Raw genomic sequence first — 140656 nt, 5'->3', positions numbered from 1 at the left:
CGCGGATTTTTACTACTAAATATTAATACATTATCAAATTACCCCCTCCCCCCCAAAAAAAAGATTTTACCCCGAGGGTAAATTTTGGGGGTGTAAACAAAATTTACCCCTGCCAACAGATTTCAGGGGGGGTAATTACCCCCCCAAGCAAACTTTACCCCCGGTGTAAAATTTTTTTTTGGGGGGGGGGTAAAAAAAATTGCGGCGAGCTTCACGCGCCATTTTACCCCCCCCCCCCAAAAGCAAATTACCCACCCCTTAAAAAATTTGTATCCCCCCCAAATAAAAAAGCTTGAACGCCCCTGGCTAACAATGAGATAATGTATTTGTAAAATATTTTTCTTTAGTTACACCATCCCTTGCAATATTAGTGGTTTAGTTAGACTATATTTCGGTACACCAACAAACGTCCTATTACGACAAACGTCCTAATGCGACAAACCTCCTAATGCGACATCTCTTAAGTAAAACCTCCTAAAAACTTTTTCAAGTGATATCACATTTATTAAATGTGAGGTAAATTAAGGTCGATTTTTGTAATGCAAGGTTGTGTCGGGTTCGAAACCATGCTGCTTGATAGTTAACACAGACTTTGGGAAAACTGTCGGACGGATTTTTAAATTTCACCATGTGGACAAAGTTATTCAAGAAAAAAATTTCGGTTTTGAATTTCGTCCTTTTGTGTTTTATTGCAATATTGGATTGGATTTTTACATTGTTTCACAGTTAGTACATAATTTTTGGAAGATTTTTTTCTTTTAATTTTGGAAGATTTAAAATTATTTTTTTAGGAGGTTTTACTTAAGATATGTCACATTAGGAGGTTTGTCGCATTAGGACGTTTGTCCCTTTAGGAGGTTTGTACTTTAGAACGTTTGTCGCATTAGGACGTTTGTCCCTTTAGGAGGTTTGTACTTTAGAACGTTTGTCGCATTAGGAGGTGTTTCCTTTTAGGCGTTTTAGGACGTTTGTCGCATTAGGACGTTTGTCCCTTTAGGAGGTTTGTCGGTGTACCTATATTTCTTTTAAAAAGTGGCTAGAGTAATCTCGATATGCAAAATGGATATATGATATACGTAGATATAATGACGGGAAAATTTGTCGTCAATTTAGCTTGCTAACATGGACCTCATTTATTGGTCAGTCCGTTCATCCAGTAGAAGTTTGATGTTGGAAAGAGGGTGTATGTGATGTATCGCTATTTTAGCCAGATGCGAGCATGACTTTATCAGAGAAATCTTGCCTGGGGGCTATAGATGTCCCCCAATCATAAAATCCAAGAAAAGGAAATTATTTCAATCAAAAATGTATTGAAAATTTTCAATGATTCTAAAAACAGGACACCCTGTTTGTTTAAAATTATATAAATGCTAAATGAATTGATACAATAAAATATAAAATCAATGACCTAGCTTATTTTGTTTCTTGTTTTTTCGTTGTCAAAAAAAATACATAACAATACTTGTACATTTCAATGTTATTGTATTAAAGGTTACTAAGGGGGGAAGTGAATTACTTAGCTGCAATTTAAGATAGAATACTGTCAAGATTCTCTAATAATAAACATCTAGTATATAACAATGGATATAGAAAATGCATGGATTTTCTGACAGGGGGAAAATTGACGTCAATTTTGGTTGTTAACGTGGAGATTGCTTATTTGTCAGTTCATTTATATAACTTTGGTAATTTGTTATGTCAGTTATTCTCCTTTAAATGTTGTAAACTGGTTGTATTGAAGATTTGGCAGAACAATCAGTATTAACTAGTATATCTGTAATTCTCTTGAGGACATTCTTTTAATCTGCTACTATTGTACATAGATAGATTGCTAATTTTGATTGTGAATATTCTGCTATAAAATTGACTTTACCTCTAAAATTTACTTAGACCCTTGTCATATCTGAAAGGCCCCAGTTGCACTTCAGCTGCAAGAAGCCGTGTGTAAACCTTCATAAAATCATTACTCTATAACATTAAAATTCAGCTGGATTTCTGAACCATTTCCCAAACAGGCAACCTTTTTTTAGAATTTATTTTTTCAACCACCAAGTCTAAATTTGAGGCTTATGCGTGGCTGCCAAGCCCTGCAGTTATAACTCACTCAATCAAAAAATAAAAGATTGTGTCAAACTAAAATTTGAAACTTGTATATAGATATCTTGACGATTGTAAAGATTTCTTGTATATAAAGAAGCACAGGGCGCGTTTTCAAGTTCATTTCCAGACGGATTCTCATTTTAGAGGTATGTTATTCTTTACTTTTATTGTTTTGGAAGTTTGTTTTTTCAAATAAGATATTCCTATTACATAATACAATAATTTCCTTGTCTGAAGCTTAAGATCTCAATAACTACTGAACCGATTGAGTTCTCTTGTTAAGGTAAGCTTCACATAGTTCTTGTGATGGTTTTCGATCATTCTATTTAGAAAAAACGTATTGTGATGGTTTAAAGATATTTTTATAGCCCATCATATCTACCTTTTCAAACACATAGCCATAGACGTCCAAGGGGGGGGGGGTAATGGGGCGATAACCCCCCCCCCCCCCCAAACGATTTTGGGGGTTCCATAGGCACCCCCAAAACTTTTTTCATTTTACCCCCCCCCCCCATTTAAAATTTACCCCTACCATGGGGGTGCCGTAGGCACCCCCAACCATTTAGGAAGGGGTATTTACCCCCCCCCAAACAATTTTGGGGGGGTAAATACCCCCCCAAAATAAAAAAATCTCTAATAAAACAAAAATTTGCGCGCTTTGCGCGCATTTTTAATACTATATATTTAATAAAATTTAAGTTACCCCCCCCAAAAAATTTTACCCCGTGGGTAAATTTTGGGGGGGTAAACTAAATTTACCCCTGCCAACAGATTTCAGGGGGGGTAATTACCCCCCCCCCAAGCAAATTTTACCCCCGGGGTAAAAATTTTGGGGGGGGTAAAAAAAATTTGCGGCGCGCTTCGCGCGCCATTTTACCCCCCCCCAAAAACCAATTACCCCCCCCTTCAAAAATTTTTACCCCCCCCCCAAAAAAAAAAGCTTGGACGCCCCTGCACATAGCCCCTAGAAGGAAGTGGCGTAGCCTCTAGTAATGTAATAAAGTAATGGACAAAAGTTATGGACAATTTTAATTAAACCATTTTCAATTAATTACAATATTTAACATAATTTTTCTGATAAATTATCAATTTCGAGACAAAATAGTTTTCTATCGATTATACTGTAATATTTTAGGTACATAAGTTGGTCAGGGAGTTACCATGGCTGACACACCACAAGATAAACCCAAGGAACATATAATAAATGTTTTAGCTAAACTCTAGTGGCTTCGTCTCTATATAGCCATTGATTGCTATGCTTTCAAGATGGGGTATAGTATAGAAATATTCTAATAGACATATTTAATGTTTCCTTGTCAAGTAAGGTTTAATAGTACCGACTAATGGCATAATATTTTGCTTAAAAACAAAAACAGACATCGGCACCGCATCTTCAGCCTTAAGATGTGTGACAGGGCGAATTCCACCCACCCCCCTATTAAATTTTTTTTATCAAATATCTACGTTGGTAGGTAAAACATTGTTATCATCCTTTTTGAAATATAGAGCCCATAGAAGTAGAGGGCGCAACCCCTTGTTTTCATATTTGAAGCATTATTTGAATGAATATAGAATATACGTGGATCTAATGACAGTGGCAAGGTGATGAGATGGGGTAAAGAGGGTGGATGGGCGACCTTTAATTTAGCCAGCTACAAGTTTCCCTTTCCTAAAGCATATGAGATAATCTGGTGTAAGATCCACGTAATAATAATCCATTATTAAATGTCTTGTTGCAACAGGAGCAGGAGAAGCCTGTCCATAACTGGGCCTGCAATACTGAGTTCCATACCAGGGAGGAGGTGGAAAAAGCTATGGAGGTAAACTTTATAAATCGCAGGGAGAAAGGGGACATCGAATTGTAAATCATACTGGTACCCAAGGTTTTATAAACACGTATTCTCATTTCTTGACCTAAACATATTAGTACTTTTATTTATTAAATATTGATTGGTTGGTTCAAACTAACAGTATCTAAAATTTCAACTAATAATTTTTATTTACAGTAGGATTAATTTTTTAATATGAGTCCTTACACTGCCTGTCTGGATTTATGTATGTATGTAATGAGATATAAACTACTATTGAGTTTTTTAAGGAATTGGTTTTTTATTGTTGATAAATGTGATAGGCTTCTGCAATATCTTGTTAACATTCTCGTGGTCATTAAGCATCCTCCACCTGTCTGAGGTGTTTAGTTAACTTTTTTCTTATTATTCTCCTTTCCAGGTTCGCTTTTTACTATTTATGGATGTTTTATCCTTTTTTATATGAATGCCATAATGAATAATTATTTATACAAATATATATATTATTCAATATGTAAGTAAACTCAGGGATCTTAAGGGATAAGACAATAGACGAAAAATTTAAATAGTCCACAAAGATGGTAAATAAATTACCCCTTCTGTAGATTACAATTTTTGGTTGAATAGCTTGGTAGGTTTAAACCTACCAATCAAAATTATGAAAGGTTGGGTACTAGTGAAATTTAGAGGCCCAATGTCAGTCAGTTAGTGAGGGGAGCAGATACTTATAGAGGTGCTATGCATCTAAAAAATATCTAAAAATATAAAATTTTTATTTCTATGTTTGTTTAAATTTTGTTGCTAAAAAAGTGCAACACTATGTGTAGTAATTTTTTTTTAACTTGACAAAAAACACTGAAACAAGCAAAAAAACAAATGTATTGATTTATGTCTTTCATCACATGATATTTATACTCGTTTGTTTAAGCATTTTTTTTAATTAGAGCTACTCTATAATTTACATATTTTTTTTTGTATTTTTTAAAACTTTTGTTCTAATTCCAAAAAAAAAAATTCTAAAAACAACTAATTTGTAAAAAACATATTTGTAATATTTTTCATTAAAAGAATTATGATAATTTAAAATAGCATTGAAACTCTATGCAGTAGATTTTGTATATTTTAGCTATGTTATTTTTAAAAGCGAAGCTTTTCTTTAATTATTTGATGAAGAATTAACCTTAGATATGGATGCAATCATCCTTGTTACAAAAAAATGCTTAATTGTTTAATTATGTTCTAATTTAGGAAACTTGAAATTATCATTATGCAATTGATTTGTTTGTGTCTAATTAAATTATATTTTAAGTAGAAAAGCTACCATATAACTTATTTTATCTGTAAATCTATATAAACTAATTGGGAAAAGGGAATTCTCATGAAACCTATTTCTAGCACCTGTAGGTTCCCTGTAGGAGGCTTTAATCCAGAATGTATTGTCTCTGCGGGGCTATTCTTACCTTGCATAACCTAACCTAAAATAAGCATTAACAATAAATTTTTATTAAAAATTAGCAGTTAATAATTTGCAGATCAGATACAATTTGAGGGAAATCGAGAAATTGGTTTTGAAAACCTCAAATCAATGATTCTATTATTTTATTTTGTCTGTTCGCTATGATAACTGCTTGTAAGTTATATTCTACCAAGATTTGCAGGAAGATATTGGACTCTAAATTACACTGGTACCCAAAGTTTTACAATTATTCATTAGTCTTTTAGTACTTTTATAGAATACTAGCGGCTGCGCCCCCTGAGGTTTCTAGTGGCACTTTAAATGTTTGGTGTTTTAAAAAAATAATAAGATACCTTGCAATGTTGCGATGGAGTCTCTATTCGAGGAAAAAAATTTCGATTTATTGTAATTTCTCTTGGGAGGGTGATGGTACTCTTCCCCAAAATAGTTATAAACCTTCCCGGGACCTATGAGAAACTACCCTGTAAAGGAGAACCCAATCGGTTCAGCGGTTATAGAGAGATCCTTCGGTACAAACACACAGACAGACAAACAAACAGACATTATATTACTTTAGTGTAAGGATCTCTTGGTTTGTTCCAAACTAGTAGTGTTCAAACTTTTCAACCAAAAATTATAGCTACAGAAAGGGTAATTTTGTTTATAATTATTATTGATGATGTACATTTATTGATTTATCAGCCATTGTCCTTATAATTAAGATCTTTTTTTTAATTAGATTGTATTCTTCGCTAAATAGAAATAGAAGAGTAGAAGAATATTCTGAACCCTTTTTTCGTCAAATCTAAGAGAGAACATTCCTAGCAGACAAAAGTATTGTTTACTTTCGACTCAAGCTGATGTGGATTCTTAAAAAATGATAGACTCGCTATTCGATAGTGAGGCAAAATTATTTTTGTGAAAAATCATCCAAAAGCACATTAAAAATCTACAAAAATTAAACAAAATCATATGTTAATAACCCTCTTAAGATTTTATTTCATTTTTGTAAATTTTTTTATTCGATTTTGGAGGATTTTTCACAAAAATAATTTTGCCTCACCAGCGAGTTGCCAGCCTAACTTTTTTTTTAAGAATCCAACTTTGTTTCAAGCTTTCAAATTGTAAACGAAATTTTTGGGCAATTAATTCTGATTCCGCAAAGCTTTCTACTAAGAAAATATACTGTTAACAGCTGACTTTTATGTATGTATGAAATGAAAAAAAACATGCCTTCGTAGGAAAATGTGTACATAATTTCAACCAATGAGATCCAATGTAAATTCCGATGCGATTCTCCTATTGGCTCAATCAGACATTCCCTCTCTTTCTTAGTACCTTTATTCTTCGCTACTAGTGGATGTTGCAATCCTGTTAACTATGTACTTCTTAATATAAATCAAAACAGATATTGTACTAAATAAGTACTTCTTAATATAAACACAAAACAAATATTGTACTATTTGAAATAATACATATTAGCTACATCAAACAAATAAAGTATTATGAAATTATTATTATCTATTTTTTTAATGAATGAATTTATATTTCTTTTTAGATACTGTCTCTAGAGGAAATGTTTTCGAGTGCACTTAGAGTCAAAGCTTTTAGATTAAATTAGTGTACAAGTTAGATAACACCTCTCCTATTTTTTTTTGGTTGTCCATTTTTTAGTAATCCATAATTACTTACTTGATACAGAATAAATTTACTATTTTGTATTACATTGCACACTAATGATAACAAGACATATATCTATCTATCTGTCTAAATAACACCATTTATATATCTACCTATCCATTATCTATCTATCTACCTACCTATCCATCTATCTAGGAATACCCCTGGAAGGTTGTAAAGCCTTATGATGGTAAGGAATATATCTATCTATCTTTTCACCTATCTATCTATCTACCTACCTATCAATCTATCTAGGAATACCCCTGGAAGGTTGTAGAGCCCTATGATGGTAAGGAATATATCTATCTATCTTTTCACCTATCTATCTATCTATCTATCTATCTAGGAATACCCCTGGAAGGTTGTAGAGCCCTATGATGGTAAGGAATATATCTATCTATCTTTTCACCTATCTATCTACCTATCAATCTATCTAGGAATACCCCTGGAAGGTTGTAGAGCCCTATGATGGTAAGGAATATATCTATCTATCTTTTCACCTATCTATCTATCTATCTATCTATCTAGGAATACCCCTGGAAGGTTGTAGAGCCCTATGATGGTAAGGAATGGGTGTCTTGGGATGTTCTTGGTATCAAAGTTCCGGTAAGAGATTTCTTAGGTAGAAAAGCTGCTCTATGAATCATAATGTATGTATCTCTATTAGTAACACTTTGTGATTTACACGGCTCCTGTTTAGTGTAGAGGACTTAAATTTTACGAACTTTACTTTTGCTATATATGAAATTTTATTAAGTAATATTGCACTCATTCTTATTTTAGCATCAGAAGTATGATTTGAGATGGAGAAACTGTGCAGACATGTCACTGGGATGGACAGGTCTGGTGGTTTTGAAACCTGGACAGGTATAAATTTAGATATATATGTCTACATGTGAGTTGTACAGAATAGATGGATAGTTCTGGTAGTTAAACAGGTATTAATTCAAATGTATGTCTACCAGTCAGTTGTACAGACATGTCACTGGGATGGACAGTTCTGGTGGTTTTGAAACCTGGACAGGTATAAATTTAGATATATGTCTACCTGTGAGTTGTACAGAATAGATGGATAGTTTTGGTAGTTAAACATGTATTAATTCAAATATATGTCTACCAGTAAGTTGTACAGGCATGTCTCTGGATTGACATGTCTGGTGGTTTTAAAACCTGGACAGGTATAAATTTAGATATATGTCTACCTGTGAGTTGTACAGGCAGGATGGACAGTTCTGGTATTTAAACATGTATTAATTCATATATATGTCTACCAGTCAGTTGTACAGACATGTCACTTGGATGAACAGGTCTAGTAGTTCTGAAACCTGGACAGGTATTATTTCAAATATATGTCTACCTGTAAGTTATACAGACATGTAACTTGGATGGAATGGTAGAGGGTTTTGAAACCTGGATAGGTAACTATATATCTACCTGTTAGTTGTTCAGGCAGGATGGACAATTCTGGTAGTTATGCTGATATTAATTCAAATATATGTCTATCTGTAAGTTGAACAGACATGTCACTTGGATGGAATGGTCTGAGGGGTTTGAAACCTGGAAAGGTATAATGACTATGAGTTGAACGGACAGGGGTACGGACACTTCCACCCACGAAAGATATTGCTTAAATGTGGGGTATAACCACCATATCTTGGGCCTAAGCCACTAGTATTATTAGATTTAACACTACATAACAAGTTAACTTGCTATTTATCAACTGTCTTAATTCCTTTCTATCAATCTATCTATAATACAGAGTAGTACGATGTTTGTTTGTCTGTCCGTCTGTCTCTCTGAAGCTTAAGATCTCAGTAACCACTGAACTGATTGGGCTCCACTCTTTAGGGAATATACCTACTGGTCCTGTGATAGTTTTAATCTATTTATTGTAGGGTGGGACACCCCCAACCCCCCCCCCCCAAAAAAAAAAATGAAAAATACCACCCCCCAAAAAAAACAAATTTCCTCCCCCCCCCAAATTTTTATTTTCTTTTTCTTTTTAAATTTAGATAAAACAAAAATAGGTTGATCAAACCTCTTGGGGCAAAGCCCCTAGAGGATAGGGGCGAAGCCGCTAGTAATCTATATTTCTACATATCTATAATCTATATATATATTGTAAAAATGTTTAGGTAGAGCCTCTGCATAATCATACAACTCCTATGATCTACTATATATTACAGGTATACCTTTTGCAATTACACTTTTCTCAAAGTAACATCATATTTGTGTGTGTGTTTTTGTGCAGGGCAAAGTATAACCAACAAGCGAAATAAATCTAAAATAATACTTTGGAGGCAGATATAAAGCTCGTCAATTCTACTAAGTGTTGGCCCCCAACAACAGCTAAAATTACGTATAGGTCTCGTGATTTTTTTTCAAATAAATTCCGTTATTAGTAAGAGCTAGTTTTTGTGTCTGTTAAGAAAGATCTCGCCTATCTTATTGTGAATATTCTGTTGACCCAATAAGCATCCATTCTAAAACATTGTCCGTTGGCAAGGCATATCCGTAATTTTCTGGTGCCCTACAAATTTGTATAAAAGAATTTTGTTAACAACTGCTATTAAAGATAAAATAGCTGGAATTATGATTAAAAGTATCGAGTCTACTGAGGTTCTACTTTCTATGAGTCATTTTGTCTGACTATCTATCCATTATTTCATCATACTTCACTAATTATTGATGTAGTTTTAAAAGCTATTGATGAGATCCATCCCAACCCAAGACTACTTTATCAAAATAAAATCTTTGTACAGGCCAAATACATATTCCAAAACCAAAGTTTTCATTCTCAATCGTCCTGTAAAGGAAAAAATACAAATCAGTAAATAATACATACAAAAAGTCTATTAATGTTACCATCCTTGTTTATTTATGCAGGGAGAACCTATTATAACTCTGAACTATATCAAGAATAGAACATCGAAGTGGCAATGCATCAATATTCCCTCTTACTGTCCACATGGCATTATAAACGACAAGGTATCTATTTATTTTTCTACTAGCGGCTACGCCCCTAGATGCCTCTAGTGGCACTTTAAATGTTTTTTTTTCAAATATCTCTATGTTGCGTTCAAGTTCAAATTTAGATTTTTTGTGATTTCTCTTGGGAGGATGGTGGTATCCTCCCCTAAAATAGTTATAAACCTTCCGGGACCTATGAGAAGCTACCCTGTTAGAAAGAACCAATCGTTTCAGAGGTTAGCGAGATCCTTCGGTACAAACATACAAACACACAGACACACAAACAAGGATAATCAAGTAGGAATGGTATATTGGACTGTAAATTACACTGCTACCCAAAGACTTATAAATAATTCACTAATTAAATCTTTATGGGGTTTTGCAAACCTTGAGTGTTTAAACTTTACCACCATTAATGTTACTTATATATTGTTATTTTTTATGGATATATGTATGTACATTGTACATGAAATGTCTTACCCATTAAAATACCTGAATTTTACCTGATTATTACCCCCTAGAAAGGGTGTTATCAACTTAGAGCGGATCTTGGACAAAGTAGCTTCTGACAAAGTAGCTTCGGACAAAGTAGCTTCGAACAAAGTAGCTTCGGACAAAGTAGCTTCAGGTCAAAGTAACTTAAGGACATTTACTTAAGAAAAGTAGCTTCCTAAGAAAAATAGTCTCCAATATGGCCGAAGCGCTCGGCCCCCTGGCATGCCTAGCCGCCTAAATGTTTTTACAATTTTTTGTTACGGTTAGGTTAGGTTATATGCTAACGGGCCGAGTGCCCACGGCTAGACAGGCAAGGGGGCCGAGCGCTGCGGCCATGACCTTTATCAACAGTGGAGGCTACTTTGTCCTGAAGCTACTTTGTCCTGAAGATGCTTTGTCCTGAAACTACTTTGTCCTGAAGCTACTTTGTCCAAAGCTACTTTGTCCGAAGTTACTTTGTCCAAGATCCCTTAGAGCGAGACTTTTGCAGAAGGTCACAATTCTACAGTGTGTTTTTTTTAATGAGAACTTTTTTGAAAGCAATTTTACCCCACTTATAGTTATCAGAATTTAATGATTAATGGCGTATTTTCTTCGTTTTTTATAACCATCTATAGAACATCAAAAAATATTCCAGTTTTTATTATAAAAGTGCAGTTAAATCAAAAATTCAAAACCTAGGTGTCAACATCTAAAAATGGTTTTAGCGCATTTTTCTCATACTCAAATCTTCTACCCTTTGCAAGAATGGCTGCAAAACGCGTCAAAGTTGAGATACAGAGTTAAAAATTGATACAGATACTATTGGGGACAGGTACTAGGACATATTAAAGTTTGAAGGTCATATCTCAACCAGGGAGGGAGTACTGGCCCCCCAAAGTCGACTACTGAAAATCCAATTATTTTCTTGCAAAGAGTAGAAGATTTGAGCTCAAAAAAAATGCGCTAAAAACATTTTTAGATGTTGACACCTGAGTTTTGAATTTTTGATTTTACTGTACTTTTTAAATACAAACTGAAATAATTTTTTTGATGTTCTATAAATGGTTATAAAAAACGAAAAAAATAAGCCATTAATCATTAAATTCTGATAACTATAAGTGGGGTAAAATTGCCTTCAAAAAAGTTCTCATAAAAAAACACACACTGTATTTATTGCAAACAACCAATTCTTTGATTGCACAACCCTTCATATGGAAGACCTTTCTTTTTACATGTTTATCTTTTTATAAATTTTCTATCTATGCTATTTTCTATGTTATATAAATTGGAATTAATCTTTTATCTATTCTATCTATCTAGGAAGAGGAAGTAGTGATTGCTTGGTGTTATTTACCCCTTGAGGATGATGCTAAGGTTTGTAGCATATTTATAAGTTATTGGGAACTATTTTGTACAAAGGTAGCATAGCAACAACAGAACTAAAGAGACTAAAGTGATGGGAAGGAAGGGAAAGTGAAGAGAAGTGATAGGGAAGAGAAGGGAAAGGGAAGAGATGGGAAAGGGAAGAGAAGGGAAAGAGAAGAGAAGGGAAAGGGAAGAGAACGTAAAGGGAAGAGAAGGAAAAGGGAAGGGAAGAGAAGGGAAAGGGAGTGGAAGAGAAGGGAAAGGGAAGAGAAGGGAAGGGGAAAAGAATGGAAATTTATTTCATTAATGACTATTTTTATTTCAGCCTAGTCCAGACAGAAACTACAACTGGAAGTTTCTCCAAGAATTGGACAAAGAATAAACTATTGAAAATATCAGGGAGGGAGGGGACATTGGACTATACATTACATTATGTTCCCAAAGTTTTTTTATAGTTGAAAATTCGTTGGCTCCAAAACTTTGAATTTTACTCTTATTTAATTTGGATTGGAGGATTGCAAACTAGACGTGTCCAAACTTTTCAACCAATAATTCTAATTAAAAAAGAGATACTTTTGTTCACCATCATTGGGAATGTATATCAATTTATCGTCCATTGTTTTATCCCTTCAGATCCCTGGAATATATAAATTTTTACAATTCAAATGGATTTTGAAACTTTTTTGTTAAATTTTGAATCGCATTTTTAATTATAAAACACTAAAAAATACGTCGTCATAAATTAGATACTCGCTGGACGTTTTTGAACTTTTTTGACTGAACCTATAAGAAAATAATTTTTAACTAAAAAAGATTTTTTAGGTATGAAAAAAAAATGTACTTAAAGATTATGCATTTTCTAGAATAGAATAATAGTTTCTCAATGAGAATATGACTTAGAATGATTTCATTATAATAATGTAAATATATATTGATTGTGTTTTTTAATGATAAAAATAAATGTTTATCTTTATCTAGCATTAACAAGAAAATTATTTTTCAAAGTGGTAAAGCTAAACAAGTCACAAGGATGACATCATCCATATAAGTAAAGCTCTAAAATAATACGGTTTGACAAACGAACATAAACACTTGTAGAGTGACAGAACTTAATATGCAGAAAATAAATTGTAAATAAAATTGTATTTAATTGTGATGCATACAGGATACTGTTTAGGATAATACTTACATTTTTAGGACTTATTATTGAGATTACAGCATCTGTTTCGCTTTTAATATTGTCCTAGGAATCAATATTGCAAAAATCAGATGAATCTGATAAATATATCATACGAAAAAATATTGTCAAAAAATTAAAAATCATCATGTTTTTAATGGACAAACAGACTTACTAGTAACAATTATAGAGTTACTATGCTTTCCAAGTCGTAACTAACTGTCACAGAAATCATTCTGCAAAGTTTTATATCGATAGTAAGTTGGGTTATTACCCAACGGACGTACAGAGCCTAAATAAAGATTAGCTTTGCTTTTAATAAATATAACAAATCTAAAAACATTAGATATCCTTAAAATAAGCTATTTTGTTCATATTTCATATTATTGTTGTTCCAATTATATAAGTGTAGTTTTTCTCTGTAAATTTTCATCTAGTCGTAATTCATTTTTATTTTCTCCCTTACTGTAAAAAAAGATTTTTTTTAACAAAGAAAATTAATTTGTAAGCAGATGTTATGAGATTAATATGATATAATTTAGTTCTAATTTTGAAATAAATCAATAAACAAGGATAACATAACCATCCATAAGGAGCGAAGCTCATTGACATAAAATGCATAAAAATAGGCATTCAGATTGACAAACAAAAAAATGGACGGACTGAAAGATGGTGCTTATTGGCCTGGGAATCTTCATACATCTATCATTAATAGCAGCCAAGAAATGGTAGTACACATGGAATAATAGAGTAGCTGCGCTACAATGCATGTCATAAACTTCCTAGGGGCTTGGAAATAAAAATTGCATGTAGGGAGGAGGGGGGAGGAGGAGTTGTGGCTTGGGGGTAGTAAAGGAATAAAAAGGGGGAGTGGGAAGGAAGGGTCAGGTAATATATGAAGTTTCTACAATATTGCTAGTTTTAAGAATTAGCAAATTTACATTTTCTATTAATTCAATGTTTTTAAAAGGTTTTCCCCCCCAAAAAATTTAAAATTAAGGATCATGTTACTTGTCGATGCAGCGCTGCACTTACAAGTAACATGTTTAACTTTGCTGCACTTACAAGTAACATGTTAAAGGGAGATAAAAAAAAGGAGATAGGCAGACAATGTTAGTTATATTTTTTATCGAAAATAAGCTTTTTAGTCATTTCTAAAGAACTTTAAAACCCCAAACAACTTCCTTCATCTTGAACCAAATTATACAAGGAAAACTCCTCCCACTCTTTTTCTCCTGAGAAATTTCCACCAATTTCTAAATTAAACCTTTGATTTAAAAAATCTCCACCCTCTAAAAAACATAACTCAGGGCAATTTCATGTACAACCCCCTCCCTCCCTTCTATTCCAACCAAATTAAACCAGAAAAACTCGTCCCACTTTTTTATAAGTATCTCTATAGGGAATGGAGGGGGGATATTGCTGCATCTATAAGTAACATGTATGAGTTCGCTGCATCTACAAGTAACATGTGATAAGCGCTGCATCGACAAGTAACATGATCCAAAATTAATATTAAAACAATTTGGCTAGTTTTGTGCACATATCTGATAAATTACTGTTTTTATTATTTCTTAAAAATAATAACTTTCGGAGGCAAAATAATATACATTAGATTAATAGATACATATACCTTTGTATATATGCAATTTTGTCTCAAAATATTCAATTTTGCTGTTTTTCAACCAAAAATAAATTTCAACATTGTATGCACAATTTAAATGAGTTATGTAGGAAATGCACAGAGATGGGGTGGATAATACACACAACCAAAAAAGGGTTTGGTGGGGAAGGTAAAATGGTTTAAAAGGGAAAGCGGGTTTTGCGGGAGGGGGAGGGGGAAGGATATGTGCGGTGTTTTAGAAAAAAGGGAGAGATGGAAGGGAAGGGGTAAGGTAGTTAAAGCCATCGCAAGCACCATAGCTTATACTAACTATACTACACCTTTAGTATTTTTTAAAAACATACATTATGTAAATTTCGGTTTTTAGATCATTGAAAAATAATAAGAAAATCCAATTTTCTTATAAATTATGATTTTCAGTTATAATTGAGAAAATTTTAAAGATAAAATTTTATTATCTAGTTTTTTGAAAATTGTGAAATTTTTAGAAATTACAATAGGTATATTTTCTCTATGAATATTAAATAAAGTTGCTTTCAAAATTAACGTGCTTTCTGTATTTTTTTTATTTAGAATTAAATCATTGCGCTTCTGTATATTATAACATTCATTTTGATTTTAGATTTTTTAAAAGTACCCTTAAATTAAGCCGGCTGATTTAGGAACTTTAATTGACGAACTTTGGTGAAGTTACCTCACATTTTCATTTTCAGTGAAGTAATAAATTTGGAGTGCAGATAGTTAGATTGTTAGAAACCAAACAAAAATATGAATTAAGTGAATTAAAACATGTTTTAAGAACAATTTTATTATGTGATTATTTTAATAAAAAAACTTTAGTGAATTAAAAGAAAATGATTGTTAAGCAAAGAATATTTTTGTTGATATTGGCAGAAATAGTTTATTTCACCACCGCCCAAAAGACAAAATATGATATTAGGTTTGTAATTATTTATTTTATTGTCTGCGGAGCTACTCTATAATTGGTGTAAGTCTAAAGTCTGTATGTTCTTTCTTTCTACTGTAATTGATCATGATAAATTTTATTGTTTATTTTCGATTATTTAGTATGCCAGTTTTACTATGTGTCATAGAATTTTTTTGTAATTTACCATCATTGGTTTTGAAAAAGTTAAGCTTGCAACAAACTTTATGGAGGTATCATAATAATTAAAGGTAATCATTAATGAGGCAAAATGGCTTAGAAATCAGCCACAATACATTTTTTGTTCGATGCCATTTCTCTGCTTTCAACTCAGAATCTAGGCAAATCTATATATAAACAAAAGTAATAGGATCTGGGCCTGTCTGTTCGTGAGTACCAAAGGATCTTGCTAACCACTGCACCGAAATGGTTCTTCTTTACAATGTAGATTCTCATATGTCCTGGGAAGCTTTATAACTTTTTTTTTTGGGAGGGGGGGGGGGTATCCCCACACCCAAAAAACACCAAGAATTTTTTTTTTTGGGGGGGGAAGGGTGAGATTTTACTTTTTCTTTTTGAAACTAAAATAAAAATGGAAGGGTCGAATGCAACCCCCCACCATCTCAAATGCCCCTAGAGGCCTAGTCGCTAATTTAAAAAAAAAATAAAAATTTTATAATAATTTTATGACTGTATTAGATAATAAAAGTAGCCAACCATAAATAAAATCATTATGAATGATATTAAATAAAATACTACATCCAAATAATTTTAGTTTAGAAATATGAAGGTTTTTCTTAGTTTTACGGAGGGACATTTTTCTTTTCAGGGTTGACATACCCCCAAACATTTAAAACTCCTTATAAACAACATTTAGTTTTGGGAAGTACATATACCGACCACCATAGCTAACAAACTTGTTCTGTCATCTGATGACCTTAAAAGTTTTGGGGTATATATTTAAATATTTAATGGGGGTTTTCAAAAGTGTCCAAACCTTTCCACCATTAATTTAATCAACATATGAAGTAATTTTGTCCATTATCTTATTCTTTACATTGTCAGTAGATATGTTTTCTAAAAAGCAGATCCCAATCGGTCCAGTGGTTACTGAGATCTTAAGCTTCATCTTGAAGACAGATAGTCAGATAGGCAACGTTCTACTTTGTATTATAATCTTAGTATTGCGTAACTTACAGAAACAATGCCATTGTTATTTTGACTAAAATAGGAAATTTTTCTTCTTCTAAATAAGTAAGATGAATCATATGGTTATGACGTCATAGTTATTTTAAGAAACGCTTCTTTGCAATGCAATGAACTTCCTTCAATTACATCTTTAACAATTGACAATCAACTCTTTAATAACTTTAAAGTCCTAACTGTGCATGTTAATAGTTACGCCTGTTTTTAGGCCAAGATATACCCCCTACTCATATTTTGAAACAGCGAAGCGCCCACTAAAACTTGACATCCCCCTTATACCAAAATTGAGGTCGGTACAGAGGGGTGTGTGAGCTTTATGCACGCCTGTGATTCAACATGTATTTCTACACCTTAGTTTTGCTGTTCTACTTTTGTATATAATTGTCCTTGTTTTAATTCTAAATCCAAATGCTATGATTATGAAATGGCCTTCAGCTAAAATCCGCAAAAATAATATAAAGCCTATTACTAGGTAATTAGTTTCTTTGAACATTAAAATTAAAAGCTTTATTGTTTTTTTATTTCACTTTTGGTAGCGAAGCTACTCTATAATTTGTCATGTCTATGTGTCCCTCCGTGTGTGGTGGGAGATTTTTATCAGTGGATCAGAAAATTCAAGGGAATACGGGTTAGTGTGGCAGAAGCTAATGAGGGATGAATACAAATTTGGTGGCTGTGTTTAAGGGAGGCATAGGATGTGTGTTGCTGTAGCTTAGAGTAGCTGATTCTTCCACGACGCCGCTCTGTTTATTGACTGTAGCTTTGTGAAAAGTCTCTTTGCTGTTGGCCGACAGATATGGGTCTAAGTAATAGATCATACGTGGATATTATGACGAGGGAAAAATTGTCGTCTGTTTAGGTTGCAAACATGTACACCATTTATTAGTAAGTTCGTTAATGTGGGTGAGACTGCCAAGCTATGATTTTAAACATGTTAATTCTCAGTTATTTTAACACTACTGAAATGTTAAAGGCGCAGCAACTCTATAAATATAACTTAAAATGAAAGACCGTAATTATTTTTTATCTAGGAAATGTTGTGGCATAACAGAAGTATTAAAAGAGGATGCTCCAGGCTCCAGAAAATGTGTTCCAGGTAAAGAGAAATATGTTTGATTTGTATTTTTTTTATGGAATTTAAAAAATTACCAAGGAATTTTTTTTATTTTTTTTGGTGCTGTCCCTTAATGTGTCTTTTGAACACTGAACTCCTCATCTCTTATTTTTAAAATGAAAATATTATTAGGAGGGATGGGTAGATTTTTACTATGCCTAACTCAAGATGGGGACCCTATAACCCTGCGGTGATTTAACCCTATTGGACTAACCCGTATCCATTATTAATCTAATTCAAAATAAGTTGAGAGGTGAGCAGATTCTATGCTCGAAAAATAAATTATGAGGTAAATTGTCTGATTATTCAGCGTTCAGCGAGATTCTTTGATACATATGTACAAAAAAGGCTTACTAATAGGATTATATAGCAGTATATGTAAATAATGAAATCCCTTTAAATAATTTAACTTTTTAGTCGAAAATATTGGAGTAATTGGGTTGAACTCAAAACGGTGGCGAGGCTTGGATCTGAAAGATTTTGCCATCAACCATGGAAATCCTACCTGTGAGGCCAGGGAACAATTAATACCTATTTATTACCATGTCAGGTAAACAAACTTATCTATTTATCTTATGTCTATCCATCTATCTACCTATATGTCTATCTATCTATATGTCTATCCATCTATTTAACTATTTATCTAAATATGAGGCCAGGAAACAATTAATACCTATTTATTATCATGTCAGGTAAAGCAATTTATTTCTAGTTCGAATCCAAACCGATTAATATCTGTTGGATTAGAATCGGTTTTAAGTTATACTGAAAGATCATGTATATCATCCATAGGAAAAGTTCCACAAACATTAAATCATAAAATCAATTCCTGTTTGTTAGTCCGGGTATTCGGCCCCTTGGGGTTAACAAAACTGGTTTTTAATTTGATATCCACGGAAAGCTACATTACAATGCGATGAATACCTATTATATATCTAACTAAATAAACCAAATAACATCTAGAGCTGTATAGGAGAAGCTAAACCATTAGGCCTTAGGTTGGCATATCTCTGAACCAAATCTTGCTAATAAAGTGCATGATCACGTGGCCAAACGTCCTTCAAACAACCAACCCTTTGGCTGCCCGACCATTGTCTGAAACTTCTGATTGTGTATGGCGTTGTGTTGCTCCTGTTTAATGTCAAATCATCCCCCCATCAATACATATAATGTTTATGTCTGTAATATCTATATGTTTAGTATTGAGTAACGAGTTACGTCTTTTTAAGGCAAAAGCATTCCCCCAGCTATAATATTTATCTATGTATCTATCTATGTATGTATCTATCTTTCTATCTATCTATCTATGTATCTATGTATCTATCTATGTATCTATGTATCTATGTATCTATGTATCTATGTATCTATCTATCTATCTATCTATCTATCTATCTATCTATCTATCTATCTATCTATCTATCTATCTATCTATCTATCTATCTATCTATCTATCTATCTATCTATCTATCTATCTATCTATCTATCTATCTATCTATCTATCTATCTATCTATCTATCTATCTATCTATCTATCTATCTATCTATCTATGTATCTATCTATCTATCTATCTATGTATCTATCTATCTATCTATCTATCTATCTATCTATCTATCTATCTATGTATCTATCTATGTATCTATCTATCTATATATCTATCTATCTATCTATCTATCTATCTATCTATCTATCTATCTATCTATCTATCTATCTATCTATCTATCTATCTATCTATCTATCTATCTATCTATCTATCTAAATCTATCTATCTATCTATCTATCTATCTATATTTATCTATCTATCTATCTATCTATCTATCTATCTATCTATCTATCTATGCTAGGGATGAGAACTCGCTGAATATAACAGAGAATGGTACCCTGGAGTACAGTAGTACAGTAAGAAGAGAACCAGTACATCTGTCCTATCTTAAGTACTGTATTGACACCATAGTTATCTCACATAACTACAGGTAAATTAGTACACTTTTTTCTTGTGAAGATTTTTTTTATGGATCTTAAGGAATAGTATTTTGTCGTCAATTTAGGTTCCTACTTTAATCCTCATTTATTAGTGAGTACTTTCCTACAGTAGGAAAGAGGATATGGGATAAAAGGGCTGGAAGAGGGGTATCGTTATATTAACCAACTGGAAGGACCAATTTATTAGAGTAGGCAAAAATATGGTGCAACATCTAAGTAATTATATAGTGATTTCTAAAAATTAAAGTGTTATATTATCGTTGTTTATACTGTTTTTTTGTTTTGTTTTTTTAGTCATATTGAAGAAGGAGACGTTTCCGAGTTTGCTTTCATTTGTCTGGATATTTCTAGATCTATCAGGAAAATAGTTTTATTAGATATCTTTTGCTATCTTGCTAGCTTATTTGCTATCCTGTTATCTTATTTCCTATCAATCTCCATAAAAGTGATTGGTTATCTACTTAGAGATACCGTAAAACAAACAAAATTCAAGGAGTGCTAATAATTTATAATTGAGCTTCCTATAAACAGGAAATAGGAAGCTCAATAAAAATAAAGGCATATTAGAATTGTTCTATCTATTTTAAATTTGCTGTGATGAAACATGTAATGGTTAGGTACATTTCAGCAAAGCAACTACAAATTACTACAAGAAATTTGTAACATGAAGATTTATTTGCCTCTAAAGAAAATTTTGCTATGAATAAATGATCATTTAAATGAATAAATGATTTTCGGAACAGTTATTTCTTGGACGATAAGGCACAAAGTTAAAAGCATTGCATATTCCTCATTTTTATGACGTCACATGGCTGATTTTAAAGACACTTTGTTCAGATACCACAAACATAAAATGTCTGCAAGAAAATTAAGCTGATTTTTATATTTTTGCTATTTAAATATTGACAATAATTTTTTTTCACGCGACAAGATTACACAATGTCAAAGTCATGGTTTTTACAATAAAAACTTTTTTTTTGTGGTAAATTTGGGAATTAAGACAATTATACCAAAAAATCTGTTAAAAAGGGAAAATATTAGCATATTTGTAATGCATTTTAGGTTAGGTAAACTGAAGTACAAGTTAGAGGGGCTCAAAGGACTTTGACTAATTTCATTGGTTTGTCTATGCTATAGTTAGAATCTTTGGGTTAAGATAGTCTTAACAATAAATTGTACTTCTTAAATTATGAGAATCAAAATTAACCTTTCTGTAAACTTAGATTATTTTTAAATAGAATCAACTAATTAAAATTAAATCGTGATTTAAATGGCCTAATGATTGAAGCCAACGAATAAAATAACTTGTATATAAAATAAAATTTAGGCATCGACTTTGTCCAAAAATTTAAATTTTTCAATTGAGCTTTTATACTATTTTTGACAATGTCATTCGCCTGACATTGTAAATCTTTATTATTTTTTTTATTTAATTAGTTTTTAGAAAATTCGTCCAGTTTTTAGAGATTGTTTGTCCGTCAGTCAGTTCGTAGCGCTATGGTTTGATTTGATTTTCTCGGCTGCTGATATTTTGTGTGAAGATTCCCTGTACCTAATGAGCATACAATATATGATTTACTTAGTCCGTTGGTCTAAAATTTCCTTTACATCACCACCAAACATCTGCTTCTTAAATCACTTTGTGCTTTGCTACTTATGGATGTTGTCATCCTTGTAATAAACAACTAATCATTGAAGCTGTTAATTACAGGGTGTTCCCAACCTAACCACTATGCAATGGATATAGTAAACGTGGATATTGTGAAAGATTCTCGCATACCCTGAGAAAATGTTTCTCGCACCTGGCTAATATAACGGTACCCATGATCCCCCTCCCCTCTCATCACTTTACCCAATCCATCCCCATGACCACGGAGGAATGTATTTACCAGTATCTGAGGACTATAATAGCAACCTAAATTAACGACAAAAATTTCCCTTGTCACAATATCCACGTACTATATATCCATTAAAGCTAACCACACGGCACACAACTTTTTACAAATAAATATAGCACATCTAGACCTCCAATCAGCAGGGATCTTAAGGGATAAGACAATTGACGATAAATTGATATACAGTGTGTTTTTTTTATGAGCACTTTTTTGAAAGCAATTTTACCCCACTTATAGTTATCAGAATTTAATAATTAATGGCTTATTTTCTTCGTTTTTTAAGGGAAATTATGAAACAACAAAAAAAATTACAGTTTTTGTTGAAAAAGTACAGTAAAGTTGAAAATTAAAAACTTAGGTGTCAACATCTAAAAATGGTTTTAGCGCATTTTTCTTATGCTCAAATAATCAACCTTTTGCAAGAATGGCTGCTAAACACTTCAAAGTTGAGATATAGAGCTAAAAATGTATACAGATACTATTAGGGACATGTACTAGAACATATTAAAGTTTGAAGGTCAAATCTCAACCAGGGAGGGAGTACTGGCCCCCCAAAGTCGACTACAGAAAATCCATTTTTTTAAGAAAAATGCGCTAAAACCATTTTTATATGTTGACACCTAAGTTTTTAATTTTCAACTTTACGGTACTTTTTCAACAAAAACTGTATTTTTTTTGTTGTTTCATAATTTTCCTTAAAAAACGAAGAAAATAAGCCATTAATCATTAAATTCTGATAACTATAAGTGGGGTAAAATTGCTTTCAAAAAAGTGCTCATAAAAAAAACACACTGTATATTGAATAAGATAAAGAGGTTAACTTTGGGTAGCGGTGTTTTTTACACTCCAATTTCTCTCCCTCCCAATTTATATTATTGGAATTAATCATATTTGAACAAAAAAACAAACAAAAATCTTCGTCTGCAAGAAAGTCCTTTTTAAGTTAGACTGATTATTGTGTCTGACAGCCCATCTAGGGTAATAAATCTATCTACATATATTTTAACTAACAATATTTTAATTTCCTATACCTCCTCCTAATATATAAAGTAGTAAGCTTTTTTGTCTGTAGCGAAGGATCTCGGTAACCGCTGAATTGATATGGTCCTCCTTTACAGTGAGGCTACTTATAGATCTCAGAATGGTTTTAGGCTATTTTATTTTTATAAAAAGTCCGGGGAGGTATGGTTTTAGGCTATTTTTCTGCCCTTCCATATTCCTTTGAATTCAAAGAGACAAAGAGAGGTTAAAAATAGCTGAAAACCATTCCAAGACTTTTATCTGAGTACAAAATTGCCTAAAACCTTCACCAGACCTCTGTGAAGCTTTTCTTAAATAGAGAACCCAATCTGTTCAGTGCAAGTTATTGAGATCTTAAGCTTTAGACAAAGAAACCTTTCTAATTTATATAATAAAATAATGATATAAAACTATGTAACTGTGCAGTGATGTTGTCAATTACTGGGTATTTCCTATTGGTATTGGTGCCAGGTAAATCATCATTCTAGAAAGTAACAGGATGTCTGTCGAACAGATCTATGGTATAGATCTATATAAAGATAATTACCTCCCCCCCCCCTTTTTCAAGGACCTTTTTCGTCATCTAGCAGATTTTTTTCTGCTACTTGGCTGTTTTAATATTTCCGTTACCATTGGTTGATTTTCAAAGACCCAATTGCTATAGGGAAATACAGTATTAGACCCATTTCTTCCTATAGCGTTTTATTTCTAATGTCTGTCTCCATGTGTGTCTTTACTGAAGGATCTTGCTACTGAACCGAGATTAGTTTTTCTTTTAGTGTTCTACCCTTATTTTACTCGTATTTTATAAGTAAAATGTATGTCTCGATTAGTCCGATATACATTGCAAGGCTCGGCAGCTGCGAGTAAGCCTCAGGAAGATCATCTTTTAGAAATAAAAAAAAATAAGCTGGAAGTCTAAACCCGACCTGAATAAAACAACCCTTATTTTTAAAAAAGATGTTAAGCTTCCAAGATGGTTTAAATTTGAGGCTTAGTCGCGGCTGACGCACGGCTGCCTAGTCCTGAGAAATTGACCATAAAAACATACCAATACAATTTTATTTTTTATATTCGCTGACAACACACTAACATATTTTAGGACAGAAATATATTATTTGTATTTAAAATGTAGTGAAACATCAAATCAACGCATGCAGTGAAAAGTTTTTTAATCAATAGGACAATTCTATCATACTAATTATTTTTTTTCAGCATGGGATGTTTAGTGCTGACGTTTGTATTCTACTTCATCCTGCCACAGTTACGAGATTTGACTGGAAGATTTATTTTAGGACTCTGTGCCTTTTTAACTGCCAACTATGCTATCAGGTAAAAACTAGAAAGAGAGGGCACAATGGGCTGTTTATTACACTAGTCCCCAAAGTTTTATGATAATGTTTTCTTTTTCGTTACATGACAACTTTGGGGGACATTAGTGAATTTTGATTGGTTGAATCATTAAGTTGAGTGTTTAAATGATCCAACTACTATTTTATATATTCAGAAGGGGCAATATTGTGTATCATCATCGTTGAACCCTTTAGATCGTTAGGTAAAAATAACTACTGTAGCCAGGTTGTAAGGTATAACCAACTAGTAAAATAAATCTTAGATAATATTTGGGGGGCAAATGGAGAGGTTGTCAATTTTACTATTTGATGCCTTTTAAGTTTTAACGACAGCTAGAAAACAACGTATAGGTTTCGTGATTAAAAATATAATTTTGTTACTGGTATAAGCTGGACTGTAGCAGCGTAATATGTAGGTGGGGGATTTGCATCTCCGTCCTAGCCATGTCATTTTGAAATTGTCCCTACAGCTACTATGCATGTCCGATTCGCGAAAATAATAAAAATAGTAGAGGTAGAGCCTAGGCCTAAAATTGATTTTGATAAATAGCTCAATTATTTCAAGATATCCTTGTTTTTCGAAAGCTTATTTGTTTAATTTTAGATTGGTTGATGCGTATGGAATGCATGATGACAATGTTGACAAACTCGCAATCGAATTTGGTAAATAAACTCTTTTTTTTATGAGCAAATCAACACTATTTATTGCATTTCGACATTTGCAACGTTTAATTTTAAAAAAGTTGTTATATCGGATATTTATTTTTTTCTTCATAAATATCATTTTTAGTACAAAAAGGTGTTTTTTGGGGGGAGGGGGGGGGGGTTGTACATTTTTTTACGGCGTTTTCCCTTCACAATAAAACTTTTCATTTTAGGTTCTAGAAAGGGCTTTTTAACTATATTGAAGGGGGGGGGGGGGTTCATTTTTTAGGGTGTTTTCCCATCGGAAGGGTGAAAATACCCCTGCCCCCTCAAAATAGTTGAAAACCTTTCTAAAACCTTAAATGAGAAGTTTCACTGTAAAAGGGAGTCTCATCGATTCAGCGAAAAACAGACAGATAGACATCCTGTTACCTTTATACAAGGATGATTGTTTTCAGTTGAGCACGCGTGTATGTTGGGGGCGTGGTTGAGTCTGAATAGATAGATAAACATCCTGTTACTTTATACAATATACAAGAATGATTATATTCAGTTGAGCACGCGTGTATGTTGGGGGCGTGGTTGAGTCTGAATAGTATGGGGCACCATGTCTGGAAAGTTATCATGGCTGACTCAGTTTTCACCAGGTAGGTTGTAAAAGCGATACTATTCTATAGTTAGGGTCAGTCCGTTCTTCCGTCCTGAATGGAAAGCTCTTATCGTACAACCACAATGAAGAAAAAAAAAATTACCTCTTTTTATATAAAACCAAGAAAAGTTTTGGAGATATCATATAAGAGAAAGTGATTATAAAACTTTGGGTCCCCCTATCCCCTATAAATACATAGATAAATAGATATTAGGGTGGGTCAATTTTGGACATTTTTTTCTGAGGCCAAAGCGGAGATCTGCAAATGATTTGTATGAGTATAATACACCTCTGGATGATTTAAAATTTAAAAGTCTTAAAACCGCTGACGACCAGACATTCAATTGTATAGCTATTTGTAAATGGGAGTCAACTTTTTTTGAAAACAGAACTATGGCTTCATGGTGCTCCCAGGAAAGGCATTGAGAAGTAGAATCAGGAACTTTTGACCGTTTCAAAAAATCTCGTTCCTAGTCGAAGAAAATCTATAAAACCTATACAAATTAGACAATTCTCAATAAACCTTAAAAAATTGTGGGTTTTTTTAGTGATTAATAAGGCTAGGAACGAGATATTTTGAAACGGACAAAAGTTCCTGATTCAGCTTCTCAAGGCCTTTCCAGGGAGCACCATGAAGCCATAGTTCTGATTCAAAAAAATGTTGAATGTCGTCTTTGCATATAAATAAGTTTTGAAATATATTTTCTAGTGGTCGCGTTCTAAAACTCAATTTTTTTAAATTCTTTTTCTGTCAGAAATGTTTTTAAGGTTAATTTTATCTGTTGCATATCCCCTCTTTGTCTAATTCCGATATGAACACGCCCTAATAGATATAGATTTATAAACAAATATAAATATGCTAACTAAGACTTTTTATATTTAGAGTGACAGATAAGAAAAGATGCTGCTATTATTCAATATACGTGCTGGCAGTTACTTTAGTGGTCAGCTGTTCAGCTGTTACAGTACATTTTACAGGTATAGCTGTTATTAATCAATCTACGTTAAATTGGTGGTTAGCTGTTCAGCTGTTACAGTACATTTTACAGGTATAGCTGTTATTAATCAATCTACGTGCTGGCGGTTACATTGGTGGTCAGCTGTTTAGCTGTTACAGTTTATTTTACAGGTATAGCTGTTATTTATCAATATATGTCTTAGTTTTTCCTTTTTTGGACAGCTGTTCAGCTGTTACAGTACATTATACAGGTATAGCTGTTATTAATTCAATCTATGTACTGACAGTTCCTTTAGTGGTCAGCTGTTCAGCTGTTACTGTTCATTTTACAGGTAGAGCTCTTATTAATCAATCTACTTGGTGGCGGTTACATTGGTACAGGTATAGCTGTTATTAATCAATATATGTCTTAGCTGTTACTTTGGTGGTCAGCTGTTAAGCTGTTACAGTACATTTTACAGGTGATGATGGATAATTTATTAGATGGATTTTACACTAGATTTTCATGTTTTCTATCAAATTGAAACACGTAGAAGATAAAATAACGATTCCCCCTTCCATCCCATTCTAAAACATTTTTTCAATCTTTCTCTTATTTTTCAACGTAGCTACTAAACTACAAACAGCACAAAAATGGTACTCATATTTCCAAAAACTACATAACATTTTTTCTTCAATTAACACAAGTGGCGCAATTTGAGTTTTGAAAATGTACGCATTTTTTCACACACTTTAATTTTTCATGGCCCCCCAATCTTCAAAAATAAGGCACTTTGGAAAAGCCGATTTTTTAGGCAAAATTTGTTGAAATAGTTATTTGTAAATGTTTGAAACAAAAATGGACCATAACATGTTTTTCAAATATAAAAAGCATTTTATGAAACTGTTTTTTTTTCAATGCAGGATTAATTTTAAAAAAGACATTTCTCTTGAAACACCCTGTAAGCCATAAATAATTATAAATATTTTTTTATTTTTAGTTGAAGAAGCTCTGATGCCAGGTTATGTGTTAGGATATATCACTTTAGGTAAATATTTATTTATTATTATTTTTTTTCCAGTATGGCTTCGAAACAATTAATATCCGCTGGATTAGAACCGGTTCTTAGCAATACTGAGAACTCATGTATAGCCTCGTAATACAGACAATTTCCCAGCAATTTTGCAATAAAATTCATAAATTGATACCAGCTTTATACCCCACAGGGCTAACAAAACTGATCTAATCTTAACTTTTTTATATCCGCTGAAAGTTGTCTATAATACGATGCGATATATAACTATATCATACCTATACAGTTCACAATAAGGGAAGGTTTCTTTAAAATTGAGAACTTGTTAAAATGGAATTTTCTATCTTTGCTAACAATTATTTTTTCAATTTATTTGGAAAAACAGAAAAGAAAAACTAAAGCATTCACAGTGATTTGAAAGGGAGTGTGAAACAAAAAGGGGTGAATAAAGAGAAGAAGGCCCTCCCTATTCTATTATTAGTGTGCTGTTGACTAGGGTTGGGCCGGATACTTTTTTGGCCGGATACCGGCTGATTTATAATGCCGGATATCCGGTTCTGGCCGGATATCTGGCCAACGTTCGATATCCGGCAATTTACCGGATATCCGGGCGGATAACCGAATATCCGGCGTCAAAAATCAGCCGGATATGATGTAACCGGATAGTTCCGGTATCCGGCCGGATATTGAACATGGCCGGATATCCGGTGAAATATTCTTGGTAACGATTATTATTTATTCCAGGAATATTCTACATACCTGTGGCTCTACTGTTGTTTGTCAATATATTCTTCTACTGGAACTGCAGCCAACAAATAGGCAAACAGTTGGTCTACAACAGGAGCATGCAACATTTTCAGGTTAATTATTTAGAGCAGCGTAGCTACTCTATAATTAGGTCATGGCTGTACGTCTGTAAATCTGTAAATTTTAAATTCTGGTTGTTTCCTTATTACTTCTGTTCTGCTGGAGGGACTGGAGGACTGTGTTTATATTTCCAACGCTTTTACCTCATTTCAAAGACTCGACAGGGTTCTGTCCTGTGGACGGAATAACATATAGCTCATGCCCAATCTATTCTTTTCTTAGATATTGTGACTGATATAAAAGGAAAATTCCGAGTTCGATTTTGAACGGTACATATTCTAGCGTTTTAAAAATAATTTAAAAGTTTTATTTACTAAAATGTACTAGGTAAGCAAAGTTTAATTTCAAAGTTTAGAAGTAATGTTTTAGTAGTTAATTGTTATTGTATTTCGATAAGACAGACAAACAGAGTTTCTATTATTTATTATAATAAGGATTAATATATATTTTTCTATTTAGATAAATTTTGATCTGTACACTAAGATATTGATGGTTATGTCAAGCTGTTCATTGTTTCAAACTTTGGGGCTCCTGGACATTTCTGCTTTATACTATATTGGCATAGTATTCAGTATTCTACAAGGTATCTATCTATCTATTCATTTATCTGTCTATCTAGCTATCCATCAATCCATCTAGTTTAAAACTTTGGGGCTCCTAGATATTTCAGCTTTATACTATATTGGCATAGTATTCAGTATTCTACCTATCTGTTTATCTATCTTTTGAAATAGTTGTCTGTCTATCTTTCTATCTAACTATCCTTCTAGTTTCAAACCTATTATATGTCTATATCTCTTAATTCTGCTTTATACTATATTGGCATAGTATTCAGTATTCTACAAGGTATCTATCTATTTATTTATTTATCTGTCTATCTTGCTACCTAGACGTCTAGCTATCCATCCATTTAGTTTAATACTTTGAGGCTCCTAGATATTTCTGCTTTATACTATATTGGCATAGTATTCAGTATTCTACAAGGTATCTATCTATATATTCATTTATCTGTCTATCTTGCTATCAAGACATCTAGTTTATTACTATGGGGCTACTAGATATTTCAGCTTTATACTATATTAGCATAATATTCAGTATTCTACAAGGTATCTTTTTATCTATATTTTGAAATAGTTGTCTGTCTATCTTAATAGCTATTTATTTAGCTAAATATCTTTAGGTTCAATCATAGACATTCAAAGGAGGTTATGCCCGGGGGAGGGGGGTCGGTCGGGGGGTGTAAAGTGGTTTTTACCTCCCTCTAACTTTAAAATATCTCATTTTCCCTATTTTTAAAGATATATTAGATTTTCCCCCTCAATCTTTCAAACCCCTCATTTATCCAACACTCCCAAAAAAAAGCTTGGAAGTCCTTGTCCTATCTATCTATCTATCCATATAGCTATATATCTATCTACCTACCTTAGTACCTATCTATCTATCTATTTAGGTCCCTTGATATTTGTTGTGTGTATGTGTAGAACCAGAGTAGCTTATCTTTTTAGAAAATATTTCTGTAAGGTAAATTTTATTTTTCATATATACAAGGACAATTATGTTCATTGTGGGAGGGAGTGGTTATTGGGATGAAATTAAATTGGTCTTCAAAGATATACAACCATTTTCATAGCATTGAACAAATTTTTCTACAGAAGGGGTAATTTTGTTAATTATCGTATACTTTACTTTAAGACAAAGGTCGTGCAATCAAAGTAGGGTTGTCTGTTGGATGTGATTTAACTAGTAGCTGCGCCCCTAGCATCTAAGGGTTCTGTATTCAGAAATAAATAGAAAAAAGCTAAAACCATCTCAAGACTCAATAGGTTCAGTACTAAGTAGTTAACGCATTCTTAAGTACGTACATAAACCTCAATACTTTATAGGATAGTTAATTGATCTTTTTATTTAATTTCAGACCAATTGTAGTACGTGTTGTGGAGGGGGCAATGGAGATTTTATAGAGCTTGCTAGCACTGAACTAGCTACTATTGATAAATTAAGGTAGATAGATAATATATTAGATACCTAGATAGATAGATAATGTTGTGTAGGGGGTAATGGAGATTTTATAGAGCATGCTAGCACTGAGCTAGCTACCATTGATAAATTAAGGTAGATAGATAATATATTAGATACCTAGATAGATAGATAATGTTGTATAGGGGTTAATGGAGATTTTATAAAGCTTGCTAGCATTGAGCTAGCTACTATTGATAAATTAAGGTAGATAGATAGAAAAATGGATACCTAGATAGATAAATGAACATATAGATATATATTTAGCTAGATAGATAGATAGACAGATAGGTAGAGATAGTTACATAGATAAATAAAAATATGTAAAAAGACAGATAGACAGAAACATGAGTAGGTAAATAGTTAGGAATTAAAGAGATGGATAGATAGACTAACAGACACTAATTAAAGATTTTCTCTTGGTTTATAATTTTATTATTTGTCAGGGAGAAAGCAGATTTATCTTTAGAACCAGATGCAAACAAATCATTACTAGACAGGTATCTATAATACAAAGTAGAATATTGTTTTTAGTCTGTCTGTCTGTCTGTGTGAAGCTTAAGAATTCGGTAACCGCTGAAACGATTTGATTTTACTTTTCAGGGAATATACCTACCAGTCCTGTGATGGTTTTAAGCAAGTTTCTTAAGGGGGGGGGGAGGACACCCCCAAAAAATGTGGATATTATGACAGGGGAAACATTGTCGTCAATTTAGGTTGCTAACATGAAACTCATCAAACAAAATTATTAAATGGGTAATTATAAAAACACTAGACGTGGGAACCCCACAATGCAATGGGGTGAAAGCCCGTGAAAAATAACCCAATAGCTCTTGGGGCGAAGTAAGACTAATGTTTTCTCTCAAAGTGCCAAGTCTAGGTCAGACCCTTTACTACGAAATAAATTAAAATAATTAGATGGGGGGGGGGGGGTTGGAGTTAGCTTTTAGTTTGTTTGTATATTACTTTTGGTCAGGTGAAGTTACATTGGTCAGGTGTTGTTATATTGGTCAGGTGTAGTTACATTGGTCAGGTGTATTTACATTGGTCAGGTGTATTTACATTGGTCAGGTGTAGTTACATTGGCTAGGTGTAGTTACATTGGTCAGGTGTAGTTACATTGGTCAGGTGTAGTTACATTGGTCAGGTGTAGTTACATTGGTCAGGTGTAGTTACATTGGTCAGGTGTAGTTACATTGGTCAGGTGTAGTTACATTGGTCAGCTGTAGTTACATTGGTCAGGTGTATTTACATTGGTCAGGTGTAGTTACATTGGTCAGGTGTAGTTACATTGGTCAGCTGTAGTTACATTGGTTAGGTGTATTTACATTGGTCAGGTGTGGTTACATTGGTCAGGTGTAGTTACATTGGTCAGGTGTAGTTACATTGGTCAGATGTAGTTACATTGGTCAGGTGAAGTTACATTGGGCAGTGTAGGTATAGGCCCCAAAGTATTAAGGACTCACCACAGGTGTAAGGCATAAGAAAAACACAAACTCCTATTTTAATTTTCATTAAAATATGAGGTAGAGTAAGGAGGTTTTCAGACTTCTTTTTTAAAATTATGTATGTAACTATCTAGATGGGGAGACGCAGCTATAGTGAATAATTACCAAGACTCCCCCCGAGATGGAGATATTTATATCTATCTATCTACCTATCTATCTATCTACCTATCTATCTTCCTATCTATCTATCTACCTATCTATCTATCTATCTATGTATCTATCTATGTTTCTATCTATCTCTGTATGTATCTATCTATCTAGATGGGGATACGCAGCTGTAGTGAATAATTACCGAGACTCCCCCCGAGATGGAGATATTTATACCTATCAATCTATCTATCTATCTATGTATCTCTGTATGTATCTATCTATCTAGATGGGGAGATGCAAATGTAGTGAATAATTACCGAGACTCCCCCCGAGATAGAGAGATGAGTAAATCTCTGATGAATGTGAAAGAGAAATCCAAAGAAGGAAGTGAAACACCTCTCATGAAGGTTTGAAATTGTAAAAGTTTGACCTTATAAAAACATTTGATATAAGGAAGGGATATAAGGGGCTGTTAATAGGTTCCTGCATTTGTTGGCTTTACATAGGTCCTGGGATGGTAATTGTAAGGTTTTAGGCTATATAAAGTCCCATAACTACTCCTTCCGATAGGTGAGTAGCCGCTTGTAAATCAATAAAATTTATTTTATTTTTAAGATGGGAAGGTTGTTAAAAACAAACAGTGTCAACCTAGCAACTCTAAACTTTGGCTGGAGACGAGAAACTGCCGTCTAACCAAGTTTTAAACCAATCAGACAAGACAATCAAAATCAATTTTAACTAGTGAATTATCTAATTGGTAGTAAAGTGAGAAAAAAAAAGAGAATGAAAACCAGTATTGCAGCACCAGAATGGAATAATACAAAGTACCAGTTCAAAGCATTTAACAACAATGTTAAAAAATGCCAGTTTTTTTTATTAGAGCTTCTACTCTATAACTACTGTATGTCCGTATATCCCTAACTACTTACTTGAAATACTGCTATGTAGATTTAAAATTTTCAAACATCAATTAAATAAATAAAATTTTAATCTTCCTGTGTTAATAACCATATTTCCAAATAATTTGTTTGTATTTAAATTCTTGAAGCTTTTTTATTGCTGCTCTAATTATTCAGGGCTCAGCAGCCGCGCGTTAGCCGCAACTAAGTCTAAAATTTAAACCCGTTTGGAACCTTTAAAAAAGAAATAAAAAAGGGAAATTTAAATGCCTGCAGCCGAGGTTAGGTTTAGACTTCCAGCTAAAATATCAAAATTGTAAAAGATTAATTTCCTTGAGGCTTACAGGCGACTGAAGCGCGGTTGCCACGCCCTTATTTTTATTCTTTAACTATTTAGCACAAAATGCTTACTTTCTTGCCGCTTTTGTATACCTGAATTTTTTTCCTCATAATTTTGCCTAGAGTACTCAATTGAGGGAATGATATTTCATTTAAAAAATTTTTTGTCTAATAAAAAAGGTCCTAGGACAAACGCAGGAATGGAAAATGTAGGATTGGACATCATTACCTAACCTATTTTAAACCATCTTATATGTTCTTTAAATGCCTACCCCCTGCAGGGGGCTTATAGTATATTCAAATCTTAACCTAACCTGTATATAAATACTTAATTAACTGAATATTTTAGACACTCCAGCATTTGTCCACTCCGACGTTTGTCCCTCCTGCGTTTGTCCTGGAACTAAAAAATATCATTTCTATAAAACATAATTAATAAAATAAAATAATTCTTCTTTTTATGAAATATTCCCATAAAGTTTTCATTGTTAAAAATAATCAAAAATCTGAGTAAAACAAAGCAACTAAATCAACTGAATCTCTATGTACAATCACAAAATGCTTAAGAAATAATAATTTATTAACTTTTCCTATTAAAAAATAACAGGCTTATTACTTTTTTATCTTTTAGATGAAATATCAACCTTAAATGCTTGATTCTATTTTTATAGTTGTTATATAATGCCCAAATATTATTTTTGTTTTCTTTGGTGAATCATTAGTTTTATAGAATAGTTTGAGTTTGAAAAGTTTATTTAAAAATTGTGCCATCTTTTTTAGGTTAAGGCAGGTATTTAAGGATATGTTTATGGAAGAAAAATTGATGCTTCTTATTGTTATAATATTAATAAGCCCCTTCTTTATTTTCTTCTATGTAAAACGTACAGAAATTCTTTGTTTTTTCAGACACACTTTTTTGGGGGAAAATGTTAATTTATCCTCCATTTGCTTATCCCTGAATCCCTAAGTTTAGGTTAGGAATTAGAATAGTCATTCAACTGTAAAACATTTTGCTTTATTAATTTTTGCCTTGTTTGACTTTAATTCAGTTGCGTGCAGAATGGGTGTGTACTGAGAGGTGAATTCGACCCCCTGGCAAAATATTTCCCCCCATGAGATAATTTGAAACCCCAATAACAGATCTATAGTATCAATGTTTTTTTCGTCTGCTATCAAATTGTTTTCTACTACTTGGCTGTGTTAATATTGGTTGATTTTCAATGACCCAATTGAGAGTCGGCCCAATGGCACAGCGATGGGGAGATACAGTTATTTAACCCCCTCCTTCTCTTGTGTTTTACTCTAATACCCTAATAAATGTCTGTAAATATATTACAATCCTCTACACCCCAGATTTTTGAGGATACCCCTTGGAAAAAACTCTCTGTACGCCACTGATTTAATTGCTTTAAAGCTTTATTAGTAACTGCTTTTTTATAGAAATTTAAAGTTTAGTATTTTTATATATTATAATGGGCATCATTATGTTTCATTAATTAAAACTTTAAAATCTTTTTTTTTGCTTAGTAGAGACCAAAGATGTTTATTTTTGTTAAAAGCCTAACGTTTAAATAGAATACTGTAAATTAGTTAATGTTATTTTTCCGGCAATAATTTGAATCTACAAAAGGGATATTTTTTTATTAATTTGCAATGGCATTTATCGTCAATTCTCTTATCCCTAAGTTACAACCCTAGATATGCAGTTTAAGAATATTTTTTTTTATTCACTTAGGCTTTTATTTTTCCGTGCAGCTTTACATAATTCAATTTTATACACTGAAAAGTTATTGAAAACATTTAAAATCTAAGCCTTTATCAATTTGAATTATATTTTATGTTTGTATCAATGTATATGTTCGATTTGCAAATCCTAAAATTCTAAAAAGATGAAATTTAATTTAATGTACAAATACATGAATTATACACATACCAAACATAATATGATTTAACTCGTCAAATCTTAATCCTTTTTCACAACTTAATTCTTTTGAATCTCTAAAATCAATTATAATGATATTTTTTTTTCATACATTTACTCACTGTAAAAGCACAAAACGTTGTTTATTAATGTATTTTAAAAAAAACTTTTGTTATTTTTACATATGTATTATAGTTTTATGCATTTTTTGCCTAAATATACGCTCTTTGAATTTTATATTTTTTTGTTAAATAAAATCACGAAACCTCCAGTAACTTTTTACTTCATTTATTTACGGGGAAAAGTCACTAATTTATAGAAAAATATATTCAATTTTTTTTTGATGGTTTTAAAATTTTTTTCTAAAGATCTAAAACTTAAATCCAATCTTTTTAGAGATTTTAATTAACATAATCATTAGGATATATAAGTTGGAAGAAATTTTAATGTTAGAGGGAGATTTGAAATCTCCATCAAATTTTGAGGATTTTATATAAAATTCGTTTTTTGTATAATTATTTATCTAAAAGCGGAAATACAATTTAAGTTCATAAATTTTGACCAATAGGATAGGTGGATTGGAAACTACCTGCGCTCTAATTGGTTGAATGATGTGCGACACTTAAGCTTCTCCTATCAGAGCGAAGATAATTTTCAATCCCCCAATCACAGATGTCAAAATTAATTAACTTAAATTGTATTTCCGCTTTTAGATAAAAAATTATACAAAAAACGAATTTTATAAAAAATCCCTAAAATTTGATGCAGATTTTAAATCTCCCTCTAACATTAAAATTCTTTCCAACTTATATATCTTAATAATCACACATGGCAAGCTCACTTACTGGATATAACGTAAAACCCAACAAACAACCATTCCTTTGATTGCATGACCCTTTCAAATACAGAACAAACTGTAGCTGTGTTTAGTGCCCTAGGAAAATTGGGAAATATGTCACGGCTTTTGGCCTACCTATTCCATTGATGTCTTAGTAGAGGGAAAGAGAAAGTGGAGGGAAAAGAAACCCCCTAGAAAAGAGATGGGGCACAGTGTGATCCAGTGGGACATCCAAAAAATTTTAAATTCACCAAAAATATTAAGATTTTTAACCCCAAAAAATCAGTTTTCTCCATTTTACCCAAAAACGGCCAGGATGCCCCGGGTTTTGCAATAATAATATTAATATGCAACATGTATTGTGTTTCAAACAGTTTTCATAACCTAGGGCCTTCCGGCCATTTTTGAGTAATTGAGCATTTTACATTGCATGGTTTGAACAATTTCGTTCTTGTTAATTTGAAATTTTCCCTCGTTAGAGGGGGAAGGAGTCATTTTAGAGCCCAAAGTCATCTCTGCAATGTTTTCTAACTTTTTGAGGCGGAACTCTCTTTACTTATGCATTATTTGCCTCCGGCCAACCGTTTCGCCGTTATTTGCCGCCGTAGGTGTGATTTTTAACGATTTTTGCCGTTCTCGCGGTTTTAATGGACATTTAAGGGAACAAGGAGTCCTTAAAAAAAAGATGACTTATAAATACTTTTATTTTAGCAATTAAATTTGCTAAATTTCATGTGTTCTGAAAAAAATTGTATTTCTAACTGGTTTTGGTTCAGCAGAAATTCAAATTCGGGGATTAATTATAATATTGCAAAAACATTATATATGCGTCTGAGAGAGAGAGAGAAATATACGTTTGAGAGAGAATATAATATAAGCAATTTTGTTTATATTCTTATACAAATTTTTAATGAAGATAGCTAGACTTAGAATAAAGGTATTAACACAAAATCAAAAGTGTTTTGAAAATTAAGTTATTGTTGTTTGTATCTGTAAAAAAAACATTAGAAAACATGCCTTATTAGTGTCCTATTTTACTTATACTGGACCTACCTAAAAATGCCGGGACTCGAACTGGGTGCACCTGACGCTATATTCATGTTCACAAACATTGTTTGCATTAAAGAAATATTTACATAGACGTTTATTTTGTTAAAATATTCCTATCCTAACTAAAGTTATGAAGGTTTATAGATTTTTTAAAAATAGGGTAGCTTCGCTCCTCCAAAACCGCCAGACGTACTTACCAAATGCACATTAGAAGTTAACAGGAGCAAAATTTATGTTATTTTTGAGTTAAAGCAAAAGAAATTACATCATTTCGTCAAATACAAGCTTTTTTATTGATGTTTACTTTTGTCTAACCTTAATGTCCCGTTTTTTGGCAAAAGATCCCAATGTGTGGGAAATTTCCTGACGCCAATAGAATAGGTGGGTTAAAAGCAGAGTCATCTATCCCAATTTTTTTAGGGCACTATAGACAGCTACGAAGATATTTTCAAACAGATCCGGGCACAGAGTTTTGAAAGGGGGTTAGCGTAGCCCGCACCCCCCCCCCCCCCCACATTTTTTTTTACAGCCATCTGAAACCAAAATTAAAGCGAATGAAATGCAGACAACAATGGTGTAAACCAGAATAGCCAATGTGAAACAAAACATATATTTTTTACACCCTCCTATAAATTTAAGGAGGTGTTTCAGTGGGGTTTAGTCCCTGTAAATGAGGGTTCAGACAGGTGGATTCCTAGGAATGTTTGTGCGGCCCCCTTAAAGTTTTCCAGTGGGCTAGACACACCCCCTCAGTCTTCACCATCCAGCGTACTTTCCTAATTACATAATGTTTTTCAATATAAGTTTAACTAAAAGGATCCCCTCAGTATGAACGGGAAATAAAAAAATCCACCAACATATTATAAACCAAAGCTTGTAAACTAAAGTAGGTAGTTAATAAATAACGAAGAAATACTGGAGGGGTGGTAATAAGATGTACCACCGCCACTAGAGAAAATAACACAAATAGAATAAGTACAAAAAGTCCAAGGGGGTATGGAAAACAAATTTTCGCCTTTACATAATCCATTCCAGAGTAAGTAAATTACCCCTTGAAATTATTTTTAAGGTGGTGTCAAGAAAGATTTGCTTTAAAAATGATAGATTTGAAGAAAAATTAATATTGTATTATACAAAAATATAAATTATACAATATACACTTTGAACTTTTATGGTATTTAGGGGATTTTGGTTATAGCTGAAACACGAATAAGGACTCTTAATAATATTTAAATTTTAAAATTGGGCATTGATCTATTTTATAAAAACTTCTACGCCGCGTCATTAGATGCATGTAAAAGCATATTTTAGTTTTAGGTAGAAAAATTAAAAATAAATCCTTTAAGGGGGGGGGGGGGGACGATTAATTAAAGGAGGTTTTAGGTACCCTTCCCTAAAATAGTTTAAAACCTTTCTAGGACCTGTAAAGGAGAACCATATAAGTCAAGCAGTTGGCGAAATCTTTTGATACAAAAACTCTGTTTTTAAGAAAAGCAACACTTTAGACGAAAAAGACCAGTCAAGTGCAATGCAGTACTTGATAATTATTAACCAACTTTTTCAAAACGCTTTGCTATAATAGGACGTAATTGTCCTTATTTTCAAGAATGTTTATGCTTATCATATTAGCTTTATACTGGAGTATAAGTAAAAATAGTTCAAGTTTAACATTTGATGACAAAACATTACAAATATTTTATAAAAACAACAAGTTATAAAAAACAAGGGATTAATAAAGTTACTGTTACTGTTTTAACCAGAGCTGGATCTTTAAATTATTTTAGTGGTGAGCCAGATCGGGGTGAGCCAACTTTCCACCAATAAGAGCACAGCATTTTATGAAATGCCGCGCTGTGATTGGCTTAAATTCGGCTCACCCAGATCTGGCTCACCACTAAAATGATTTAAAGATCCAGCTCTGTATTATATTAAACTATCATTTCAGGGACAGATAAGGGTTTAAAACAATCTGAATTCTGAAAATGAAATAGTCTAAAAACCATTATGTGAAATGTATTGCTTATATATATCAGTTCAGTAGTTATTGAGATCTTACGCTACAGACAAAAAAACCTACTAATTTATTTATTTAAGTATCATGTTGTTACAGATTGACGGACGAGCAAAGTACGTTATAAATTAGATGCCCATTCTTGTAGGAATCTTCACAAAAAATAGTGTTCTATATTTTGTAGCTTTTATGTGAACGGTCAAGTAGACACAGTGTTTAACATCGATCATATTATGTTGCCTAATCTTCGTAGGGATCACCATTCCAAAAAAAAATCAGCTACTAGTGTAAAAACATTATTTAAAATTGATGTCTAAATGTCTACATATTAGTCCAAACGGACATGAAGACATTCTGACAATGCCCTTAAAGTTGCAACCTTATGTCTAATTGTTGCTGGAATCACCTAAAAAAGATAGGAAGATTCTATTCTATCATACCATATGAACTAACATTGATACAGAGAAGAAGGGATGAAGAGTATATTAAAGCTTTTAAGAATGTGTTTTGCTCGCTTAAATGTAAAATTTCAATTTAAATGAGTTATTTAAGCAAACAAAATTTAGCATAAATGGATATTTAAATCCCAAGGTATTAAATGATCGAGCGTTAGCTCATCATTTAATACCGAGGGATTTAAATATCCATTTATGCTAAATTTTGTTTGCTTAAATAACATTCTATTGCAACAAAAAGGTGATGTTAGCAAATAATTTCTTGAATAAAATCATAAAACGTTTTTTCATTTAATTTTCATTTTTTTCACTGTTGTGTTTTTATTTGACATTAAAAATAAAAATCATAAAAAATTTTTCAAATCAAAGAGAAAAAATCTTTGAATTATTGGTCAATTTAAGTTCAAAGATTTTTTTATTGTAAAAAGTTAATTTTTAAAAATATTTTAGAAAAAAAATCTTCTAACAAAAAAAAATTATCATAATCCAAGATGGCGTCAATACATGTAAAATAATATTTTCAAAACAAAAAATTAAAACTTGAATATCTTTTTTCACAGATTGAATTTCAAAAATCGGTCTGACAGTTTTTCCAAAGTCAGTATGATCTATCGAATGAAAAAGGTTTGAAACTGATAGAACATTTCTTTATACACTAACATATTTTTTCTCCAGTTTTTTCCCACACTACCAAAAAATGAAATTCAATGAAAATTAAATGGTTCTCACGTTAAAAAAATTTTCTCACGGGTCCAAAAAATGAATTTAAATGAAAATCATATGTACCATTTAAATCAAAATAAATGGTTCCCACATTCAAAAAATTTTCCCACGCTTGACATTCTTGAAAAATGCCAAATAAATGGACATTTAAACAAACCAAAGATCGCGTTTTTTGCAATGGAATGTATAATTATAGTATGAAGTTTTCTTTACAATTTACACTTTCTGTTAAGTCATGAAATTTAATCTCAAGTTTATTTTTGGAAGCGAAGCTACTCTGTGACTAATTTTGTCCGTCTTTCCGTCCGTCCGTTCTTTTGTCCGTCTGTCAGGCACAAGAAAAAATAAATATTATTCTCAAAAGTTTCGTGATTATTATATAACTTTTATCTTTCTATTATTTCTATTTCGTCTCTTTTTTTATGTTTGTCCATTTGTAAACCATGATTTTTATATGCTTAGTTACTTATGAGTGTTGTCATCCTTGTTTTTTTTAACATTTCAACAACTTTTAGAAAATACTGTGAAATTGGCCAGTTTCTGTTTGGAGCAGCAATGCATAAAAAAACATTATTAAAACGTTGATTGAAATGAATAATCAAAGAAAGGGGGGGGGAGTAACTTTTCTTTAATCGAAACATATGCGGAGGGCTATACTCAAGTCTATACCTGTGGTGCCCTAACCCTGCGGGACTACCTTGTACCAATATAATCAGATCTAATGTTAAATACAACCACACGAAAAACCCCACTGCTTCCCCCCCCCCTTTCTTCAAAATAAAAAATTGGATATGGGGTTTGATGCTCGACTTGAAACTTTTAGAGAAACTCCCCATAAATATGAATTTCCATAAATTATGGATGATTCAATTCTTGTAATCTATTCGTATATTGAGCTTGAATAAAATTTTAATAGCTTCATACTTTAATTTTAATTTTCTTTTTAGTCAGCAACTTTATATTTTATTGACTCTTTTATGTAAACAATTATATTATAATACAGAAACAAAACTGACGTAATTTTATAAAATTAACTTCTGAGAAAGCTGAAATACTATTAAGATAATTACTTTCGGGTAATGATTATACCCATCTTTTACCGGAATCACCAGGCAAAGATTGAAGACAACGGGACAATTAGGACATGCCCAAATTAATAAATGCCTACCAATTGTCTTCATGTTCTATGACAACCATTTGAAGTGTTACACTTTACGCTGTAGCCGCAGGTTTTAGCCTGTACATACCATGTCTTCTATGCTTCCTTTCTGCACTGCAATGTCTGAAAAAAAGACTCCCAGGGGATATAGGGTTAGATAAATGAGATAAGATTAATATCTTAAATATACTTCCTACTTCTGGTGAGAGTATTTCTTAAAGAAGGCGCCTTAACTTTTTAAATTTTTATTTTAAATAGCTACTCGGTGTTTTTAGTAAGTAGTAGATGTAAAATTTTCCATAGAATTTAGATATGCAATCAGTTTTTTGTAGACCTCTTATTTTTTAAGTAATTTAAGTTTTAAAAAAATGATTAAGTCGGTTTTAAGGTACTAAAAAGCAATAAAAAAAGAAGAAAATTGCCATTATGAACAAAAATACTAAGATCTTTAATTTAACATCTTACTTTTTTAATTCCGTCAGGTATTTATTGATTGTAAAATTTTAGAAAAAACTCCTGAATTAGTTTTGTTATTTTATTTTGTTATCTTTATGATTTTTCTTCAGATTTCTAAATTCCTGAAATCCCTGCTTGGAGCGACGTAAGTTTCCCATCCCTTCAGGGACAAAGGGATATGACAATGAAACATGAATTATACCTTATCTAGGCAACCAGGGTATTACCAGACAACTACCTTGATCCCCCCGTTAAGAACCTTTTTCGTCTGCTAGCAAATTGTTTTCTACTACTTGACTGTGTTAATATTCCCGACGCTATTGGTTGATTTTCAAAGACGCAATTGAAAGTCGGCACAAGGTCCTTGTGAAGGGGACATACAGTAATTTTACCCTTTCCCCCTCTATTATTTTACTCTAATATCTAGGCAATTACAAAATATTCAATGAAGAATTTAGATTTTTTATGTCTGTGGACCATTAATTTATCATCCATTGTCCTATCCCTGGTACACCTGTATGTCGTCTCTGCACAGAACCCATGCCTTGGCATGACTCATTTGGCATTAGTGTTGAAACAATTATGTGGAAAAAACTAATCAAATATTAAATTTTTTTTCTTCCCCCTCCAATATGATTGACTAGTTAGAATTTTTTTTCAAGAGACAATTTAGTTTAGACGTACCCCCACTCAAACTGTTTAAAAGCTTCCATGCACCTATAAAAATTCTCACTGCAAAGTAGAACCATATAGGACCAGTGGATAGTGCGATCTTCCAGGAAAAACAGTCAGACAGAAAAACAGAACCTGTTACTTAGGATTATTTTTAATTAAGGTTGCTTGCAGTGAACACCTTTAGGATGATTCCAGGCAGTTTTATACCTTGTTTCGTTTATAACAACGCAATAAAGCTATTATTTGTTATTCTGTGTGTTATATTAAATGAAACATAGGTGTTACTGCAATGCGAGTTGAATCATGAATAAAGGTATAAGACAATAAAACATAATTGCACCTCCAATGAAAAATCTTTTTTTCTACATACAAAACTTTTCAAAACGCAATAGTGCTTTATAGTAAACCAGTTGCTTTGCCCCTAGCTTCTAGATGACGGCATGAAATGTCAGGAAATAGCATAAATCCAACACAAAACTTTTTAAAAGTTTCCTGAAAAGTACTATCAATTGAATTAGTACCAGTAAATTCCGAGATCTTTAGCATCTTAAAAAAACCTGACTACTTTATATAATAGAGCATTTTGTATATCCTGATTGTAGTGATTAATTTTGATTCCATATTGACGCAAATGGGCTCCCATCGATATTTGAATAATATACAATTCTACAGTGGGGTGAAGACAAGACTAAATAATTTTATTTACGTAGTTCTATGGGTTAGAAACATAAATAAATCATTAGTAATAGTATTGCAGTTTTGAAAACTACCAAGGTTTTTGAAAACTTAAAGAAATGGTTTCTTGGCCCTAAAAAGGTTTATGTGATATATATATATATTTATCTTTTTTCCCTAATTGCCCCTCTGTGCATTGCAATGATATATTTGAGATTGATTGAATAACAGTTTAGTTTCTATTGATCTTGCCCTATATCCCTGAAGCCAAACCCTTGATATACACACACACTCAGATACAAACACACACACACTCACACACACACATACACTTACACAAAAAAACTTCCAAAGGAATAAGCAAATAATTGCAAAATCAACAAGTTTTGGAAATTTCGTTATAAAAAGCAAAAATGACTTATTATGATGGATATACGTGGAAATATTGACTGGGGAAAATTTGTCATCAATATTGCTTGCTAATATGGACCTCATTTATTTGTCAGTTCGTTCATCTAGTAGGAAAAGAAAGGTGGGGGTATCTTCATTTTAGCCAGCTTCGAGCATTAAGATCTTAACGGACAAACAAAAATCTTACAACTTTATATTGTAACTGTCTAATAGCGAAATTTTTATAGAACTTATTTTTGGCAAATTTGACAGTACCTTTACACCTGCTTATACACACACACACACATATTCTACACAGACTCACTCACACACATACACACACAGAACTTTTTCCGCTAACCCCTACACTGACACTAACTCACAATCTTCAATGTAAGAGGGTATCAGCGTTTCCAACACAAGCACTTTGTTGCAAAAATTTATTTAGTCCAAAAAATCTTTTAAATTATTCGAAAAAATCCGCTAAATCTTTTAAAGCTTAGAGTTTTATTTAAAGTAAATAGTTAATTTCATGTATTACAAGTGTTTTTTTTTTAAATATTAAAACAAGGACATGCTTGTTATAAAATTATTAAAAGTTGATTATGGTTAGGTAAGCTTTAGGTTAGAAAAATACCTTAGTAATCAAGGTCCCATAGGGTTATATTTTTTTGGGATTCATCTAAAAGGATCCAATAATAGATAACGTTAAATGCATGGCGCCTATTTAATACAGTAGTCCCCAAAGTTTTCTTTTTCGTTGTCTTAACATCTTTGGGGACTTTTATTGGATTTTTGTTGTTTTGGTCATCAAGTTGGGTGTTCAAAAGTTTCAACCTATAATCTACAGAATAGAAAGGTTAGTTATGTTTATCATCAGGGGATGTACATTGTACATCCCCAATTTATTAGCCATTGCCTTATCCCCTTAGACCCCTGCGTTAAATAAAAGATACCAGTGAAAAAAGTAGCAACTTGTCTATTTTCGTGGTTGGCAACTGCTTATATTAGTTTCTTTCATAAATGATAAATTCAACAAAAGCGCAAGGCTTAGCGTAGCGTAGCTGTAAATAGTGATACGCGTATCGTATGCTCGTAGTTCGTGGCGCAATTATTAGTCTAAAATTGTAATTGTCTGTGTTTATCAATGAAAAATAGTATTAAGCCGACAGTTTACAAACTTTAACTATAATTATTAATTTTTAAAGGTGATTTAAATTTTAGATTAACACATATAATTTTTTTTAATAAGTTATCATTATAGTGAAAATTACAATATTATAACAGAATTCAATATTTGTTATTAAAGTTATTTGACTGTTATTTTCAACTATTAATTCATAAATTTAGTTTTAAAAAACAAACTTATCAATAAAGCTCGAAATCACCGTCCGAATATATTTTCTACAGAATTATTACCTTTTTTTCCTCTTTGTATATTGTAACCCCAAGGCACTTTTTATACCCCCTTTGTTTTTAGCAGCGCAGCTATACTTTAGCTAGTTAGGGTCTGTCAGTCGTTCTATCATAGAAAAGGCGAAGGAATATATCTTCACAGTATGACTACGAAACCGACAAATATCCTTTGGATTAGAACCGGTCCTCAGTCATAAATAGTTATTTATCGCATCGTATTAAAGATAATTTTCAACGAATATTAAAAATGAAATGAAAAAACATAAGGTTAAAACCAGTTATGTTAGCTCGAGCCTTTGGCCCCAAGTGTCTAACAAAACACGCTTTAATCTTATAATATTTCATTTTAATATCAGCGGAAAGCTGTCTATAATACGTATTATTATTGTTGCGTTACTTATGAACATAAATGTCCTTATTATGTTATTATACATACAATTACATTGATTCATATTTGTTGACTTTAATATACTGTATTAAATTCTCAGTGATAAGTAAATTTTCAGAGAGTTACTAAGTGATTTTATTTTTGTTATTTTTATTTAATTTTGTGATTAATAGAATGGGTGAGTCTGAAGCTACTTTTCAGGTTAAAATCTTATCCTTATATAAAAGTATCAGGATGTGTGTCTGTCTGTACTGAACTACTAAACATATATGCTTCTACTTTATAGTGATTTTTTTTTCACTTGGAAGGTTTTATCTTTTTTGAAGAAGGTAACACCCTTCTGAAGGAATCACCCTTGGAAAAAAAACCTCTTACAAATTATTCCTCCCCTTCCACTCTCTTCAAGTGCCTCTTTAGGCTTCAAGGAGGATAACCGCCTAGCTATCTAACTAAAGTAGTTGGTTCGGTGTCCAGGAAGATCTAGGAAACTGGAATAAGTTTTTTACTACCAGTTAAAAAGTTTCTTACTTCCTATTGCTTTTCCCCATCCTCTAGGGAAGTGTTAGGACCAGTAGGAAAGTGTAAAACCATTATAAATTATTATTAAAGCTTCCTTGAAAATTACAAACTACTCGGATCAGCAATTGTAGAAATCGTTTACTTCAGAAATAAAAAAACCTAGTGTGTATATTAAATCAGGAAGAGCAGTTTATTACACTTGTCCCCAAAGTTTAATACCGTTTTCTTATTCGTTGGCTCTACAACTTGATCCTTTAATTGAATTTTGATTGGTTGGTTCATTTAGTTGAGTGTCCAAACGTTTCAACCACCAATTGCAATTTACAAAAGGGTTAATTTTGTGAATCATCATTTGGGATATATACATCAATTTATTGGCCATTGTATTATCCCTTTTATTCCTGATATATGTATAACAGAATATATATTTTGTCCTCTATGTGATTCTGATAAGTGATATTGAACAATTATATATTAATGACTTATGAAATTTTAATCATAATTGGTCAGTATGAAATGGAAAGCTAGCAGTGCAGGGGGAGGAATGATATTCTAACCAACAGGGTAAACAAAGATTTTTATTAAAATATAGTAAACATATAATTTTGGCAATCTTTTCCAGAGCTGTGAAAACAACTGAAATAATTTCAATTTTTTTTGGTAATTTCAGCTGATTTTTTGAGAATTTTGGGGCAACACATTCTGCTAAAAACGACCATTTTATCTGTCCCCAAACATTATCTTATAAACAGATACCTAGAATATTTATTTATCGCATCGTATTAAAGACAGCTCTCCACGGATATTAAAATAAAAATTATAAGACTTAAACCAGTTTTTTATCCCCGAGAGGCCGAAAGCTCTGGCTTATAAAACTGGTGTAAATCTAATGATTTTTATTTTAATATTCGTGGAATATTATATGTAATACAATGCTATACATGATGTTTAAGTATGGCTGAGCAATGGTTATAATCCAGCGGATATTAATCGGTTTCTGAGCCATACTAGTATAGTATTATGAATTTTAAGCAATTTTGTGGTTTCCAGTAACAAGAGAACATTATCATTTTGGTTTATTTATATTTTGTTGTTATGTATAAGTAAGATAAAAAGTCAAACCCCTTTTTAGTAGCGCAGCTACCATATACATTGGTGTGTTTGTACGTATGTCCATCTGTTATTTAGCTAATTTTCTTCCATTTTCTAATAATATCAATCTTTCTTTCTAGACATAATGGTAGTAGTGAGAGTTTTTGTGTGAAGCTTAAGATCTCAATAACAACTGAGCTGATTGATTTCTTCTTTTGAGGGAAGCTTCACATAGGTCCTGTGATGGTTTTAGTCCTTTCTATTATCAGATTTATATCTTGGGATGGTTTTAATTAACTTTTCCAGTCACTCTCAGCCTCTTCGAATAAAGATTCCGTAGCAGATAGAAGTCAATAATTCAATCTTTCCCCATTACATTTTTTGTGAATTTATTATATACAGAAATGGTTACTGTTGTTCTTGTGTTCGTATTAACATGATTTAAAATTGATCTAAAAATATTGTAGATGGAGAAACAGAGTGTTTTGGGAGAGTTATCCAACAAATTCAGAAAATTTTCTACACAAGGTAAATTTTTTGTTGTGCTCTAGACAACCACCCCTTTGATTGTAAAACTTTTTCATTAAATCCTAATTGGATTTAATAAAAAAAAATGCGCCTAGACATGCTACGTTGTTGACATTTAAATGTCTCTATAATAAAAGATTTGGAAAGGATTCGAACCCATTATAACTTCCTTTCATATTCATTGATGCACTTAGATGTGAATATTATTTACGCATATGATCATGTTTTATCATAATTGATTACGAATTGTCTGCATTTTGTGCTTTTGGGTGTGAATACATCATCGCTGATAATAATTTTTCCAGTATGGCTTCGAAACCGATTTATATCCGCTTGATTAGACCCGGTTCTAAGCCACACTAAAAAATCCTGTAGCTTTTAGAATTATAGATGATTTTCCACGAAAAATAAAATAAAAATCATAAAATAAATACCAGTTTTGTTGGACCCAAGGGGAATTACTTAGAGAGAGGGGACAATGGGCTGTTTATTACACTAGTCCCCAAAGTTTTATAATAACGTTTTCTTTTTTGTTGACACATCAACTTTGAAGACTTTTACTAAATTTTGATTAGTTGGGTTATTAAGTTGAGTGTCCAATCGTTTCAACCACTAATTGTAATCTACAAAAGGAGTAACTTTATGTATTAACATTGGGATGTACATCACTTATTGGTCATTGTTTTTTCCCTTTAGATTTCTGACTTATTTTGAATTATTTGGTACAATGTTGAAACACAAAGTATAAATATGAATTTATGATTTGATTATGCTTTATGCCTTTGTTGCATTTAGGATGGGTTTTCATATGCATACCTTTTCTATAATTCACTCTACAGCTATTCATATTCTTACTATTATTTTGAAAAAGCCCCCCCCCCCTTTTATGTATAATTTAATAACAGCTTTCTGCGGATATTAAAATGAAAAATTATATAATTGAAACCAGTGTTGTTATTTTTGAGGGACCGTAGGCTGTATACTGTCTATAATACGATGCAACACATGATTTTTCAGTATAGCTGAAAACCGGTTCTAATCCAGCGGATATTAATTGTTTTCGAAGCTACACTGAAAAAGAAACCTGACGGTTAAAATATCACTTACCAGCTTCTAAATTGGTTTTGGGCTATTTTATTTCTAAATTAAAATTTATGAATGGTTTAAAGCTATTTTGTCCCCTCAACCCCTCTCAAGGCCTTTTATTTTTTGTAATTTTAGAATAATTATTAAAACTTTTTTTGCATTAACAATTGATGCTAATTGTAAATGGAAACAAACTTTCTTGTTATAATAATACATGCTTTGCAATTACATGCATTGTCTCTTATCATATATCTTTTTATTTAAATTTGATGATAATTTATTTATATAGTTTGTAATTCAAAATAAAATCACTTCTTCTACAGATCAAATTTTTTGGTGAAAAGTTTGGACACGACTTAATCTAAAATAGTTAAGGCTCCAAAGTTTTTAAACTCAACGGGCGAGAGAATGTGTTTATGCAACTATGTTCCCCCCCCCCCCCCCACAAATACTAATCTATAAAAGCATCGCTGGTAGGTGGGGTTTTAAGTAAACCACCATCACGCCTCCCTGACAATTGTTGTCCTATTGATCCAATGGATACATTAACAACACAAAAGGACATCCCTCTACTTTACATATAAACTAGCGGCTACGCCTCTAGTGGCACTTTAAATGTTTGTTTTTTTGGTTCAAGTCTCTACGATACCTATCTATGTTGCGCTGAAGTCTCTGTGCGTAAAACTAATTCGATTTTTTGTGATTTCTCTTGTGAGGGTGGTGATACCCTACGCCAAAAAAGTTATAAACCTTCCCGGGACCTATGAGAAGCTACCCAGTTAAGAAGAACCCAATCTGTTCAGCGGTTAGCGAGATCCTTCGGTACAAACAAACAGACAGACAAACACACATCCTGTTACTTTAGTATAAGGATGATTGTTAATGAAGGGGTAGGACATTGGCCTGTAATAACTAACCCCTGAAGTTTAAAAGTGAGGATGTTTATAATTATAACTTTCATAGGGTTGTACGATGCTATCTAAAAGGGTGCAAAAAATGGGGACACATTTCAAATTGTTTTGGCGTGTGACGTCATACCCCCATCTCTTTTCTAGGGGGTTTCTTTCCTCCTTCCCTTTTCTTTCCCCTCACTTGTGACGTAAATAAACAGCCCCGTCAAATTAATTTGAAATTTGTCCCCATTTTTTGCACCATTTTAACAGCATCGGTTGTACAAATGACCAGTGTCTAAACTTTTCTACAAATTTAGAGCTATATATAAAGAATTGATTTTGTTTTTAATAATTGGGAGAGGAAGAGATAACAAAACATTTAAGAATGATTGTTCCTTAAGATCCCTAAATGCTTAGTAGGAGTTTGTATATGTTGGTATAGAGCAAAGTTCATCTCAATTTTATTATTTATTTTAGCCAATGTGACCCTAGATCCCCTCTCCCTTTTTTCTCTTTCTTTCGTTTCTTTCAATCTATTTTTTTTAACTCTCTCCCTCACTTTTTCTCTCTATTTGCTCTTTCTCTCTCTCCCTCTCTATCTATCTCTCCCTCTCTCTCTCTCTTTCTTTATCTCACCACCTCTCCCTCTCTATCTCTTTCTCCCTCTTCCTCTCTCTCTATCTCTTTCTTCCTCTTCCCCTCTGTATCTCTTTCTCTTTCTTCCCCTCTCTCTATCTCTTTCTCCCTCTCTATCTCTTTCTCTCTCTCTATATATATTCCATATTATCAGGGAGAAAGAAAAAAATCAGAAAAATATATAGCATAAAAACAATAGGATAATTCTAACTTTTTTTTTGCTGAAGAACAAGTTAAAATTTTGAATTGGACATACTGACGTTAGGACACACCCTATTATCAGAGAAGCTGCGCTTTTAACAAATAATGAATATATACACTTGAAATGACATGGTATGACAGTTATGACTAAAACATAATGTATTATTTACATAATAGATGGCGTTTCCATGTTTTTCAAAACCAACAAAAAAATATGGTGATTTCAAACAAATTGGCTCTTGGGCACCAATAACCGCCTTCCTTATTTTAATTTAAAACAAGGGGAGTGATACTTTTTCCCCCTGGATATGAACCCTGGGGGATCTCTAAACTGCTGGCCTATGTATTCGGTACCCTAACCCTGAGGTGCCAAAAACTAAACTAATCCGACCAGGAATAAAAAAAGGAAAAATTATCTTAAGCCAATTTTGCAAAATAGCCTAAAACCAGCTATCAAAAGTTTTCTTGAAATTATGTACCTTTCATTGGTGCAGTGGTTTCTTAGATCTGTCCTGTATAAATAATTGTTGGTCCGAAAAGGTTCTTTAAAAATCTCCCCTAGGGGCTAGGGGGAAAGTAACTAGTTTTTTTTTATATTTTACGATCTTGTCTGATTTAACATGATCGGCTAATAGTCTATAATACTAAAAATAACAGGATGTTTTCCTTTTTCCATCTGTCTGTGTGTGTAAAGAAAATTTCCTTACAAACCTCTGGACTGATATGGCTCTGTCTTACAGTGAACCTTCTTATAGGTTCTGGTAATTTATTTTGGGAAAATGTACATGAACCAAACAAAATTGCCTCCAGAAAAAATTAATTCCTTGAACATTTTTTAAAGACTCTTCTTTTAAAATAAAATTTAAGGGAATGGGTGGACCCTCTCTCTCTCTTTAGGTTCCGGGAGTGTTTTTATTTATATATTTTTTTGAGAGTTTCCCAAGAAGTAAAATAAGTAGGGAAAGGGAGGGGGGCGACCCCTTATCTTTAAAGCGCCCCTAGAAGCAGCTAATGTACAATATTTGATTCAATTGTATGAACATAAACACAAAGACATTATTTTTACATCTTTATGCTGTATACGTTTATAACATATTTGTTCATAACCTCTACATATATTTTTGCATAAAATTTACACTTGAAAATTTTTAATTATTTTCTTGTATTCATTCGAATCCGGTGGATAGGAACCGGTTCTCATCCATACGAAAAAACTATGTCTAGCATCGTATTATATCCAGCTTTCTACAAATATAAAAATGTACAATAATAAGATTAAAATCAGTTTTTTTAGCCCGTGCCTTCGGCACCTCGGGGGTAAAAAAAAACTGGTTTTAATCTTATAATTGAACATTCTATATCCGCGGAAAGCTGTTTATAATACGACGCGAGAAATAACTATTCCAGTATGGCTTATAACCGATTAATAAATTATTTCAATACCAGTTTTACAAGACTGTGCGTTCGGTTCCTCGGGTCTAACAAAACTGGCTTTAATATTATAATTTTTGTACATTCCAAATGAAGATACACAAAACCACCCCGTACAAATAAAAACTGTTGTTGGTAAGTTCGGAGACTGCAACAGAGCAATCAATATTTTTTTTTAAAGTACCCATTTGTCTATGAACTTTTGTCTATGCACTTTTTTCAAAAATTTAAAATTTCATAATCATTAAAAGTTGTAATTCTAATTTTATATTTTCAAACAAACAATAAGTCATAATTATTTGATGATTAATTTTGTAAACTTTAACATTATTTTTTATTTTGCTTATTTATTTTTTGCGTGTATTGTAAATATTAGGCGGTTATAAAAATTTCAACAAATCATGCAAAAAAATCAAATTTTGTCTACACAGAGAAAATAAAAAAAACAATACTTTTGTTACATTTTGTCAATGTTACTAAAATTTTAAATCCTATGTCCTAGGTATTAGGAGGGGAAATTGGACTCTAAATGATACAGGTCCCCAAAGTTTTGAAAACACATTGGATACTTTTATTAGATAATTGCAGGCTGGTTCAAACTTTTACTACAATATTTTATTCCACAAAGGGGTTGATTTTGTCACGCATGTTTGGAATTAATCATAAATGTTTTTGATCCATTGTCTTATCCCTTAAGTTTCTATCCAAAAAAAAATTAATGACTAAAGACGTTTGGATTTGTATTTACTCAGCTTTTCTCATTTTATTATTCACTCCATTGCAATATTAAAGTAAAAGAATAGAGGGGACATGAGATATATATAACTCTACCCACGGGATGGGGACCCTGTGCCGACTTTTATTTTGGTCTTTGAATATCAGCCAATAGCGTCGTAAATATTAACACTGCCAAGTCGCTTTGAAAAAACCAAAACAATTTGCTAGTAGACGAAAAAGGTCCCCAACACTTGGGCCAGGTAGTTGTCTGGGTTATACAACTATACTTGAACATATTCTCATTGTAGTCAAAACTTGCTAATATTTAATATTCACTATTTTGTGTAAAGATCCCAAATGTTTTCTTTTTCTTGAACAAGGATGACCTAATAACTATAAACAAAAACAAAATGACTCATATCTTTAATGGGATTGGTTGCTAAAAATTTGTGTATTTGTTCAATAATTTTAGTTCTTAGTAGTGGAGCTATTCTATAATTATTGAATTCCTGTACACGGATCCTAAGGGATAAGACAATGAATAATAGACTTAAATACATTCCTAATGTTGATAAACAAAATTATACCTCCTGTAGATTTCAATTATTGGTTAAAAAATTGAAAGTTATAATTTAAAATTTAATAAAAGAACCCCAAAGTTTTTGAGCAAACGAGTGAGAAAATATGGTATTAAAACTTTGGGTACACATTGTATTTTTCAGTCCAATGTTCCCTCCCTCCCTGATTCCCATTAGTCATCAATGATTATTATGAAAATTGTTAGCTCAATTTCATAATAAACATGTAAAAAAAATAGATAATTAAGTAAAAAAAGTTAAAAAAAAGTTATTTTTTTAAATCTTAGCTATTAATGTATGTAATTCAAATTTAAACTACAAGAATATGATAAAGTATTGTTAACTTTTAAAGATATATAAGAATTTATTCATTCCTTTATTTAATTTGATACAATGCTTTCTGTTATAGTTTTAATGTGCATTGAACTGCACTTATCTAAAGATAAGAATAGAACATAAAAAAATATTAAATAAAATTAGATGATTAATTTAGAATTTGAATTCTCTTATTCTATTGTTCTGAAGTCATATGAAACATTGTACGGCATATAAAATTTATGAATTCCTATCACTCTAGGGGCACTTGAGAGAGGAGGAAAGGGGATAAGCCGACCCTCTTCATTCTAGGGCATCCTCTACACTCTAGCCTTAAAATGAATTTTTTTTTGGTCGGGGGATGGAGATGAGTAAATGATGTGTTTATTTCGGCACTCTATTTTCCCAACTCCAAATGAGAAATACACCCCTCTGTCCATATTCTATTTACCTTCCCCAAAATATAAAGCTTGGACGTCTTTAAGTGACAGTAATTTGAATATTCAAATTACTTTTATAACCATCAAACACCATTTTTTTTTGGACATTTAACTAATATACTCTAATTTGTTAAGACTAACAATCTATTGTTAACATCTATTATGAGATCAAGTTACATAATTATCAAGAATGAAAAAAATGTAGAAATAAAATCCTACAAGAAATGTTGAAGCCCCTCCCTTTTTAAAGTAGCGTAGCATATCCAGGAATAATGCTTGTCTGTCCGTTCGTTTGTCCATAGAATATATTCCTTGTTCTTGGAGAATCTAATTATACGAATGTTCTTAAAAAATGAGGTTCTTGTAGTTTTTTTTTCAAGCTTGTAATATTACATTTTCTAAAGAGATATCATTTGTTATAAAAAAGTTTAATATTCCTCTCTTAAAAAAAATTGTAGTTCAATTTTTACTGCTATTTAATATTCAATTTCAAAAAGTTTCTATTTCATTGCTCGTATTCGTCCTTGCTAGTTTTTTTAGTAATTTCAGCTGATCTTTTTGTGATTTTGGGGGGACAACGCTTCTTAGTAAAGATAACCATTTCATCTGCCCTCCATATATTATTATATGTTTATTTCGCTTGTTGCCTATACCTTATTCCTAGCCTGAAATTCTAATCTGTTCTTTAACTATGAGTCATTATTCTTATTACATGCATGAGAATAGATTTATTATTACTTGGATCTTACACCAGATTATCATGTACTATGATAGAGTGGAACTTGTAGCTGGCTAAATAAACGATTTTCCCCAGTTACCTCATCCCCTCCCCTTCAACTGGATGAAAGAACTGGCCAATAAGTGTTAGCCACCAAGATTGACGACAATTCCCCTGTCATAATATCCATGTATATTCTACGTTTTTTATGCCTTTAGGATCTGGGGGGACAATAGAGATTGATTTATCTTCTGTAGACCTTTCCCTGTAAATATAAATATTTTTATATATATTTGTTATGAAGTTTCACAGTATGCTTAGTTTATGGTTTAAATTAGACTATCAGACTACATGACATCATTTCAAAATGACTTTGCTATGGATCCTTCTATGCCAAAACAAGGATGATAACAAACATATGAGCGGATCTTAAAATATCAAACAATCAGAAAAACCATTATTAACAATTAATTATAGATTAAAAGAGTATTTAATATACTATTATATTTAAAAGTCTAAACGATTTTTTTTTCTTCAAATCTAATGCAAAATTAATGAAATACTGGATAATTTACATTGACATTTAATTAATTAAAGAGATGCTTCACTAATGACATTCAACCTAATCGTACACAAATCAGTATTTGAAATTTATAAAAATGTATAATTATATCTTTAAAAGAATGTTTTCAAAAAAGCTAAAAAACATCATGTTAAATTGGACATACAGACTTTCTAGTAATGATTATAGAGCTACTATGCTTTCAAAACTGTTTGAGGAATCTTTATGCCAAATTGAAGTCGATAGGACAATTCTAATATGCCTAAATAAACTCAAATAGCTATTTGATATGGACCGACTGTAAATTGTAATTGAAGAAAATCTTCGATTTTAATAATAGAATGCTGAGACAGATAAATAAATAGATGCATTATTAAGAGAAAGTATTTGGATATAAAGATGCCTATCAAGGACAATTATGCCCTTAATCAGCGCAGCAATAACACATAAAGAGAGATCGTAAGAATATTATGTTTATGAATGTTTAAAATATGTTAATAAACAAGGTAGTTATCAATCAATAATGTATTTTAAATAAATAGATTTATAAAACATTAATCATATACTATGAATTAAAATATATGACATCCAGGGACATTGTGATAGGACAGATAAATATATCTTCCCATCAAAATTTAGTTGTGAAAATCTGCCTTTGGTACTTTATGATTAATTGGGAGAAGAAAGTGGTGTAGATTAAAAATATCGTCATTGTCCTCTCCCTCCCTGATGACATCATATCATGAGTGAAGGTTTTAGGTTTGCCAAAAAATTTGGGACAAAGAACTATTTTGAATCAAAGCAGGGACAAGGGATGCTTTATCTTAAGCAAAATTACTAAATTGTAGGTTCATTTAAGATTATATCTTTTTTCTCTAAATTCATGCTTTATACTAAATTAGTGGGCTTAGCAATATTTTAAGTTGTTCTGCAGCTTCAGTCTAAAAAAAGATTATCAAAACATTTATGTTTACATTTTGCTTTGCTTTTTAAACTGAAACTGTATTTGTTAAAAAAATATTTTTCGAATATTAGAATAAAAAGTTTTAACCTAACATAATATACCTATCTTAAGAATTGTGAGATCTACCAAACTAATACAGCGGCTGCCGAGCCTTATCTATTAACAAAGTCAAGTGCCGTTTCTCCAATTATGCACTAAAACTTTTTGTTTAATATGGCAACCACTTTTTAGGTCCAACTGTTTTGCTATTATTATTTATTCATTTTTTTCGCACTGTTACATTTTTGCCATTGGCCTAAAGGCCACCTTCTTACATATTTTTACAATGTAGTCAAAAAATGACAATAGCAAAAGATTTTTATATAATTATATACTTAATCATTGGCTATTATTCCAAATCATGATAAACAAAATTACCCCTCTGTAGATTAAAATTGTACTACTTTGATAGTTTAGATACAACCATATATAAGTCCCCATATAAAAGCCCAAGAACGAGAAAACGTACCAGTATATCATTCCAATGTTCTCTCTCTCCCACTCTGCCTGTACTGATGTAACTATTTTTTTTTAGCAAAACTGTAGAAACAAAATTGAAACATAAAGTCTTTTTATAATAATGTAAAATGAGTCCTTTGTAAATCCACAAGAAATTATACAGTGTTTTCACAAACCACCTTATTCTTAAAAATAGCATGGTTAATATATGTATGTATATTTTCCATTATGTGATTCTAGTTACTTTGCCTCTAGCCTAGCCTCTATTGGGGAAACAAATTTTTCGGAATGGGAGTGTCTCTATCCTCTTTTTCCAATAAATTATTTATTTTATTTATGAAGTGTTTTTTTTTGCTGTATTGTATGCGAATATTAAAAGACTCTGTAGGATATAAAAAAGTTTTTTCTTTGATTTTTGTAACTGTAATACAATTTACGTGCCTTCGGTCATATTCTTTGTTAAGGCTGTATTCTTTGTTTTCGGGGTAAGGGAGGGATATCTTAAAAGCTAGGACGTCCAAGCTTTTTTGAGGGGGGGGGAAGGGGTGGTAAACCCTATTTTACCACAAGATTTCATAAAAAAGGAACATTAACGATTGTAGACTTACTTATTTAAAAATGAACGTTACCAATCAAGGACTTAATTACTTTTTGGGGACTTGATAATAAAGATGCTTCGCTTATTTCATTGTAACTTATTATTATTGAAAATATAATTCCAAAAATTATATGAATATAGTATATATCCTTATACTAAAGTAACAGGATGTCTGTGTGTCTGTGTGTCTGTCTGTGTGTACCGAAGGATCTCGCTAACCGCTGAACCGATCGGGTTCTCCTTAACAGGGTAGCTTCTCATAAGTCCCGGGAAGGTTTATAACTATTTTGGGGGAGGGTACCACCACCCTCCCAAGAGAAATGACAAAAAAATCGAAATTTTAAAAAAATTAGAGGAGACTTCAACGTCAAATAAAGAGGTATCGTCATAAAAATTAACTTTAACAAACAAAAACATTTAAAGTGCCGCTAGAGGCCTCTAGGGGCGTAGCCGCTAGTTACATAATATAACAAAACTGTTGTCAAAAATCGTACTTGATTGTTACAGGAATCATCGTGCAATGTTTTAAATAGATATAATAGAACAATTCTAAGATGCCCAAATTTACTATTGAACCTATCCGTTACGATCCTTATCACAGTAAATTTTTGCAAGTAACATAATGTTTGTCTGTTTGTTTATCTGTGTGTCTGTACCGAAGGATCTCGCTAACCGCTGAACCAATCGGGTTCTCCTTAACAGGGTTGATTCTAATGGGTCCGGGAAAGATTTATAACTATTTTGGGGGAGGTTACTACCACCATTCCAAGAGAAATGACAAAAAACCGAATTTTTTTGAAAATATATGAGAGACTTCAACCTAACATAACGAGGTATCGTAACATAAAGAATTATCGTAGAGACTTTAACAAACAAAAACATTTAAAGTGCCACTAGAGGCCTCTAGGGGGCGTAGCTGCTAGTAGCTAATATAAAAAAACTGCTGGTTCCTATTCCTTCCATCAGCGTTTCTGTTATGCTTATTTAAGAGCTGTGCTACTTGTGGATTTTGTCAACCTTGTTTTAAACTAAAATCAATTTAGAATCTAATCTAATTGAAAACTATTTTCGAATGACGAGGTTAAAAAATTTCATTTGGTTTTTTTACCAATTCATATAATGAAAACTAAATTTTGTTCATTATTTGCAAAAAAGATACTGTTCATTCCTTACAGCAAATTATTATTTCATCGTGCATAGCAAATTTTTAACTACATATATAGCTTAATATTACATAAAAGTGTAATATTTTCGGGAAGAGAGGGACATTGTTCTTTGTATTACACTAGTCCCCAAAGTCTTAGTAATAATAAGGTTTTCTTATTCATTGGCTTAACAAACTTGGGGACGTTTAATGAATATAGATTGGTTGGTTCATTTAATTGAGTGTCCAAACGTTTCAACCTTTGATTGTAATTGTACAGAATGGTCAATTGTAATTGTAATTGTAATTGTGTATAATCTTTGGGGATGTACATCAATTTATCGGCCTTTGTCTTATTTCTGTAGATCCCTGAATATTTCAAATAATTATTCTAGTAAATCAATTTAAACATTTGGCTTTAACATTTATCAAATTATCATAAACAATTTTAATTTTTAAAATTCATTAAAGTAATCCAGTTCCTTTTTTTAAAATTTGATGAATAGTAAATTATTGGATAATTTCAACATTTATTAAACACTACAAAGAGATCTTCAGGTGTAAAAAAGTTGAAATATACATCTGAAATTATAAATAAAAATTATACCTTCTGTAGATCAAAACCATTGGTTGAAAAGCTTGGGCACTGTTAGTTTGTGCAACTTAATCAAGATTTTATAAATTATCTTTGGTAACCAAAATTTGTTGTTGTTGTGTATCAGCATAGTGAAATCATAAAAGGGTGGAGTCGCTTTTGGATAATTTCACTGGCATTGAAACAAAATATTAACAACAAAAAACCTCATTAAAAGCATTCAATTATATTTTATTCCATTTAGTCGCGTGTACAGGTTTTTGCAACGAGATAAGGGGGAGGGGGCTAAGCGATCATAAACATTGTACACTCAATTGCTGGTGTAACCAAAAAAAACTTATTATATACTGGTTGCTTGTTTTTACAGGGAATATTCACCAAAATAACAGCTGAGATACTGGCATTTCCCCCATAGTTTTACGATCTGACAGACTGACGTACAAACGGACAGTGAATCATAGTGCAGCTTTGCTACCAAAATGTAACTTTAAATATCATCATAATTTTTGTATTTTTGGGTGTAAAAGCCTAAATTTAATAACTGCTTTGAATCATGAAACAAAAAATATAGCAAAACTTAATTAGGTCAATCAAAAATTTGGTTATTTTCAAAATACAATTGAAATAACAAACTTTCACAAAACTCATAGATTTTAAAATTAAATTTTAAAAATTCAAAAGTTTCCAACGACACAAAGCTAAGGGCAGTGATCTAAAGGGATAAGACAATGGAGGTAAATTAACGCACAACCCAATTACAAAATCAAAGGTGGAATTGTTTGGATTCTAAAGGTTTGTGCAAACAAATCAGGATTTGATATAAAAAAATATTCAATTATTTTTGTTTAATAGGACAATTCTAACATTCCTAAATTAACGTTAAAAGTTATCAGTTACAGACCTATGGACGTACCCTAATTAAAGAAGAGCTTCGCATTTGAAAATATTTTAGGAGAAAGCTTAATTTTTAAAAAGCTAAAATTGTTTTTTAACCACATTATTTTTCCATCAACCTTGAACCGCGAGATGACCAATTGATTTATTCGTGTTGACCCAATGACCAAATTTGAATTCGAACATGCACAAGACACTCAGTAATCTAAGAATATATCACGGATCTTAAAGGGATAAGACAATGGACAATAAATTGTATACTACCCCAATGATAATTAACAAAATAGCCCATCTGTAGTATCTACTAATATACTTTGTGTACAAAAATATTTTTTTTTTTTAATAAACCATTTTTTAGTAGCGAAGCTACTCTATAATTCGAAATGTCCGTCCGTCCGTCCGTCCGTCCGTCTGTCCGTCTGTCCGTCCGTGTGAGACAGAATAGGGGAAACGTGATTTTCTCGGCTCCTATTAAAGATAGACAGCTGAAATTTTTTGACAACATTCCCATTATTAAGGAGCACAATTAACTATAAAACATCAAGGGCGGTCGGACCCCTTTTTAGCAGGTTTTAGGCTATTTTTGTATTTTTCACATTTTTCTCCATATCTTCAGTGTTTATTGTCCGATTTTCAAAATTTTTTTCAGTTATTGATATCAAAATTAAATTTCCTGTCGTTTACAGAAAACAACCATGACGGCTACACTGCCATTTTGCAGGTTTTAGGCTATTTTTGTATTTTTCACATTATTATCTATATCTTCAGTGTTTATGGTCCGATTTTCAAAATTTTTTCAGTTATAGATATCAAAATTAAATTTCCCGTCGTTTAAAGAAAACAACCATGGCGGTCAGACTGCCTTTTATCAGGTTTTTGGCTATTTTTATATGTTTTACATATTTCCCCATATATTTGGTGTTTTTGGTCCAATTTTCAAACTTTTTTGGGATAAATACACTTTAAATCTACTTTTACGTATTTCCATCCACGATTTTTTTGCTTCGCTACTTATGGATGTTGTCATCCTTGTTTATTATTTGCAATGCTTGTTAGAAAAATATCATTTAGACCTTTTTTGAGAAATTTTTCTGTTCTTTTATCTGTAGAGGAAAACGAGTAAAAAATGACCATGACCATATATATGTAATATGTATGCTGCTTAACCAGGGGGGGAGGGGACAATGGACTGTTAATTACACTGGTACCCAAAGTTTGGTTTCCTCGATATCTTATCAGTGGCTTTAGATACTTTTATTAGATTAATTAAATAGTTTAACATTTTTGAATTTACAGAAGGTGTAATTGTGTTTATCATCAACGGGGACATATATTAATTTATCATTCCCATATAAACAACCCCTTAAATAGTGGATGTAAATATTCATTTATTTCCCGGAGGTAGTCATTTATTTCCCGGAGGTAGTCATTTTTAGAAGATTTTTCCCGGAGGTAGTCATTTTTAGAAGATTTTAAAAATTTTTTGGAAGATTTTTTAATTTTTATTAATTATAAAAAGAAACTTGATATCAGGGATATAAATGATCATAGCCGGGAAATAAATGAAAATTAAAAACCAAAATTAAACCACATTTTAGCATAAAAAATGAGTTTTTTGTTTAAATGAGAATGATGTTCCTGTCCAGTTTTTTGTTTAGGAATGAATATTTCTTACCCTCGTGAATAAATGATGACCTATCGGTCCATCATTTATTCCCTCGGGTAAGAAATATTCATTCCTAAACAAAAAACTGGACAGGAATACCCCATTCATTGTCTTATCCCTTAAGATCCCTGTGCATAACACATTTAAATGTTTTATATGCGCACGAGTAACCAACTTGTCAGGGATAAGAGATTGGATTATGAGTTAAGTAATTTTTTGATTGGGGGGGTAGAAGGTGATTAAGGTTAAATGCTAAAAATGTAACTTTCGAACCCCCCCCCCCCCATCCCATTAAAAAGAAATAACCTAGCAATTTTCGAGAAAAAAAAGAAAAACATAGTATTTTTACCTCCCCCGCCCCCATTGCAAATTTTAACCCAAAAATTTTGGTTAGTATAATCCCCCCCCCCCCCAAACAAAAAAGCTTGGGCGTCCTTGTGAAAAAAATATTTAAAACTGACAAAACACAGTTGTCATAAAAAGGTTGACATCTACAACCCACATAACCCATCAATCTACCTTCATAATACGACAAACTTTTAAAAAATTGTTTTTTTGTCCCATAAAACACACTTTTTCGTCTTTCTAAAACAAAAACCATGCTAAAAAGTAATATGACAATAAAACGGAAGTAAAATTTTTTTACTTGTTTGTTGTTTGTATGTTTTTTTGTCTTCAATTTAAGTCTAATTAGAAACAAATTAAATCAAAACTTAAATTTGATTAAAATTGTTTAATAGAGACCAGAGTTGTTTATGTTCTCTGTAAACCATTTTAAATTTTATAAAGTCAAAAAAGTGCTTATTTACCTTTAAAATATTGTTTTTGCTACTTTTAATTTTAATTTTTAACTTCTATCTATCTGTTGATCAATCTTTCTATTTATCTATCTTGTCTATTTATCTATCCATCTCTTTATCTTTTTTAACTATTTCTGTCTATCCTTTGAATTATCAATCTGTCTTTATCTGTCTCTCTTTTTCCAACTATCTTTTTCTATATTTTTAAAAGCGAAGCTTTTCTATAATTGGGGTCGGTCTGTCCGTAACCGATAGCTTTTTTTTGTTAATTTAGGCATGTTAGAATTGTCCTATCGATTTAAAATTTTGCATGGTGATTCCTTTAATAGTTAGGTACGATTTAGAAAGCATAGCAACTCTATAATCATCATCAAAATGTCCGTACGTTCATTTTAAACATGTTGATTTTTTTTACTTTTTTAACAACAATTTTTTATGTGATCTAATCATCCGATTGATCTGATTTTTGGTATATTGATTCCTGGGACAACAAAGTATAATGTAATAAGCGAAGCAACTCTATAATCAAGTCCTAAAAATGTAAGTATGTCCATAAACATTATCCTGAATCAAGCAGTTTTTTAACAAATTTACTTACAATTTTGCTTCGACTCTTATAAATTTATATTCTGATTATTTAGTTCTGACACTATACAAGTGTTAATGTCCGTTTGTCCTACCGTTTCATTGCTTCGCTTTTATGGATGTTGTCATCCTTGTTTCCATACATTGATCTCTGTCTACAAAACAAAGCAACATAATCTTAGAATTATAGGGATAGGACAATAGATATTTATTTCATTTTAGCATATCTGAATTTGATAACTTCTTGAGGAATGAAAGGGTCTTTACAAATTTCTTAAAGACTTTCAACCCTTTGATTTCATAACCTTTGTCTGATGGTCATAACTGAAATATGCCTGATATAAGGTACTGTTGCTTTTAGTCATAGGTCATCCTTTAGCTTATTATTGCTGTCACATGCTTTGAAAAGTAGCGGTAAATTAATCTTTTAAATCTATAACAACAAATTAGGATAACTAAAATATTTTTTTTCGCCCATTCTCCACATCCCTGTATCCCCTAAATCTAAGCACATAAATTTTATTTGATGTGAGAAAAATCTGTGTTTTGTTTATTGCTTTAAACCAGGGAGGGGGGGGGGGGGATAATGGCGATAAAATTAATCCACAATCTTTTTCTCCCTCTAATATATACTAGCTAATAAATCTAGCCAAGGTAGAAGAAAGAGGGGAGGGCTATTAATTTATATTCCATTGTACTATCCCTACATTCATGGCTTTAAACATTACATTGAGTAGTTGATAGACCTTTGTAAATAAATTTGAATAAACAGTTTACATATTTTATTTTATATTGTTCTTAAACGTTTTTGAGAAACTTGTGGCTTTGGCCCTGTCCGATAAGATCTTTTAGATATGATTCCAATAATTCCAAAAAAAAATTCTCTTATTCATTCGAAACTGATTAATATCTGGTTGATTAGAACCTGTATCTCATATTCATTCGAATCCGGTGGATAGGAACCGGTTCTCATCCATACGAAAAAACTATGTCTAGCATCGTATTATATCCAGCTTTCTACGAATATAAAAATGTTCAATCATAAGATTAAAACCAGTTTTTTTAGCCGGTGCCTTTGGCACCACGGGGCTAAAAAAAACTAGTTTTAATCTCATAATTGTACATTCTATATCCGCGGAAAGCTGTTTATAATACGATGCGAGAAATAACTATTCATCCGCAAGAAAAAATTATGTCTAGCATCGTATTATGTATTATATTCAGTTTTCAACGAATATAAAAATTTACAATCATAAGATCCCAATCGTGAATTCGGCATCTCAGGGGTAAAAAACTGGTTTTTACCTACTAATTGTACATTTTATATCCACGGAAAGCTGTTATAATACGATGTGATAAATATAACTCTATTCCAGATTACCCATACATTTCGAAAAAAAATTTGCAGTCTGTTTAAAAGTAATGCATCTATTTTATTTCAGATGATGATCTACCGCCACCGCCCCCAGTTTTCCAGACCTACGGCACACCTGTTCCAGGTACAAATAATGTGACTAGATGTTTTATGTGTGTTCTTTACGATCTCATGAACAGCTAGGACGAACATTTAACAATTTTTACGGAGGAGAGTGACATACTCATCCAGATACAAATTTCTCTGGTGGTAAAAATAAGTTATTGAATGGGGGGGGGGGGCTGGTTTGTGTTTGTAGGAAACTTGTGATTACCTATGTACAGGTTTTAAGCCATTTTGGGTTATATTCCCCTCTTTCAGCTTATTAGTACAAACGTAATTCTAGCTAAGACTCTTTTTTAGTAGCGAAGCTACTCTATAATTTGAAATGTCCGTCTGTCCGTATGTCTTAGTTTGGGGGAAACGGGATTTTCTCAGCTCCTATAAAAGATAAAAGGCTGAAATTTTTTGACAACATTCCCATTATTAAGGAGCACAATTAACTGTAAAACAGCAATGGCGATAGGACCGCTTTTTAGCAGGTTTTAGGCTATTTTTGTATTTTTCACATTTTTCTCCATATCTTTGGTGTTTATGGTCCGATTTCCAAAATTTTTTCAGTTATACTAGGTATCAAAATTAAATATCTTGTCGTTTAAAAAAAAATTATGTAGGTCAGACTGCCTCTAAGCAGGTTTTAGACTATTTTTGTATTTTTTACATTTTTCTCCATACCTTTAGTGTTTATGGTCCGATTTCCAAAACTTTTTCAGTTATAGATATCAAAATTAAATTTCCTGTCGTTTCAAGAAAACATTAATGGCGGTCCGACTACGTTTTTTGCAGGTTTTTGGCTATTTTTATATTTTTCACATTTTCCTCATATATTTGGTGTTTATGGTCCGATTTATAAAATTTTTGTAGTTAAAAATATTAAAATTTAATTTCCCGTTGTTTTGAGCATCCAGTATGTAATTTACTTTGACCATCAGTCTGTTAGTCATAGTACTGAAATACAAATATTAAGAAATTAAAAACAAATGTTGAAAAGGTTTTGTGATTTTTTCCCTAATATAATGCTTTTGACCAGGGGCGTCCAAGCTTTTTATTTTGGGGGGGGTAAAAATTTTTTAGGGGGGGGGGGGGTAATTCGTGTTTGGGGGGGGGGTAAAATGGCGCGCGAAGCTCGCCGCAAATTTTTTTTACCCCCCAAAATTTTTACCCTGGGGGTAAAATTTGCTTGGGGGGGGGGGGTAATTACCCCCCCTGAAATCTGTTGGCAGGGGTAAATTTAGTTTACCCCCGGGGTAAAATTTTTTGGGGGGGTAATTTAAATTTTATCAAATATATAGTATTAAAAATGCGCGCGAAGCGCGCAAAAATTTTTTATTTTTAATTAGAGATTATTTATTTTGGGGGGGGGTATTTACCCCCCCAAAATTGTTTTTGGGGGGGGTAAATACCCCCTCCTAAATGGATGGGGGGGGCTTAGGCACCACCAGGGTAGGGGTAAATTTTGAATGGGGGGGGGGGGGTAAAATGAAAAAATTTTTGGGGGTGCCCACGGCACCCTCAAATTGTTTGGGGGGGGGGGGGGTAATCGCCCCATTACCCCCCCCCCCCCCCCTTGGACGCCTATGCTTTTGACAACTAATCTTTAAATTCTACATACATATCATTTAAATTCATACATATCTTTTGTGCTTATGGATGTTGTCATCCTTGTTTTGGTTAAGAGAGAAATTATCCTATTATCTTGGTTAGAGAAATAATTACTGATACGCAATCTAAACTTTACTAACTATGAATGGTTTTCATCCTTGTTTTTCTTAAATATTAAATATTAAAATATGAAATGGACAATTAATTTTCAATTTGTTGGACAGTTAACCAATTCAGTTGGATAAAAGAAAATTATTAGGTCACGAACCATCATTATATTTCATTTTTTGGCGTTTTCCCTTAAATTACATTGTTAAGCACTGAAACATCCCCCCTTATCCTTATAATAAAGTAGCAGGATGTTTGTGTGTTTGTCTGTGTTTTGTTGAAAAGCACAATTTTTCTTCATTAAAAAAATAAGATATTTGAGCAGTTCTTGTTAGCCCTATATTTTATGTCGCGGTTTGTTAAATATGGGCGGGCAGATGCTACGCCATGGCTTATATGCAATAAAGCGTTCTAATGGAATTTTTAAAAATCAAATTGTTAGATGGATAAAGAAAGTAGAAGATATTAGTGCCAAATTTTGCCAAATTTATATCAAATAAAGGATTTCTCTATATTTTATCTAAAGATAATTAATGTTTATCATAATTGGGGATGTACTGTAATCGAATTTATCATCCATTAATGTTTTATCTTTTAAGATCCCATAGATTTTATCTGACTACAATTTATTTTAGGTGGTGATGATGAGGATCTGCCCCCTCCTCCTCCTTTCCTGCCAACACAGGTATCAAGATCACTTGAAAATCACATCTTTTATTTTTATTTGTACAATTTTGATGCCTTTATTTTGTTATTTGTGTCATTAAATTCAAAAAGATAATTAATAATGATTCATGGGTATTCAAAAGAGGGTTGTTAACACACCCTTTAAATTGAAATGCTCATGTCCTGAGAGTTCAAACCCCATCCTCATGGTAAAGCCATGTAACTATGTATTATAAAAGTATAACAATGCCTATCCGTCCCTCGATGTGTGTTGAAACTCAAGATATTAGTTAAATCTTAACCAATATATAATAATACTAAAACCATAAAACCGTCCCTGTACCTATTTGAAGCTTCCTCAAAATGTAGAACTCAATTGGTTCAGTTGTTATCGAAATCTTAAGGTAAAGACAAAAAACTTATCTATAATACAAAGTAGAATAATGTCTGTCTGTCCGTCCCTTAAGATCTCGGTAACCACTGAACCGATCGGATTCTACTCTTCAGGGAATATACCTACTGGTTCAGTGGTGGTTTGAGGCTATTTTCTTGGGCGGTGGGACACCCCCCCCCCCCCCAAAAAAAACAAATTCCCTTTTATGGTCCTTTTTTATTTTTTGATCACCTCTTGGGGCAAAGCCCCTAGAGGCTAGGGGCGAAGCCGCTAGTTACTTTATATAACAGAATACCTACTGCTCATACAATGCAATGGTTTCAATACCTCCAACCCCCCCCCCCCCCAACAAAAATAAAATATCTTATTTTTGAAAACCAAACTCGAATGTTTTAGAAGGGACGAAGTCTTTCCTACACCTTTAATTGTGAAGCCCTAATTGTCTATAAGTATTAAAAGAAGACAGTTTTGTATACTATGTGAAACAATTGGGAGCAACTAAATCTACAACCCTTCCGCACCCCCAATAACCATAGAATAGCAAAGGAATTTAATAACATTGAGAGGGTTGATTAACAAACGTTTACTCTCCTATCCCTAAATCTCTGGTAGAAAACCCACAAACCCTAAACAATCAATTTCAGCCAGGGAGGGAGGGGACATTGGATTCTAAATTACACTGGTACCACAAGTTTTATAACCACGGTATCTTATTTGTTGGCTATAAAACATTGTATACTTTTATTTAATGTTTATTAGTTGGTGTTTAAAACCAGTATTATCCAGGCTTTTCAACCAATAATATTAATCTATAGAAAAGGTAATTTTGTTTATCATTATTAGTAATATGTATTCCATTGTCTTATCCCTTAAGATCCCTGATTTTTGCTAACAACCCTCACTCAAGGGTTAACCATGGATATAGGGTTGTTAGATAGGCATTTTTTATAAAACAAATAGGACAATAAATTGTAATATAGTTTATAAAACAAAACCTCAGGTTAGGTTTCTGATATATTATTCAAAATTATTTAATATTATTTCTCGTATTCATTCGAATCCGGAGGACAGGAACCGGTTCTCATCAATACGAAAAAACTATGTCTAGCATCGTATTTTAAACCGCTTTCTACGAATATATGTAGAAATGTACAATCATAAGATTAAAACCATTTTTTAGCCCGTGCCTTCGGCACCTCGGGGCTAAAAAAACTGGTTTTAATCTAATAATTGTACATTCTATATCCGCAGAAAGCGGTTTATAATACGATGAAAGAAATAACTATTAAACATTGCTACAAGGCTGTATTTCATCAATAATTTAATAAAATGTTCAAGTTTTTAAGTTTTCGTGAACTTTTTGTGTCCTATTTTTGCTTTGAAAATTAACAATTTAAAAAACTCTATTTCTCTGTCTATGCTGCTTCAGAAAAAATACTCAAATTTAGGCCAATTTGTCAAAATGCACATAAATCAGCATAATCTTGGGTGTGCTTACAATGTAACGAGATTTGTTTGGAAATATAATTTTCGTATAGTATTCAAAACATAATTTCTATGCACATACAAGCTAATGCAAGAAGAGAGGGGTTATTCGTTTGTGTATTACATTGGTTTTAAAGTTTATAAACATGTTCTGCTATTCGTTGGCTTCAAATGGTGAGGGTTCAGATGAACAGTGGCCCAATTTTTTCACCAATGAGGAGGGTAAATTTTGTATATCATAATTGGTAGTTTACATTAATTAATCTCCCATAGTCTTATTCCTAGCAAATCTAATAAATTAGCTGAGCTGGATCTTTAAATCATTTCAATGGTGCGCCAAATCGGGGTGCGCTTAATTTCAGCCAATCACAGCACGGCATTTCGTAAAATGCTGTGCTCTCATTGATGGAAAGTTGGCTCACCCCGATTTGGCGCACCATTGAAATGATTTAAAGATCCAGCTCAGGTCCTAAAACTTAAAGGCAAAATTTGGTTGATTTTTGAGAACACCCATAATCATAACACTCATCAAAAAATAAAATATGTGAGAAAAGAACAAAAATAATATAGGCAAATTGATTTTCAAGCGTAGTGGCTATATAAATAAAACCAAAGTCCCTGAAAATGATACAAAGAGGGACGGGTGTAGATGCAGGAATCCAAGGTGATAAGACAATGAACGATAAATTGATGTGAATCTCAAATTTCTGTTTTTGTAGATTATAATTCATTCTTTGGACACTGCTAATTTGAACTAACCAATAAAGCTTTGATGAAAGTACCCATAGTTTTTAGCTAACGAATAAGAGAATGTATTTATGAAGCCTTGGGTACCATTATAATTTACTAACCGATATCTATTACTCATATATGGCTGTGAAGGAAAACTATTTTGTCTGCCATAAAAAAATACTTTTGAACACTGTTCATGGGTGCTTCATTTCAAATTGCCTGTTGAACATGAAAATCCTACCACATATTTAAAAATAAGTTCAAAAATGAGGTTTTAGTTATATTTACGATACGAAACACCATCGGGGGCCCTAACCTTGTGACGAAACCAAGTACCCAATATAACTTAACCTAACCTTACCTAAAGTAATAAACAAATACCCTTCTTTATTAAGGGCTTTTCTGTGCTCTGCCCGGCCCTTTAAGGGGAACCACCAGAAAACACATTTATCACTGAACATTTTCTTGAAAATCCTTTTAACTTTGCTATTCAGAGAAGCATAATGTTTTTAAAATATCATGTTTTATTTTAGATTGAGAATTGTGAGATGAATTGTCCCCCACCTCCCCCTCCGCCTTCTATAACCCCTCCAGATTATTCTAAACTTGCTCCAAAGAAACAGGTATCTAAATATTTGTCATACATCTATACGTGGCTGTCTATAGTGCCCTAGGAAAATGGGGATAGATGTTACTGCTTTTGGCCTAACTATTCTATTGACGTCATGAAATACCCTATACTCCATCTCTTTCCTAGGGGGTTTCTTTCCCTCCTCCTTTTCTATTTCCCTCTACTATGACGTCAATAAAATAGGTAGGCCAAAAGCGGTGACATTTATCCCCATTTTCCTAGGACACTAAATACATCTACAATCTATCCTAGTAGCTGTTTGTGTGTCTGTCAGTTTATGAATTAGGTTTTAATTCATAATTTGAAACTGTAAAAGGGAAATGTGAATTTCTCGTCTGCTATTCAAGATAGATATTTAAAACTTTATTGTGAAGATTCCCCATTCCAATGATCATTCAGCTTAAAATTACTTTGTCCGTTTGTCTGTGTGATTTTTATATATTTATATTAAAGGTTTTGTGACTTTCAATATAATTATTATTTCTCTATTTTTTCCTTCTTTTCTTTTATATGATCACTGAAAATCTGCTCTATAATTTTATCTGTTATTATTCATTATTTTTATGCTTCGTTTCTATGGATGTTGGCATTCTTATTTTGTTCTAATTAATACTTTTATAATTTGCAGAGGGGGAATTTAATTTTCAACGAAATTATTTTTAATTACATTTAATGACTAAGTAAATGTCATACACGGTCTGAAAAGCATCTTTATCTATGCTAATTTTTATGTAGTTTTTGTTGTAGTGTTTTATCAAAACGACTGATTTTGGACAAAAACTCTCAGGGAAAAAAAATGATAGGATAAGACTTTATGCTCATTGGCCTTTGGAATTAATACAAAAATTAAAACATTTACTTTTATAGTAGCCGAGAAATTATGTATTCGAGAAAACGCGAGACAAACTGTTGCAATTGCAAAATAAATTACTAGTGGCTACGCTTCTTTTGGCCTCTAGGGGCACTTGAGGGGGGGGGAGGGGTGAAGGCGGCCCCAATCCACTTTTAATTGTAGTTTTAAAAACAAGTTAATACATTTTTATAGGGTCATTTTTACAAGGGGCAATTTCTCTTGGGAGGATGCTGGTACCCTCCCACAAAATAGTTAAGTTATAAACCTTCCAAGGACCTATGGGAAGGGCACAATACAATCTGTCCCGATTTTGTATTACTTTTGAGGAACATGATTGCAGTTACGTCATATTTTTCTTTCCCGAAAAAGGGAAGGGGGGAAGAAAATCTCTTCAAAAGAGATGGGGAAAACCCCCTTTTCTCACATTTCTTTTTCTTCCCCCCTTCCTTTTTTTTCTTTCCCCCTTCCCTATTTCGGGAAAGAAAAATATGACGTAACTGCAATCATGTTCCTCAAAAGTAATACAAAATCGGGACAGATTGTATTGTGTCTATGGGAAGCTACACTGTAAAAGATATCCAAAACCATATCGGTTCAGCGGTTACAATTATCCTTCGGAACAGACAGACACAGATCCTGTTACTTTTATATAATGATTAATCTTATTCATGATTTTGTTGTCATTTTACGTGAACACTCTTTTTTACAGTATAAAAACATTGTAACCCAAGTCGTCTAATTCTATTTAAGAAGTATTTTGAATAAGATAATTCTTTATAATTGAAATATAAAACACAGGCAAACTCAAGAATTTTTATAAATTCGTGGATTTTCTTTAGTTTCTCATTACTAGTCAACAAGAAAGCATCTTCATTTGTAATTGTGATAAAAAAGAATAAAGATAGTTATATCAGTCAACTGAATTTGAGTTGCCGATTGTCTACATTGTTTCCTGATGCTTTTCAATATTTACTACTAGCTAAAAAAGCTTCAATTTTGATTTTTTTTGTACACAATCGGCAACTCAAATTCAGTTGGCCGTTATAGTTCATCTAAAGAAAACTATGATGCCTTTGAAATATGATGTAATATCTTAAATGTAAAAAGAGTTATTCTGTCAATCAAAACTAGCAGCTTCTCCCCTATAGGCCTTGAACGTAAATTTGCAAAAAAAATCTAAGGGCAATTTCTCTTGGGAGGGTTTAGGTAACCTCCCTTAAAATAGTTATAAGCCTTTCCTTGAACCTATAATTGGCTTCACTGTAAAGGAATACCGGTTTAGCTGTCATATAGTGACAGACACTCAGATAGACATCCTGTTACTTGATTTATTAAAGAACAGACGGATAGACATGTGAATTTTTAAGGATGATAATCTAAACTAAATCATATTCTTTTAACAATCAAAGATTGCAATTTAGGTAATGTTATCCTTCTTTTGTTGTGATTGCAAAGCTATTTTGTATCTCATTTTGACTGTCCATCTGTCCAATAAGGAAATAAGAATTACGCGGCTGCTATTTGTAATAGAAGGCACTGCTCTACAATATTTAAAATTTTTGTGAATGTTCATGTGAACACTTTGCATCTATTCTACAACTTATTATGTCCATCTGTCTGTCTTTCATGCTCACTTTTTACTCATATATACTATTGTTATATATCTTCGCTAGTTATGCATGTTATTCTCCTTTTTTATGATGCACTTTTGTTCTACATTTATATGATGTATGCAAATTTAATTATAATTTTTACATGCATGGTGTTTTCTATAATGCTTAGTTAACTGTACAATAATTTTTGTTCGTTCCTCTTACAAACCGCTGAAATGATTTGGTTGTTATTTTCATGAACCATACCTACTGGTCCTGTGTTAGACAACCATCTTCCGAAACAAATGCTCTTCTTAAGAAGTCCTGAGCCACAAGTAGCTTAAGAACTATAGAATTTATTTTAAAACCACTGTAAAAAATATTTCTCGTATTCATTCGAATCCGGTGGATAGGAACCGGTTCTCATCCATACGAAAAAACTATGTCTAGCATCGTATTGTATCCAGCTTTCTACGAATATAGAAATATACAATCATAAGATTAAAACCAGTTTTTTAGCCCGTGCCTTCGGCACCTCGGGGCTAAAAAACTAGTTTTAATCTTATAACTGTACATTCTATATCCGCGGAAAGCGGAAAGCGGTTTATAAATCGATGAATGAAATAACTATTCTACTGAAAAGTATCATATTTGTTAAATGATCATTCATTTTTATTCTTTTTTGTCGGGTATTGTGAAGATTTTCTTCCTTGTTAGGGATGTATTTACAATCAAATGCATTGATCTAATTAAAATCTACAAGCATCTAATTATGCACATTTATAATTTAAGCAGTTTATGATCTGAAAAATTAATTAAAATGTTGTTATCAGAAGGGTAAAAATAAATTCATATAAGAGATATATAACCAGACAACCCTGTTGGGGACCTTTTTCGTCTTCCAGCAAATTACTCTTTTGTAGCGACTTGGCTCTGTTGATAATCTCTTCCCTATTGGTTAAATCGAAACCCAATTGAAAGTCGGTACAGGGTCCTCGAAAAGGAGACATACATTTATTTAACCCCCTCCCCCTATATTGTTTTACTCTATTGTGTAGAATAATGTTTTTAAGCCAATTCATAACCTAATATTTATTTCAGTATTCTATCAATTTTTATCGTTGCCTTAAAAAAAACTATGTCGTTTTCTAAACTTTATAAGTGTAAGCTTGACAAGCTTTTTATAACATTTTTTTTTGCAAAATTAAGGGTCAATAACTGATCTATAGTATAGATGTATATTAAGATATATAAGTTTTCCGGAATTTTAATGTTAGGGGGAGATTTGAAATCTGCATCAAATTTTGAGGATTTTTTATAAAATTCGTTTTTTCTATAATTCTTTATCTAAAAGCGGAAATGCAATTAAAGTTAATTAATTTTGGCATCTGTGATTGGTGGATTTAAAAAATCTGCGCTCTGATTGGATGGCGTACATCATTCAACCAATTAGAGCGCAGGTAGTTTAAAATCCACCTATCCTATTGGTCAAAATTAATTAACTTAAAATGCATTTCCGCTTTTAGATAAAGAATTATACAAAAAACGAATTTTAAAAAAAATCCTTAAAATTTGATGCAGATTTCAAATCTAATATTAAAATTCCAGAAAACTTATATATCTTAATGTATATACAGATAACTACCTCCCTCCCTTTTTACTGACCCTTTTCGTCTGCTACCAAATTGTTTTCTGCTACTTGGCTGTGTTAATATTTCCAACACCACTGGTCGATTTTCAATGACCCATATTGAGAGTCGGCACATGGACATTGTAATAGGGAGATACAGCTATTTAACCCTTCTCCCTCTAGTGTTTTACTCTAATGGGTCAATAACAATCAAGCATTTTATGATTTCAGGATGATGACAATTGTATAAAGCCAAGATTAAACCCAGTTTCACAATCTATTACAGGTTAGAAAGTTTATTTTCATTAAGTTTGTGTCAAAAGCAAACTATTTCTTTGTATGTACAGGGCGTTTAAAAAAAAACTGCGTTTTCCGGTTTGGGGAAACAACCAGTAGGAATATGAAAAAAATAATCATATATTCTTATTCTCTATAAAAATATGGATTAATTTTATAAAAGGTGTTTATTGATTACTCTAAAAACAACGGCGCATTTTAGAGTTGATTAATTCTAAAAAGCATGAATGATAATTTTTTCGGTCAGTTTTTAAGGCTTTTTATATTGTTTTATAAAAAAATACTATTCCTATCTGTCTAAAATGATAAACAAACATATTTCATTTTCATTTCAATTTTTATTCAACTTTTTTACAGGTTTACTGAAACATAAAACGCATTTTTTTTATCATAGACAATTCCGGTCAAACTTTAAAACTTCCGCCCACTTTTGGCATCTAATTGAACGAACTACTTAACGGACATTTATAATCCACCCCTCCCCCCTTCAAATACAGATCAAATGTTTTATATTTATGGTCAAACCATAAATCTCAAGTGCATACATCAACATTTAAGCTATTAATTTGTAGGTTGCACTTTTAAGTAAATAAAACAAACTGCTGTAACTTTTTTGTTTTTAAAGATAACTTCTTGGGATAAAAAGTATTTTAATTTTTATGTTATAATCTAAAATACTATAAAGAGTTAGTCACCTAAAGTTTGTTCAACCAAGAAAAACGAGAAATATTGCAATTTGTAAGGATCTAAAAAGCGTTTTTCAGAGAAAAAAAAGGGAAATAATGACAAAAAATTAAACATGCACTTTCATTTACCCATTTACCATATTATTAATGGGATTTTAAAACTTTTTTCTCAAAAAATTTACAAGTTATTTCAATCAAATTAATATATCAAATTTAACATCAAGCATTTTTCTCCTACATGTACCTATCAGAAAAGCCGTATTTTTAGAGATATTAAAAAACACCTTAAGCAAATCTGGTGTACATTTATACATAGAATATGGACCTATAATAATTTTTTTCATACTCCTACTGGTTGTTTCCCAAAACCGGAAAACGCAGTTTTTTTTGAAACGCCCTGTATATGTATCAGGGATAAAAGACACTTGCCGATAAATTGAAGTACATTGTTGAAACGTTTAGACACTCAACTACATAAATGAACTAAACAATCAAAATTCAATAAGACTTTTAGGACTAGTGTAATGAACAGCCCAATGCCCCCTCCCTCCCTGCATATGTATGTATAGTGTATACTCAAATTCTCGTTATTTGTAAGATCATTGAGACATTAAAAATAAGCGTATGTTAGTGGTGCACTTTTTATAGTGCTCTATTATGACGTCCTATGAGGTTTTATTGTAAAGGGTGTGCAAAAAAAAATGCGGACATTTTTTAAATTGAAATTGCGCGGCTTGTGTTAATAGTAGAAACATGTTACGCATATCGTTAGAACCGCTAGGAAGTCTACTTTTTGGAAATATCAGAACGATTCCTCTGCTACGTATAGTTTAGGAGCTATGTGGTAAAATGTCCCAACTGGCTTAAAACTTGACTTGCAAGTAAATCATTAAAGATTAAATCAAAGGGTGTGCAAAAAAAAATACGTACATTTTTAAAATTCTAATTGCTCGGCTTGTGTTAATGGTAGAAAAATGTTTTGCATACCTATGGAATCGCTATAAACTCTATTTTATGGAAATATAAGAACCATTCATATGCTACGTATAATTTATGAGCTATGTGGTAGAATGTCCCAACTGACTTAAAACTCAAAAAAAAAAATTCCACTTTTCTCACATTTATCAATACAGCTTCTAAACTAAAAATAGCACAAAAATCGTACTTATATTTCTAAAATATAGAGCTTATGACAGTTCTAACGATATACATAGCATTTTTCTACTATTCACACAAGCCGAGTAGTTTGAATTTTAAAAATGTCCGCATTTTTGCACACCCTTTTTTTTTATCTTTAATGATTTACTCGCAAGTTAAGTTTTAAGTCAGGTGGGACATTCTACTACGTAGCTCCTAAACTATAAGTAGCACAGTAATGGTTCTTATATTTCCATAAAATAGACTTCATAGCGGTTCTAATGGTGTGCATAACGTTGTTCTACTATTAACACAAGCCCCGCAATTTGAATTTTAAAAAGGTACATATTTTTTATATACTTTAATCTTTAATGATTTACTCGCAAGTCAAGTTTTAAGGCAGTTGGGACATTTTAGCACATCGCTTCTAAACTATATGTAGCAGAGGAATCGTTTTTATATTTCCCAAAAGTAGACTTCCTAACGGTTCTAACGATTTGCTTAACATTTTTCTACTATTAACACAAGCCGCGAAATCCAAATTTTAAAAATGTCCGCCTTTTTTTTTGCACACCCTTTATGTACAAGGAAAGGGTAGCTACGTTTTTTTATTCAATAAAGACACACGAAAGATTTTTTTTATTACTTGGATCTCACATCAGATTCTCTTGTATCCTAAAGTGAAATTTGAAGCTGGCTAAAATAACAATCCACCCCCTTTACTAGATCCCCCCTCTTACTGGATGGACGAACTGACCAATAAATGATGTCCAGTAACTTAAATTGATGATCATTTTACCCCTGCAAGAATATCCTCGTATATTCTACATCAATCAATTTACGATTTCATGAAATCTAATATTGTTTAGAATATGTATAAGTAATAAAAATATCTATCTTGCTATTTATCTATCTATTACCGTATTTGTCTAGCATTCTGTATATTAAAAACACACAAGATAGCATCTATGTCTATCTATCAATGAATTTTTAGCCATCTAAAAACTGAATTTTAAAAATCCACTAAGGCGGTGATTTTGACGAATGTTGACACTTTTCTGGCAAAGTTTTTTAGTGGTGTTTTTAAAATATGGATAATTTAAAATGTCTAGATTTAGCTATGAGTAAATATATTGATAAAAACTCAGCTTATACTAATGACGAAATTAATTCGAAAAAATTCACGAAACCTATACGTGCTTTTCAGCTGTCGTTGGGGGGCAACACATCGTAAAATTGACGACCTCTCCATTTGCCCCCCAAATATTATTTTAGATTTAAATTACTTGTTGGTTATACCTTATACCTGATAAAACTGCGCTATACCAAAGACATAGAAATAATATAAAGTACTGCTGATTTGTAGAAGATTTTTAGAGAATAACCACACAACCCGCCCCTACAAAAAATAGCCCAAAACCAGCCTAGACGTTTTCTTAAAATTAGATTAATCTGTTCACAAAATTTATATTATACACCGATAGTTTGCTAATGGATGCACCCCTAGCTTCTAGGGTATTTTGAGCAGAAAAATAAACTGTAACAATCCCGAGGCTTATATAAAAAATTCCCTAAAACCTTCCTGTCTTTTTGTACAGTTTCACATGAGCATACCTATGTTTTAAAAAGTCGAAAAACGTTTAACATTCAAGAAAATAATAATAGATTCTCAATCAAGTTTTATTATTTTAAATTATTTTTGATTATTGGTTGTGTGAATTTTTCAAAGCATTTGAATTATTAATCTATTTTATCTATATACAATAAAAAAAGCTAAAGATTCTCCAGTTGACAAATAAGTATTTGATTAGGCGTGGCCGCAAAAAACCTATTAAATTAACATTTCAATTTGGAGGAATTTCTTGTAGCCCCCCCCCCCACGCCCCTCAAACATTAGCTTAAAATACCATGCTAAGTTAAGATTTCGAAACAAGTACAGTGCATTAAAAAAATGGTTATGTAATCACCAATTGTTTAATAATAGTCAAGTTGAAAAAATATATCCTTGTCTGTTAAAGTAAATCTCTATGAATATTTACTGTATTTATAGCTTGATACTTCTATGCTTGATCTTATGGACATAATTGTACTTGTTATTGCAGTTCTGATATTAATTAATTGTTTACTTATGGGCTTCTTATGAAAATAAGTGTCCCCTGTAATTGTCAGGTTAGGTCAGGTTATATTGTTTACTGGGTAGCCAATATACCGCAGTTATAGGCATTGTAGGGTTAGGGTCTCCCATAGGGGTAGGACATTGGATAAAACTTACCTTTCTTTTTCTTTATTTTTAACTAGCGGCTACGCCCCTAGAGGCCTCTAGGGGCACTTGAGGAGGGGGGGAGTCGAATTTGATAACCCAATATTTTATTTTAGATTTTAAATGAAAAAGTAAAAAAAAAATTTGGGGGGGTGAAAATCTTTTTTTTGGGAGGGGTTGTCCCCCCTCCTTTTTTATTTTAGTTAAAAAAATAGAGAAAAAAAATTATCTATTTTTTGGGGGGGGGGATTTTTATTTTGGGGGGTGGGGTTGGGGGTGTCCCACCCCCCCAAGAAAATAGTTATAAACCTTCCCGGGACCTATGAGAAGCTACCCTGTTAAGGAGAACCCGATCGGTTCAGCGGTTAGCGAGACCCTTCGGTTCAAACAAACACACAAACACACAGACATCCTGTTACTTTAGTATAAGGATTTATTTAAGATAAATAAAGAAAAAGGAGAAGGGGGCCGGGGCATCAGTGCTCAACCTGCCACCTGTGGGAAAGCACCACAATCTTTATATAGAGTATTAATATTGCTGCACTACTAATGGATATAATTTTACTTGTATGGCTATAATAAGTAGCACTCTCTTTATTGCATAACACCAATAAACGTGGGCGGGCCGTAGAAAATGCTAAATCTTGTCGAACATTTGATGAACAATATTTTGTAAGAATTATATCCTATAATATATAATGATAGGGTCATTGAAGCTAGATATCTCTTTAATTGTCTGATTGATTGGTTTGTGTTATTTTCAGGAAAGATTCACATTATTCTTGGGGTTGATTTTTTTTTGGCTAATTTACATACAAACATGAATCTTGTAAGAATTGGGATTTAAAAAATATGTGATTATGTCTAAAAAAGGACTATGCACTGAAAATTATACTTGTTCTTAAACTTTTATAAATTACTTCTCCAATTCGTTGGTTTCAAAAAATAAGGATATTTTTTATTGAATCTTAATTGATGGGTCCAAATGAGCAGTGCACAAACTCATCATCCAATGATTTTAAACTTCTGAAGGTTTATTACCATTTGGCTACCGTTGTCTTATCCCTTAACATAATATAAATGACTTGATAGGATATAAAAATTTTAATTTGCATACAAAAAGTTGGTAAGCCTGTTAGTTATTTTTAAGCTTGAAATATTTTCCATGTCCAAAAAATGTTGTCTTCCATATCGTGATAAAATCAAAGACAAGGTTCAATTTTCTCAATTTTAAACACAACTGACAATCAGAGACAGGTTGCAATATCCTCAATTTTAAATATAGATGAATATCAGAGACATGTTGTAGTATTCTCAATTTTCAGTATAGATGAATATCAGAGACATATTGCAGTATTCTCAATTTTAAATATGGATCAATATCAGAGACATGTTGCAGTATTCTCAATTTTAAATATGGATCAATATCAGAGATAGGTTTCAGTATTCTCAATTTTAAATATGGATAAATATCAGAGACATGTTGTAGTATTCTCAATTTTAAATATGGATCAATATCAGAGACATGTTGCAGTATTCTCAATTTTAAATATGGATCAATATCAGAGATAGGTTTCAGTATTCTCAATTTAAAATATGGATCAATATCAGAGACATGTTGCAGTATTCTCAATTTTAAATATGGATCAATATCAGAGACATGTTGCAGTATTCTCAATTTTAAATATGAATCAATATCAGAGACATGTTGCAGTATTCTCAATTTTAAATATGGATGAATATCAGAGGAATGTTGCAATATTCAAAATTTTAAATATGGATGAATATCAGAGACAGGTTGCAATATTCTCAATTTTAAATATGGATAAATATCAGAGATAGGTTGCAGTATTCTCAATTTTAAATATGGACAAATATCAGAGATAGGTTGCAGTATTCTCAATCTTAAAAATAAATTAATATCAGAGACAGGTTGCAATGTTATCAATTTTAAACATGGATAAATATCAGTGATAGGTTGCAATATTCTCAATTTTAAATATGGATGAAAATCAGAGACAGGTTGCAATATTCTCAATTTTAAATATGGATGAAAATCAGAGACATGTTGCAATATTCTCAATTTTAAATATAGATGAATATCAGAGACATGTTGCATTATTCTCAATTTGAAATATGGATCAATATCAGAGACATGTTGCATTATTCTCAATTTTAAATATGGATCAATATCAGAGACATGTTGTAATATTCTCAATTTTAAATATGGACAAATATCAGAAACATGTTGCAATATTCTCAATTTTAATTATTTACTAAGTATATTTGCGATAACTATTATTTAATGAAATCTTCCAATTTTTAACATGTACAAAACGGCCTGCTTAATTGCTTCAAGATCCATGTCAGATCTATATAGGAAATAAATGTCTATAAACGAGCTCAAGTTTTCCAAGGAATATTTGTTTAAAACTCATAGTGCTCCAATAATCCATAATAAACTCTCGTTGCCCAGAACGATAAGACCCATTATTTTACTTTATTAAAAATAAATTCCTTTTTTTAATTTCATGTTGCTATTTACCTTATATCAATGTATTTAATTTCTAATCATAAAAAAGAAAATTTAAATTTATAAAATAATAAATGTAAGAAAACTCTGTTTTAAAAGAATTCGATTGTGGCGACACTTTGTGTGTTCAAATATTAAACTAAAATTGTAATCATCATCATTAACCCTTTGGTGATGGTAATGTAAAGAAAAAATATAATTTAAAAAATCTTTTTAAAATCATTTAGATTATTAAATATTTACTTTCTTTTAGATAGTAATGCCGGGTGAGGAAAATAGATTTATTGAGAAATAGATATGCATATAGAAAACTAGCCAATAGGGAGATAATTATATCGAGCCAACTCTAGTGGATCAATATCAGAGACATGTTGCAGTTTTTTCAATTTTAAATATGGATAAATATCAGAGATTGGTTGCAGTGTTCTCAATCCTAAAAATAGATGAATTTCAAAAACAAGTTGCAATATTCTCAATTTTAAACACCGAAAATAATGTCCTAAATTAAAATTAGATTACTATTAGTGGTTGAAATATTTAGACACTCAACTTATTAAACCAATCAATCAAACTTTAATAAAAATTCCCAAAGTTGTTAAGCCATCAAATAAGGAAACGTTATATAAAACTTTGTGAACTAGTTTAATAAACAGTCCAATGTCCTCTCCCCCCCCCCCCTGTCTTGCTCAGCTACTAAGAGACAGTATTGTGATATTTCAATATTAAATGACATATGTTTTCTTAAAACCTAATCCTATCCGTTATCGTGATAAAAATTTAGCCATAGATATGATTAAAAATTTAGACAATATCTTTAAAATAGAGTTTTTAATTACATCCCCGAACAATAAAAAGAACATTATAAAAATTTACATAAGGTCCTTCACTCTGGATTGTGTTCATTAAGAAATTTCTAACAGATGATCCGAACTGTGCTAAATTATCAAACAGGGTTAGTAATGGCCAACAAAAGGTTTTAGACTATTTTTCAGAACATTTCGGCCATAAAACTTATTGTACTTCTTAAAACAATTTATGAAGAAAAAATTTTACAACGATTTTCTTAGGAAAAAATACATTTTTTCTAAATATAGCTAAAGTAATACGGATAGCAGTATTGGAAATTAGCTACGCTTAATATTATATAACTTTTAGTTAGTTTGTTTTAAAAGGAGGTCTTTTAAAAATTAATATGGGTTAAAATTAGTAGGAAATTGTCCAATGTCCAAGCATATTATCTTAAAAAGGAATAAATTATATTTAGTGCAATATGTCTCTTTTATAAGATAATTAGTGGACTATTTATATTAATACTGTTGCTGTATCAGACGGATTAGGCATAAGTTGAATTCAAATACTTCTATCCCTTATAAATTCTTTAACTTTACCTTAACTTTAGTTGCTCGAATAATTGGACTTAGATAAAGATATAAAACAACCTAAAACCAACTTCAAACCTTCCATAATGTGGTATTTAATCAATTCTTTACGGACGAACAAAAAATGTTCTTTATTTTTTTTTTGAAATAAGATAAGTCTAAAAGAAAAAAAAAGCCTCTTTTCCAACCAATATTACTCCTTCTTAATTTTTATATTTGAAACTTTAATCTTTATTTATTGGTAAAGACCGCGAATTTACTTTCCCTATAAAACTTTTTTATTAATTTATGATTTCAATGATTATGTCGATATAAATTAATATTAAAATTAACAACTTTTGGGACTTTTCATTGAATTTTGATTAGTTGGTTCACGAATTCTAGTGTCCAAACGTTTTAATCACTAATTGTAAGGGGTAATTTTGTGTATCATTATTGGGGATGTACATCAATTCATCGGCCATTGTCTTATCCCCTTAGATCTCTGCCAAAGTTTACAAATCTAATTAAAGTTTATTTTTTATTAGGAAGAAGAGAAAGTGAAGAAAGAACTCTTGGTCATACAAATCCATATCTCAATAAAAGGTAAACAAATATTTCATTAGCCTATTCGGTTCGGTTCGGACATTCCCCTCAAAGTTCCTTTTTGTTTGATTTTTATATGTTATGTTATGTTAGTTTATATTGGGTAATTGGGTTCTCTGTACAGTAAGGGCACCGCAGGTTTAGGCCATTTAAGAATAGGACTCCCCGCAGGGTTAGACATTTGGAAAAAAACATTTTTGTATTTATCGAAACAAATATTGCACTTAAAGGTAAATTACCGCCCATTTATAAAGGATTTGTATTTTGCCATTCTGATCAGGGATCTAAAGGGATAAGACAATGGACGCTAAATAGTTATACGTCCTCAATTATGTTAAACAAAAGTTCTCATTCTGTAGATGAAAATTTGAGTTGAAAAATATGGAAAATGCATGTTAAAACTAACTCATCAAGGTTTTTAATAAAGTTTCTAAAGTTTTTAATGCGTTTATAAAACATAATTTACAGTCTAGTGTCCCCTTCCTGCCTCTTTGAGAAAGAGGGCTAAAATTTTATGTAATTTAATGGGTTAATTTTATTTTGTAAATCCTCTATTGTTTATCCCTCAATTCCTGTTTATTTCTAAATTATTATCGGCTGAATAGACTTACTATTTATAGAATTTCATATTATTACAATTGAGATGAACTGAAATTTAGTTGCCGAATGTGTACGCAGTTTCCTGGGTGTTTCCTCATCCTATCTCAATATTTACTACTAGCTAAAAAAGCTTCAAATTTCAAAAAAAAATCAAAATTTGAAAAACTAAAATTTATAATGTATAAACCGTTTATACATTCAAATTTTGAAGTTTTGAAGTTTTTTAGATATTTGTAAATATTGAGATAGGATGAGGAAACACCCAGGAAACTGCGTACACATTCGGCAACTAAATTTCAGTTTATCACAATTGATGTCGTTCAAAAGTGTTTACACCTTTCAACAACATTTTAATTTGATATATTTAGTTAGTTAAATGAGGTATTCTATATTCTAAACTAAGGAAGGTTTTAGGCTATTTTATGGTTAATGGCAAGGCTAGTTTTCTATTCAAAATAATTTTTGATAATTCCATATTACAGCATTGAAAGCATTAGTGGCGGGCGGCATTTAGGAGGGTTAAGATTCTCTCTCCCGAAATAATTAAAAACCATCTCTGGACCTATAAAAAGCTTCACTGTAAAGGAGAATCATATCGGTTCGGTGGTTAGCGAGATCCTTTGCTACTTACAAAAAAGCTTACTGCTTTATATAATAGGATATATAACATCCAACTTTTTCTAAGTAATATTTTGCTGTTTTGTAAAAAACTTTTCATTCACAGTGGTTTTATGGGCCCAACTTGCCAAATATGGTCAACTATACAACAATTATATTCATACGTTCATACTATATCTTGAATCAGATCCAAGAGATCATATTTCATTAAATAACAGTTTGAATAGAACCATAAAAGATAGATAGGTAACTAGATATATAACTATTTATATATATAGACAGTTTATACAGATATTTCATTTATTATGAGTTTAAATAGAATAAAAGATAGATAGGTAACTCTGTGGATATATACAGGGTGGGGCAAATAAGACCGGACAAATTCTAACATCTAAAGAAATGAACATAAAATCGTCAATTTTAAAGATTTTATTGAATTTTAAAAACTGGCAAGCAAAATAGGTATATGACTAGTAGATTATTCAATAAAATCGCCGCCAGCCTTAATCACCGCCTCTACCCGCCTCCACAACCGCCAGCAGGTCCAGGTCAAAATGTACCTGTCCAAGCTGGCGTAGTTCTCCTTGATAGTGGCAATGAGGGAGGTCTTTGTGGTATGGGCACGTCTATTGGTGCATGCTTTAAAGTAGCCTAGGCCCAAAAGTCCATTGAATTAAGATCGGGCTGCTGGGAGGCCACATTTCCTTAGGAACGTGAGTAACCGCAGGATCCAAATTCGCCCAACTTTCAAGCTACCCTAATACACGGAGGCTCTTATTTAGACCACAGTTGAGCTAGAACGACGTTCTTTACCTTTTTGGAAATGGCATGAAGTTTCAGCTAGGGTTTAAATGCAACCAATAGTCTAAAATGAGTTTTAAAGTTCAATATGGGTCCCTGGAGTCAAGAACCGAGAAATTTTCACGAATTTTCACGGTTTTTGACTTTTTTTACATCTAGAAATCTGCCCCGTTTCACTTTGCTAGAGTACTACGGCCAAGCCATTTAAGATAGAGAGCTCTAGTCTTTTCTAGTGTCTTACTTATGTATCTAACAGTAACCCCAGCAAGTTGCATAACTCTACCTCACCTACAGATAGGCTGAGGTTAGATTTAGTGGGCCCTAGTCGAGAATCCAGATTAAGCCACACCGGCGCATTTGGAATCTGCCTTGTTGAACATATGCGCGGCCAGCTCATTGTACACGTCCATCTTCGTCCAAAGATTTTTTTGTGCTCAAAGATTATCACCTAAGCTTTTTATAGTGTGGTCAAACGTCCTGATTGGTAAAGTAGTTTTGGCGCTATGGCCGTTTAAAGTTTGTCCGGTCTTATTTGCCCCACCCTGTAGTTATTTAGATAAATATATGAATTGATGTATATTGTATAATTACTTGGATCTTACACCAGATTTTCATGTTCTATTATAAAGTGTAGCGGGCTAAAATAACGATCTCCCCCAAATCCCTCCGTTGCCCCATCCTTTTCCTCCTATTGGATAAAACGGCCTGACCAATAAATGCGAGGTGGGAGGGGGGGGGGGGGGATTGCAATCCAAATATTAAATTATGGTATCTACACAAATCTAGTATATTTAATTAAAGGAGAGTTATTGGACCCTAACCCTGCGGGTCGTATATCTGCGTCACTCGAACCCTGTAAGACTATCAAATATCCAATATAACCCAACATTCTATAACTTATAAGCACACAACCCTCGCACCCTTCATTTATTTTTTATCTTATTTATTAAAAATAGTTGGGGGGGGGGGGGGCGGGGGGGGGTTTGTGCTTGACAAGAAACTTTGTGGGAAACCGCCATTGACCTGAATACGAAGAAAGTCCATTAATGACGTCATAAAAATGAGGGATGGGGAGAGTAGGAATGGGAAAGAAAACCCTTAAAAAAGAGATGGACAATCCCTCGTTTTTATGACGTAAAATGCTGATTTTTTGACGGACTTTCTTCATCTTCTATTGACTTAATTGAATATATATCATTTTAGAAGTGAAGATTACACAGATTCCCTGTTGAAGCCAAATATTGCCGAAAAGAAAATTCTGCCAAATAATAAAATGGAAAGTTCCCCGAGAGTATCGAGTTCACCTCCCCCTCCGATTAGGTATAATCGATTGATATTTTTAAATATTTTTGTTTGTTGCACCAATTGATTTCTTCATTTTATGGATTGGAGGGACAAAGTTAATTGAACAGAAGGTGTTCAGTAGTTATAAATCAAGAATATATTTATATAAAATCTTTCACTTATATCATATAAATGCAATGTTAATATTTAGATTTTAATAGCATGACTATTATTAGACTAACGTTCCTGCCACTAGGAAGTTCCTAGTGGCTAGTAGATTATATACTGGAGGCTTATTGGTACAAAACAACTAGTAGTATATCTTAAATGGCAGCCAATAAAATCATGGAGTAACGGACAACCAGACAAAGTATGGAGTAGCTTTGCTACTAAAAACAAATAAATAATAATTATATAATTTAGGAAAAGTAGTGTAACCCCTCCGCCCCCGTACAGAAGTGGAGTAACACCCCCGCCCTACCGAAGTGGCGCAACTCCGCCACCACCGCCTATCCGGAGCAGCGCCACGCCCCCTCCGCCGACTCGTAGCGGTGCTACTCCGCCGCCCCCCAGGAGGACTAGTGTAACCCCGCCCTCCATGAGGAAGCCCAGTATGGCCTCGGGAGGACAGAGAACCTCGGTTCATAGGCCTAGTGTTGATATGACTCTAAAGGTAAATATATTGGTTACTGGTTACCCCTCGCAGGTTTAGGGTGCCATAGGTATAGGCTCCGCAGAGTTAGGGCCCCTTGCACCGGTTAGACATAGAATAAAAACTACCACACCTTCATTTTCAATTTATTTAAGAACTAAGGAAGACCTTACACTGCTCGACAGGCACATTGAAGGAAAGCACCTTAATAAATCTTATAGATTATTAGGAAAATCAACATCCATCAAAGCGAAACTTTGTTAATGATAATAATTATACTGTATCTTAAATTGGTTATTTATGCAAGATGAAATACTAAACTAGAACCCTTTAGTTATTTGAAATGTAGCAATATAATTTACTTGATTATATTTTTGCCTAATCGTCCCATGAATCATGATTTAAAAATGTAAACATCTGATTTACATGAATCAAATGGACGTAGTTATAGAGTTGCTATGCTACGCTTTCCATAGCAACTCATTACTTATTGTCCCAGAAATTTTATGAAAGGTTTAAATTACAAAAAACGCCTTATTATTCGCACGGCACATTTTAAGTACAGAACTTTGCATTTAGAAACATATATTAAAAGCGAAGCTTTTCTATGATTAGGGTCGGACCGTCGATTTTTAACTGTATTGACAACAAATTTTTGTATGTTCAAATTATCCGATTCTTCTGATTTTTTAAAACTGATTCTTATTACAACAAGGTACAATGTTATAAGCGAAGCATCTCTATAAACATTGATTAAACAAGTCCCAAAAATGTAAGTATGTCCTTTGAAAGTATCATCTATTTATGCAGTTTTGTCACACATTTACTTACAATATTGTTTGTACTGATGCATTAATATTCTGCTAATTCAGTTCTGACAATCTACAAGTGTTAATTTTCGTTGTCCTTCCATTTCAAAGCTTCGCTTTCATGGATGTTGTCATCCTTGTTTTGATAACAACTATTGATAACTTAACATTTCCTTCAATATTATTGAAAAAATATTAATCAGTTATCATTTAAACTTTTTTTTTGATATTAAGGAGTTGAATTTGATTGAATCTAAAATGAAAAGAGACAACGGAGAAGACACAAATAAGGGTGAGTTTTTTTTTCTTGAGTAAGTTTTAATTATCAAAGGTTTCGAGATTTTCATATATTATATATTTCCATTTTTGTTTTAGATTCAAAAGCAAGTTTAATTTCTTAGCACTGACTGCGTTTTTAAAGCTAGGTTTCTAGCCCCTAGATATTTTGGGAAGCTCCCCAAAATTTGTTATTATATGTGGGGAGGGGGGGGGGGGGGGGGTTTGGGATTGTAATTTTATTTCTTAGAAGGTTTTAACCATAGAATGATCAGTTGGAATATTCTCTGAAAATAAGAGTCCCATCGATCCAGCAGTTAGCTAGTCTTAGGCTTCAACCAGACAGACATCGTTCTACTTTGTATTTCTGATACATTTTGACCTACTATATCATACACGTGACACTAAATGTGGGGTGATGCCTCGAGTATAACTCACAGACAAAAGTTGTGCTATAAATTGGTTACTGAAAAACTGCTTATAAGACTTAATGATAACAACTGTTTTTTAGATATATGCTTCAGTTGCACTGGCAAAATTGAAATTGATGGAATAGTCGCCATGGACAGACCCTATCATAAGGTAAAATTCTTTAAATGGACGGTCCTATAATGAGTAATATATTATTGTTATTAGTCAATTTATCTACATTTTATTTACTTTACCATTGTAAAATATTTTAAAAATACTTAATACCATTTAGTCTAAATTGCTATTACTTCGTGGCATACGAACATATCCTGTTTATATATTAGCTGCGCTCCTAAAAATTGCAATTGTAGCATACATATTTGAGGACATACTGTAAAAGATCATAGGTTCAGAGTTAAATAAGAAAAAATTAGCAAAAGAAAATATTCTATTTTTGAATTTAGACAGCTCTAGCTGTTTATGAGATCTTAATTGACACAATAACTCTTTATGTGATTGTAGGACTGTTTTTCTTGTGTTAGCTGTGCTAAGATTATCCAAGCCAGATTTAATGTGAAGGACAACCAGCCATATTGTGATATTTGTTTCCAGGTATAACAATCTATCTATTTGTCTGTCTATCTTTTTATCTGTTACTCGCGACTAAACTAACACCTGCTGCATCCGCTCGTCGTCGGGGAGATTATAGGTTCGAATCTCAACTTAACGCTGCGTCATAACTAAAGACATAAAGATGCTTCCTATTGATGCTATGTCAGGTGCGCAATTTTAATAGTTAGAGTAGGGAGAATGCTTTGGCCTAAAACAGGCACAACTCATTACCATGCACAGTTAGGACTTTCAGGCAAATGTCGGTCAATCAAAGAGTCTATTGTCTGATGGGTGTTACTTAACCGTCCTAATACCCCAGGTGTTTGGACAGAAAAGGAGATATTTGGCTCCCCTTAGCTATCCTAGGTTGTTGGACCTGACGCTAAAAAGTCATGGACAGCAGCCCCAATACGGTAATTGATAGGTAATTGTTTATCTGTTTGTATGTCTGTCTATCTTTCTATCTTGTCTATCTGTATAACTGTACATCTATCTATCTATCTATGTATCCTAGGAGAAAGCAGAAAGATGTGAGGTTTGTGAAGGTCTAATTACTGGAGACAGTCTCAAATCTGGAGACAAGTATTACCATACTCATTGTATGAAGGTATGTTTATAAATATATAATTTCTGGAGACAGTCTCAAATCTGGAGACAAGTATTACCATACACATTGTATGAAGGTATGTTTATAAATATATAATTACTGGAGACAGTCTCAAGTCTGGAGACAAGTATTACCATACACATTGTATGAAGGTATGTTTATAAATATATAATTACTGGAGACAGTCTCAAGTCTGGAGACAAGTATTACCATACACATTGTATGAAGGTATGTTTATGAATATATAATTACTGGAGACAGTCTCAAATCTGGAGACAAGTATTACCATACTCATTGTATGAAGGTATGTTTATAAATATATAATTTCTGGAGACAGTCTCAAATCTGGAGACAAGTATTACCATACACATTGTATGAAGGTATGTTTATAAATATATAATTACTGGAGACAGTCTCAAGTCTGGAGACAAGTATTACCATACACATTGTATGAAGGTATGTTTATAAATATATAATTACTGGAGACAGTCTCAAGTCTGGAGACAAGTATTACCATACACATTGTATGAAGGTATGTTTATGAATATATAATTACTGGAGACAGTCTCAAATCTGGAGACAAGTATTACCATACTCATTGTATGAAGGTATGTTTATAAATATATAATTACTGGAGACAGTCTCAAATCTGGAGACAAGTATTACCATACACATTGTATGAAGGTATGTTTATAAATATATAATTACTGGAGACAGTCTCAAATCTGGAGACAAGTATTACCATACACATTGTATGAAGGTATGTTTATAAATATATAATTACTGGAGACAGTCTCAAGTCTGGAGACAAGTATTACCATACACATTGTATGAAGGTATGTTTATGAATATATAATTACTGGAGACAGTCTCAAATCTGGAGACAAGTATTACCATACTCATTGTATGAAGGTATGTTTATAAATATATAATTACTGGAGACAGTCTCAAATCTGGAGACAAGTATTACCATACACATTGTATGAAGGTATGTTTATAAATATATAATTACTGGAGACAGTCTCAAATCTGGAGACAAGTATTACCATACACATTGTATGAAGGTATGTTTTTAAAACCAAAACCTGTTTCGATTTTTTGTTACTCATTCAGTAGTACCTCTAGTGCCCTTTAAGGAGGGGAGGGTAAACATTTATCCCCATGTATTCACCTCCAAAGCTTTTCTATGATTAGGGTCTGTGTACGTCCGAAAATGTTATTGTTTTTGTGAAAGAAAACTGTCTGATACACATTTAATTGTGAAAAATTAAAAAGAGTATCATTATGTAATATAAAATACAAATTTTATAAATGTATAGGTAATTTATTAATAAAAAGACTTTACCTCTTAATATTTTTTTCTTAGTGTTCTGTATGTGGAAAAGAACTGTCCGGGACATATTTTACAACTGGAAAAGCTCTTGTTTGTGAAGAAGATTATAAAGTAAGTTTTAATAAGAATAATTCATTATTTCCCTTTTTCCATAATTTATGTATCTTCTATCCACCAATCCATCCGTAAGTATGTCTTTATGTATGCCAATTTATCTATCTATCAATCCATCAAGTTAATCATCCATCCATCTATCACTCAATCAATCAATTTTTCTTTCTCTCTATATTCCTATCCCTTATATAAAGGTAGATCTATCCATTTAACATATCTATCTATTAGATTCAACCCTGGAAAGATATGATATTTGTGGAGATATTCTATTAGTCTATAATTATCCATCTATCCATTTATCCATCCACCTATTCATCAATCTATCCATATATCTATTTATCTATTATAGTCAACCCTGAAAAGATGTGACAAATGTGGAGATATTATAATTGTGTGTCTATCTATCCATCTATCTATCCATATATGTATCTATCTATTATCTAATGTAAATAACTGCAATCATATCTCCAAGGGGTTATTTTTACTCCCTTATCAGATAACAAAAACAGCGGCTTGGGTAAATCCTCTAACTTGACTAATGGTCATAAATGAGGTGTCAAGTCGCAATTATTTACTTATGACTGACTTTATGTTCTATTTTGCATTATGATTAATTGTAATTGTTTTTTCTTCTATAAACTTACATAAACGTTGTCATATGTATAATAATTGAATTTGAAATATACATACACACAGGTCTCCTTAGCAAAACCTTAGATTTAAAAAAATCTCGAAAGAAACGGACAACAGGGCCTTCAAATAGGGTACAGTGGTGGTCAGAATCCGTTGGAGATTAAATCTTAGCTGCTCCTTCTTGCCAGATATTGCAATTTGAAGTTTTGTGGTAAAAATGCCTATAATTACAAGAATTCCAAAGATATATGCATAAGTGAACACCTTAATTCATCAAATAAAAAGAGCGAGTTTAACATTTGAGGAGTTTAGATATCTCTTCATTTGTAAACTACACACTTCATCCCCATTTAGAACAATTTTTACTACTATAAATGATGTTTTTAACTTTAATAAGAGTAATAAATAAGGTACTATAAGCTTAAAGAGGTTTGCCCAATTTACAACTTTATCCTAAAAGCTGTTACCCTTGTTACCCAAGTTACTTTTAGTAATTCTGCTTCCCCACCCCCCCCCCTCCATACTCTTACAACCTACCAACTTTAGGGTGGAGGGGGGGGGGGGGGAGCATAGTAATACTATTATGTGTTTTTCAAAAACTAATTGAAGTATAGTGGGAAAAATTTTTATGTAAGGTTTTTAGGCCAAAATTTTGTAGAAATTATGTTGACCACCTTCTCTCCCCCTCCCCCTCGTCCTGACATAAAGGGGGGGGGGGGTGGCAGAAGATCATTCCAATGTGTTTTAAGAAAATATTAGAGATACATATAAAGCTTTTGGATTTGTATTGTTGTGGGACCCAAAGCACTTTTACATATATTGCTGACCTCTTCCCCTCCCCTCATAAATCAAAAACATAACATTTTGTAAAGAGAGAATGGTTGGGTTGCAGTTGAAAGGTTACTACTATGGTGTGTTACTAAGAAACCACTAGAATCGTAGCAGCAAAGCAAATATGCTTTGTTTCGTCAAAAGTAATTTTAACAAATTTTGCTGAATTCTCCTTCCAAGCCCCCTTTCCCTCCCTATTGCTTTACAATCTCCCCCCCCCCCTCCCTCCAAATAAGTAATAGAAGGGAGTATAGCAATACCCTTGTGATTTACTTGTAGATTACTCAAGATACAGAGTGCTTTTGGATTTAAACTTTAGTAGGTCCATAATTACTTCATAATTGAACAAATATTGCTGACCTTCCCCAACCTCAACCAACCCCATCCAGAAAAATTATATTGCTGCTCAATTTCCTCCACCCCATAAAAAAAATTAAATGTTACTTACCCTCCCCCTCCCTCTCCAGCTACCCTCCAAACAACCTCACCACCTGTGTTTTACTCAGAAACTACTATAGCAATTAGGAGCAAACATTGGAATAAAACTTTTAGATTTCAAATTGCTTCAAATGTATTACCTATTAAATGTTTGGGGAAGGAGCAATGGGTTGACAATAATTATTTTATTAGTCCAATAGGCTGGAGGAGATTACATAGCAAAATAATTGTACTAGATTGGGAGGGTTGTAGTTGAAATAGATATTTATAAAATTAAATATACCCTGAATATCTCCAGAGGTTTCTAATAATATACAATATTATTTACCTATGCCACTAGCCACTACTTCCAACAGATGGAGGAGGGGGGGGGGGGGGGAATCCAGCAATATTTGTAAAAGTAACTAATATCCCAAAAAAGCTTAAATCCAAAGTTTGCTTAACATAATTCAGTGATTTCAAAGTAACACAAGAATATTTTCCATATCCACTGCCCCCCTCCTAATAATTTGTGGTCTAAGAAGGAGTGAGTGGGTTGGTTGCAGCAATATTTGCAAGAGATTTTGATGGCTACTAAAGTTTAAGTACTAAAGCTTATATTTCCAGAAACTTTGGGCCTAAGAATCTTACATATAATGTTTTCTTTCAATACTTCAAGTAGTTTTAAGTAAAACATAATACTATTACTTTGACCTCCCCCCTAAAATTTATGGGTTGCAAGAGGGGGTTGAAGGGGGGGGGGGGGGTTAAAGTATTTTAAATATTAACTTTAGCAATATGTAAACTAAAACTGAGGTTTTCTTTACTGGTTCCAGGGTAACAGCCTCTAGCTTAAAGTTGTAAACAGAACAATGTACCTTTTTCATTAAATAATTTCTTTAAAGCTGTGTAGTTTACATATGCAGAGACATATAAACTCCTCAAATGTTAAACTCACCCATTTTATTTGATGAATTAAGGTGTTTTCTTATGCATATATCCTTGGAATTCTTGTAATTTTTGGCATTTTTACCACAAAACTTCAAATTGCAATATCTGGCAAGAAGGAGCAGCTAAGATTTAATCTCCAACGGATTCTGACCACCACTGTACCCTATTTGAAGGCCCTGTTGTCCGTTTCTTTCGAGATTTTTTTTAATCTAAGGTTTTGCTAAGGAGACCTGTGTACATACATACATACATAAATGAGGAGATATTCTAACTATGTTTCTATCTATCATCCATCTATTTATTAATCTATCCATGTAGCTATCTATCTATTATAGTCAACCCTGGAAAGATGTGATAAATATGGAGATATTCTAACTATGTGTCTATATATTTATCCATATATCTATCTATCTATTATAGTCAACCTTGGAAAGATATGTATGATAGATATGGAGATATCCTAACTGTGTGTCTATCTATCTATCCATATATCTATCTATCTATTATAGTCAACCTTGGAAAGATATGATAAATATGGAGATATTCTAACTATGTGTCTATATATTTATCCATATATCTATCTATCTATTATAGTCAACCTTGGAAAGATATGTATGATAGATATGGAGATATTCTAACTGTGTGTTTATCTATCTATCCATATATCTATCTATCTATTAGATTCAATACTGGAAAGATGTGATAAATATGGAGGTATTCTAACTATGTGTCTATATATTTATCCATCTATCTATCTATCTATTATAGTCAACACTGGAAAGATGTAATAAATATGGAGATATTCTAACTGTTTGTTCATCTATCTATCCATCAATGTATCCATATATCTATCTATCTATTATAGTCAACCTTGGAAAGATGTGACAAATGTGGAGATATTCTAACTGGAGCTTTCTATAAAGTTGGAAATGAAAATATCTGTGAAAAAGATTATAAGGTATATATATATTATTTCGCAGCCGGCTGTAAAAAACACTTTAAAAGCCGAAAAAAGATAAAAATATATGTTGACAGCTCTAGACCCCTTTTTACTAAAATTAAACTCCCAAAACCCTTTTTTCTTTCAAAATTAACCCCAACCTAAAAAAAACTCAGAATATATGTAATTTGGCTTCAAGTTATTTATCAATTTAATACTTAAGATAAATATTTTAATACGGAAAAAAATCACTAAACTTTCCAAATTGAAAATCAACTTAGAAAGATAGATAGATAAATAGATAGATAGATAAATAGATAGATAGAGAGATAGTACTCCCTTTTTAAAAGCTAAGCTTTTCTATAGTTAGAGTTTTTCCATACATACGTCCGACCGTTTATTTAGGCATGTTAGAATTGTCCTATCGATTTCAAACTTTCATGGTGATTACTGTAGTAATTCGGTACGATTTAGAAAGCGTAGCAACTCTATAATTGTTACCAGAATGTCCGTACGTTCATTTTAAACACGTTGATTTTTAACTTTTTTAAGAACAAATTTTTATCAGATAATATTATCCGATTTATCTGATTTTTTGGAATATTGATTACTAGGACAACAAAAAACAATGTTATAAGCGAAGCAACTCTATAATAAAGTCCTAAACACGTAAGTATGTCCTTAAACATTATCCTATTTTTAAGCAGTTTTCAACAAATTTACTTACAATTTTGATTCGACACTTATGTTCGTTTGCCTTACTGTTTCAGAGCTTCGCTTTTATGGATATTGTCATCCTTGTTACAATTGATTTTTAACAAAAAAGCGAAGCCTTACTATAATAAGGGTCAGTCCGTCCGTCCGTCCGAACTCCGTCTGGAACGGATAGCTTTTTTGTTAATTTAGGCATTGTCTTATCGATTTATACGATTTATAAAGCATAGCTTCTCTATAATCGTTACCAGAATATCTGATTTTTAACTTTTTGAACAATTAATTTTATGTGATATAATTGTCCGACATGTATGTATGTCCTTAAACATTATCCTGTATTTCAGCAGTATTTTAACAAATTTACTTACAATTTTGATTCGTCTTTTATACATCTATAATCTGATTATTCAGTTTGACACTCTACAAATTTCAATGTTCGTTTGTCCAACCGTTTCAGAGATTCGCTTTTATGGATATTGTCATCCTTGTTTTTACAGAAAAAGAACTTTAAATTTTAGCCAAGTAGGTGGGAGATATCTGACACCTTTTTTCCAACAAATGTTCCCTTGTTAGATTAAGTTATTAATTATATTATTTTTACCACATATTTTCATTTTTCTGGAAATATAAATAATTTTTAAATCTGAAATGGCTAGATTTAAAAAAAAGTGTTAAAAAATAAACATACAGATAGATAGAAAGATGGATAGACTTTTGTGATGGGAGGGGGGAATGGTTTGACCTCATAAACCTCTGAATAAGTTTCTGTGACCTATATAAAGTCACTCTGAAAAATAAAGGAATATTATTCATAAAAAGATATATTGGGTTGGAGGTAGGAAGGGAGTGGATTGGGTCATGGGGGTGGACAGGGGGTAATTGTTATTCTAGCTCGCTGCAAGTTTTATTTTATTAGAGAACATGAAAATCTGATGTAAAAGCCAAGTAATAATATGTCCATAGTAAGGTCGGCACTGGGCAGTTTCAATTTCAAATGTTTATAGTTAAGAGTCTCTTTAAACAACAAAATTTTAAAGCAGTATGTTAATATGAAGTATATACAAAAAAATGCTTTTTTTATTGAACTTAAAAGAATCATATACGGTCATTACTGCATGCACAAGAATTAGTTTTATTAGTAGTTTTACTTAACCTAATACCAAATCATATGGGTCCTAACCATTATCAAAAAAAAATTTTAAGGGATTCTTGAGTGAAATGACATTACGTTAGATTTAATTTTAGCAAGCCCATATATATCTTTAAATAACTTTATCTTCTATCGATTGCGTCCCCAGCACCTATATGCTCTGCATTGAAAAGGGTACAAAAATGGCCAAAAACTATCCAAATACTTAAAATAAAGTTCTGGGACCAATGTGAAGCTTCCCTGAAATAAAGAACTCACTCGGTTCAGTAGTTACCATAATTTTGAGCTACACAACCAAAAACCTGCTACTAATAGGATGTAAACATTACTTTTTAAAAGCAAAGCTTTTCTATAATTAGGGTCGGTCCGTCCGTACATCCGTCCGTCCGTACGTCCGTAACAGAGAGTTGGCTCTTTTCGTTAATTTAAACAGGTTAGAATTGTCCTATCGATTCAAAACTTTGCATGATGATTCCTGTAGTAGTTAGGTACAATTTAGAAAGCGTAGCAACTCTATAATCAATACCAGAATGTCCGTACTTCCATTTGAAACATGTCGATTTTTTAACTTTTTTGACAACAAATTTTTGTATGTTAAAATTATCCGATTCTTCAGATTTTTTAAAAACTGATTCCTAATACAACAAGGTACAATGTTATAAGCAAAGCATCTCTATAAACAAGCCCCAAAAATGTAAGTATGTCCTTAAACAGTATCATCTATTAATGCAGTTTTGCAACAAATTTACTAACAATATTGTTTGTACTGATGCATTATTATTCTGCTAATTCAGTTCTGACAATCTACAAGTGTGAATGTTCGTTTGTCCTTCCATTTCAGAGCTTTGCTTTTATGGATGTTGTCATCCTTGTTTTATTCAATAATATTAAAATTATTATTTGTTCCTCTCTTTAATAATTTAATTGGGGAAAAACAAAATGAAATTAATGATTTATCATAGCTATTATTAGTATTCTATTATTTTTATTAGATGAAAATGTTGTTTATATATAATTTATTTCGAGTTAAACATGAAACAAACTATGAATTTATGTATTTTTAAATGTTTATAATAGATAAATTACGAATTAAGGAATATAAATCATGTACATTTAAAGTATGAGATATTAATTTTTTGTTTTCATAGAAACTTAAGAAAATCATTTAGGAAATCGGAATTTAGACCCATCACAGCTAGCTTAAGCCAGGTACAGGTTTACCTGAGCATACCAAAGAAACTAACTAGCAGGGGTGTTCTAGGAAGGTATTGTGAGTTCATAACCACTCTTACTTAAATCGTAGCTGTAGCTTCCCTACTATGTTTTTTTTCAAAATACATTTTTTTGGCTGCTGGGTTTCAATTTTTCTTTCTACAAGAATTATGAAATGCATTGGTTGTTTCAGCAAGCTAGTTAACAAAGTTTAAAGAGCAAATCTAACTGTTAACTGGATATTTCAATCTTATAATCCAATCCATCAATGAAAAACAATAAAAAAAATCATATTCTTTTACTAATTATAAAATTTTAAAGTAGATACTTTCAAAGTTATATAATCTATATTTTGTCTAATAAACCGACTGCGGCGGCTGGCATCTGCCAAGTACAGTTGCGGCCGCTGAAATTTATATTTTGATATTTCTAATATAAAATTTACATAAAGATAAACATTTTCTGCAAAAATATTTTTCTTCTAGCTTCACAAATAAGAAAATTACAGCCGTTTTAAATTTTTAAGTAAAAAAGGACCTAAAAACAAAAATTCATTAACAGGGGACTTCTGCTGAAAAATTTTAGCCCTCTAGCTCTAATAGGAACTGAGATAATAGGGAACTGAAAACGCCCCCCTCCCCCACGACCGATTAAGGTGGGGCAAGGGGCCCGACTGTTAAGGGTTAATAAACAAAATATAACATTTTAAGCATAAACACAATTGTGTTTAAATTCGTTGTAAGATTGTCTAAATACACAATATACTTATATTATTAGGACTTGATGCTTTGCTTCTAAAATTATTGCTTATTTGTTACAGATTTAAATCATCATGCCAAGCTTTAAATAGACAGAAAAATCCCAATTATAAATTAATGATAAGAGCCATCCGTTATTGACATTCATATGTTTGGACAAATGGACGAACAGTCCCTAATTATAGAAAAGATTTACTTTTAACCATTCTAAAACTTTTTTTTATCTGTATACAGGAGGGGGGGGGGGTTAATAAACAGAATATAACATTTTAAGCATAAACATAATTGTGTTTAAATTCGTTGTAAGATTGTCTAAATACACGATATACTTATATTATTAGGACTTGATGCTTTGCTTCTAAAATAATTACTTATTTGTTACAGATTTAAATCATCATGCCAAGCTTGAAATAGACAGAAAAATCCCAATTATAAATTAATGATAAGAGCCATCCGTTATTGACATTCATATATTTGGACGAATGGACGAACAGTCCCTAATTATAGAAAAGATTTACTTTTAACCGTTCTAAAACTTTTTTTTATCGGTATACAGGAGGGGGGGGGGGGGGGTTAATAAACAGAATATAACATTTTAAGCATAAACATAATTGTGTTTAAATTCGTTGTAAGATTGTCTAAATACACGATATACTTATATTATTAGGACTTGATGCTTTGCTTCTAAAATTATTGCTTATTTGTTACAGATTTAAATCATCATGCCAAGCTTTAAATAGACAGAAAAATCCCAATTATAAATTAATGATAAGAGCCATCCGTTATTGACATTCATATGTTTGGATGAATGGACGAACAGTCCCTAATTATAGAAAAGATTTACTTTTAACCATTCTAAAACTTTTTTTTATCGGTATACAGGAGGGGGGGGGGGGAGTTAATAAACATTTAATATATATGCTCTTTACCAGAAAGGAGGCAACAAAAATTTGCATTTATCCTAACCTATAATATAGGATAAGATAGGGGTATAAGTTTATGGTACAAGGATAGTATTGCTTAGTACACCTCTTTCAGTACATGTCAGTACTTGTAGAGGTTTTACTATATATTTTAATGGGTTTATATGAAAACAAATGATATTTTATCATTGGCAACAAATATTACCTTTAATTTTTTTATTCAACAAGGATGTCAACATTCATAAAAGCAAAAATCTGATTCGAAAGAGTGAGTCAAACGAACATTAACACATGTCAGAACACGTGTCAGAACTAATTAATCAGAATATAAAAGTACAAAAGTCCAGAAAAAAATTAAGTAAATTTGTTAAAAACTGTTTAAATACAGAGAAATGTTTAATGGCTTACTTACATTTTTAGGACTTAATTATAGATATGCATCGCTTATAACATTGTACGTTGTTGTCCTAGGAATCAGTATTACAAAAATCAGATCAATTGGATAATAATATCACATACAAACTTGTTGTTAAAAAAGTTAAAAAATCGACATGTTAAAAATGGATGTACAGACATTCTGGTATTGATTATAGAGTTGATGTGCTTTCTACATTTTACCTAACTACTACAGGAATCACCATGCAAAGATGCAGCTGTTTAACAGCTGAAAGCACCTAAAATTACAAAATATCTAGTTATGGAAACTGAATAGAAATTACCCTAATAAATAGCCATTATATTGCTGTACAGTTTCTATAACATAATATTCTATAATAATTTAAACATCAATGTCCCATTACAGGTTTTCAAATATATAAATCATTATATATAATTGTTTTTTTTTCTATGCATATTTAAGTTTTTGGATCATGGAAAGAAAACAAAGTCATTCCTTAATTAGGACAGAAGTAACCTTCCTATAAAGGACATAAGTAGCCTTCCTAGAGTGAGAATTTGTTAGATTAAAGTAGCTGTGAATTTGCAAATAACATTATATATATAGGTAGATAACTGACAATTGAAGATAAATCTTTAAAAATATTGCCTAAAAAAAATGATAAATATTTAATTAGATGAAAAAGAATTTTCAAATTTTCTAAACAGAACGATACCGCGCCTATCATTATTATGAAAACTGAATAATAAATGCATTAAATACGAACAATCCCAGTAATTTATAGGGAATTGTATTCAAAATAGATAAAGCATTGTGTAATTTTTAAAATGTCATTTAAAAGTAACACAACATGATTATCATTTTAATGATAAAAAATGCAAAAAAGAAAAATAGTCGAAGTTCGAAAAATAAAATGTTTTTTTACCGGCACGACATTTTATTACCTCTCTCTCTCTCTCTCTCTCTCTCTCTCTCCCTCTCTCTCTCTCTCTCTCTCTCTCTCTCTTTCTCTCTCTCCCTCTCTCCCTCCCTCTATCTCTCTCTGTTTCTCTTCTTTCACTTTGCTATTTCTACCTCTAAGTTAGTTGTTAATTAAATATTATTTAAAGTGTAAAAAGATTAAACCATTCAAATCTATAAAAAGTCATTCTAATCTAAATTTATATTTTCTAATTTCTATTTAATTCACAAGCAACTGCGTCTCTAGTATCTAAGGATATTTAAAGGGATATAAAAGGGCAGAAAAATAGGTTAAAAGCAACGAACGACTTTTTAATAAAAATGAAATAGCCTAAAACCTTTCCCAAATTCTATAAGAAGCTTCATTGTAAAAGTGAACCATATCGTTTCAGCGGTTAGCGAGATCCTTCTCTACAGATAAAAAAAGCTTACAACTTTATAAAATCTTTTCATTTAAAACTCACCCTTTAGTAAGTAATTGTATGCAGGGAGGAAATGGATATTTGGATTTTTATTACATTAGTTCCCAAAGTCAATGACATTTTGTTAGTTGGCTAATTAACTTTGGGGACTTTCATAGAATTTTAATTGGTTGGTTTATTACTTTGAGTGTCCAAATGTTTAAACCACTAAATATTGTTTACAAAATGGGTAATTTTGTGTATATTTTCATTGTGAATATCCATTAATTTATCGGCCATTGTCTTATGCCTTTAGTTCCCTGGTTAATTAGGTAGCAATGGGTGTGCGGGTGGGTTCGTTAAGTGGGTGTGTGTGTTAGTGTTATACTACGATAGTGTGTGTGTGCGTGGGTTACAAATTACAATAACTATTCATTTTGGAATAAAAAAATAATGTTTATTTTTATGGTAAAACTTTAATAAAATGATTGAATTTTTTGCTGAAGTATATAGCAAATATAATAAATTTTTACTTTTTAAACAATTTAATTCTTAAAAATCATTCTTTCTATAGATTTAAACAATTTTTCTATTGTCTTTATACCGGCTCAAATATACCGAAATTTAGTTAATGATTTTATAAAATAAACCAAACTTTTTCATTACATTTTAAAGAAAGTTTGAAGACAAATATTAATAGACATGTACTACAAAAATATTTCCTAAGTATTGATTTTTTTGTTTTTGTCTGTGAGCGAAGAAATGGCTTATTTTCTTATAGTTTAATTGTTGCAAAGATTTTAATGTGAACTTTATGTGGAAATAACCTTGGCATTTTAGACAGATTTTTTTCTAACTTAATTGAACTTTTAAGGCATTATTCTATGGAAATTACTTAAAAACTAAGAAAAGATAAACGAAAATGCATTTTGAAAAAATAAATTCTTGATCACTTTAAGGGCATAGCTTGCCTACCTTAACAAAGATATTTTAAGATGGAGGACATAAGTAGCCTCCCTACTATTCACAAAACCTAGCTTTTCTGTCCTTTACTTTGCAAAATCTAACAAATTTATCTTTTCTGTCTTTCACATTGCAAAATCTTGCAAACATTAGCTTTTCTGTCCTTCACATAGCAAAATCTCACAAATCATAGCTTGTTGGTCCGTCACATAGCAAAATCTCACTAAACATAGCTTTTCTGTCCTTTACATAGCAAATTCTTCCAAAACTTAGCTTTTCTGTCCTTCACAAAGCAAAATCTTATAAAATATAGCTTTTTGGTCCTTCACATAGCAAATTCTTGCATATTTAAGTTTTTGGATCATGGAAAGAAAATAAAGTCATTCCTTAATTAGGACAGAAGTAACCTTCCTATAAAGGACATAAGTAGCCTTCCTAGAGTGAGAATTTGTTAGATGAAGGGCATAACTTGCCTACCTTAACAAAGATATTTTAAGATGGAGGACATAAGTAGCCGCCCTTCAACTCACAAAACCTAGCTTTTCTGTCTTTTACTTTGCAAAATCTAACAAAATATAGCTTTTCTGTCTTTCACATTGCAAAATCTTACAAACATTAGCTTTTCTGTCCTTTACATAGCAAAATCTCACAAATCATAGCTTTTTGGTCCTTCACATAGCAAAATCTCACAAAACATAGCTTTTCTGTCCTTCAAATAGCAAATTCCTCCAAAACCTAGCTATTCTGTCCGTAATATGGATCTTGGACAAAGTAGCTTCAGACAAAGTAGCTTCGTACAAAGTAGCTTCGGACAAAGTAGCTTCAGGACAAAGTAGCTTCAGGAAAAAGTAGCTTCAGGACAAAGTAGCCTCCTAAGGAAAGTAGCCTCCACTGTTAATTAAGGTCATGGCTGCAGCACTTGGCCCCCTGGCCTGCCTAGTCGCGGGCGCTCAGCCCCCTAGCCTATAACCTAACCTAACCTAACCAAAAAATTGTAAAAACATTATTAAAACTTGTGAAAACAATATTAAAATTGTAAAAATCTATCAACCACTTTTTGCAAAATCCTCGAAATTCTAAACCACCTATGTATTATCAGTTAATGATATTTTTCTTAAATAAATGTTCTGAGGCTAACATAGGTTAGGTTAGGTTAGGTTATAGGCTAGGGAGCCGATTGCCCACGGCTAGGCAGGCCAGGGGGCCGAGCACTGCGGCCATATTTGAGACTATTTTTCTTAGGAAGCTACTTTTCTTAAGTAAATGTCCTGAAGCTACTTTGTCCTGAAGCTACTTTGTCCTGAAGCTACTTTGTCCAAAGCTACTTTGTCTGAAGCTACTTTGTCCAAGATACTGTAATATAGCAAATTCTTGCAAAAGATAGCTTTTCTGTCCTTAAAACCTTGCAAAACATGGCTTTTTGGTCCTTCACATAGCAAATTCTTGCAAATCATTGCTTTTCTGTCCTTCACATAGCAAATTCTTGCAAAACTAAGCTTTTCTGTCCTTAATATTGCATATTTCTTGCAAAACTTAGCTTTTCTGTCCTTTATATAGCAAAAACTCACAAAACATTGCTTTTTGGTACTTCACATAGCAAATTCTTGCAAAACAAAGCTTTTCTGTCCTTCACATAGCAAAATATCACAAAATGTAGCTTTTCTGTTTTTCACATAGCAAATTCTTGCAAAACTTAGCTTTTCTGTCCTTAATACAGCAAAATCTTGCAAAACTCAGCTTTTTTGTCCTTAAAATAGCAAAATCTCACAAAATATAGCTTTTTGGTCCTTCACATAGCAAATTCTTACAAAACATAGCTTTTCTGTCATTCACAAAAGCTTTGCTTTGCAAGAATTTGCTATGTGAAAGGCCAAAAAGCTATGTTTTGTGAGGTTTTGCTATGTGAAGGACAGAAAAGCTAAGTTTTGCAAGAATTTGCTATATGAAGGAAAGAAAAGCTAAGTTATGCAAGAATTTCCTATATTAGGTTTTGCAATAATTTGCTATATTAAGGATAGAAAAGCTAAGTTTTGTAAGATTTTGCTAGATTATGGACAGAAAAGCTATTTTTTGTGAGATTTTATTATATTAAGGACAGAATAGCTTTGGTTTGCAAGAATTTGCTATGTGAAGGACAACAAAGCTATGTTTTGAAAAAATTTGCTATGTGAATGACCAAAAAGCTATGTTTTGTGAGATTTTTTGCTATTTTAAGGACAGAAAAGCTATGTTTTGCACGAATTTGCAAGGAATAAATGCTTTAACTGCTTAAAGACTGCCACAAGTAGACCCAATATCCCAAATTCTAAGCCTTCAGCTTCAATAACAAAAAAGTTCTAGGCATTTCAAAATTACATTTTATGTACAATGAAATTTTTGAAAGATTTCAATTGCTTAAAATAGAAATTACAGTATTAAAATATATCGCCTAGACACAAAATTATAACCTTAGCTTTATCAGCAACTTAGAATGCCAGTAACTGATTTTTTTTTACAATAAAAACATAGCGAAAACAAATAAAACTAAATACAAGCTCACCTGTGATTGGTTGTTGAGCTGATTCAGCCTTCTGATTGGCTGAAAATACTACAGTACTTACGGTACAATGTAAGTTAAACTTGATTTATTTTAATGATTTTTACTATAAATATGGGTATTTTTATTGTAAAAATATAATTAGTTACTGGCAACCTAAAATGACGAAAATATGCTTATAATTTTGTTTCTTGCATAAGCAATAAAAATATTTTAAAATTTTCATTGTACATAAAATGTCATTTTTAAATACCTAAAACTTTTTGTTATTAAAGCTGAAGGCTTTGGGGTATTGGATCTACTTGTGGCAGTCTTTCAGCAGTTAGATCGGTGTATTTCTCGCAGGGTTCCTTTAAGTTAGATTTTGTTAGATGAAGGACAAAAGTAGTCTTTCGTAGACCAATTTCCAGTGACTGTCCTAATTAGGAATGACTTTGTTTTCTTTTCATGATTCAAGTTTTTAAAAAAAATCATTTCTTTTGAATGACCTTGTTTTTTTTGCTTTATCTCGCTAAATTACACAAATTTGAGACAAGCTTATTATTTTCTAATAAAGTTGCTCTAGACACTTGTGATTTTTTTGGATTTTAAATCAAAATAACAAACAATTAGACATAACTAAATTAGTCGTCATGCTGTTTTTTTATGAATGTATGTATAGCCAGTTATATAAATTACATATGTCACAAAAATACTATTTTAAGTTCTAATATTTTTAAACTACATGGTAGAATATTGAAATTCTTTCAAATATATGCCCTATAAATGTAAATTTAAACCATTGATTAGGAAAAATTATGCAGTTGACTAAATTCAAAGGGGGGAGGCGGATGTGCCACTTTTTGAAACCGAAACTAAAAGTCAAAGGAACTCAACTAAAAAAAGAGTTACAGGTCTGAGATTTTGCATGGCAGTTGCTTTATAGGGTTACAACATGGAACAGTGAAGAAACGGTGGCGCAACCGCCGAAAACCAACGAGAAATTGCAAAAAAAAATCGGCGGGAAACGGCGGTTATCGGCGGTTGCGCCGCCGTTTCTTCACAGTTCCATATTGTACCCCTATAAAGCAACTGCCATGCAAAATCTCAGACCTGTAACTCTTTTTTTAGTTGAGTTCCTTTGTTGACTTTTAGTTTTGGTTTCAAAAAGTGGCACATCCGCCTCCCCCCTTTAAATGCATTTCGTGCAACTACCCCTTTAAAAAAACAAACAACTATGTTTAACTCCATGCAAAAGCAGAGATTTCGTTGGACCAAAATATAGATATATAGATAGTAGATAGTTATACATGTAGCTAAATAAATAGATAGATAGAAACAAAGCATATTCTATAGGTTTTCATTATAACAAGGATGACAACATTCATTAAGGTGAAGCACTGAAATGGTAGGACAAAATGCTTGTATAGTGTCTGAACTGAATAATCAGAGTATAAATGAATAAGAGTCGAACCAAAATTTTAAATAAATTTGTTGAAAAACGGCTTGATACAGGATAATGTTTATGGACATACTTACATTTTTATAGAGTTGCTTCGATTATGATTTTGTACTTTGTTGTCTCAGGAATCAGTATACCAAAAATCAGATCAATCGGATACTTAGATCACATAAAAGTTTGTTGTTAAAAAAGTAAAAAAATCAACATGTTTAAAATGAACGTACGGACATTCTGGTAGTGATTATAGAGTTGCTACGATTTCTAAATCGTACCTAACTACTACAGGAATAAATAGGATAATTCTAACATGCCTAAATTAACGAAAACAGCTATCTGTTACGGACGGACAACGGGCCGACCCTAATTATAGAAAAGCTTCACTTCTAACAATTTTACTTTGTTGGTAACTATTCTTAAATTAGATTAGAGTAACATTGTGACTGTGTGTGTTTGTCTTTCTGTCTGTGTGTACCAAGAATCTCGCTAACCACTGGACCATTAGTTCTCTTTCACATTGTTGCTTTTATAGGTCTTTTCTGAATGGAATCACAACCCTCCAAAGAGATGGGGGGGGGGGGGTAAAGGAGTGATTACGCTCAAAATTATCCATAATTTCAAAACTTATTCTTATAGTTTATTTAATTGTAGCAAATCTAGGCTATAACTCAATTGAAGTTAGATCTTAATCTTTTAAAAATATATTTAGTCTTAGATAATTAGATAGTAAACAAAGGTAAGTGGAAATAGTTGTATCTGCATCCAAAGTTTTTAGTAGCTGCGCTTCTTTAATAAGAAATTAAATCTCTAGATGTAGGGAAGACTGTACTGAGTATGTATGGCCACTATTTGAATAAAGCTGAAATAAAGTAGAGCTGCTGCGCTACCTTTCCTCAAAAAAAGTATCCTATTATTGGATGATAAGAAAAATGTTTAAGTTAAGCTCAAATAGAAATAAAAATTTAACAAATATAGAACAATTTTAGCTGGAAAATAAAGATAAATAAATGATTTTAAAATTAGATGTTTTATAAATACAAATTATACAGTAATACAACTTTATATTATAATAATTAAATGTGATTTTTTTGTATGTATACTATAACAATGGTTTAATGCTTTTTTTAAACACAATCTCTCAAAAGTACAGGTTCTATTGGCTATGACCCATTAGATAAGTTTTTTTGTTTGAAGCAAAATATCTTGGAAATGGGATATCAAACTTTATAATCCATTTTTCTAACGTAACAAAAATTTTATAGCTAAAACATACAGATACTATATTACTTTTTACTTTATTTTTAGAATATAGTTTTTGGAAATGTCCTTTGGCCCCATGTATTGATATTTCAGGGATGATGTGGACGATAGGCTACATTTTCACTGGTACCCAAAGCTTTCTAACTACGTTATTTGTTTATTGATTCAAAACTTTGGGTATTTTTATTGATTTTTTATATGATTGTATAAAACTTTTTAACAATTTATTTTAATGTGCAGAAGGGGTAATTTAGTTTATCATTATTGGAAATGTTGTTTGTCAATGTTGAGTATCATTTTATTCTCCCTATCCCTTTTTTCACACGTTTCATTTTGGGTTTTAGTATCAAATAATTCAGGAAAAAAGGAAAAAAATACAAGAGAAAGATTTTGGTATTTTTATGAAGAAAGGTATAAATTATATTTTATTTCATAAATCTTTAATTTAGACCAGAACAGGTTTAAGGCTATTTTACCCAGAAATATAGATACATACTTCTTCTTTTCAAATGTTAATTTTTAAAAATTTAACTAATTGTAATAAAAATGTTGTTACTAAGTATTGGATATTTATTCCTGGTCACTTTACTGTTAACTTCATCCATGAATATATTTTAGCCCCACGGGGAGTGTGTGAAATGTTTGTATGACCTTTTATCCCACGTAAATTAATTAAAGCATAATACTCATTTTTTTGTATTTATTTAAATTTTGATTTTTATTTATTTTGTAAAGTTTTTCATATATGAAAAATAGTTAAAGATATGTTTTTAGAAGGTATAGGGAAACATTTACTTTAGTATAATACATTTACTTTCTTAAGCATATAATTGTTGAATTAAAAATACATTTGTATTATTGCCATGCATAGTTAAGACTTTCAGACAAAGGTCTAAGGGAGTGGGAAGGCAGTAATCAAAACCACCCAATGACATCATTAAGATTCCTTGAAAATAATATTTGATAGAAATATTTATAGATATTTCTATTATTATAAGAATCACTTTTGTGTAATAATATTTTTTATTGGGTAACAGGAAACATTGGACGATTAAACTTAACATTTGTTGTGTGTATTTAAAACTTTAAAACAGTGTGGTTGACAAAACAGCACAAACGTACACAACTTTTTGCTTCACTCCTATTATTTCACATACCCACTTTGGCAATTATTTCTTTATGTGTTAGCACTTAGCCTTTCCATGTTCTGTCTATAACACAAGAAACCAAAATATTTTTTTTTCAATGTACTCTTTTTATTACTTTACAACAGCTAGAAGTTTTGTAGTTATGAAGGGACACTTGACAATAAATATTTGAGTTTAAAACAACAATTTATTAAATATCTTACTTTCAATTTCTTATTAACTTATTAAACTTATATTGGTTCAGCAGTTATCAAGATCTTATGCTACACACTAACAGACATATGTTACTTTCTTAAAAAGATTTAGCATTTTACAATTATCCCGGGGGCTGTGAGAGATAGAAAAATCGAAATATAGATACATAGAAAGATAGATAGATAGTCCGTTTGATGGATAAATAGATAGTTAGTAAGCTAGCTAGATAGATAGATAGATAGATAGTCCGTTAGATAGATAGATAGATAGTCTGTTAGATAGATAGATAGATAGTCCGTTAGATAGATAGATAGATTGATAGATAGATAGATAGATAGTCCGTTAGATAGATAGATAGATAGATAGATAAATAGATAGTCCGTTAGATAGATAGATAGTCCGTTAGATTGATAGATAGTTTGTTAGATAGATAGATAGTTCGTTAGATAGATAGATAGATAGTCCGTTAGATAGATAGATAGTTCGTTAGATAGATAGATAGATAGATAGATAGATAGTCCGTTAGATAGATAGTTCGTTAGATAGATAGATAGTCCGTTAGATAGATAGATAGATAGTCCGTTAGATAGATAGATAGATAGATATATAGATAGAAAATTTTGGTGAAATCAGTCCATAAACAAGGAATTTGAGTTTAGTGGTTCAGAGAGTCATTCTAGGTAAACTACGATATCAGATTTGTAATCTCCAATTAATATCCAGGTGAAAGGAAAAAAATTGGTTGAAATTGGTAAATAAACAAGAAAGTTGGATTTAATGGTTCAAATAGTCATTTTAGGTAAAGTACGATATAAAATTTGGAATCTCCAATGAATATCCAGGTGAAAGAAAAAAAATTGGTTGAAATTGGTCAATAAACAAGAAAGTTAGGTTTAATGGTTCAAAGATTCATTTTAGGTAAACTCCAACTAAACTAGAAGCGATCACGACAAGTTTAGTGATTTTTTAACTTAATAATTAGAAAAATTTATTTTTATTGATTTTCCCTTATTTAAAAAAAATTTCATTTTCCTCGAAATCTGAGAATGGTAATTAATCAAAGGAATTTATTGAAAAAATATATGTGAAAAAATCACTAAAATTTCAAAAAATCTTGAAGCCGGCTGCAATTTTATATATGGAGTTTTACTATATAAATACTAAGAAATTTTACTTAATAGCATATATTCTCTCTTTTTCGAAGCCACTTTTTTTCACAGCCGGCTTCAAAGTAATATATGTAGGTATTATTTGACAAAATTTCTTAAATTCCATTGTTATTTCATATCATTTATATAAAAAAAAATTTAAACCTTGTCCTATTATATAAAGTAGTAAGTTTTTTTGTCCCAATAACTACTGAACACATTGGGTTTTCTATTTTAGATCATCTCATGGTTTTAGGCTATTTTATTCTTAAATATTTTAATAGTTATTTCTCGCATCGTATTATAAACGGCTTTCCGCGGATATAGAAAGTACAAATATGAGATTAAAACTAGTTTTTTTAGCCCCGAGGTGCCAAAGGCACCGGCTAATAGTAGGCTAATAATACGATGCTAGACATAGTTTTTTCGTATGGATGAGAACCGGTTCCTATCCACCGGATTCGAATGAATACGAGAAAAGATATTTCTAGCCTCTCTCGGCCCCTTTAAAAAAGAGCCCCTAGTATACTTTTAAAGGAGTTTTAAAGGTATTTTATTTTTAGAATCAACTATCTGCCTGCCAAACTTGTGGTAAACCAGTTGAAGGCAAATTACTGAAGCTATCTGACAAAGTATTCCACCCTGACTGCTTTAATTGTACGGTAGGTTTGCTCCTTTAGGATTAATTATAAGAAATATTTTTGTTCTATGGTAATTATCGTCAAAATCTTGAAGCTATCTATATTAAAGTAGAACGATGTCTGTCCATCTATCTGTCAGTCCTCGGTAACCACTCAACCGATTGGGCTCAACACTTCAGGAAAATATCGCTACAGATTCTCTGGTGGTTTTAAGCTATTTTTTTGGAAGTGTGGGAAACAAATGGCCTCCTCAAAATATAATTGTAATTGTTTAAAATTACAGTTTCTGTAATTAAAAAGTTAGATCGTCCTTGTATGAAACCTCACACTAGATTTATATATAAAGTCAGTTTAGTTTATTTTTTTTAAATTTTAGGTTTGCAACAAGAATCTAGCAGGAGTTGCTTTTACCCAGGTAAACTATCCCCTAAAATATTTAGAAATATTTTTTTGTAAATCAGAGAAATAAAGGTCTAGTAGTTAGCAAGATCTTTCGTTGTAAACAGACCGACATGCGTGATGTTACTTTTATCTAACATATTAACTTTTGCAGGATGACGCCAAAAAAGTTCACTGTACCGAGTGTTTCCAAAAGAAGCATGCGAGCATTTGTACTGGTTGCGGATTTGCCATCATCCCAGAAAAAGGTTGGGATTTTTTACACTTTAGCTAAATAAATAGTTATAAAAAAAAATAAAAAGTATGACAGAATATATAAGTAATGAAGCGCAAAAAATCATGGATGGACAAACGGACAAAGTGAGTAATATAGAAATGTTCACTGATCAGTTGTTAAAAATGAAATAGAAAGAGAGAAAATATAAAAATATAAAAATCACGAAACCTTTATAAAATAGATATTTATGTTTTTTAAGAATGACCGACAGACTGACGAAAAAAGTAAATTATATACTTAATGCTTATTGGAACAGTGAAATATCAACAAAAATTTTCATACGAAGTAGCGGGTTTTGTTGTATTTTCACAGTAACTTGATAGGTTATTTTAGGTTAGGTAAATGTTCATGATTGCCCCGCATGGTTAGTAAATTGGCTCCGTAGGGTTAGTTAGAAAAGGTACTGCGAAATAAGATGAAACCCTTTCCATGATCCTATTAATTTAGTCGGATTGTTCCTTTACTATGTTTCTTTGGTCTAATTAAGAAATGTTCATCTAGATTCTTTACACAGAGAGAGAGTGAGGGGAAAATGGGCTGTTTAATACACTAGTCCCCAAAGTTTCATATAACGTTTTCATATTCGTTGGCCTAACACTTTTAGGCAATTTTGATTGTTAAGTTCATTCGGTTGAGTGTTCAATCGTTTCAACCACTAATTTTAATCAACTGAAAGGGTAATTATAGGTAATTATATGTATCATCAATAGGGATGCTCATCAATTTAGCGGCCATTGTCTTATCCCTTTAGATCCCTGCTATTTACCCCAATTATTTCAGGTGAAACAACAGCTGAAAGAATCCGCGTCCAAGGCAAGGATTTTCATCCTAAATGCTTCAAATGTGAGGTAACATTTTAGATAAATACTCTGGCAAAATAGCTTTTCTTCAAATGCAAATTGCGTTATAGGAATAAATTTTCTACTTGTAAGGGTAGCTCTTATAGTTTATTTATGCCTATCGGATTGTCATATTGATTTTAAATTTTGCATAATGAATCCTGTAACAGTAATTTACAATTGTGAAAGCACAGCATTTTATCTTTTAACCATTACGTCCATTTGAAATATGTTTTGGTTACATTTGGTGATATTATTTCATTACCCATTTCTTTGTTTTTTTTAACGTGTTAATTTCTAGGTCGATTAGACATTATGTCAAAAGTGAAGTATCTATATATTAAGGTGTCAAAAATGTCAAAATAATTAATTATATCCGCATTACGCATTCTCAATTTGCTAATGTTCGTTTGTCTGGCCATCTAATTAATTTATTGAGCTTTGCGATTATTTATGTTGTCATCCTTATTTTATTAAACCATTTATCTAGGAATAAGTACATAAATATAGAAGTATAATCTAGACAACTAGCTGGCCCAAATGGTGGGGACCCTTTTCGTCATCTAGGAAATTGGTTTTGGTTCTTTTGTAGGAACTCGCCTTTGCATATATTCCCGATGCTATTAGCTAATTTCAAAGACCCAATGAAAAATCAGGACGGAGCTACATATAACCCATGCCTCTCTTATTTTACTTTAATAATCTAGGATTGTGGTCTGAAATTTGACAGCAGAACGCCTGGCCACGAGTGCTACCCACTGGATACAGCTTTCCTCTGCAGAGTTTGTAACCTAGCCAGGTGTAATAAGGCTACATAAGCCAGAAATTGTCTTAAAATTATTTAGGGATAGCCAGGGAGGAGGAGATAATTTAAAGTAATTTATACTATTCCCCAAGGTTTTATAAACACGATCTCACATAAGTTGACTTTAAAACTTGATTCGGTTGTACAATATAGTTCTTCAGTGTCCAAATTTTTCCACCAGTAATTGCAATCTGTAAAGGGGGAATTTGTATATCGTAATTGGGGGTGAACATCATACGAATGGCAAATTGTGTTAATAAACTTTGGGGGGCAGTATAACCTACAGATTAATGTTTACATGATCTTTAAAAAAATAAAAGAATATGAATTTTTTATTTATAGGATTAAAAAGTTTATTAATTGATTTTTAATTTTTTTTATTGAAGATCTATGTATGATAATGGTTAAATTCTACCTATAAATTTATGTATTTTGAAGCATAATTGTACTAAATATCATATTCTTATTCTTTTTCTAATTTTTTTATGTTTTTAAAACATTTAGATGATGTCTAACTAGTCAAGAAATTAAATTTTTTATACTTTAAACAGTATTTTGAATAATTTTTGTATTTAAAATAATGTAAAACAATTTTAATTTTTGAGCTTTAGTTTATTAAATAAGTATTATTATATATTAAATATTATTAAAAAATAGTTGCTTTTGTAAAAAGTTTAACATTTGCAAATATATTTTAAAATAACATATCATAAATATAGAGGAAGAGATATATTGCATCTTTAAAAAAAACTTATATATTCTGACAGTTTTAAAAATCACTATTAGGACATAAATGGTAAAGCTTTATATTTTGAAAGAAAAGTTGAGGCATAAAGTTTTATTCTGGTGCTATTTTTCTCTTCTTATAAAAATATTGTAGTTTCAAAGCACTAAGATGGCATTCAAATTTAATGTATTCTAAAAATTAATATTTATATTGTATTTTAATGTTATACAATTTATAATATTTTATACTTTCGAATAAATTTTTATAGTTATATCAAAGTGTTTTTTTACATTCTACATATTTTATAAGATTTGTCTATTAATTGGGGTGGTAGATTGATTCCTAGATTTTTAAGTTTTCGTGATTTTCTCAATTTTTCATATTCAGGATTGACGGCTGAAATTACGAGGGAATGAATATACTCATATTCTACATATTTTCATCAAGTTTCATTAAAATTTGTTCATAATTGCGGTGCTAGATCTATTCCCAGATGTTTTAAGTTTTCGTGATTTTAAAGGTTGCGTTATATTAAAGGTTTCGTGATTTCCTTATTTTTTGTATTTAATTGTTTTTAGTTTTTTTATTGTAATATACTGTTTTATAGTAATTTTCCGATATCTATTCATGATTTTTGAGCTTCGCTACTTATGGATGTTGTCTTCCTTGTTCTAAAATTTGATTAGGGTGGGGGGCATTTTTTTGGAAGAGTTATTTTAAAATGACATTTTAGGTAGATGAAAGATTGAATTACGTCAGCTAGAAGCAATGAGCTTATTTTGGTTTCAAGATAGTGATTGTTTTTTTACATGATTAATCGCTTATTCTCTTACCTACTGTTCTTTCTTCCATGTTTTTCTTTCATTGCTACTTATTAAATCGTTATCCTTGTTATTAAATGGTAAAAATATATTCTCCTTTATAGTGAAGCTTCTTATAGATCCAGAGACGGATTTTAACTATTTTTGGTGAAGGTATCTCAACCCTCCCTATAAAAAATGACCCAGGCCAAAGAATTGTTTTTCTCTTTTCTTTTTATAACTTAAAATGAAAATGGAAGGTCGTCATCTCCCCCCCCCCCCCACAAAAAAAGTCTTCTAGGGGCATAGCCGCAAGCAATATATATATTTCAATTTATAAAAGAATTTAAAGTTAGGACAAGAAAGAATTTAATCTACAATTAAATCAGAATCATAATATTTAGCTAAATAATTTTGGTTCCAACCAATCTTTCCACAAGTAACTATCTCAATGAATAGATTATTAGTCCACCTCTGTCGAAGAGCAGCATTAAAACTACCATCATTGCCAACGGTCGCATTAAAAAGAAAATAATTATTTTCAAACACATAATTTTTATTCTGATAATTATTCTGCTTCTTCTTTAGTTCAAGCCAGAGTCCATTCTTGTTCAGTTGAAGCGTTTTATTTTCTATAAAGGTTTGCAAATGTTTTCATTTAAATCTGTTAAGACCTTTTTCATGTGCTAGCAAAGTGATTTCTGCTATTTGTAGCGACTTGGCTGTGTTAATATTGCCGACGCTATTAATTGATTTTCAAATACTCTAATCTTAAAACAATAGAAGCAAAGCTGTTTGAAATTATATAGGTAAAAAAGGGCAAAACAAAAAGTGGAAAAATAAAGAAGAAAAGGGTTGAAAACAAAAAGATAAATATCTACTCTAATATAAACAACAAGGATGACAACATCCATCATAAGCGAAGCACAAGAAAATCGTGAATGGGAATACGAAAAGTCTATCTTTGTGTAGCTTAAAATCACGCTGACCACTTAAACAATATGATTCTTCTTTTCGAGGAAACTTCTCTTAGGTCATGGAAAGGTTTAAAACAATTTTGGGAAAGGATACCTCCAACACCTCAAGAGAAATCACCCTCTTAAAAAAAACCACCCTCAATTGTTTTTAATACTGAAATTTAAATTAGAATGTCGACCCCCCCCCCCCCCCCTCTTCCTAAAGTGCCCCTAAAGGCCTTTCATGACATTTACAAGACCTTGCCTTTTTCTAAGTTTTGTAAAACAACTCCAATAGGTTTGCATTGTGTCATCATTTGTTGTTCCTCATTGCTGCAGCCACAGCACCTACGCAAATATGGATCCACAAAGCTGTCAATCTCTTGCAGAAGATATGTGGGAGGAGGAGGTAATTTCATGAAGCATTCTAAACAAACAAAAATATTTTATCAGTTATCAATAGTTTATTTCACTAAAGTGACCACGCGCCTATAGGTTTCTAGAGGCAAATGAGAGTAGCCGGGGTATCGAGTTTACCCTCCGCTTAACATTATAACTTTTAAAAAGAAAATAAAAACATTTTTAGGGGTCCAATAGTTAGCGAGTTCAGACATCCTGTTAATTATATATAAGGATTTGTCGACAGTTTTGCCCCAAAACCCTATTAAAAGATAATCAAGGCTGAAGTCATAAATTGTATATAATGGACATTGGACATGTGTACTTTTTTTTTGTAAAGATTATAAGATTCATAAATTTAACCTAACTGTTTTAGGAATCATCATGCTAAGTTTGAAATTGATAGGATAATTCTAACATTTTTAATTAATGAATAGAGCTAACTGTTACGGACGGACGGACCTACCGTACTTATAGAAGAGCCTCGCTTTTAAAAAAAAACCTGCGCGTTGTAGATATGTCAGTAATATGAAGGTGCATATAAATCGTAATAATGATAATAACATTCTTCTGAAATATAAATTAGTTATGTAACGTATCGTACTATAGACAGTTTTCTTTGGATATTAAAATAAAAATATAAGAATAACTAACAAAACTGGTATTAATTTCATGATTTTTATATTCGGCATATCGTGGCTAAAAAACTGGTTTTAATCTTAATGTTGTACATTTTATGTCCGGGCCGCGGAAAGCTGTTAATAACACTATGCGAGAAATAACTATTATAATAGAGTCAAATATTAATGTTATTAGTTATTGTTTAAAATATCATATTTCTATTTAATAAAAATATTACTATTAAATTAAGTTTGATTTTATCAACAAGAATAAGGATGAAATTCATAAGTATTCAGTACTACAGTATTTAGGGGAAAATAAATATAAAACAAGGATGACAACATGTTTAAGTAGCAAAGGACAAAAAGTAATAGATAAGGTACTACAGTCAAAGTAATCGGTCGGGCACTGAAACTCTCCTCCTTTTTTAAAAAGTAAATTGAAATAAGTGGAAAGGGTAGTTTTTTTGGTATTTTGATAATCTGCGGGTGCCCTAGCAATGCTGTCCTCTGCGGGGCTACCTAGATGGCAATAAACCCAACCGAACAAAAATAAAAAAAATCCTTATTTTCAGCATTGAGGCAAAGAGGGGAAACAACTGCAGTTCAATTGATAATCAATATCTCATCTTTTCCCAGGTCTCAGAATATTTCAGAAAAAAATTTGTCGTGCTATTGCGGTCTCTACTTGTACATTCCAATATCTCAAACTTTTCTTTGTGTAGGTACTGTTGGTGATAGTACTGATGCCGGCGAGACTTTTCCCAATATACTTGATACTGCTGCGTCCAAGGATTAGCTCTGGCCATAAACATGGTATCATTGTTGTAATATTGATATACAAATTGTCTCCTGTATCTACGTGGTTTACCATTTATCACAAGCTTTGGTCCACCATACCAAAGATCAAGCTCTTTTTTACCTAAGATTATAAATTTTACCTGATTATTTTAAAGATTATGTTTATAAGGGAAGAAATTCAGGAATTTAAGGGACAAGACAATGGACTACATTGCTGTTCAACCCTACTAAAAAAGGAACTTTGGACAAAAAAATAAATACCCAGAAAGTAAAAGAAATCACAAAACCTTTTTACATAAAATTCCTATTGCTTTTTACAGCATGTGTGTCGAATCGACAGACCAAATAAATTATAAATGTCTAAAGTCTAAACAATATTGTAAAAACCACTGAAATACTATTCAAGAACATACGATAATTTATAGGACTTGATTATGGAGATGCTTCGCATTTAACCTTGAACCCTGTTGTATCAAAATTAGTATTCAAAAAACCAGATAAATAAGATAGAAATTGTAAAAAGTTAAAAATAACATGTTTTAAATAGACGTACGGGCTTTCTGGTGACAATTATAGACTTGCTTTCCAAATCGTACCTACTTGATAAAGGAATCACCATGCAAAGTTTAAAACCTATACCACAATTCAAAGTCTAAATTAACGAAAAGAGCAAACCATTACGGACGTACGGACGGACCGACCCTAATTATAGAGTAGTGTTGCTACTAAAAAAAATTTACTTGCCTTGTAGTAAGAGGTATCTATTGAGTGTAACCTGATAGCAGGCTCTGATAGTATTATCACATCCACAACAGTCAGCCAGTCTATAATACCCTGTCTGCTGAGAATTTAACACGAGAAAGGGATCCAAGCAGGGAAAAAACTCACATTCTAAACAGATAAAAAACTTAAGAAAAGGAAACAGAACCCGACCCTTCCCTGCCTCAGTTTTTTTATTAGGACGAAAGGAACCTCATTAATTACCTCATACGGGCAAGGATGCTGTCCATGACACTCAAATGCCAGGTCCGACAACCCAGGATAACTAAGGGGAGCTAAATGTCTTATTTTCTGTCTAAACACCCGCGTTATTAGGTTAAATAAAACCCACCAGACAACCAAATATTTTATTGCACGATCTTTGTCTGAGAAGTCCTAAATGTACATGGTAATGAGTTAAGCCTGTTTTGGCCCAAGGTATTCCCCCCACTCTAACTATTAATGTTGTGCACCTAACATATTTGATACTTATTACTTAGCCCCAAATCAAATAATCTACATATATTGACTGACGGACGGACAGACAAAGTGAATTGTAGAGTATACATAAACATTTTAACACTTTCTTATATCAAATAATTAGTAAAAAATTTGCTGATGTTGTCTTTTAGTAAGTTTACTCATAGATACAGTAACTTTCTCTGGGTTCCATTGGAATTCAGCCCATGTGGGATTCAACCCACATAATTCAGCCCAGCGGGATTCAACCCAACGGAATTCAGCCCACATGGAATTCAACCCACAGTATTCAGCCCATATGGGACTCACATTTCACAACAAAAATGTGGGTTTTTACCAGGTTTTACTTTTGCCTCAGTCCTTCTGCCCATCAGTGACAACAAAATCAAAAGCAATCTTGTACTGTTCATTTTACTATCTATGGAAAACTTTCTATGATACGATGCAATAGATAAATATTACGTCTTTAACAAAAATTAAGGTAAGATTTTTTATGTGTTAGTAATTATGATAGAATTGAATAACTTATAATGAAAAACTCTATTGATATGATTTCAACATAATTTATTTATAATATCATATTTCTGTTTTTATAATAATATTTTAATAATAATAAGAATGTAAAATAGATTAAGGTAAAATAAAAAAGCAGTAATGACTACATCCATATGCAGATAGAAGCTGAGTTGTCTTGGGAATCTTCACCTAAATTTCAGATGTTTATGCTAAATAGTATCTAAGAAAATATTAAAATCACAAAACCTTTTTGCAACAATCCAACAAAGCTGAAAATTTACGAAACCTATTTAAAAAATTTAGTAACTTTTTTTATAAAAAAAACAAACATAATTTCTGTAGTTATAAGGTCGACATAAGTTTGAAAACATTTTAAAATATGATAGCATAGACCCTTGAAATTGCATATAGAGAATTTCGACAGTTATTTTCAATAAAAAAAATTAGGATTGTAATATTTATTAGCTAGTCATACTTATTAAGGAGATAGGTACACCTAATCGGGGAAGAACAAGCATTGCATATATATTTTATCTAAATATATATATTTTATCTCTCAATAATTTAACTGACTAAAAGACCAACACTTCTTAAAATTTTATTACAACAAGGATGATAACATTCATATGAATCGTAGCTAATAAATCATTACAAAAAAGTAACTGAATGACTTTTTTTCTGTGTGTATGTATGACACTTGTGTGTAACGTATGATCCCACTAACCGCGTAACCGATATGATTTTCCTATGCAGTGTAGCTTCTTACAGGCCCAAGAAGATATATATGGAACATATATGATTATGGGTTAACAGAACATAATAACATTCACTACAAAATTTAGTCAACTACCTTTTATAGAAGCCGAGAAATGCTTGTAAGTCACGTGAGTTATAAAAAAATAAACCGTCTATCTAATATAGCTGTAGAGAAATTATTTATACTCAAAAACATTTCAGACATGCGGACGGATGGACATTTGGAATTACCGAATAATAACACAATAATATCTTTAAACGCTGCTCGGTTAGACGCTTGACATTATAACGTAAAATTGCATTATAATAATGCACAATAATAAGCATAATAAAAGTTAATTAATTAATGTCAACTAAAGCGGTGTACATTTACATCCACAAAGAGTGATATTTTTGAAATATACATTATTCTGTTTATATAAAGTAGTAAGTTTTTTTTTGTATTTAGCTAAAGATTTCAATAACTTTTGAACCAATTTTAGGGAAGCTTCACTTATGTCCCGGAAGGGTTTTTGGCTATTTTATTGTTATGTATTAGAAAGGTTTTATTCCATTTTTCTGTCCTTCACTAACTCTTTGAAATAGAACCCCTAGATGCAAGGGGCGCATCAGCTAGTAGCAAATAAATTAGAGTAGATGAAGGGAACAGTTTGCGCTGTTGTAATAATATGCGGTTGATTATGAGATTGTGTGGTATTTATGCGGAAGTGAATGTATACCAATATAACTTACAATAGATTAAATGTTTAGACTTGTAAAAAAAATGAGGGGGGGGGGAGGTTAAACTATGTACCATGCTTATAAAGTTGCGCTTTTATTAATCTACATGCAGCCTTATCCTATTTTCCAATTTAATTATGATTTAGAAATTTATAAGAATAATGGCAGAAAATAAATAAATCAATACTGTTTTACTTCAATTTTCTACGTAATTCTATTATTACAATAAAGTCATTTTCTAAAGAGAACAGCTATAGGAGCTTTATAGGCGAGCTTTTATAAGCTAAGGGGTAGGGGGTTTAAATGAAATTTTTGGGTGGTCTTTATACTAAAATTAATAAAAAAAGAACCGTTTGCCTTGGTCAAGCTTAATAACATTATCTATAATAGTACAAGGGCTCTGTATTCCAAGGGGGGATATATTTAAAAACTAGCATAAAACTATCCTTATATATTAAGTAACTAAATATACTTCTATAATTTGACTATTATAATCACGCAACCTTTCCTTTATTATCTTTTCTTATTCTTGTGGTTCAAGTTCCACCCGGCCCATGAATTAATTCATAAAAACTCTGTTTGGGGATAGGAAAAGGGCAGAAAATAGCCTAAAACAACCCCTCAGTTATGTAGAGCTTAAGATCAGTTGTTATCGAGATCTTTACAGACAAACAATCTTAATAGCACTTTACCTCTATAATTGTTAATTTCTATTTGATTTGTTATGCATCGCTTTTATGGATGCATTATTCTTGTTTATTATTTAAAATGGAACATTTTTGTAAAATTCTAATACAAATACGTAAATATAATGATTTATACATATAATAAATAAAAACATATTTAATTTAGAGGAAAAATAAGTTGTAATGTTGAAATTGGGAACTGTCATCTGAAATAACTTTTTCTCTCAAACATTTTCAGCCAACAATAACAGCGCACCTACCCTATAATCATCAAATATTCTACAGCAATCTATCAATGATTCAATAGTGTCCAGTAGACCGTCGGGATAGCTTACAATCCGCAGTTAAGCTGCCTTTTCTTAAAAACTGAATCCGCAATAACAATGTTTTGCTTAAATTTCATATTTATTTTCTAGCTTCTCGCCCCTAGCATCTAGGTACTCTGTAAGGGGTAAGAAGGGAACAGAAAAATAGCCTAAAACTATCCCAGGATATATTTGAAGCTTATCTAAAATCGAGAACTTAATCAGTTCTGAAGTTATCGAAATCTTAAGTTTCAGACAAAAACCCTTACTGCTTTATATAATAGGATAGATGTAGGGTCCATAAACACCCTTCTCATTGCTGCGACAAGAGATGGCTTATGTAGGCAATGGGAAAGTTTTAGGCTATCTATATTCACAATTCTTAATATTTTTTATTAATTTCTTTCCCAATCCTTAAAGATATGTAATTACGACATAAATAGTAAATATGAATGAGAAAATTTGTAATATTGTTATAGATATTACGTTTGTGAGCAAAGATTTATGGCAGATCTCCTAAAAAACAGCAAAAATTTTCATTGATATTTCAACAAAAATAATGTTGTAGATAAATATTTATAGTATGGTAGCATAAAGAATTGTTTACGGATACAAATATTAAAGGATTATTTATTGTTTTGTTCTCGAATAAAACCGATAAATTTCACCTTTTTAGCTTCAAATAAGTACTGAGGTGGTTTTAGGCTATGCTACTTCTAGATATAAGTCTTGAAATGGTTTCAGGCTATTTTTTTAGTCCTTTAAATAAGTAGACCTAGTTGCTCGGCGCTCATCTGTCAGTTCTAATAAAGGGGTATCGTAACCCTACACAACCCACTTAAAATAGCTTAAAACAATCTCAAGACCAATACTAAGCTTTCTTTAAAAGGTAGACTGTTTGACTCCTTCTAATTACAAGATTTTAATCAAGCTGATTGAGCTATTGTTGTTGGATCGTAAAAACATAAATTTAGAATTTGCGTGAAATATGTATAATTTATGGGAATTATTGTTACAACAATATTTGTCATACTTGTTATATGTAGCATATGTCATTATTAGAATAGCTTCATTTGGTGGATATAGATTTCTAGATGTAAAACCTATAAATATCACTATCCACATTCTCGCATTTGTGGATCCAAAAACTTTTCAGGACTTTAATAATTCTTGATTTGGTATCACAACTTGACAAACTTTGAAATTTTCCTATAAAGTAATTGTAACCTATTTAAAGGGTAATTTTGTTTTACATAATTCGGTATATATAGATTCCCTGAAATTTAGTAAAATGTGGAGGGCTATTCTTGTTTTACGTTTTTATTTTTGAAAAGATTTTCGCCATAAAAATCTATTTGCAAAATTCATTTCCTATTTCGAATGAGAAGGAAAATTTGCTAAGGTTTTTACAGAAATCAACACTGAAATGGATATGTAGACTGAAAAACAAGACTATTAAAGTTGATGAGTTACAAACCATTTGATTACACGGCTGTTATATCAGAGTTTTTGCATACTAAATAATTATGTGATTTATTAACTTTTATTATTTAATTTTTTAAAACTTATGTCTCTAAATACCGCACGGTTGGACCCTCAGATGTCAAAACTTTATTTTAGTGTTTGGCCAAAATGACTTAGCAATTGTATCTGTAAGTACGTCTAATAACACCCTTTGCTATTTTTAAAATCCTAGAAAATTTTTTTTGCAAGAAAATTGCATAAATTCGCAACCTTTTTTAGAACCACTACATAAAATATAAAATCCTTATTACAAAAAATATCCTTTTTACAAAAAATATCAATAATTACTTTAAATTAAACCTGAAAGAAAAAAAAATCTCATTACACGTGTTAATTTGCATGTTTTAGGTCTTTTTTTGAGAAAAGTATAACTTCCACATTTTTGACAATAATATATTTTTTTAACATTTCAAAGTAAAATATAATAAAACTTAAACGATTTTTCTTGAATTATCAGTTGAAAATTTCATCAAACATGCAATTTAAGTGATGAAAATTTAATAAAATCATTTTTTGAATGTTTAGAATTACCAATTTTCTACATTTAAAACAAAATGTTAACAAAATTTAAAAACATTTTAACATATAACTTCAAAAATCAATAACATTTTATAAAAAGATGTTTCAAAAAATAAATCATTAAAAGGTATTAAAATGCATTTGAAATTACTTAAAATTAAAACGAGAACATCTTTTTACATTGTATTCTGTGTAATAGAGTTTAAATGACATGATTAGTGAATGAAATATTTCCTAAACTCATTAAGCCTTTTTGTGACTATATTAAAAATAATTTATTTTGTTTTATATTGTTTTTTTATTCAAATATTTGACAAAATTTTCCCTACGTCAATAAAATAAAGTCAGTTTTTTACTGTTTCCAGGTTTTTCTTTATAATTATAACAATTAAATATAATACAGCATGACCCTCAAAAAAGTATTTTTAAGCATCTGCAGCCGTTATTTCTCAATGAATTATTAAAAAATGCATATGTCCTTGTTCTCTATAGTATTCCACGTAAGTAGATATAAAAATATTTTTTTTACCTCCATTAACACCGGAGATTTTTAGTGCTAAAGTTTTGAAAAAGTGACTGAGGAAAAAGTAACTTTTAACATGAAACGACTTTTTTAGCAAAATTAAGCTAGAAATCCTTTTATTTTTGTTACTAGCAGAAACTTTATACAAAATGAAATAAAAAATATAGTTTTTGAGTAAAAAGCATTTTTTTACACATATTTTTTGAGTCTTTTTAGTTTAATGATATTTTGAAAAACTTACTTATTAGGCAAAATTGTTTAAGATTTAAAAACCAAATAAATCTCTATGAATATAGCAAGAAAATTGTTTTTGTTTCACAATCCTAACTTTAATAACAAAAAAGTTATAAAGAAAATAAGAATAAACATAATGATTTTTTAGTCTAAAAAGCTTAATTTACCCCCTATTAAATAATTGAGATGTCAGAAAAGTAGGCGGAGCAACTGTCATAATTAATCCTTTTCTATAAATAAGGGTTAATAAATAACCTAAAATTTGCAAATAATCAATTCATTCAGTAGTATTTTTTGCCATTAAAAATTGATATTTTTTGGTGGAATAAAAAAGAAATATTTAGTTACCTTGTTTTTCTTTGTGTCTCATTATTCAGTTGCCAGAAAAACATAATATAACCATCCAAAAAATAAGAGAAACAAAAAAAAATTCTTTTTCTCAGACACTTTTTCAAAACTTTAGCTCTAAAAATCTCCGGTGTTAATGGAGGTAAAAAAAATATTTTTATATCTACTTACGTGGAATACTATGGAGAACAAGGACATATGCATTTTTTAATAATTCATTGAGAAATAAGGGCTGCAGATGCTTAAAAATACTTTTTTGAGGGTCATGCTGTATAAATCTTCATTATCTTTTATTTGAATTATCATACACATTAAAATGTAAAGTATAAGCTAGAATAGCTCAACGAATATTTTAATGACATTATATCAAAATAATTCCTTTTAAATATCACACAACATATGATTGGGAAGTATAGCCATTTCTTGGAGGTATAATATTTACAAAAATACCATTAATTCTGTTTTTATCAGAAGTTAAAAGAATTGAACAATTCTAAAACAATGGTTGGCTGTCTAGATATTGAGTACACTAAGACTACGGCTCTGTTCTATTGAAATAACGTTGCAAAAAGAGGGGTTCTGAAAGTAATCTACCTAATTTTTTTTAAAGAACCAACAAGTACTGTCAGTATCTTTTTTCTTGTAATCTAGCAGACAATCAAATCATAACACAATTTTCATGATAAAATATTCAGGTTTCTACTTCACATTTTAAAAAATATACTGATCAATAAAATGTTCAAAATTTTACTTTGTACTAATTGAAAAAATATGTTGTAATTCTTATTTTAAAGTTACATTTTTATCCCTGACAAAATCATAGACGACTTTTAAAGGCATCTTATCTAAACTTTTTGAAGAAAAACTTAAAAACGTTAATTAAGTATGAAAACTATTTTCTTCGATTTTTCTGAAGTTATTATCGCATTCTATGGGTTTTTTATTATCATTTACTTATATCGAAAGTGCCTAACATTGTACCCTAACTTATTCATTTAATAAAAAACCAACCGTGTATACCGTTGAGGTCAGCAATGGCTATTTTTATCTAATAAATTGTAGTAAAAAAACGGCATTTCTTAACACAATGGAATCAAAGGTTTAAGGCTATTTTTCTTAAGACCTGTCCCCATGCCCAAATTCGCGAATTTATGTACAGGAAGCAATAACAATTAAATATTCGCAAATTTGCACAATATCACTCTTGACCATTGCGAATCTTTTAAGTGAATATTTTACAAAAGATGTCAACAGTTAAGCAAAGCTACTCTTTAATTTACATAATTATTGACAGCAATTTGGGGTTTTATACTTTAAAAGTTGAAACATGGAAAGGTAGTCCTTTTAAATATCTTGTCTGAGGAGGGTGGGGACTCCCCCTAACCCCCTTATGTACGCCCCTAAACTCGATATGAGGTAACCTAACATCCAACATATAACCAACCTATTTCTTGTTCGAATTTTGTCTAAAAGTGTAAGGAGTTAATCTTGTTTATGAGCAAAGGTAATTTCCCTACTCTGAATATTGATCTCACTTTCCAGATATATCAGCAGTAGATAGGAGCAAATGGGTTATTTCATCTTTGCAACCCGAATTTATTTCAACTCCAACATTGGATTTGTTCATTATTGTCTGTTATTTTTTTTAAGCTTTAAGAATAATTTTGTTACACTTTAAGACTTTCATCACCTAATAAACTTAGGAATATATCCATAAAGTTAAAAAAAATATATCTAGCTTCCATTTTTTCCGCCAGTTAATTCACCAGTTCTTAAATAAAGAAATTTTTACAAAAGAAAGGGTAACAATTAGCTTGCAAGCGGCTGATGGAGCACTGATACCCCTACCCACCCTTAATTTAAAAAAAAAATAAGATAAGGGGGGATTGGGATAAGTTTATATTCCTTTGCATCTTGTCTATATTACTAAATGACATTGCAAGGGTTTTATTTTCACAAATGTTTTGGGGGAAGATATTTCCACAATATTAATCACACATCTAGCATAACATAGTAATAGTTTATTTTAATATCCTTAGTTATGACGCAGTTTTCATCAAAACTCAAGCCATCCCGACAACAAGCGGACGAGTGTTTTACGGGTATTGCCAGTAAAACTAACTTTTAGTAAATACTCCAAGTTTAGGTCAACCGGAAACAGTTTCTATAAACTTTTTGTCTGCCCTTCCTGCAAAATATTTTACTAATGTTTGCAAATTCTAAAATTTGCGACAAAAATTTGAATACTTTAAGGACAAATACTTGCAAATTGTATGCTTTAATAAAATGCAGGAATATAGGCATAGGACAATGGAACTTGCTGGAGCTTATTTTGTCAATATAAATAATTAAAAGCAGGGAGGGAGGAAACATTAGAATGTAAATTACACTTGTACCAAACCTTTGGTAACCACGTAATTTTATTCGTTGGCTCAAAAACATTGGGTATTTTCTATTTATTTATGATTGGTTGAATCTAAACTAGTAGTATTTAAATTTTAAAGTCTACAAAAAGTGTAATTTTGAACATTATCAATAAAGATGTATATTAATTTACCTATACCCTGATAAATAAGATTCGTATTATCTTATTTTTAATTTTCTTTGTTAATAACAATTAGGTGAGGTGTAATTATACGAATAACATGCAAAATAAAGTTTATTTTACTTCAATATTAATCATTTATAAAAAAAAATTTAGGAGAAAAAAGTTTTTATAACGTTGAATAAAGCATTCGATCTTTTCCCTACAAAGAATTCTGTACTTTCTATCTAAATAAAAAAGAATTGAAGGAAGATTGATTTATCTTTAATTACCCTATCCTTGTATTCATTGTAAGTATTCATAACTACATTACAATTGGTGTTTAGTACACTTCAAATAGGCTGGCTAATTCTTTTATAAATCTACAATTTTTAGAAGAAATTATTAAAACAATAATAGCATAATATGAATATCAAAATTAATATTTTCCCTAAATCAAGTCTGAAGCACAAAAACTCCAGCCTAAAAGTAAATTTATGAAATTAATACATGTATAAGAAAAAATGAAAGGAATATTCTAATCATATTTTATTTAAAGTGAGCAAACCTAATAGAAAATAAAGATTTCATAAGAGTGGCAAATATCAAATGGAAATGATGTACAAGAAAAAATATTGCACCAGCCTAATTTATAATGAATACAAGTTTAACAGATTTTAGACCATAAAACTTTTCTACAATTGTGAACAAAACTTTTTGCAAGCTTACAAATAGAAAACTATAATTAGAATGGGTAGAACCCAGAGAGAATAGGGAATACTAAACTTTAAATGAATCTTACCTTTAGCTGCTAGGGCTAAGAATATATGTTTATAGTAGTTATTGAGATCTTATTGTAAAGACAGACACACAGATATTTTTCCTCTTCAATGTAGGAATATACAGTCTATGTTATTCAACCGTTTATTACCTGAAAATTACTTTATTTTGTTGTGATTTTAAAAGTTACAACCTAACACTGATTTACACAAAAATTTGCAGAATTTCTATGGATTTGGTGGAATTTTAGCAAAACTTGAAAGTTTTAAGAAACTACTCTTTAAATCATTTTGTGCGACCGTCAGTCCATGACGCTATGGTAACTTTCTCAGCTTCTATATAAGATGTATGTTTTAATATTTGTGCGAGATTTCATCAAGTTTACAATTTAATTGTACGTCGGCCTGTCACTCATGCAATGTCTAAATGAAAAAATTCAAAAGGGAATATATGATATTATAGATAGACGGATGCTTTTTGTAAAGATATGTGACGAAGGGAAGGACCTAATTATAGAAAAGCTTCGCTTTTAAAAAGAAAAACAACCATGTATTTGATTAAAAACTATATTAAAACATATAGACAATAGATATTATAGAAATGACTTTGAAATTTGTAAAAAAATATTTATAAAAACATAAAAACTTATTTATTATGAGAGTATAATAAATTTTGATTACAGTTAATATAGAAAATTTGGATCATTGAAAGAAATCGAAGTATTGGGTTTTCTCGTATTCATTCGAATCCGGTGGATAAGAACCGGTTCTCATCCATACGAAAAAACTATGCCTAGCATCGTATTATATCCAACTTTCTACAAATATAAAAATGTACAATTATAAGATAAAAACCATTTTTTAACCTCGGCACCTCGGGGTTAAATAAACTGGTTTTAATCTTATAATTGTATATTCTATATCCGCGGAAAGCTGCTTATGATACGATGCGAGAAATAACCATTATAGTATTTTCACAGTAGCTTTTTTCTTATCTGTAGCCCCTGCGGGGGCTTTAACCCTGCGTGCATTAGATAACATTTACCTAACCTAAAATAACCTATTGAAAGCTACTGTGAAACCCGCCACTTTGTTTTCTTTCCATGATTCGAAAATTTCTCTAAAAGAAGTTGTATCAACTTTTTTGCTTTTTATTTAAGATAGCTAGCCGGTCCTTTCAGTAAGTAGTAGATGTAAAATTTTTCATAGAATTCAGATATGCAATCGGTTTTTTTGTAGACCTCTTATTTTTTAAGTAATTTAAGTTTTTTAAAAAAATAATTAAGTCGGTTTTAAGGTACTAAAACGCAACAAAATAAAAGAAGAAAATGGCCAGTATGAACAAAAATAGTAAGATCTTTAATTTGACACCTTACTTTTAAAATTCTGTTGAGTAATTATTGAAAAAATCTATTTTTTTAACCTCGGTTTAATAAAAACTTTAGACCTAAATATTTTCTCAAACAGACATAAAAAACATGGGTTCATATATACCTTTAGAATCAGAAAAATATTACGAATCTATTCTAAGCAAAATTGAAAAAGTTTTATAAAACTATAATAAAAAAAATAAGTTTATTTTAAGAATCATAATTTTCGGCTTTAAAGGGTTAGCTTGAACCAAACCTGAACAAAACCTAAACAAAAGACAATGCAATGTAGCAGATATTTTTTAAACACAAGAAACAATAATGTATTTTTAACTGCATTGTTTTGAAGTTTATAAACAGACTGATGCATATTTGTTCATAATTTTTCATTCTTTACATGTTCTTTAATATCACTATATTTATTGTAGTATCTATTGTATATATTGTATGAACGTTCTCCTTTTTTTCTGGCAATTCTATAGGTTAATTTTATAGATTAAGCTTCCCAATTCGTCAATTTTTGAGATTTGTGATTGGCTAGTTTAGTAGTTACAATTCTTAAAATAACTTTTTTATTTTTTCTATTTTTTATTACAATTTTTTTAAACTTTTTTTTCAATTTTGCTTACAATGGATTCATATTATTTTTCTCATTCTAATGGTATATATGAACCCATATTTTTTATGTCTGTATGAGAAAATATTTAGGTTTAATGTTTTGATTAAACCGAGGTTAAAAAAATAGATTTTTTCAACAATTACTCAACAGAATTTTAAAAGTAAGGTGTCAAATTAAAGATCTTACTATTTTTGTTTATACTGGCTATTTTCTTCTTTTATTTTGTTGCGTTTTAGTACCTTAAAACCGACTTAATTATTTTAAAAAAAAACTTAAATTACTTACAAAATAAGAGGTCTACAAAAAAACCGATTGCATATCTGAATTCTATGAAAAATTTTACATCTACTACTTACTGAAAGGACCGGCTAGCTATCTTAAATAAAAAGCAAAAAAGTTGATACAACTTCTTTAGTATAAATAAAATCAAATGTCTAATAATGACTTAGTCCGTCCTTATATTGCTATGGATTTTGGTTTTCATTGGAAATGTACTTTTTCGACCTGTCCAGTAAAGATAGATCTTTCGATAATTCCATTCCAAAGACCAATCTACTCTATAGCTCTATTTGTCGGTCAGTCTGTTTGGCTGTTCATGTCAGTTTAGTCATTATTTTAGACCTATGAGATATACTATAAATGGGTTTTTGTCTTCCTTGTTTATTCATGTCATATTTTGAAATAAAATAGCAACCGCGGGTCAGCCTCAAACTTAAACCCGTTTGGATGCTCTGAAATTTTTTTTTTGAAAAGCGTTATTACCATATTTGGGCTAGGTTTAGACTTCCAGCCGATTTTTAAAATTGTTAAAATTTAATTTCTCAAAGGCGGCTGACACATGGCTACTGAGCGGCTGTAAAATAAGATAACAAAATATAAAAGAACATGGTTCATGTAATCATAAATAAAAATAAAAACTAAAAAATATCAAAAGTAAAATTGACTATGTTTGAGAAACGAATGAGCCATTTAGAGAATTCAACATTAACAAATATATTGAGTAAGAGTTAAGTTGAGTTTTAACATATAAGAAACATAAAATTATTTTTTATTAAGTTATTTTAGTTTATTTGCTGTAATATTGTTTAAAATACAAAATGTTCCTTATGGAAATTTTTAAATTGACAAAGCCCATATCATAATGTTGTGATGTCATCAATTTCGGGAAAGGAAAGAGGAAAGGAAAACCCCATTTCTTCCATATCCTTGGAAGAGATTTTCTTCCCCCCTTCCCTTCTCCTATCACGAAATTTATGACGTAACAACAGGATAATATTTGTCCTTAGATTTAAAGGCATTATTATTGAGATAACTTCAATTGTACCTTTGAATTGACAACTCCTTATGTAGAAAATATTAGCTTATGACACAAGGTTAATAAGAAACATTAATTAAAACATTTATGACAAAAAAAAACAAATGTTAAGCTGCATCAAAATTTTAAAAATATTGTGAACATATATTTAATACTTCTTATGTACTTTTATTCATTATTTTAATCACAAATTAAATCATTTATGATTTAAAATAAAAAAAAAAAACATTATTGTATACTAAGTGCTTCTCCCACAGCCTCTAGGGATGGTGAGGGGGGGAAGAGGTGGTCTTATAAATAGCCTTAAATCACCTCAGACATATAAGGATTCCCTGAAAAGTACAACCCATTTGGACCACCAACGTCTGAGATCTTTTACTTGAGACAAAAAGCCTTACTACTTTATATTAAGTTTTATTAAGTTGAAAATAATATTTGAGCATCAAAATATTATTGCATTAAAATTTTTAGATTTTTTGAGGAAAAGTATTATGAAATGTTGATATAACATTTTAAAGTTGTTTCCAGTATGGCTTTAAAACCAATTAGAACCGGTTCTTAGCCATACTGAAAAATCACGTATAGCATCGTATTACAGACAATTTTCTACGAATTTTAAAAGCTTAGCTGTCTATAATAAGATGCGATAAATAACTATTAAAAATTGCTTTGTTCTGGCCACAGTAAAAGTGTCTGACTATGACGTCAGAAAAAATGAACAATTAACCAATGAGAAGCCAGTATTCATAATGGTAAAAAATATAGCGGCCTCTCATTGGTTAGTTGTTAATTTTTTCTGACGTCATAGTCAGACACTTTTACTGTTTTCTTTGTTCTTCTTAAAATGGTGAATTATTAATTTCAACTAAACAATTTTTTATAGACCAATGTTCCTTTCCTAACTTGCATTTTATAATTTCTACGTATTTTAGGAATTTTTGGAGCGCAGCTACTCGACAGGACATTATGTTTGTAGTAAAATGATGGCATATGTGAGTACAGTTGATCCAGTGGCTATGAACATTGATTTATCAACTCCGAACCAGCCCATGGCGGTCAGCTCCCCCTCGCTCTGTACCATAGACATTACTAAAACAACAATAATAATAATTATCAACTCTGAACCAGCCCATGGCGGTCAGCTCCCCCTCGCTCTGTACCATAGACATTTCTAAAAACAATGATAATACTAATTATCAACTCCGAACCAGCCCATGGCGGTCAGCTCTCCCTCGCTCTGTACCATAGACATTACTGAAAACAATCACAATACTAATTATCAACTCCGAACCAGCCCATGGCGGTCAGCTCTTCCTCGCTCTGTACCATAGACATTACTGAAAACAATCACAATACTAATTATCAACTCCGAACCAGCCCATGGCGGTCAGCTCCCCCTCGATCTGTACCATAGACATTACTGAAAACAACAAAAATCTTATCTAAGGTATTGAGTTTGAAGGAAGGGGGGGGGGGGACTATATCTATATTTAAAATCTTAAATGTTTCCAAAATTTGTTTTTTGTGAGTAATCACCCCTTTACAACCCCTCCCCCCATACATTTAGGATTAACAATATTTTAGACTGGATAAGAATAGAAAATTGTAATATTGGTAACTCTCAAAGATCGGATCCCAACAAAAACTAAACAGATTGAATTCCATTAAAGCTTGAGGTTAAAAAAGTTTTTATGCTAATAAGTAATTGTTTTCTATATGTACAGTCTTTTTCTTTATCTTCAGTCTTTCTATTGCTGCGCTATTTATGCATAATAAATGTCCTTGTCTCTGTTTATATATATACCTATGTTCAACTCTTTTTCTTCTTCTGGTGTACACGGACCTCTGATTGTTGTCCTAAAAACAATACATAAATTATTGTGCCTTATTGTCTAAGAATCAAATTTCTTAATGTGATAAAATAAGCCTTATTGGCACTAATTTTGGAGATGTTTTCCTGTAGGGAGGGGGGAGATATTTGACTGTAAATTACACTGCACTGGTTGTCAAAGTTTTAATACCAACTTATTTGTTGACTCAAAACTTTAGGTAGTTTCAATTCGTTGGTTCTAAACTATCAGTGTCAAAACGTTTAAACCAATGATTTTAATCTACAAGGGGGAACCCAGTAAAAGTGTCGGACTGATTATGACGTAAAAAAAAATAATCAGCCAATGAGAGGCCACTATAAATTTTACTATTGGTCAATAATGGCCTCTCATTGGCTAATTTTTTTTACGTCATAATCAGTCCGACACTATTACTGGGTTCTACAAGGGGGCGTTATTTTGTTCATCATCATTACGCATGTACATAGATTTATAGTCGATTGTCTTATCCCTTTATATCCCTGTTTATCTGCGAATTGTGGTTTACCTTAAAAGATCAACAGAAGATTGGAGGGCATCCTTGACAGATTCAGCCAAGGTGCTCAGGTTAAAAGCTATCATGGTATATTGGACACACAACAGTAGCACAAATAATCCTCGAACCTAGCAACAATTTATCTTATCAACAGGAAAGATTTTTTCAGTATAGATTGGAAGCCGATTAATAACCGCTGGATTAGAACCAGTTCTCAAGGACAATTTTCCCGAACATTAAAAAAATAATTATAAAATTAATACCAGTTTTGTTAACCCTAAGGGGCGGAAGGTAGAAACCTGTCGCGGTCTAGAATACTAAGCGATAAATAAATATTGCCGGCTGAATATTTTTTTCAAAGATTTTCTATGCAAATGATAATCTTGTACATATTTTACTTGGTCGGGTAATTATATAAAATTTGAGTAATTTTATAAATTGTTATTTTTTTTATAAGACAAGGATGACAACATCCATAAGTAGCAAAGCACAAAGATCATTGACAAGCTGGCAAGGAAAACTATAGAGCAAATAGTACAGTGGTCATAGAAAAATATAGGACGAATAGAGGGAGAAAGAAGGTCAGAAAAAGAGAAGATATAAGAATGATTGAAGATCACAAAACCCTTAAAAATATGTTTCCTGAGTTGTATACTAGATGCTATTAAGATAGGGGTATCTTCAATAAAAAATTCCCCTTTTATTTAAAATAGCAACCGACCGACGGATTAACGCACTAACGTACGACCAGACAAAGTAAATTATAGATTAGCTTATTTTCTGACCTGATCATCTTTTCTAAACCAGAAAATAGCGTTGTAAGACATAATTGTTATCATCCAAACTGTTGTAAACAATATTCATCAAGATATCATTTTTCTTTACATTGTAAGTAACTAGAAACTATGCCCCTAGTTTCTAGTGGCTCTGTATATGTAGGGACAGAGTGATCTAGAAAAATAGCTTCAAACCATCAAAGTCACAATCTTTGAAAACATTAGCCTACCACTTTTCTATAATTAAGGTCGATCCGTACATATTTATGTCCGTATGTCCCTAATTTCAAATTTAGCATGATGATTCCTGTAACAGCTAGGTGCAAATTGGAATGTAACTCTGTTAACAATACCATAACTACTGTCGGTGTATTTAATTAGGCACTATGTTATTTGTGAAACATCTATTATATCAAGAATTTCAATGTAATTACATATTTTATTAGTTTTGTACTGACTTCATTAAATAAGCTGTTTCCCTATATTTCTCAATGTTTGTTTGTTTGCTTTTATGGTTGTAGTAATGCTTGTTTAAATGAATATTAAATGAAATATTTCCTGACATGCTGAGATGATACAACATAGAAGGTCCCAAACCTAAAATAACAAGATCAATTATTTTGAAAGTAACCTCCACTCCAGGGGCGTCCAAGCTTTTTTTTTTGGGGGGGGGTAATTCGTGTTTGTGGGGGTAAAATGGCGCGCGAAGCGCGCCGAAATTTTTTTTTACCCCCCCCAAAATTTTTACCCCGGGGGTAAAATTTGATATGGGGGGGGTAATTACCCCCCCTAAAGTCTGTTGGGTGGGGGGTAAATACTCCCCCCAAATCTGTTGGGGGGGATAATTACCCCCCAAAAACTAATTTACCCCGGGGGTAAAATTTTTTGGGGGGGTAATTTAATTATGTAAAAAAAGCACCTACCTAATCTATTAAGTTAATAAGTACTATCCTATAACATAAAGTAGTAAGTAAGGTTTATTTGACTATAGCTTCAGATTTCATTACTTTTAATACTGAGTTCTCCTTTTTAGGAAAGCTTCACATAGATCCCATGATGGTTCCACACTATTATAGGTCAATCCTTTGAGTGGTTTTAGGCTATTTTTCTCCTCCCTTTTTACCCTTTAGAAAACACGAGTTCTTAGATGCTAAGGGCGCCACCACTATTCAAATATATAGTAGTATCTCATTCTTTAGAACATAAAAATACAATAATTAACTCACTAACCAATGAACCAATATGATTATACTTTAAAGTGAAGCGTCTTATAGGTCCTGGTAAGTTTTATAACTAGTTTTGAGACACCCTGACATCCTCCCAAAAGAAATCGCCTATAGAAATTCTTTTTCATTATTTAATGAAATATTTAATTTAGTTAGGTATCTATTTTATGGAATCTTCAGTGCTTTACAAATACATCATAGATCCCCCCCCCAAAAAAAAATTTTCAGTAAAATATTTTTTTAAGAACATTCAATTTGGGTGGGGGGGGGGTAAATACCCCCCCAAAAATTTTTTTTTAAAGAACATTTATTTTGGGGGGGGGGGGGTAATTAGGCCTGAAATAGGTAAACCGGCAGAAATATCGCCCCTACAGAAAAATACCCACTTCATTTTTTTCTTTTCTTGAAAACTAAAATGAAAGTGAAGGGAATTCCCACCCACCCCCCTCCCCCCCCCCCTCCATTGATTAGATAATCTCATAGGGTAGCTGGACAAAGTGTCTAAAAATCAGTCTTGTGACTTTTTAAAAAATGAGGGATTATCAATCTCTTTTTTAGTGGTTTTCTTTCCCACTTATCCTCTCATATCCCTCATTTTTATGACCTCACATGGCTGATTTTTGAGACACTTTGTCCAGCTACCTCAGATTACTTTCAGGGCATATCCACTATAAAGAAGGTGTATCAACTTTTTTTTTTATAGCTAGCTGGTTCTTTTAGTAAGTAGTAGATGTAAAATTTTTCATAGAATTCAGATATGCAATCGTTTTTTTTGTAGACCTCTTATTTTTAAAGTAATTTAAGTTTTTTAAAAAAATAATTACGTCGGTTTTAAGGTACTAAAACGCAACAAAATAAAAGAAGAAAATGGAGTAAGAACAAAAATAGTAAGATCTTTAATTTGACACCTTACTTTTAAAATTCTGTTGAGTAATTATTGAAAAAATCTATTTTTTTAACCTCGGTTTAATAAAAACTTTAGACCTAAATATTTTCTCAAACAGACATAAAAAACATTGGTTCATATATACCTTTAGAATCAGAAAAATATTACAAATCCATTGTAAGCAAAATTGAAAAAAAGTAAAAAAATAAACAAATGGCCAATTATATTTTTTATTCAGGCAACACTATCGTCTTCCCTTTTTTGCCTGTACAATATAATATGATATTTTCATATAATTCCTTTTATTGTAGTTTATATACTATATTGTAAACTTTTTTTTTCAATTTTGCTTACAATGGATTCGTAATATTTTTCTGATTCTAAAGGTATATATGGACCCATATTTTTTTACCTGTAAAATAATAAAATTAAGTTCTTAAGATTTTACTATTTTTGTTCATAATGGCCATTTTCTTTCTTTTTTTTGTTGCATTTTAGTACCTTAAAATCGACTTAATTTTTTTTTAAAACTTAAATTACTTTAAAAATAAGAGGTCTACAAAAAAAACGATTGCATATCTGAATTCTATGAAAATTTTTACATCTACTACTTACTAAAAGAACCGGCTAGCTATAAAAAAAAAAAGTTGATACACCTTCTTTCAAGAAAAGTAATACCTAATATTCAAAAATTAACATCTCACCATCATTTAGTTTTTGATATGTTATGAGAAGTTCTTCACAGGAATTAGTTACATTTCTTTTGCTGGTATACAGATTTGTTGTCACAATCCTACAAGTATGATTAAGTAATAAGTATAATTGTAGCAAAACTTGAAATTTTAAGCAAAATAGTGGTCTACCAATAGGAGTTGTTTTATTTGTTGGCTCAATAACTTTGTAGACTTTAATTTAATTTTCATTGGTTGGTTCTTTCAGTTGAGTGTCCAAACGTTGCAACCACTAATTGTAATCTACAGAATATATTTTGTGTATCATCATTAGGGATATATTTCAATTTATATGTCATTGTATTATCCCTTTAGATCCCTGGGCCTAACATTCAGCGTGTTAGAGAAAAAAGGAAAAAAACAGAAAGAATATTAGAAAAGGAAAATTCAGAGATTCAATTACAATCACTAAAAAAACACACAATCAACTAATAATCAAGTTTCATTAAGATTAGACAATTCTTTCAAAGGTAAAAACATACATACCTTGCTTTTCTTCTGAAAGCCTCCATGTACACATTTATGATGAATGTCCAAACTAGGGTTAGTAACAGAAAAGGTATCGCGTAACCTAGACAATAATGGCGGTTTATCTCAAAGTTGGTATTTGAATTTAGCATAGCTAGGTTCGCCCCCTGTAGCTGTAGGATTGAGTTCCTAGGTGTGGAATCCAACCCAGGATAATTACAGAGTAAACAGTTATAATATTATTACTTGCTTGTATCTTATATGTTAATAAAGTTGATCAACAAAGTTGCAAAACACAGTGAATATTTTATTGGTAAGAATAGCGAATCTTCTCTATATTTAACTACTGTCTGCTATACGTCCATAATACATTACTTTATTATAGGATTACCGAAAGTAGAGATATAGTAGATAGGCATTAATTCTGTAGATAATGCTTCGGTTTCCTCACTCGCCAAGAAGAAAGAGGCAAACCAAAACCCAAGAACAGATAACAATATTTCCAAGTAATCTAAATTTAAAAATTAAAGGTGACGTTCTTTAAAGAATCTATCGAGTACTAAATTTAATAGAAGGGGGGGAGGGAGGGGTTAGTTTTTCGTTTGTTTCTTACTTTAGTTCAGGTTAGGTTTTGATTTATTGAGACTGAGTAGCCCAGCAGGGTCCATACCCCTCGTAGGGATTACGCATATTTCCACTTCTTATTTTGTATTTGTAAAATTTACAATGATAATTAAGTCCATAATAATCAATCCTAGATGAAAAAAGAACATTAAACAATTAGACAATTACCCTCCCATAAAGTATTTATAAACATTTTCTGAACCCATGAGAAGCTTTAATGGAATGGAGAAAAATATCTGTCCAGATGATTAGGGAGATCCTTCGGTACAAAAACACACAGAGAGACATTCTGTTACTTGTATACAGTTTTAATAAAGAAACAGGATTTCTTGGCATCTTGTTAACCGATGAACAGATACGGTTCTCCTTTACATTGTAACTTCTTATAGGTCCTGAGTAGGTTTATAACTACCATTCCAAGATTAATCGCCCCTAAAAAGTGACTCCCCCCCCCCCAATTTGAAAAAAACTTTTTCTTTTAAAAACTTAAATTGACAGTGGGAAAGTTCGACTTCCCAACTCCTCGTGCGCCCCTTGAGGCCCTTAATATTTTATATAAGGATACCTTTTGGCATTCTGGCTGCCTCTTTGAGTTCCACTCCACATGTGATGACTAGGTAGGCCATACAGGCAGGTCCAAATAGGAAGATAGCATTCATAAACTGAAAATTAGACAAAATATTTTAGCATCACCTTTAAAAAGGAAACCTTTTAAAGTATTATGACCTTGTTGCAGGATCCTAAGGGATACGACATTTTTTAAACCCCAATTATACAAAATTACCCCTTCTGTAGTTTTAAATTATTGGTTGCAAATTTTGGAACAAACCAAACACGACCAAGTTTTTGAGCCAACGAATGATATAAATATAATGTGGAAATACAACATTGGGTACCAGTATAATTTACAGTCCAATGTATCCCCCCTGTCTGATTTAAAAGGCAAGACCGTTTTGTGATTCTAAAGCTCCCTGTGCATTATTAGATATTAGCCAGCCAAACTTTTTGCTAGAATGATAGCATGCTAGGTTCTTTGAGTGAAAAGGAAAAGTCGTTATAAAATCAGCATGTGGCGTCATAAAAATGAGGGTTTATTCATCTCAGAATTTTTTTTTGAGCGACTTCTCCTTTTCACGTTCTTCGATATCTCTAAGAGTAGCTTTTTGCGAACTTTTGCAAGCTCGTTTGATGGTAGCTACCTTTATATAGTAGATGCGTGTAAAGAATTTTTTATTGCCTGTCCAGCATAATTACAGAAGAGTCCTTAATTATAGTCTCCTAATAGACAGACAAACACTATAAACTCACACATCCTACTACTAGAAAACTATTTGTCACCTGTCCTGCATAGTTACAGAAGAGTAGAGCTACTCCTTGTTCACTTGACCAGTGTCCAGGATCTCGCAGGTACTAAACAGAAGATGATCATTTCCAATAGAAGTTAATATAATAGTCCAATCAAATTCAACAATTAGTGAAAGCTTAGTATTTCTGTAAATTCTGTAAAGAAAACCCCTAAAAAGAGATGGAGAATCACTAATTTTTATTACGTCACGGGAATAAAAAAGTTGTGCAAAAGCGGTACAGATTGGGCTTCGTCATCAGACTCTAGGGGGTTTGGTGCCGCTTCGGGTTCTAGACCTCTCCACGATTTTGTATAAAAGTTATGGATCATGGAAAGAAAACGAAGTTTCGTCGTATTTTCATATTAGCTTTTGATAGGTTATTTCAGGTTAGGTTGGGTAAATGTTAATGATTGCCCAGCAGAAAATTTGCCCCGCAGGGTTAGAGCTCCCGCCTGATCTAAAAACAGGAGAAAAGCTACTAGGAAAATTCGATGAAACCGCTACTTCGCTTTTTTTCCAAGATCAAAAGTTATTATCACAGTAAATGAAATAGCTTGTTTATAAAAACTTGGGTACCAGTATAATTTAAAGTTCATTGTCCCCACCCTTCCTTAGCTTTCATGGATGTTGGCAACCTTGTTTGTATTACCTCAAGATAGCTATAAGCAAAATAGCAGGATATAGGAACAATTGTCCACAGAAATATTCCAACATATAATCTTGGACTTTTCCAACTGAATCTAAAATAATAATATTTCCAGTACGGCTTTGAAACCGATTAATATCCGGTTGATAAGGACCAGTTCTCAGCTATACTGAAATTCATGTTTAGCATACAAAAAATTATATTTTAAATTATGTAAACAAAAATTCATCTGTCTATTCCGCTAAAGTCAATTGCAATTTCAATTTTCAATTGGCTGAAACCTAAAGAAAACCATTTGCAAAGACAAAATAAAACAATTTGGAGAATTTAGACTTTAAGAGTAGCTTTGTTACTATAAAAATCATTGATCGTAAAGGGTAAGATAATAGAGTAGAAGTTGATTTACATCCCCAATTATGGTAAACAAACTAACTCTTTCTATCTTTTGGTAATTTTAGAAAA

General features: G+C 31.6%; 6 protein-coding genes across 6 annotated transcripts in view; 4 read left to right on the top strand and 2 right to left on the bottom strand.

The window, feature by feature from the left end:
• Positions 1-2174: 2174 nt before the first annotated feature.
• Positions 2175-12836, top strand: LOC145334035 (uncharacterized). The gene is made up of 9 exons (XM_080179313.1): positions 2175-2246; positions 3236-3293; positions 3845-3920; positions 7573-7650; positions 7828-7911; positions 9180-9230; positions 9931-10032; positions 11812-11865; positions 12182-12836. The coding sequence occupies exons 2-9, from the start codon at positions 3262-3264 to the stop codon at positions 12236-12238; spliced, it is 534 nt and encodes a 177-aa protein (XP_080035439.1). The 5' UTR covers positions 2175-2246; positions 3236-3261; the 3' UTR covers positions 12239-12836.
• Positions 12837-15368: 2532 nt separating this feature from the next.
• Positions 15369-20384, top strand: LOC145333315 (uncharacterized). Its single transcript, XM_080178438.1, has 5 exons — positions 15369-15597; positions 17820-17884; positions 18320-18452; positions 19744-19872; positions 20177-20384. The coding sequence occupies exons 1-5, from the start codon at positions 15512-15514 to the stop codon at positions 20382-20384; spliced, it is 621 nt and encodes a 206-aa protein (XP_080034564.1). The 5' UTR covers positions 15369-15511.
• A 2820-nt stretch (positions 20385-23204) lies between these two features.
• On the top strand, positions 23205-32847 carry mthl5 (G-protein coupled receptor Mth-like 5). Its single transcript, XM_080178818.1, has 13 exons — positions 23205-23268; positions 24013-24129; positions 24754-24812; positions 25348-25441; positions 26327-26421; positions 27382-27429; positions 28159-28274; positions 28741-28864; positions 29732-29802; positions 30197-30282; positions 30744-30797; positions 32182-32302; positions 32511-32847. The coding sequence occupies exons 2-13, from the start codon at positions 24014-24016 to the stop codon at positions 32586-32588; spliced, it is 1062 nt and encodes a 353-aa protein (XP_080034944.1). The 5' UTR covers positions 23205-23268; position 24013; the 3' UTR covers positions 32589-32847.
• Positions 32848-45388: 12541 nt separating this feature from the next.
• Positions 45389-113847, top strand: LOC145334299 (uncharacterized). Its single transcript, XM_080179696.1, has 20 exons — positions 45389-45491; positions 47369-47429; positions 64193-64249; positions 66570-66619; positions 69745-69834; positions 74149-74203; positions 82737-82794; positions 86017-86133; positions 86521-86770; positions 87793-87850; positions 88346-88416; positions 88768-88857; positions 89372-89464; positions 90831-90908; positions 94609-94701; positions 110450-110548; positions 110904-110942; positions 111081-111174; positions 111984-112051; positions 112750-113847. The coding sequence occupies exons 1-20, from the start codon at positions 45465-45467 to the stop codon at positions 112858-112860; spliced, it is 1659 nt and encodes a 552-aa protein (XP_080035822.1). The 5' UTR covers positions 45389-45464; the 3' UTR covers positions 112861-113847.
• An 825-nt stretch (positions 113848-114672) lies between these two features.
• LOC145334298 (uncharacterized) lies at positions 114673-118876 on the bottom strand. The gene is made up of 5 exons (XM_080179695.1): positions 118727-118876; positions 117895-118041; positions 116232-117271; positions 115596-115757; positions 114673-115006 (listed from the first exon to the last, which is right to left on the bottom strand). Exons 1-3 carry the CDS (start codon positions 118797-118799, stop codon positions 116967-116969), a joined length of 525 nt encoding a protein of 174 aa, XP_080035821.1. The 5' UTR covers positions 118800-118876; the 3' UTR covers positions 114673-115006; positions 115596-115757; positions 116232-116966.
• Positions 118877-133503: 14627 nt separating this feature from the next.
• The window catches only part of LOC145334251 (uncharacterized), a 9257-nt gene continuing 2104 nt past the window's right edge, over positions 133504-140656 (bottom strand). The window contains exons 3-10 of the mRNA XM_080179627.1: positions 140198-140288; positions 139541-139612; positions 138768-138864; positions 137970-138089; positions 137597-137681; positions 137084-137172; positions 134277-134864; positions 133504-133619 (exon numbers count right to left, since the gene is read on the bottom strand). Coding sequence (XP_080035753.1) covers positions 134710-134864; positions 137084-137172; positions 137597-137681; positions 137970-138089; positions 138768-138864; positions 139541-139612; positions 140198-140288 — 709 coding nt within the window. The 3' untranslated portion in view covers positions 133504-133619; positions 134277-134709. The remainder of the gene's footprint in view (positions 133620-134276; positions 134865-137083; positions 137173-137596; positions 137682-137969; positions 138090-138767; positions 138865-139540; positions 139613-140197; positions 140289-140656) is intronic.

Source organism: Acartia tonsa, chromosome 12, assembly GCF_053477335.1.
Source record: "Acartia tonsa isolate MP-2025a chromosome 12, ASM5347733v1, whole genome shotgun sequence".
Lineage (NCBI taxonomy): Eukaryota > Metazoa > Arthropoda > Copepoda > Calanoida > Acartiidae > Acartia > Acartia tonsa.
Note: the sequence above shows the minus strand (reverse complement) of the source record. Positions and strands in the feature narration are given on the sequence as shown.

What these genes read in the sequence shown, in the direction of transcription:
- LOC145334035 (XM_080179313.1), top strand. Translation starts at nt 3,262, where the DNA reads ATGGCTGACACACCACAAGATAAACCCAAGGA. An exon ending in AGGTGGAAAAAGCTATGGAG is followed by an intron (nt 3,921 to 7,572) that starts GTAAACTTTATA and finishes CTATCTATCTAG; the next exon opens with GAATACCCCTGGAAGGTTGT. An exon ending in TTCTTGGTATCAAAGTTCCG is followed by an intron (nt 7,651 to 7,827) that starts GTAAGAGATTTC and finishes TTCTTATTTTAG; the next exon opens with CATCAGAAGTATGATTTGAG.
- LOC145333315 (XM_080178438.1), top strand. Translation starts at nt 15,512, where the DNA reads ATGATTGTTAAGCAAAGAATATTTTTGTTGATATTGGCAGAAATAGTT. An exon ending in AAGACAAAATATGATATTAG is followed by an intron (nt 15,598 to 17,819) that starts GTTTGTAATTAT and finishes TTTTTTATCTAG; the next exon opens with GAAATGTTGTGGCATAACAG. An exon ending in CCTATTTATTACCATGTCAG is followed by an intron (nt 18,453 to 19,743) that starts GTAAACAAACTT and finishes TATCTATGCTAG; the next exon opens with GGATGAGAACTCGCTGAATA.
- mthl5 (XM_080178818.1), top strand. Translation starts at nt 24,014, where the DNA reads ATGGGATGTTTAGTGCTGACGTTTGTATTCTACTTCATCCTGCCACAG. An exon ending in TGTTACAGTACATTTTACAG is followed by an intron (nt 26,422 to 27,381) that starts GTATAGCTGTTA and finishes TTTTATTTTTAG; the next exon opens with TTGAAGAAGCTCTGATGCCA. An exon ending in GGAGCATGCAACATTTTCAG is followed by an intron (nt 28,275 to 28,740) that starts GTTAATTATTTA and finishes TTTTCTATTTAG; the next exon opens with ATAAATTTTGATCTGTACAC.
- LOC145334299 (XM_080179696.1), top strand. Translation starts at nt 45,465, where the DNA reads ATGGGTGAGTCTGAAGCTACTTTTCAG. An exon ending in TTTGTGAAGAAGATTATAAA is followed by an intron (nt 90,909 to 94,608) that starts GTAAGTTTTAAT and finishes TATCTATTATAG; the next exon opens with TCAACCTTGGAAAGATGTGA. An exon ending in TCTGTGAAAAAGATTATAAG is followed by an intron (nt 94,702 to 110,449) that starts GTATATATATAT and finishes TTTTATTTTTAG; the next exon opens with AATCAACTATCTGCCTGCCA.
- LOC145334298 (XM_080179695.1), bottom strand. Translation starts at nt 118,799, where the DNA reads ATGAACAGTACAAGATTGCTTTTGATTTTGTTGTCACTGATGGGCAGA. An exon ending in TGAGGCAAAAGTAAAACCTG is followed by an intron (nt 118,042 to 118,726) that starts GTAAAAACCCAC and finishes TTATCTGTTTAG; the next exon opens with AATGTGAGTTTTTTCCCTGC. An exon ending in TAGATACCTCTTACTACAAG is followed by an intron (nt 117,272 to 117,894) that starts GCAAGTAAATTT and finishes TTATAATCTTAG; the next exon opens with GTAAAAAAGAGCTTGATCTT.